Source organism: Sciurus carolinensis, chromosome 12 (assembly GCF_902686445.1).
Source record: "Sciurus carolinensis chromosome 12, mSciCar1.2, whole genome shotgun sequence".
Lineage (NCBI taxonomy): Eukaryota > Metazoa > Chordata > Mammalia > Rodentia > Sciuridae > Sciurus > Sciurus carolinensis.
Window position 1 is genome coordinate 50,940,405 of NC_062224.1, and position 144,179 is coordinate 51,084,583.

A 144,179-nucleotide genomic window follows, 5' to 3' on the forward strand; every position below is an offset into this window, starting at 1 on the left:
CTAAGAATCCTTTCCTAGAACGTTCCACACTCCAGGAGCCTCCTCCCCTCCTCAAGTTCATATGCCCCTGCCGGTCAGTGATCACTTGACTGGTTTAACTAATTCAGACCCATTCCAGGGACTGGAGCTGGGTCCAGAGGCTCATAACTGACAGAGAGCTGGACAAAACCTCAGCTGTTTTGGTAAAACACGGGGTGACAACCACCATCACTCTGAGCCACGGGAGGGTTTTAGGAGGTGGTGTAATATCATCAAATTTGCCCTGTAGGAAGATCACTCTGACAACAGTTTGCAGGACGAGAAGCGAGAAGAATGAGACTTGAGGTAGGAGAACCAGTGGGAGGGTTCGCAACGACACTGCAATGAGAGCAAATGCGGTCAGGGACCAGGGACACGGGTGGGTCACAGTTTAGACGGAGATGTGATGGACGTTAGATATGATGACAGGAGGAGGGAGGAGGCCAAATGACCCTGGTCCCCAAGGAGTCTCCAACTTCCCTCTGCCAAATTCACCAGCAAAGCACTCTGGGCTGTCCCAGAAGCAGAGTTTCCCATACCCTTAGGGGTCCCTCTGAGAATGACTGCCCTTGTCCCCAAATGTGTGCCATGGACTCCTCTATATGAGCAGCCATTCTTGGCCCAGGCCCTGACTCCTTCCTTCCTTCCTCCTGTCACCTTCCTCGCTGGCTCTACAACACTGCTCTCTTCCCAGTAGTCTCCTAACCCGCGGGCAGCTCTTTCCTGCCTTTCCTCCTCCTCTCCCCTCCTGCCTCCTCCTTCCTGCAGTGCCGGCCTGCAGTCTTGCCTTGCACATGCTAGGCAAGCACTCTATCACTAGGCTACACCCCCAGCCCCCGCTTCCCTTTGAATCTTCCTGATCTCCAAGTCTGTGCATGCTTAGGCTTCCCGAGCATTTTCTCTCCTCTGTCTCTTCATTTTCTAGGTCAGAACCCTTCCTTCAGGCATCATCGAGTCTTCCTTGGTGTGTAGGCCACAGGGAGTTCACAGGGAACAAATCCCAGCTCTTTGACTTCAGTATCCTCTTTCCTGAAGCTGTTCTCTTTGAGAATGTGTCCAGGGTGGAGATGTGGATTCTCCAAACTTTTCCATTTTTTAACAAAAGATAACAGTAAAATGTCAATCATACTCACAGATACCACCTCATACCCATTAGGATGAGTTCCATAAAAGAACAAATGGAAATGTTGGCAAGAACAAAGGGAAATTAGAACCCTGTGCACCACTGGTGGGAATGTAAAATGGTACAGCTGCTGTGGAAACCTGTATGGGTGCTTCTCAAAAAGCAAAAATTAGAATTACCTGTGATCCAGAAATTCCACTTTGGGGCATATAGCCTAAAGAAGAGAGAGCCAGGGGCCTAGGATATAGCTCAGCAGTGGATTGCTTGCCTAGCATGTGCTGGGCCCTGGGTTCAATACCCAGCAGCATACACACACACACACACACACACACACACACACACACTCTGAAAGCAGAGTCTCAATGATATTATTTTACAGCCATGTTCCTGGCAACATTATTCACTATAGCTAAAAAGTGAATATAACCCAAATATCCATTGGTGGATGAATGGATAAGCAAAATGTGATCCCCACAAACAATGGAATATTATTCAGCCTTAAAAAGGAAGGAGATTAGATTACAAGCTAGGCTATACTATGGATGAAACTTGAGGACACTATGCTAAGTAAAATAAGCCATTCTGAAGAAAGACTCAAAGAAGCAGAGGATTTCACTTACATAAGGTCCCTAGAGTCATCACATTTATAGAAAGGGAAAGTGCAAGGTGGCTTCAGGGGCCAGGGGAGTAAGGAATGGGGCATTAATGTTCAGTACAGTGTATTGTTTTTGCAAGATAAAGAGTTCTGTGGGTGGGTGATGGTGACAGTGGTACAACCCTGTCTATCTTCCTAATGCCACTGAACTGCACACTTTAAAATGGCCAATCTTACGTGTATCGTATTATTTTAAAAATGGGGGAAAGCAAGCACCACCTCCTAAATTTCTGAACCATTTTAAGGTTCACTCCTCAGGAGAGAGAGGGGGCTGTCTGTCTCTGAGGAGAGTCTGGTGAATCGAAGTGAAGAGTGTCGGGGATTGTAGACAAGGGGTCTGATGGCACCTCAGAGACAAGCTCCTGAAGAGGTTTGCCTCAGCCAGTTCTCTGCGATGCTGAGGGCAGAGTGAGCGGGTGGGTGTGGGAAGTGTGTTAGCTGACTGATTATCAGAAAATAAAGTCAAGCTCTGGATGACAGGAAGCACGGGCTCCTTCACTTCACGATGCAGAGGTGTGGTCAGGCGGAAGACTTCCTTCAGAGCACTCAGCAAAGTGCAGCTCCAACTTGATCAAACTAGACTTAGGGCATGGTTGTGATCAAATATAAGTTAGTGTTTAATAATAACTTTAGAAGTCTTGATAACGTCCTTTTTATTCAATTGTTCAAAGCTGGGAAAGCAAACAGCTTTAATGACAGGTGATACATTCACTAACTATGTGGTTTTCAACTCTTTGCTTTCCTCAAAATTGAAAGAAGATCTAATAGGCCTGTCAGCTGATAGGTCTCTACAAAGAATATTTGATGGTAGATCACTATTGGCATATAACCCAAAAAACTTTCAAAGAATTGAGTGACATTGCTATAATAAATCTTTCTGCCTCATCAACTGCTTATTTCTGAGAAAATCTTTCCCAGCTCTTCTATATATAAAAACAAAAGGAATGAACTAAAATTAAAATAAGGCCCAATATTGTTGAATTTTGTCTCAATCTAACGATAAGGAATAGTCATACGAAAATATAATTTGCAAATAGCTATGCTCATTTCATGAACAAGTGTCTAATGATCATTTAACATTTATAATTATTTGCCATTTAGTGCATAACTATTATATTGTTTGATGAGTTATACACCAATATGAATTATAATGACAACTCAACCTAGAAAAAATAAACAGGGATTATGATCTCAGAAAATATATACACTGGTAAAGAAGTGTGACAGGGTAATAAATGGAGGATTTACATGCTTGAAGTTACATTACATTGAGAATATATGTTGCAAAGAAGGAAAACAGGAAGGTCCTAAGGTTTTGTCACTTGCTGTTTCATCAGTGGACTGGAAATGGAAGTTCAAGGAGAAAGAGAAAAATATGTTCAATTTCTAATTGTTAACCAAACAAGTCTGGTGCAGTGGGGCACGACTTTTTATTTTTGGCAGTGCTGGGGATTGAATCCAGGAACTTGTGCTTTCAAGGCAAGCACTAGACCGACTGAGCCGTATCCCCAGACCTGGTACATGCCTTTAATCCCAGTTACTTAAGAAACTGAGGCAGGAGAATCCTAAGTTCAAGGTCAGCCTCAGCAGTTTAGCAAGACCTTGTCTCAAAATAAAATTTAAAATGCTGGGGATGTAGGTTAGTGGTAGAGTTCTTGCCTAGCATGTGTGAGGCCTTGGGTTCTATCCGTAGTGCTGCAAAGAGAAGAAAAGATCGTGTTGATATTGTTCTAGAAACTGAATAGTAAGCCATGTGAGGTGGCACATGCCTGTAATCCTAGAGAGTGACTAAGCACTCCTGGGTTCAATCCCTATTACAAAAGAAAGAAGAAAAAAAAAAAGAGAGAGAAAAAAAACAAGAATAATTGGATAAAAGTGACTCCAAAACCACCATTGTATTGAATTCCAAATGGAAACATTTTAAAAAGTGATGTATTAATTTTACTTAAAATGTTAACGTCTACTACATGCCTAAAATTTTTTGTAATTAAATTCATGATCAAACTGTAGATATCAACTTAAAACATATGAGGAGAATCACAGTTTTTTAAAAGTTCTTTTAGAGGCAAATGTGGTCTAATTGACATTGTTAGAGCACTACACTCAACGATTGCTTAATACCCCTCCTTTTTTTTTTTTTTTTTTTGGCAAGTGAGTCTAAAAGATACACCATATGCTGGTCATAAAACAATTCTCAATAAACTTCAAAGGACTGAAGTCATACTGTGTTTTCTGACCATAAAGTTAGGAAAAGATAGTTGAAAAATCCCCAACCATTTGGAAATTAAGCAATACACTTTTAAATGCATGGGTCAGAAACAATCACAGGGAAATTAGAAAACATTTAGCAATGAAAACACATCAAATGTTGTGGTATGCAATTAAAGTAATGCTTAAAGGGAAACCTGTGACTCTTAGTTAGATGCTTATTATTTTAGAGAAGAAGAAACCTGAAATCAGTGATGTAAACGTCCCTCTTAAGAAGCAAGGAAAAAACACAAGACAAATTAAGTAAAAAATAAGAAAAAGAAAATAAATAATACAGAATATAACTTAACTGAACAGAAAATTGACAAGCAATAGGGGAAAATCAATAAAAATACAAGTTGTCTCCTCGAAAAGATTAATCAGGTTGATGTGAACCTAGCAAGATGGATCAAGGGGGAAAAAAGTACAATTTCCAATATGGGGAATGACAGAGGGGACATCCACATATGCCACACAAGCACAAAGATTTCACAATTAGAGTATTCTGTACAGCTAGAAAGCCACCGCCTCTCTTGGGGAGCGTGCAGCATACAGCTGGCACAGCTGGCATGGGAGCCTGCTGGGTGACAGTGGACACAGCTTGCCCTGAGTCCCACAGGCTGTGTCAGAGAACCACAGAGGTGAAGGGCTGTGCATGTGCCACTAGGAGCCAAAGCTGCTTCTAGGACAGACTTATTACAAGCTTTAGGCTTTGCTTAATGCAGATTTTTCCAATTTAGTCAGACACATGAGGGAGATGAGCTCCCTTTCTTTCTCTCGCTCTCTACTTTTCTATTTTAAATAATTAATTAATTTATTTATATTTATGGTACTGGGGATTGAACCCAGGGGTGCTCTAGTACTGAGTTACCTCTCCAGCCCTTTTAATTTTATTTTGAGACAGGATCTAGCTAAGTGGCCCAGGCTAGCCTCAAACTTGAGATATTCCTACCTTAGCCTCCTGAGTAACTGGGATTATGGGTATGCGCCACCACACCTGGCTGGTTTTCCTTCTTTTTAGATTCTCCATATCTGTATCTGGCCTTGTTTCCTTGAATACTTTGCCTACTGGGAGCCCTGGGGCATGCCTGTATAATCCCAGTGACTAGGGAGGCTGAGGCAGGAGCATTGCAGGTTCAAAGCCAACTTTAAGCAAGGCCTTAAGCAACTTAGTGAGACCCTGTCTCAAAATAACTCATAAAATGGACTGGGGATGTGGCTTCATGGTAATGTGCCTCTGGGTTTGGCCCCCAGTACCGAAAAAAAAAAAAAAAAAAAAGAAGAAGAAGACTAATACCCCAGTTTAGGATGAGTCCCCTGGTCTCCCTTCCCAGGTACATTGTGCTCATCCTTCAGAGACTCAAGTCTGGTCTTTGCACCTGAGCTTCCTTGGAAATACAATTTTTTACATCAGTGACTCTGATGCTGTCAGTATATTATATGGTCATCTAAACAGTTTTGTTCTCTGTTAGTATTATCTCCCCAGTTGAACTATACACTGTTTGAGGGTAAGAATCAAATTATGGGCTGGGGATATAGCTCAGTTGGTAGAGTGCTTGCTTTGCAAGCACAAGGCCCTGGGTTCAATCTCCAGCATCTCAAAAAAAATCAAATTATATAATATTCATTAAATTGTGTTTTTTTGAAAACTGAATTGAATTAAAGGTCATTCTCAATTTAGAATTTCTTGTCATAAAATGAACAATCCAGATCTTTCAAAGTAGGCGAGGAGATGCTCATAAGGGATCCATTATAAAAAACATGCTCAATGAAGTTCGAGAAATACAAAATGAAACATTTTCTAAAAGCAGAATTTGCCAGAGACTTTCATGTGCTCCTGTGCTTTGTGAGTCTGGTGGGGAAGAGAGCTAGAGGCCAGTGTTTCCCAAATGTATTTTACCATGGAACTCTTTCATCGGGGAACAAAGATGGTACTAGTATCTTGAAACTTTGGGGAAGTCAGAGCGAATACATTCCACAGTGCTGGGGTACAACTGGAACATCACATAGAAAGACACTGTCCAAGTCAGATGCGTTTGGCAGGAGTCATACTTGCCGTTTTCCAATCCTGCTGGTTCCCCAGGCCCATCGTTCAGGACTTGACCTGGCAGAGCCTCTGCACAAGCGTGCCTTCAAAGCCGTCACCCTGAGGATGACAAGACTGGCCTGTGTGTCTGTTTTCCTTCAGCATGGCTCAGCCCCGGCCAGGCTTCCTGAGGTGACTCAGTTCCTGCCCTCCCTGGACCTGACTCAAGCAGCACCTAGACACTTCCCCAACCTCCCAGCACTGTGGGGAACTCAGAATATAAGCCATACATTCATGGCATTCCTGGAAGGCCGGGTCCCCAGCCAGCTGGCCAACAAAGCTCATCCACAGCCCTTATTTATATGCTTTTCTGTGGGTCTTGCCAATGAATCCTTTCCTTTCCGTTCCCCACAAAGTCCATCATGAGACCAGAAAGAAGCTCTGTTTCATCTCCAGAAGAGAGAGAGAAAGAGAGCACCTTTGTTTAGAGAAATGCCCAGCTCTGCAGGCGCCACCTCAGACTCGGGTTATCAATAAAAATCCATTTAGAGGCTCTACTCCTGAGAGGTGGGCCAGACCACGTGCTTCTGGCACTTTCCAGCCTGGGGGGAGCAGGGTGCGTGATGCCACCATGGAGCTAGCCTCCACGAAGCTCTAGATTCAGTGGAATGCTTGCAGGCTGGGAGGAACTCAGAGGCCAGAGACAGCGGAATATTGAAGACTGACCAGGGAGTTGCTCACAGAGAGAGATGAGCTGGATCTAGAAGGATTACTACAATTTTGTTTTTATTTTATTTATTCATTTAAATATATTTTAATTTTTAGTTGACACTGCAGTTTTTTTGTTTGTTTGTTCTAAATAGCACTTCTGGTCTCCCCCTCCTTTCAAAAAAATTTTGGCGGGGAGGGGGCACTTGAGATTGAACCCAGAGGTACTTAACCACTGAGTCACACCCTAGTCCATTTATTTGTTTTTGAGACAGTCTCGCTAAGTTGCTGAGGTTGACTTTGAACTTGCGATCGTCCTGCCTCAGCCTCCTGAGCCATTGGGGTTATAGGTGTGCACCACCACACCTTCCCTCTTGATTATAAAATTATTGTATGATCACTGTACAGAATTTAATATAAGAAATACTGAAGGAAGATGTTGTAGTTAACTTTTTTATCACTGTGATTAAAACCCGACAGGAACAATTTAGAGGAGGAAAAGTTTCTTTAGGGTTCATAGTTTCAGAGAACCCAGCAGAGGAAAGCTGTTTAGCTCATGGTGGGGTCAGGAAGCAGAGAAGGAGCAGAGACGAGGCCACAGGGAAGATCACCCTTTCAGGGCACACCCCCAGTGACTCACCTCCCAATCAAGTCCCACCTGCCTACAGTTTCCACCTAGTCGTCTCCTTCAAACTAAGATAGACTGATGAGTTACAACTCTCACAATCCAAGCACTTCACGCTGAACATGCCTGCATCAACACGGGAACTTTTGGAGGACTCTTCACATCCAAATCATAACAGAAGTAAATAAATACCACCCTTATTGGAAGTGGTTTTCCAATATGCATGCGTGTGGGAATTAAAAACATACACACACAATATATATGTACACAATCTTTTAGTGTATGTGTGTGTGTATATGTGTGTGTATATATATATATATTTTTAATAAAACTTTAGATGAACCTGTGAAAACATGTGTGTATATACAGTCATGCCAGTAGCTATTATAAACCTTAGCTATTCGTTACAATCCCCTCAAATGTTTGTAACAGATACTGGTGCCCAGATCCCAAACAAACGGAATAAGAATCTTAGAGGTTGGGGCCCAGGTATTGGTACTTTTAAACTACTGGGGAGCTTTGAATGTGCAATCAGGGTTGACAACCACATTCCTGTATGGTCTAGAGTAAAGATAATGTGCCCCTGTTTATCCCAAGAGTGAAACTGTTCAAGGCCCCATCTGATGATCACAGCAAAGGGTCCATAAGTTCAGTGTGTCTCTCACTGATGGAGTCTAGAGGGCAGGAGTAGCATTTGCCTTGCTTAGAAATCGCTCTTAGGAATGGGTTGTAGTGGGAATGGAGTTTCTTCTGGACTCGTCATGGACTGCTTACCTCCAAATATTATCCTCAGGAGAGAGACTTCAGGCCACCCTGACCAGGATGTTCTTTGTCCAAACTGTGGAGATTAGGTTGGGGTTGACCACTAATCTTGGGCACCAAAGGGCCTGGGGCAACTCAGAAAATCAGCACGTCTCTAACTTCTTTGGTCAAAAGGCAAGAGCTTGCTGAGGCTCATGGAAGCAAGTAAGTCTTGTTCACTTAGGCTACTGAGCTGAGATGGGGTACAGCCCACCATTTTGATAGACCTCAGAGGTGGAGGCTGGGTTCTTTGCTCTAATTGCTATGGTGAGAAGCAGGGCACAGGACTTTCAATTCATTTCTTTGGAGAGAGAGAAGCCCCAGGTGAATCACAGTATTGGGTCTTAGACTACTGAGGACTCTCAGGGATCTCAGTGCTATCTTTCTGGTTCCATGGACAAGCAGCCCAAGTCTTCCATTGCTAACCCAAGTCACCCTTCCCCTCCTACTCCCTCATTCCCTTCTCCCTTCCACAAAGTGTGAGTCTGTTTTTTTGTGATTGAAAGCAGAAAAGAGCAAAAGTTACTTTTATGACCATTTCCCAAAACCTGCCATTGTGATTCTTTTCAAAAACAGTGAAAATCTATCCATTCAAGGTAATCTTCCAGAGAAATGGGTCAACATACTCTTATCTAACTTGTTCTGCTCTACCCTACTGTAAGGAAATTCTTTAATAAACCAGGAAAATCTACTAAAACAGGACACCTCTCTGGAAAGAGCATTTGGCCACCTACAGAATTGTGCCTATTCTTGTCAACAACCATTGCCATGTTCTCCTATCTTTGAAAAGATTTCCAACAGATATGGACTCTTACATGGGTAGATCATGCGTCCTCTGCTGTTTCATTTAGATTGTTTCCAATTTTTCACTTTAGTAAGGATACTTTAAACATCATGGACAGGAATCATTGTGATAAATGAGGGATTTTGATTGGGACCAAAGGTCATAGCACAATATGGGAAATAAGAATAGAAGTGGCAAAGAGAAGAAATGGAAAAAATATAACATAAGTTCAGGGGACCAATAAACAATAAGAAACCCATAAAAAAAAAACGGGGGAAAAAAAGGCAAAGAGAAAAAAAAAAAAGAGCATTAAAAAAAAACCATGAATTCAGAGAGAAATATAAAAAGTATTGAACTGGCATAAGACAGACATTTAGCAATCAGCATCAAGGCTGGCTATGGGCAGGGGCAGGGTCCTGGAGGGTTTCTGCTATGCCAAGTACCCACCCTCTAGATAATAGATTGTGGAAGGTGGAGGGGGCGCGGCCAAAGCAGTAGAGGGGACTGGGAGAGAGCTTAAGCAAGTGGCTATTTACAGACCAAAATACTTAATATTGTAATAACTTGTATAGTTGTCACAGAGCTTAGCACCAGGTATGGGTGAACTGATGACAATAGTCCAGGTACTTGTAGAATGACCTGTGTCTTCATCAAAACTTTTCTAGCTAACACCTCATATATCCTGGTTCTAATAGTAGAAGACAAGTATTCTTGGATTCCTTCTACAGCAAGTGGGGACCCTGAAAGAAGAGAAGGGTTTATGATTTTGCCTATAGATTCAAGGAAGCCATTGGTCACCTGGGAGTGACCAATGAAAGCTAGCGCTGCTTTCCTCTGAATGAACCTCTTCTGGCAGAGTTCGTGCCACCAGGAGCTTTGAGACACCATTTCCTTACAGACCTCTCAAATTTCTGTGGCGCAAGAGAGAAAACGCTATGTAGATACTCCAAGACACTCTGGCTCAGCACTTACCACTTAGAGAAATGGATGGTTTTCCCAAGAAAACAAGAAGCCAGAAAGGACTTAGAAATGTTGTCCTGACTCACAAGCTCTTATTTTCCACACCCACCTGTGTCAACACAGTCAGCTTCAGAGGGACCTCAAAGGAGTTGACTTTTTAAAAAATTTCCAACTGTCACTCTCTTACCCAACAAACTTGCCCATTCAATCTAAGGTGTTTTCTTCTGAGACCTGAGGAGGGGTCAGGAAAGGTATTCATCTATATTGCCTGTGGGGGTTCCTGGGGACTGAGTTCTAGGACCCCTTGTTTCCCAGGGTCATGAGTTCCCCTGTGAGTACAACATTCATTTCTCACTCCTTCCCAGTAGGGGGCTCTCAGGAACACGACTGGTCCATTGAGAATGAAGTGAAATGAAAGAACACAATATATTCTTTTCTTCCGCCTTGTGGTGTCTAGAATTGAACCCAGAGTCGTATGCATGACAGGTAAGCACTCTACCACTAAGCTACATCCCGAACCCAGCAGACAATATATTCTCACCATGAGGTACAAACAATAGGTTTTCATATGTTTATTTGGGGATAACACTTATAGGTAGGCCTTGGCATCCAGGGATCTCATTTGCATGAATACCCTCTTCCCAAAGGTAATTTCCACCTGATGTGATTGATGCCCACATCCTGGGAGAATCAGGTGATGTATTGAGTCAGTCAATGCCATTGTTAAGGTTAAAATTGCACCCAATTAATGAAATAGGCAAGGAAGACTTTGTTCAAGATTATTGCAATGGGAGAAGTCCTGAAGCAACTCCACTGAGTCAGAGGACTGGATAGGTGGACAGAGATGGGGAAGAGAAATTTCAGTCCACCTGTGGGTGCTAATTGACCTTCATGACTCTAAAAGTAGGCATATCCCCTTTCTCAAAGACAGGGAGATAGGGGAGCTTGCTCTGTCCATGATCATGTTTCAGAAAAATGATTGTCAGGTCCTTCAGAAAGAATTTCCTGAGGGACTGGGGGTGTAACTCAGTGGCAGAGTGTGTGCTTTGAGTGCAAAAGACCCAGCATCCCTTCTGCCTGAAAAAGGAAAGATATTTCCTGGGTTGTGCAACTAGAAGTAACTGCATCTATTTCAAAGGGGCAGAGAAAGAATTTACAATTCTGAGTTTTAGAGCAAACCCTCTAAGAAAAAGGAGGTCAGGGACCTAGTCAGGAAAACACCTGTCTAAAGTTTAACCAAGCTGGGGTGAATGTTGAGGCCATCTTGGTCACCCTCTAAGGCAAGTCTTCAAAAATTCACTGCAAAATTCATTCCTGCCACTTGAGAAGAATCCTAAACCCAGTGATGCATAAACCTGGAAGTTTCAGGTCTTAATACAGGTACTTTCTCATGAATCGCCCATTGAAATGAACACATGAGTATTTTCTTTTAATACTCTCATGCAAGATCATTTTCATCGATCAATCAATATGCAGGAAGCATCTAGTCAGTGTCATATACCATATTAATCATGGCAAGGAGAAAACTTGCCTCCAAAGAGATCTCACAGTATTGAAGGAGATAGCTAAATAAGTAAACATTTTAGATATGAGAGATTCATAAAATATTAAATATAGAGTTACCCCAAGACCCAGGTGTCTGCCCAACAGAAATGAAAGCACATGCCTCCATGAACACTTATACACAAATGTCTACAGCATCATAATTAATTGCAGCCAAAAGATGGAAGCAAACCAATGTCCATTGACTGATGATGGACATCCAAATCATTCACTACTATTCCCCACTGAGAGGGAATGAGGGGCTGATGCGTGGTGCACCAAGGATAACAGTATACCAGTTGAAAGAAGTCAGACACAAAAGGTCACATATTGCCTGATTCCATTTAGATGAAAGGTCTAGAACAGGCAAATCCAGAGACAGACCAAAGATAAGAGGCTGCATAATCCCTGGGGTTGAGAAAATGGGGAATCACTCTTGGTGGGTGTAAGGCTTCTCTTGGGGGGCAACGAAAGTGTCCTAAAATTGATGATGATGATGGTTGCACAACTTTGTGAATACACTAAAAGCCATTGAATTGCATACTTCCAATGGGTGAATTGTATGGTGTATGAGTTAATCTAAAAAAAAAGCTGTGTAAACATACATATATGTATATAAACATGTATATGTATATAAACATATACATATATGTATGTTATATGATGTGAAAAAATGTCAGAAAACTCATCTATAGGAATCAAGGTAAAGAAGGGGGAATCAGGAAGGTTTCAAAGAGGAGGCAAAAGCTGAGATGAAACTTGAAGGACAAGGGTTCCCAAAGCCCTATCAGAATGGAAGCCATGGTCACAGGCCGAGAGCAGCCAGGCCTTTCTGAGGAACCACAGGCAGCTCAGGAATCCCAGAGCTCAGGAGCATGTGGAGGGGCTGGAGGTTGGCAGGGTCTGGGCACTGTGAGGTGTTTGTCTTTCCTGCCTGTGAAGCAGTACAGAATGACAGTGATGAGCAAGACCTAGGCTCCCCGGGCTCAATTCTAGTTCTGACTTACAGAAGCTGTAGGCCTTGGGCAAGTCACTTTATTCTCTGTGCCTTAATGCCCTCCTATGTCACATAGATTAATGAGGGACTTAGAGTTAATGCATCCGAAGTCCTTGGAATGGCATCAGGGAAGTTCCGCGCACTGCGTGCATGCTTATCATGTGACACAATCACAAACCACTGGATGATTTAAAGCAGTGGCCGCAGTAAGGTTTTCCAGGAACAACACCCTCCCAGTGACATGGAAGGTGGGAGGGATTCAATGTGAACTAGGTGAAAAGTGATTGGGTCTTAGAGGAGGCTGCTGCAATTGTCCAAGAGAGACACGATGCCTGGGGAGGGCAGGCTTTGGGAACGGGAAGGACAGAGAACATCTGAAAAGAGTTAAGAAAGAGAATCAATAGGATGTGGTGACTAATGCGAGGGGTGCATTGCGATGGCTCTTGAGTTTCTAATTTGGGTAACTGGGTGGATGGATGGATGGTGAGATCATTCACTGAGATGAAGGAAACAGATTGAAGAGAAAGCTCAAAAGATGTGTCATTAGACAAATTCACTACGTGACACTTGTCTTCTGATGTCAGATCCAGTATTCTTCTTATCTTCCCCCAGTCATAAGAATCGTGCCCTGCTTGCAGGTGATATGATGTGTTAGACTTGGGGACATCATGTCATGAGGAGGCCAGCTCTGCAGCATACCTGACCATGGAAAGCCAGGTGCCAATGGTCTAGAAAGTTATGAAGGAACTGAGAGATTTTTGAGAACAGCTCTGGTCAGAGCATTGTAGCTTGGAGAATCTCAGGCCACCAGCTTAGGTAAATAAGAAATGCAAACTTAGTTTTCCAGAACTGAGTTTAATTCCCTATAAATTTCAAGTCTTCATTCCTTGAATTGATGAATTCTGGATCACCTGCCATCTTCTTTTGCTTGACTTTGAGAAAACTGCACAGGGTTTGAGATTATTCTCTGAAGACTTTGTGCATGGAAAGGGTAAGTACAGTCTTCAATGCGGGGTAGAAACAACTCTGGGGAAACTAGACAGGTTTACTCAAAGCTGACTGGCCAGTGACTAGGGGATCTTGGGTAAAGGAGGTGCTCAATACATGTGGTTAAAGTCAATGTAACTAAAATAAGGCACAGGTGGATTTAGGATATCAAGGATGTCACAGGTGTTTCCACACCCATTTTCTCACCTAGGAATCCCACCAAAAGTGTTCTGTCTGTGGTTCTTCCCTCTCCCACGGACATCTATTAATCTGATAGATGAGTCCTTGTTGATGTGTCCTCACACAGGTTGCTCCTGCTGGGAGCACCCACAGTGCTCAGTTATTTCTCTGCAATTAATACGTATTTCCTGACCAATGATCAAGTTCATGCAGGATGGTAACAGTCTTGTGGAAAGGGGTCCTCCAGTGAGTGTGGGCTGGGTTTGGGGTCTAGTGATGGTCACCATTGGAAAGATTCTCCACAATGCCCAGAGGATAATTCTTCAGCAGGTAAAGAAGTAATGATGAGGGTCAGAGTAAATGGCAATGGCAGGAAGAAGCTGTCACAGGGACTGGGCGCTGATGCCCCACAGAGCTCTGATTTCCTCACTATTCCTGTTTCTTGGTACCCATTTCCTCCTGACGTGGGCATGGTGAGTGTGGTTCTAAAGAAGTGTGCCTAAAAGTGATTCTTTTCAAATGCTGTGCCCTGCTCCCTCTCTGCAGTGGATGCTTGACCAACTCTCTTCCTCCACGTCTACAAAGGGCTCCAGGACCCCCCAAGGTTAGGGTCCCATGCTTTCCTTGGCAGCAATCACCAGCTGGGGACAATGTGTCAAGGGAGAGAGTTTTCTGGTTATCATCAGAATGACCCACGTCTGTGTGAGGTTTACCTGGATGGCTGTTCCTGACACTATGGTCCCTCCTGGCCTGGCATTTGAATAAGGATCTCCCAGTGATACCCTCTTCCTCCCTGCCACCCATATGCTCAGGCCTTGGGGACAAGGGTCCTAATTCCCTGGAGCAGATGCCAGGAGTTCTTCGAAACACGCCTTTGGTCTCTGGACTCTTAGGCTGAGCCTTCTCAATAGCAACTCTTTGGGTATGGATGTTGAACAGGTCACTTCTAAACTGTCCCAGGCAGGGGCCCTGACTACAAACTTCACTTCTGTAGAGGTTTGCCAGGCGCCAAAACCATCTCCGGTGCTCCAGTCAGGAACAGCCAATGGAAACTGCAGCCAGGACCCCTCCCACTCTCCCCCAGTGGCATCCTGGCCTCCTGCCTCTCTCTTCCCTCCCTCTTGCCTGTCCCGCCTGACTCAGAGTGAAGACCAGGCGGGAGACAGCATCAGTAGCATCGGGAGCTGCAGGAAGCATCGGCCTCTACAAAGATGACTTGGCAACAAGTCCTTCTCCTGTCCTGCCTCTCAGCTATGGTGCTCCTGTCTAGTGAGTATATGGGAAGGTCAAGAGGGACTATGCTAACTACTTAATGGGTAAGACTTACCTCCCCCAGGAAGGTTCCTCTCAGCTGGCACAGAGAGGCCATTCTTGGGATTTGTGTGTGTGTGTGTGTGTGTGTGTGTGAGAGAGAGAGAGAGAGACATGGTATAATACAGAGAAATAAAGCAAAGAAAGAAAAAAACAGGAAACAATCCAGCTCACCTTTGTGGGTTCCTGGGGAGATTGACCCCAAGGCTTGGACAGAGGACCCCACATGAGGTATGGCAAGCCACTAAGCCTAGAAGGACTATTGAGGCCTTGCTCAGGGCCTGGGCTCCCCTCTGATGCTGGAGCCTTCCCTCTGTGACCTTGTCCCACAGTGCTGCGGGAGGGGACCAGTGCATCAGTGGGCAGCCCGCAGGCAGCAGGAGAAGCAGCCCAGGAAGGTGAGTTTGGGGATAACCCCTGGGTGCAGGGAAGGTGGAGCCCACACCCCTAGCATCCCTGGCCCGAGTACTGGTTGTGACAGGCCTCTCTTGGGTTTCAGGTGTGAAACAGAAGATTTTCATGCAGGAATCGGATGCCTCAAATTTCCTCAAGAGGCGCAGCAAGCGGTCCCCCAAATCCCGAGATGAGGTCAATGGTAAGGATGCTGAGTGGCCCCTTTCCACAGCAGGGGACCAAGGGTTTCAGCAAAGCCCTTGAACATTGGGGTAACTGAAGCTCTGAAGTAGAAAATTATGCCATGTTTCCTTGATCATGGGTCACATGTTGGGGCAAATGCATTTTTAGAGTGAGGACAGAAAAGAACAGTGCTGCATCAAAGGCACCTAACAATTATGAGATGCATCCCTGCTTCAGAAAGTGGAAAATGTAAAGGAGGAAACATGTGCTCTAGTCTAGAGGGCACCTAGCACTTCAATGGGTGTCTTGGAATATTGGCAAGGTACAAGAGGGACTTGCCAGAGCAACAGAGTCACATGCAGAAAAAGATCCCAGGGGACAGGAGTGCTGAGAAATGTGGGCTTAGTGACAGCTCTGCTAAGTGGCCTCAGCCACTTCTTGTCTGTGGTCCTAATTTCCTTACTTATAAACCTCTGAAAAAGCTGTGTTCAGCCAGCTGTGCCTTTTTTGAAGCTTTCGTTTGCAATGCAGTTGGTGAACGTGTCTCCCTATTGGCCTGCTAGAGGCCCTGGGGTCCACACTGCAGGGCCCTCATGTCCTTGACCTGCAGCCCTTGAAGGCATTTGAGTTTCCTACCCCTACACTTGATTCTTCTGAGATTCTGAGCTCAGACTGTCCTGGCCAAGTCTACAGCTTGATTCTTTCCTTGTGTGTGTAGATGAATGAACTCTTTGTATCCCTGAGCACACTCAGTAAGGTGACTTTCTCAGTGAAAATAACAGGACTGTTTTCAAATGATGGGGAAGATCAGAGGTGGAAATGCTTGGAGATGAGAATTTTTTTTTTTTTTTTCAGATTGGACAAGTATAGCCAGATTAGTGAAATCTCTAGACCTCACACAACTTGGGATTCAAATTTGGCAAATCAAGAAACACTGAAAGGCTGTTAAGGAGGTTGGGTTATTCTTGTCTGAAATCAGAGAAGCAGCTTTCTGGCAAACTTCCAGTGGAAAACAGGCAATTTAAGGACAGGCAAATATCTCTGTCCTCTGAAGCTGACTCAAAACCATAAGGTCTAGGATTAAGCTGAGGTCCCTGGTCTTAGGCAGGAGTTCAGTGCATCAGGCAGTCAGGGGAGGCCCAGAATAGCCAGGTGAACCCCCAGCACATAAATGCATCTGAGGATACCTAGTTAACTCCTGTAGACAAATGGACAGAGCTACAGTGCCCAGTGTCCTTCAAGTTGGGAACAGGACAGGTGGCACTTGAAGCAATTTACATTAGAAGCCAGGAGTTGGAATCCTGACTCCATTAAGCTTTTGGGATACAGGCTCAATTGACTTTAAGATGAAAGAAAATCTGAGGGAGGCATGTTGTTGGCAGAAGTGCATGTAATGCAGAAGGTGATTCCTAGCACAGAAACACCATCTCAGCTGGGACTGGTGGTACAACATGCAATCTCTGACACTCTGGAAGCTGAGGCAGAAGAATTGCAAGTTCCAGGCCAGTCTGGGAAACTTAGGGAGACCCTGTTTCAAAGTAAAACAAAAAGGGTAGAGATGTAGCTCAGAGGTAGAGCCCTTGCTTATCATGTGCCAATCCCCAGTACCTAAAAACAAACAAACAAGCAAACCACAACCCCATCTTGACCCAAGAGTTAAATTGTTTTTATTTATTGCTACATCTAACATCCCAATTTAGCTGAGCATGGAGGTACATCACTAGAATCCCAGTGCTCGTGAGACTGAGGTAGAAGACTCAGTTGAGTGCAGGAGTTCAGAACCATCATGGATGATATAGTGAGACTCTGTCTCAAAAAAAAAAAAAAAAAAATTCAGAAGAAAAATGTCCAGTTTTTGGCACCTCTGAAAAGGCAACTTGAGGAACCAAAGAACCAAGGTGTTCTCTAGGCCAGTACTGAGAATCTGGTGTTCTGGCTCCAGCCTCAGCTCTGCCGTGTAGCTGTGTAACTTCCAAGATGCCCATGCACTTCTCTGAGCCTGGATCCCCTCCTGAGAAATACCTGGGGCATGGAGATGGATTGGACTACAAACCCCTTCTGCCAGACTAAGGTTTCCTTCAACTGTACAGGCAAAAAGGAAGGAATCTGGGACAAACAGAGGACTTACCTCAGGAACTCTAAGGTCAATTTACAAATAAGTTGACTTTTTAATCTGAGTTAAATAATAGAAATACAATGTAAATAACTAGTATTTATTGAATTTACTTATCATTGTAGACTCCTTGGTTCCATGAGGGATTTGAGATGGTTTCTGATATTACCATTCTGCATAGAAATTCTTGTTATTTCCTGAATTCCCTTGTAATGTGGGGGTGGGACAGGGGCCATGGCCTCCCTTGGTTCCTCTGTCTCCCCCATCTGCTCTTGCACATCATTGTCTTGTGGGGACAACAGGAGCACCTTAGTTCCCCAGGAGAATGTGAGATTTCTGAGAGGGGCCTGTTCTTTTTCCAGCAGACATGACCTGTGGGTCTTTGTTGATTTTTCTAGTGAAAAACGTGTTAGAAGTTCCTTGAAAGTAAAGAGTTCTACATAATGTCCTCCAGATAAACAATGTCCTCCAGAGGACCACAGCTTTCAGAGACTTTAATTCTCACAGCCAAAAACTCAGCAAAACTTTTCTTTTTCTTTCTTTCTTTCATTCTTTTCTTTTCTTTTCTTTTCTTTTTTTTTGGTGGTGCTGAGGATTAAACAACTCAGGGCTTTATGCATACTGGACAAGCACTCTACAACTGAGCAACACTCCCAGCCCATGAAACTTGCTTTTATGTCTTTCTCTTCACCTGGATGATAGGCATCTTAAACAAAGGGACAGCATCTTTCTTACTTACATTTTTAATCCAGAATTTACTACATCTTGGTGTGACAAATGCTCAAAAATGTTGACTAGACTTGAAGGTATTAATCAATGGGAGATCAACTTTAAATTGGATAAGTCCTTCATAAAGTTTATTTATTTATCTATTTTTCATTTTCTTTTCTTTTCTTTTTTTTGTACTGAAGATTAAACTGAGGAGTACTCTACCACTGAGCTACATCACCAGGCCTTTTTAGTTTTTATTTCGAGACAGGGTCTCACTAAGTTGCCCAGGCCTGGGTCAAACTTGCAATCCTCCTCCCGGGGCCTCTGGGTCTCTGGGATGACGGATGTGTGCCACCACACCCTGCTCATGGAGTTCGTCTCTGATCATGGGATTCGAGTGTCTAAGTGGCCTGGTATATTTGGATCGTACCACTAACTTGATGCCTGGATTTAACTCACATTTTCTCTTGGGGTTTCAATCTCTTCACCTGCAAAATGAGGTGATTGGGCCAGGTATGGTGGTGCACATCTGTAATCCCAGTGACTTGGGGGGCTAAGGCAGGGGGATGACAAGTTTGGGGACAGCGTGGGCAACTCAGTGAGTTCCTTTCTCAAAAAACGAAAACCAGAAAAACAAAACAAAACAAAACCAAAAAGGACTGATGATGGAGCTCTGCCAGGGGTAAACAATTTCAGTGGCGTCCCCCAACCTCAGTCCCTCATGGATCACTTTCAGCTTCTCAGGTAAAATGTTGATGTTCCCCTAAATGTGTCCCCTCAACGCCTCTCTCACAGCGGAAAACAGGCAGAAGTTGCGGGCTGATGAGCTGCGGAGGGAATATTACGAGGAACAAAGGAACGAATTTGAGAACTTTGTGGAGGAACAGAAGGATGGTAAGAGTTCTCGCTCATCTGCCATTTATGCCCTGTTTGCTAAGTCTTGACCTTTCACCTCTTGTCAATAGATAAATAGTAGAAAAGGCAAGAAGAGGGCCTATTGATGCACCATGCTCCTGCCCTCAGGGATCCTGCCTGCCTTCTACCCTTGCTGGCTGCATCAGGGCTTCAGTAAGGGTGGGCATGGATGGGGGAGGGATAGAGGGAGGCCATATTTCTGAGCCAATGCCTTCCACCAGTGGATGTGGCCTTAATGTCTAGTGTCCTTGTGTCATCCACAGCAAACATCTGTAGGAACATTTAATGAGGATTAGACCAGTAGGCCTGATTTGCATTATGTGCTTCTTTCTTTCGTTTTTGGTCTTTTTCTAACTTTAAGGTTGAAATGCTCCTGAGCAAGCTCACTTGGTACCTCCTGGTATGAGCTTGGATGCAGGGTCCTGGTTTGGGATACTTTTGTTAGAGTCAGCTCTTTCAGTTCTCCTAATTTCTTGGCTCTGATGGACAAAGGAAGTACAGCCCTCCAAGGGCATCCCAGTGAAAAGGGTACCACCAACAGGTCCCAAGAGGTACAGGCTATGCCTATAGCCCTTTAGGAAACACCTGGCTGAGCCCCACAAGCAGGTGTTGGGCTCAGATCCTGGCAAATCAAACTTTTGGGGGACCATATTGTGAAAAACTCAGGCTGTCCAAGCTCAGAGGTCAATGCTTGTTACCTTAAGACAGCTGGGGAGAGCTGTCTTAAGAAATGAGAAGGTGATTTTTACTCATACTACTCATAATAACATTTGTGTGTGTGTATGTGTGTGTGTGTGTGCTTTTTAAAAAAGTTTCAGGCCCAAATCTCTAGCACATGGGTAGAAAAAATTTGCTATTTTCTTTTCATGAATTATGAAGGAGGTTAGGTACCTATAGGATGACATGTCTTTTAGAGGATGCTAAGATCAGGGTCCTCAGGCTTCATTCACAGAGTGGAGAGGTCACTTGCAGAGTAGGCCACAGGTCTTTGGGAACTGGAGTTATACAGCTGTTGGAGCAGAGTACTTGTTCTGCCAGGTACTGTGCTGAACCATTTAAACTCTACCACCTACATCTGAGATAGGTCTTGGGAGTTCCATTTTAGAGTTTAGAAAACAGGCTTAGAAAAGATACATGAATACCCAAGGTGGCATACTAACAGGGTGGTCCTAGGATTGGAACTCGAGCATATTTCTCAGCAAAGGTCCTATTCTTATAAATCAAGGATGATCATACACAGAAGTTTTGGTAAAGGAATTGGCCTACAAATGTGAATGGAGTGAGGAGGGTAAAACAAAGCAGTCCCTAAAGAGGTCCACAGAGCTCAATAAAGGAAGGAGCAGAGGTGGAGCCGGTCTAGTCTGCCTGAGGATAAAGTTCTGAAAAAGGTGGAACTCATCTCAACATTCCTCCCTTTCCCTTGCCTCTGTCCCAGAACAACTGTTGCTCCGACCCGTTGCCTGCTGCCTCCATCCTGGGGCCATGTTCAAAGTCTCCATCTTCTGGGCCCTTCTATGAGGCCGGTGACATTCCCCTTTCATAACCCTAGTTTTAGTTAGCTGTCTTATCTAACGATAATTAATAGCAGTTGGATGTTCAAGCTTTCCCAAGGCATTTGCTTCATAAAAAGGATATCCAATCAATTTCTGTGGCAAAATCACTCTCAAAGAGGAGTTGGTCCACTGAGCTTGAGAAATGCCTGAAAGGGCTGAGTTCTAGTCCAGGAGTTCCAGCCCATCTCTGGGGTACCAAGTACCTAAGGGTGTTTTTCAAGGGGAGTGCCAGCTCCAGGATCCCATGGAAGGAACTATTTCCAGCAGCCATGGTGCCTCAATGTGCAGTGGTAACAGGGCCCTTCCTCTTTGGTCCAAGCATCTGGCTCTCACAGGTGCTAAGGACCATGGGGACATCCGTTTTATCCATACCACCAGGTTTTCCTATTAGCTCAGAGTCACAGAGAATGCCACTTTCACTAGCACCAAAATCAAGTTCATAAGGTTTTTGGGAGAAGTCCACATTTGAGACAATAGAGGCAAGGAAGACATTTCAGGTTTTTAATCCTTGACATCATTTTCTGTCAGTATTTCCATCTTCCCAACATTTTTCATGAATTCTTTTCTTTAAAAAACAAAAGAAACAAACAGCCAGGCATGGTGGTTCATGTGTATGATCCCAGTGGCTCGGGAGGCTGAGGCAGGAAGATGGAAGTTCAAACCCAGCCTCAACAACTTAGCTAGGGCCCTGTCTCAAAAGAAAATATAAAAATGCTGGGATGTGGCTCAGTGGTTAAACGTCCCTGGATTCAATCCCCAGTACCAAAGCAAAAAACAAACAAAAAACAACTTTGTGGTAAAATAGAGATAAGGGAAAATTTGCCATTTAAATCACTGCTAAGTATACAAGTCAGTGACATTTAGTACATTCATACTGTTGTGCAACTATCACCACTATTTCCAAACAGTTTCCTTATTCCAAACGGAAACACTGTACCCATTAAACAACTGTCTGTTCCTCCTCCCTGCCCCCATCTTGGTAACCTCAACTATATTTTTGTCTCCATGAATTTTACTGTTCTAGGTATTTCGTGTAAATGGAGGACACAGTATTTGTCTCATTATGTATGGTTTATTTCATTTAGCACAATGGTTTCAATTGTAACAAATGGCACAATTGTAACACTTGCCATAACTTCATTTCTTTTTATAGCTGAATAATGTCTTATATATTTGCATATGTATTTGTTTATAAATCCCATAAGTAACATATTTTGTTCATCCATTCATCTGTGGGTGGACATTTGGGTTGTTTCCACTTTTGGGAGACTGAAAATTCTACTGCGGTGAGCATTCCTATTTGTACAAGTATTTGAGTCCCTGTTCTCAATTCTCTTGGGTATGTGTCTAGGAATAGAATTGCTGGGTAATATGGTAATTTTATTAACTTTTGGAGGAACCTCACTCAGCCTTTTCAAATACTGGAGGCTTTATGACATCTGCCAGTGACTTAATGGCAATTAATGGTAACAGGTGTCTTGAACTGGCACCAGGAACCTAATTCTACAATTACAAAAAAGTGTTTGGAAATATGTCTGACCAAACACAAGTAAAATCACAACTTTCTTACTCATTAAAAACTTCCTTCTTTTTTAGGCTTTACTATGAAGCACATCAAATATATGGAGAAATATCAAGTTTAATGAGCCCCATAGAGCCAGTTATCTAAGTTTTCCCACATTTGAAAAAGGGTGCTTTTGCCAGTGAGTTTTAAAAATGGAATTTTATTTTTGAAGCTTAGAAAATACAGAATGGTATAGAGGGAAAAAGCTGTCATAATCCTGCCACTCCGGGTCAACAATGATTTCCATCCGTGAGCTTTTCAAGGCACAGTTTGTGGTCTCTTTTGAGTCACAATGTTATTACTTTTTAGTTCCTCGGTTGTCATGTCTTTGAGCCAGTGACTGCACAGGCTTTTCCTCACTTGACAGGTTGTAGGCAAAGAGCTCAGATGCCAGACACCCGTCTCAGTCCTACTGGCAGCCGGCTGGGTGGATCTGATTCACAAATGGAGGCCGCTGGACTCACTTTTTTAGACCCCTTCCAGCTCTATCTTGGATGTCTCCAGGCACACTTGGCTCATGTCACCTCAGGGTGGGCCATGTGCACTGACAGCTGCTTGGCCAGGTTGCTGTCTTCAGGTCAGAGTTCCCTCCCTCCTCATGTGACTCCATCTTTCCTTTCCAGAACAGGAAGAGAGGAGCCGGGAGGCTGTGGAACAGTGGCGGCAGTGGCATTATGATGGGTTGTACCCTTCCTATCTCTACAACCGCCACCACATCTGACCCCATCCTGAAGCAACCCAGGAAGACATCCTGACACACAGCTGTTCACCCCAGGTGTACCAGAACCTCTCTCCACACAAATGCTCTTATGGACCTCAGCTTAGGGTCTGCTGTGGTCAACAACCCTGGTAAATACACATGCCTTTCATTCTGATGCATTAAATGCCCCAGCTTTTGCTTCTTGGTGGATGATTTTCTATGGTGAACAACCGCCTGTGGCTCATCCTAATCCCAAATCTTCATTGCTTTTCCCTCATTTAGTCATTGTTCCCAAAGCAGAACTCCTATCTGAAGGACAGGAGAATCACAGCAAAGAGAAATTTTGTTTGCTTACAGCCTTCAAATAAAAATGCTGACTCAACCATATGTATTATCATCTCAAGTCTCCAGCTGAGCAAGGTGTGGACTTGTGCCCCCTGAGTGACAATGTTAATGTTGCTGATTTGGGTATTAGAAAGCTTGTCCTTGGTTATATCAATCATTCTTCTATTATGTCTCAGTAGTTAGTCATGTAAATGAAAAAAATACTAACACAATTGTTTTGGTAAAAGCTTTTGAAGGTTTGCTGAGCCCAGAGGCTTGCTTCCTCATCCCTCCAATGAGTCTTAAGGTTCATCCCTGATATCTTAATTGCACCATTCAGAAGCCACAGTTATAGCAAGGCCAGTTGTGTAAACAAAACAAGAAAGCCCTGTTTTGGCATCATCTCACTTTTCTTCATAGTGTCTTATATTTGTCTTCCACTGCTGCCGTAACAGAGTACCACAGACCGGGCGACTTAAATCAACGGAGCTGAGAAGTCTGGAACCTCACTGTTGGCAGGGTCACATTCCCTCCAGATGCTCCAGGGTATCCTTCCTTGCTTTTCCTGCACCTGAGGGTGCCAGGCATTCCTTGGCATATGGCAGCATGCCACCCGCCCTCGGCACAACATGGCTGCCTCCCTGTGTGCTTTCACATCACTATCCCTGTCATGTGTGTCTTTGTGTCTTCTCTTCTTAGGACACCAGTCATACTGAATCAAGCCCTCACTCTACTAACCTTGTCTTAACTTGATTACATCTGCAGAGACCCTATTTCCAAACCAGGTCACATTCACAGGAACAGGAGGTTAGGGCTTCAGTGTATCTTTTGGGGGGCACACAATTCTATCCCTTTCTTTCCTCTCAACCAGTCTGCTCTCTGGCCCCAGGCTCATCACCCCTAATCCCACTGTTGCTCTCCAATGACCTCCAGAAATTCCACACTAAGAATGGAAAAAAGTCAAAACGACTTAAGCTTGGGGTACAAGTCAAGTCTCATTACAACAAAGGGCAAGATGGCGTCATTTTTATTGGTATGATACATTTCCAGTCAACGGTGTCAAGTAGTTCCTTGGGCATATTGTTCCCTACTCTTCTACTTCCCTTTCCCTTTAACTAAGGAGAATATTTTGGGGTAGGTTTCTTTACCTATGGCCAAAGTGCACCATCCAGATACTTCTCTGTTGGGAATTATCTGTGCTTTTAAGTGTTCCCTCTCTTTAGCTTATATTTACACCACAGTGGGGTGTGAGTCTTTGCTCCCTCCACATGCCATTGAACATGCTAGACTTTATTCACCCATTCCTTCATTGGTAAGATAGATAAAATGAGGATTACAACTTCTATGCATTTCAAACTGGTTGCATCAAACTTCTCTGTGAAGAGGTTAAGTGCTTACTATCACTGGGATATCTTTGCCAGTCTCTGTTTAAAGCAAGCAAATTGAGAACATTTGCAAATAAGTTCACTGTTGGGGTCCCTTGAATTATAAATTATTTATGGTATCTCCATGGACCACTGCTGTTAGACTTAATCAGGTCAGACCTAAACAGGTGACTAGTGCTCACCCCTCTGCATAATCTGTGTATTTCTACCCGAACGCCTTTGGACCTGGTTCAACAGAAAGTTTGTTTAGGAACTATAGTTGCTATAGTTTGGAGTTGGAATGTCCCCAAAAGCCCATGTAGTAAAGGACTGGTTAGCTCGGTGCTATTGGGAGATGGTGGAAACTTTAAGAGTGGGGCTTAGTAGGAGATCTTTAGATCATTGTGGATGTGCCCTTGAAGGGGATTATAGGAACCTGGCCCCCTCCTCTGTCTCTTTCACTTTCCAGCTACAAGGCAGGAAGTTTTGCTCTACTGCATGTTCCTGCCATGATGTGCTCCTCAAAGCAATGGGGCCAGTCAGGGACTGAAACATTCATGACTATGAGCCAACATTACCTTTTTTTTCCTTATAAGTTGCTATCTCAGGTATTTGTTGTAGAGTGGGAAGCTGAATGACACCTCATTGTTCTCTACACTCTTCTAGAAAGTATCAGGTACTGTCCTCCTGGACAGTGTCATTCTAGCAGTAGAAGAAACTGGTACAAAATAAAAACATGGGAATGCCTCAACTTTTCATTGCTATTTTTACTTTGTTACCTGGTGAGACTGAAATTACTTGGGACAAGGATTTCAATGTTTTGAAGCATAAATCTCAAAGGAAGGAGTTGTGCTGGTTACCTTCCATTGCCCCAGTCTCTGATCCAAACTGGAGAGAGCAATGTTTGAGCATAGCCAAGGTCAAAGGTGCTCCTCCCTGAAATGAATCCCATTTGCTTCCTATCCTATCCCCTAAAATGAGACAGGAGCATTAGCAAGTTGTGAAAGATACTCCCAGCTCAAGGATATTCTAGGTCTGTTCTCTTGGGGCTGGCACTCCTCACAGCACTTAACTCACACCCAGATTAGAGATTCTAAAGCAGCATGTGCCTATTCTTAGATTGGCTAGCAAGTGAAGTGGGCAAGGTCGAGTCATAAACGGGTTGGTATGTGGGCACAGGTGTGGGTTTAACCCAGGTGATTTCAGATCCCAAGTCAGGACTGTGGATTGTCTGGCCAGTGGTACAAGCAAGGTTGGACTCTGGCCACATGCAATTGCCCTTCTGGCTGTTCAGGAGTCAAATGGGCCTTGAGGACCCTATCCTTGTAAGATTGATAATCTAGGATGACAAGGTGTTTTTTAAATGAATTATAGTCATTCCTTGAAATCTGAGAAGGATTGATTCTAGGACCCCCATGGATACCAAAATCTACAGATGTATTCAAGTCCCTTATGTAAATGGCATGAATTCACATATAACCTTTGCATATCCTCTGGTATACTTTAAATCATCTTTACGTTTATTATAATGTTGAATACAATGTAAATGCTAAGTTAAAACTTTCACTGTATTGTTTGGGGAATAATTGCTATACAGACACAATTTTTTGGTCTGAGGTTGGCTGAATCTGTGAATACAGAACCTGTGCATACCACAGGCCAACAGTACTTTTATTACCTGCCCAACTGGGCAACAGAAAAAAAGGCAAAGCCCTGTTCTCACTTGAGTTGCAAAACAAGAAGAGCCATAATCTGGTCCATATCAGCCAGGATAAAACACCCCATGCCTTCTGGTGAGCCACTTGTCTCTCCCTTGTGCTATGAGCAGGTGGATGGCGGGAGATGGATTCTGACTCAGGGCCATATCTCGCAGCCACCTGCCTGTTGTCTGCAGGAAGGAATGTTGGAGTCATACAGATGTCAAAAACAGAGTGGTTTGGAGGAGAGACCATTTAAAACAGAACAAAACAAGTTTGTCCTTGCCTCTTCAATGGCCAAGCTTGGCATGTTGGCTCTAAATAAAGAGTTCTAGCAGAAAGGGGCTAAATAAGAATTTGATTACCTTGTTCACTCCCATCCCTAACAAGGATTCCATTATACTTCAGGGGTTTCAAATTTGGCCAAGAATTCCTTTGCTAAAATCCAAGGGAAGTCATTTCCTTGGCTGGGGGAAGGAAGCCAAAGGTAACATGACCAGGAATTTGAGCAGCACATTTAATAGGAAATTAATAACAGCAATTTGTATTTTTGGACACTGACCTTGTCAAAAGTGTGGCCTTTGGACATTCTTTTGCTTACTCTTCTTTCTTTCACTACTATCCTTCATTCTTAAGGGCTTCCCGGTAAGTGGTTGAAAACAAATTTGTTAAAGATTAAAATTGTCATTAATTTTTTTATCACATTTTGCAGGGTTCCCCCACCCCCCTTAATGTTCTGTAGCTCAGTAGACTGCATGCTTAGCATTCTGAAGGCCTTGGGTTTGATTCCCAGAACTGAAAACAAACTGTGTGTGTGTGTATATGTATGTGTAGTTCAGGGGAAATTTTGTAACTTCTTATCATATGCCTTTACTTATTTAGATTTTTTGAAAGGAGATGGTCATTTTTGTGAGTCCCAGAATGACTTTTAGTTCTTGAAATCTTGCTAGGTGCTTTTTCTCAGTTTCATTCAGTTATCAGAAAGGTTCATTTCTAATTCATTTTCAATCATGTTCTCATGCTCTTGAAAGTTTTCCATCCCAAATATGCCTATTGAGATGGTTTCCTGCTCATCTCAACTCAGGGTGCTTTGGGTGCTGCTTCCGCCTGAAGGGGCAACCTCCAATAAGCCTGGCTTTTCCTCCATGGGTTGGCAGAGGACAGCAGAACAGACAACACACAAAACTATTCTTTGTGTGGCTGAAGACTGGTGATCTTAGAGTGTTCTGGGTCTTTCACATCATGGAGTGGGAATGGGGCTCTGTGCCAAGTGCTTTCCTCGAGTTTAATCTGCAGAGGCTGCAGGAGAGCCTTTGTGAGAGGCATGTTATCTTGGGAGGTTTGTCACTGCTGGCAAGCTTTGCCCCTTTCCACATTACCTTTTTATTTTTCAAATTAAAGTTTGAATACCTAGCATGTGTGTGGCCCTTGGGTTCGATTCCCCAGTACACCACACACATATACACACACACACACACACACACACACACACACACGAACAGGTAATCTACATATATGCTTTCAAACTTACAGGGACAGAGAAGGAACATATTAGGAACATAGTCCCTCCTGTCTCCAAAAGAAACCATTATTCCCACATCTTGAGGATCCTGCAGGTGATCTGTGCACATCTAAGCATTTGTAGAAAACTTTTTTGTTTTTGTTTTAAAAATTAAAATTAATTTTTGCCCAGGAATGCCTACTTTACCTATTGAACCATTTTTTTGGTCATATAAAAAAGATGGTATAGTTAATTTATAGTTAAGTAGTTTTCAAAAACACTTTCTTAAAAAGCTTCCTACAGGAACAGAAATTTTTTTTTCTGAGGTGGGGAATATGGCTGGGGAATCCTATTAAATATGATTTAATATTTAATAGGTGGGGAATCCTATTAAATATGATTTAATAGGAAAACTAAGGTGAACATTTTTCTAGGCAACTCCTCATTAATTTAGACACCATAATACTTTTGGGTCTTAAATATTACACTAGTGATTCTGTGTAGACCCCTGTGTTTTTTCCTCAAATAAAAATGAAAACAGTAATCTCATTACTATGAGGCACTGACCTTGCCAAAAATAAATAAATAAATAAATAGATAAATGACTTTTTTTTTTCTTTTTTTTTTTTTTGGTAATACTGGGGATCGAACTCAGGGTTTCACACATGCTACACAAGTACTTTATCACTGAGCTATCGCCCCAATCCTTTCTAAGTTATTTTGAGACAAGGTCTTGCTAAGTTGCTGAGATTGACTTTGAACTTGCAATCCTCCTACATCAGCCTTCCCAGAAGCTGGGATTAGGTGTGCACCCCATATCCAGCAAGCTTATGATGTTATCAGCTCATGACTCATCATTTAATATGCACTTAGCAGAATTGTGGCACCAAGAGGCAAGATATTTAATATTTTGTAAACTGAATTACATGATAAACATTCAAATTATACCATGAGATTGTTCTCCACAATCATTATTGGAAAAAAATAAAATAGTACAACTGTTAGTGAGGACAACCTTTCTTATGCCTTTAACACATGAACAAGTACTTGTCATAGTTTGGATCTTGACTGTCCTCCAATGGTCCATGTGTTAAAGACTTGGTTCCCAGCCTGGTGAGACTGGGAGGTGACAATTTTCAGAGATGGAGGTAGTGGGAGGTCTTGGGTCATTGGGGTTCTGTTGTTGAAAAGGACTGTGGGACTCTGATCTCCTCCTTTTTTTTGCTTCTCAGCCACAGTGAGGTTTGGCTCCATCATGCAATCCCAACATCATACACTGCCTTGCCACAGGCCCAAAAGCAATGGGGCCAACCAACCTCCAAAACTCGGAGCCAAAATAAACCCTTCTTTATGAATTGACTATCCCAGGTATTTGTTATAATGATAGAAAGCTGACTAACACAGTACTAAATAACATACAACTAGATATTTCTTCCATTTTGATATATTGGTAATTATGTAAAAAATAAAGCCAGCATCACAAACCCAGGAATTTACCAGACCTAGGACTTGAATTGTCCTCTCTCAAGGTCAAGTCCACTTGTGCTCAGCTGATAACGTCAGTCTAGGGAATTATGAGAAGATTAAAACCACACTATTATCCATAGATCTTCTGAACAACATTATTCAAAATACTTTCATGATACTTAATGGTGAAAGAAAGCACTTATATCCAGAATATATCTCAATTCAATAATTAAAAAAAAAATTAATGGATGAACAGACATAAGTCATAAAGACATACGAGGTTGGGTGTGGTGGCAAATGCCTGTAGTCCCAGCAGCTTGGAAAGCTGAGGTAGGAGGACTGAACGTTCAAAACCAGTCTTAGCAACTTAGTGAGGCCCTAAGCAACTCAGTGAGACCCTGTCTCAAAATATAAAAATAAAAAGGCTAGGGATGTAGCTCAAGGGTTAAGTGGCCCTGGTTTAAAAAAAAAAAAAAAAAAAAAAAAAAAAGACATATGAATATACAGTACATGAAAAGAAAAGATGATCAAATAAAACAGCATTATTTTATTTATTTGCATTTCCAGGAAAATGCAAACCACACCATAATAAGATACCACTACACACCCATGAGGAAGGCTAAAAAGACGGATAACATCAGGTATTGGGGCTGTGAAGCAAATCCTTGCACATTACTAGTTGGTGTATAAAATGGTACAACTACTTTGGCAAATAACTTAGCAGTTTCTTATGAAGCTTCCCATATGACCCAGAAATTCCACTCCTAGGTGTTTACCTGAGACACAAAAATGTATCCACAGAAATATTTCTACTGGAATAATTTTAGTAGCATTATTCATAACAGCCCCAAACTGGGGACAATCCAACCCAATGTCCATCAACAAGTGAATAGGTAAACCACTTACAGGACAGTCAGCAATAAAAAGATAAAAACTATTGATAACACCCTATGATGTAGATAAATTTAAAAATATTATGCCTAGTGAAAAAAGCCAGACACAAAAGTATGTCCTATATAATTCCATCTATCTGAAACTAGAAGATAAATCTATAATAATATGAGAGAGGAGTGATAGGCAGGGGCTGGGGTGCAGATTGACTAGTAAGGGTTTAAGGCCACCTTTTGTGGGGGAAGGCAACATCTTGCATCATGTCTGTGGTGTGGTTACATGAGTGTAAACATTTGGACAAATTTTCCAAATATACACCTAAGATGTGTGTCTTTTACTGTATGAAATTTATACCTTAATATAGTTGATTTTAAAAATATCATTAGCAGAGTCTTTGCTTAGGAAAACTTACTAAACTTGGTTCAAATAAGTCTCAGCCCTTATTTCCAAATTAATTAATCAACTTCTAATCTGCAAAATGGAGTACACCCAATCTGGTCCTGTTTGGGGAAATACTAAATACTCATTGGTTATTTGTGGTTCCATATTTGCAAATTCACCTAATTTGATTTGCAGTCTCTAAATCAATTTTTGTAGTGCTTTTGTGATGACTTGCATGCACAGTGACATGTTCCTAGTTGAGGAGAGTCCAACAGTGTAACCATACTTTTAATTTTTGAAATTTCTATACCTTTTTCACAAATTGCTGTCAACCTAATAAACTAACTGATCTTTTCTACCTTTCATGCCACTTAGTTCTTTTCTTTAGATGTCACCAGGGCTAGGGATATTATAGCTCAGTTGGTACAGTGCTTGCCTTGCATGCATGAACAAGGCCCTGGGTTCAATTCCCAGCAGCTCAAAAAAAAAAAAAAAAAAAAAAAAAATTACATCATCAATTCTTCCCAAATATTGATATGGATCAGAAATGCCTACCTTCCTGGCAGAGCAGAAGCTCTGATGAGTTGCTATCAGTGACATACCTAGGCAAATAAATCTATGCTCCAGATTAAGACAAACAAGCAAATGTCATTAGACATTAATTAACCTTCTGTAAACAGCATCAAGCTTTTCTTCTATCATGAGCTTTTCCACAGAAACCCAATCCATGTACTCTCTTCCTGTCAACTGTGCTACCAATTGTCCAACCTGAAGCTTTTAATATTTTAGGTTCCCTCTGGGGAAAATTCCACACCAGTCATTCAGAAGTTCCTTCTTTGCTATTTTGGATGATTTTTACCTAAAATACTTCTATTTTATTTTTGTTGTTTGGAAAGGGAAAACATTTCATCATTAAAAAACTCAATGAAAGGCGACTTTCTTTTAAAAAGCCACCTTTTCTCCTCCATAAGGAAAAAGGCATAGCAAAAACAAACAAAAAGACCAAAACCAACCATGCAAACAGAAAACCCCTATAAAACGAAAACAAAACCAAAAACAAAAACTATTGGAAAGATTATAATCTTTACAACAAGTTCTCCACAAAGGACAGTCAGCTTCTGCTCACTTTGCTCACTGAGTACTTAACCTGCTCCGATGGCCTTGTGATGACATAAGATACTACCAAGGACAGGTTAAAAAAAACCAAACACCTGTTGGATGTCTGTGAAAGCATTTAATACTCACTGATAAGCAGGATTAAAAGACTGATCTCATTAGGAATGTTTTCAAGGCCTACAAGTAAGTTCCCCACCCTAAGCTACACCCGCTCCCTTGCTCATTCATGAATACTCTAAATCAACTCAAAGGAAAGTCCTCCAAGATTTACTGTAACCAAGGAGTAAATCCAAAAATTTATGCAAATGCAGTAATGCAGTCATCTGAAGTGAGAACAGGAGAGACCATGATATCTTGATTTTCCATTTTTAAGTCAAATTTAAATTTGGTGTCAAATTAACACAATGGAGGAAAGTAACTAAGGAAAGTTGATGGGCTTATTAATAAGCATTTGTTTCTAATGGGGTCAATCAGAAGCATGGGCAATACAGAGCCAGTCCCTTGCTTTTCTAGAGCCACAAAAAGCAAGACAGGTTGTGGAAAAATGCCTGAAATTATGGTCATTTAAGGCTATTTAGAAATTTGGCATGTTCTTCTCCTCTTGGCAACAGGGTTTCTCCTCCTATCTTTGGACCAGTCTTTTCCTAGAAAAATAAGAGTACTTTAATAAGAAATGGTTTAACGTTATTTTCCCAGATCACTAAAATCAGTCACAAATTAACATTCAAGTGATATACCTCTACAGTTTGGATCTACTATGTCCCCCTAAGGCCTGTATGTTAAACGCTTGGTTCCCAGCATGGCACTACTGAGAGGTACAGAACTTTTAAACCGGTGGGACATAATGGGAGGTCTTAGGTCATTAGGATTGCATCTTTGAAGGGATTTGTGGGACCCAGGCCTCTCCTTTTTCATTCCTAGCCAAGAGGTAAATGGGCCTCCTCTGTCATGCACTCTCACCATGATGTGCAACCTTACCACAGGTCCAAAGCAATGGGATCATCCAGCTATGGATTCAAATCTCTAAAACTCTGAGCTGAAATCAACCTTCCCTCTTTTTTAAGTTGATTATTTCAGGTAGTTTGGTAAAGTACAGAAAGCTTATGAATACACTTACCTTTAGCATACCATCTCGTTCCCATTTGTAGAGGCCACAATTACTGGAAAAGAAAAGATGGATTTACTCAGTGGTAAGGTATATGCCCACATACATAAAGATAATGGGGCTTGCTGTGCAATGTGAAAAGAAAAAAAACACATAGGAAATTATCTTTGTACTTTGAAAGTGGGGATAAGGTAAGAGAAAAAGAAAACAACTAGAAAAACAACAAAAACTATGAAACTATAAAGCTGTAAGGTTAAAAAAAATTCCCTAATGATTTAACTTAAATAGTCTGGGAAAAATATACTTGCAATGATTAAAACCATATGGGATTAAGATCTTAAATACCCAAGGCACATCTACAAATAAAGAAGAAAAAGAAGCTCCAGTAGGAAAATTAATAAGAGATATTAAGAGAAAATTATAGAAGAGGAAATTTAAAAAGACTGAAAAGCATATGAACTGATATTAAAGATATCAATAACCAAATACATAAAATTTTAACAATCTATCAGGATGCCACTTTGTACTCTGGCAGAAATGTTAAGGACAAGGGGATATGACGATCCTTGTGTAGGCCTGATGGAGGGTAGACTGGCCTGGTCACTCCAGAGAGTGACCTAATACTACCTGGTCAGTTCTAATCCTGGGTACATCCCAAAGCATCTCCTACACAAAACCCTATGTAGACCTAAGGAGTGAGTGACGGGTGCTGGAAGTATCTGGGAATCCATGGATGAAATGTGATGAATACTGGTCATGGAGCAGTGTCATCAGTTGGTGGAACACACTAGGTATACACAGAGCAAACAGAGGTATTCTAAAAACACTCAGTGAAAGAAGACATTAAGATGAGACATTTAAGGCTGGGGAGATAGCTCAGTTGGTAGAGTGCTTGCCTGTTAAGCACAAAGCCCTGGGTTCGATCCCCAGAACCGCAAAAAAAAAAAAAAAAAAGAAAAAGAAAAGAATAGACATTTAATACAGTGCCATTTATGCAAAATAAAAGTGCATAAAAACAGAACATTTTACGAGGAAAAAAAAAAGCATGACATTAATCACATGAGCATGATTGATTATGATGTTACGGGATGGGAAGAGGGGTGAGGAAGGGAATAAAGAGGACATGTAAATAAGACACGGAGGATGGTGAATGGACCAGAGCTGGAGAAAGAAGGATTCCTCAGTCCCCCCAAGAGGTGGCACCACAGTGTATGTGATCCAGCAGCTTTGCCTTTGTTATCTGAGGCCCCCACCACAGTAAACACAAAAACAAACAAAAGACCATTAAAACACATATACTTTCTCATGTGTTAAAGAGATTTTAAATGAACAAAAGATTCACTGGAGTGGAGAGAAAAAACCCAATTGTATATACGAGACCCTAATAAGTACATATATTCCCCAGCCCAACCTACACATACTTTATTTATTCCATGAACATTTCTGAGAACCTACTATGGGCCAGACACCATATTAAGTGTTGAGGAAACAGAAGTAAAAAGGAAGCATCCCTGCCTCCCACAGATTCCAGTCGACAATTCTAGTCTCAGGGATATCCAGGAGCTAAGATGGCAGAGAATAATGGTCCTGTGATCCTTTTAGAATCACGTGGGAACACTAAAAGACTTAAGGAGCCCTGCATGGGACAGAAAACCCTAAGCAAAGCTCATACCTGCAGTGCTTCTTTGGGAGTCTGTCAAGGGAGATGCTTCTGTTTCCACAGGGACACTTGAAAAACCTCTTGACACCGTCATGCCAGTGGTAGTCATGCTGCTCGCTGACACAGGTCTCCAAAGGTTTGAAGTGGGTGTAGGCGCACTGTACAAACCAAGAGACCACATGTTCATGAAGAGTTTTTAAGGAGAGACTGGGTAGCCACCCTCTGCTCCAAGTCCAGGGTGTCTTCCCCTTACTGCCCTGGTCAATAATGGGGACATCACCACCTTATCTTCTCACTTTGTGGATCAAGTGATTTCTTGACTCTCCCTCATACTGATTGCTACTTTTCTTAATGGCTACCTGAGTTTCTGGCCAGGCACGAAGTACCCAATAACTTCTGTGACATTAGGACAATAGTGAGGGCCAAAGGAGTACAGTGTGTAAACTTCTCAGCAGCTTAGGCTGGTCTGTCCTCGACTCCTTACAGGCTACTGATGATGGATAATGAGGCTTGGGATCTATTTAGAAAGGCAGGTGGGTAGTTCTTTCATTTTCTCCTACAAGATCTATGAAAATAATATTAGCTTATTATCGCTCCAATTTCATAAGCAGCAAAACCAAATCAGAGGTACTACATAATTCATCTTTAGTTTTGATTCCTGAAAGGAGTAAGGAGAAGAAATGGTAGAAAGTTGAAATGGGCACACTCACCGTCTTACAGGTCACTACTCGACACTTCACTTCTCGGATGCTTCTCATCTTCTCTTCCATTTGTTCTTTTTTCACCAGTGGCTCAAAGTAGCATTCCTGCAGCTCAGCCTCCAGCTGAATGACAAAATAGCCAAGAATATTTGTACAAATTCCAATATGTGCTCAGGCAGTTGGATGATAATAATAATAATAATAAATCAGTGGGATAACAATCAAAACAGAACTGAGAAGCTAAATGTTAGAGAACCCTAGGTAGTACCTCAAGAACGGCAAACCAAAGATGAAGGTAAGTCGAAATGAGCTCTTAAAATGGGAGGGGGGCCATGGCAATATTTGATTTGTAAAATACCAAATACAAATAAAAACAGCTACATTATTAACACTGTCATTAGGTCCAGTGTGCACCAGCAGGCAGTTATTTCTACAGGGGGAACATGCTTGAGGTCTCCAGTGATGACAGTCCCATTTACTAGGTACTGGTCCCCAGGCCTGGCACTTGGCAGAATTCCTGGGTGCTGAGAACAACAGGGAGTAAGGGTGAGAGCGGGAGATGTTTACTGCAGAATGTGGGCACAGTTTGAATTGGCACAGCTGCACAAGGCAAGAGAGTTCAGCGTCTGAGGCCCCTTGAGGAAAGGGCTCATCTCTATGGCTTTGAGGAGTCGGCTCTGGCATCTCCACTGCCTTAATTTTAAATCCAGCAGAAAGATGGTTTATAACTGTCTTGTTACTTGTTAATCAAGAGGGCAGATTATCTGGCGTATCAGCACCAAGTGGAAACAACAACACTAGCCCCAGAGACATTTGGAGAATCTGTGGGGTACTTTTTTGTTATTCCTGTGATTGCCATCTCCACCACTGACAGGCAACACAATGCCATACTTTTTGCAATGCACAGAATAGTCCCCTGCACAACAGAGGATTGTTCCTTGTCCCTTGTGGCTTCTGTGTATTCTATGGGACATTCATGTGCATGAGAAACCTAATTATAACCTTAAACCTAACTTTTATATACAACCCTAAGTTATTTGTACATATACACTGAATATTCCTAGAGTACAACTTGGCAACTTCTGTGTACACTGAGGGCTTTTCAGGATAATTCACTGCTTAAGAAAAAAAAAAAAAAAAAAAAAAAAAAAAAAATCACATTATCAAAGAAATAGGCCCATGGTGCTTAAGAAGAAAATCCAGCTATGTGAGTCCTCATTTCCAGCTGTGTCATGTACACTTATAAATTCAAGCCTCTAACAACTTCATTATTTCTTCTAGGGTAAGCTATACCCAAGCATTTACAATGAAAAACATTTTCCTCTTTTTAATGTTTTTATATTAGTTAGGATACTATGCTAATATCTTTGAAATTATAAGTATAGGTAATATATATATAATCCATGAATTTTATCTTATGATAAAGAAGCAATAAAAAAAGTACTTGTGATTAAAAGGGTCTTTGGGAATAATGAGGCTATCTACTGATTTAGAGCATCTGAAATGCCAATATTAAAATATCTGAATGGAAATTATTCCTTTCCATAATGCAAGGCAGAAAATATTAAAGAGTACTGGGCCATTTACACATAATCTCACAGCCATAACTACATGGAAACAATTTTATATATTGAAGTCTGTTTAAATAATAAACAAATTGCTATTTTTCAGTATAAGGACAAAGGCAAAGCTAAAATATATTAAAAATATTCCTACCCTTCAAAACAAACCTAAATAAACTGCCACAGCTATTTCTTGACTTATGTAAAAGAAATAGTTCTTAATGCTACTAGCACCTCAGGTTTGAAGGACACTGATATCTCCCTGATCTTTTGGGTTCTTACCTCCTTCTGGATGTCTGTGTGCTTTGATTTTGCTTTTAGAATTTTCTGAAATTCCTCAGATTCCAGGTAAGTGAGCTGCTCTCGCCTTTTCTTCCTGGCAGGCTCCAATTCATCCTCAGCTAGAGCAGAAAGAAAACATTAAGTGTAACAGAGAAATCTGAGAAAGCCAGTGTGACTCAGATGTTCTGCTTCCTCCCACTCTGCCTATCAGGTCTTTCAACCATGAGAATCCTGTTGGTACCAGCTGGGAAAAGCTCAGGGAGTGAGCCAAACAGTAGAACCTAGAATATGGGGCAGTGGCAGACTTGACCGCCAGATTAGAATATCTCTTTCACTTTAATATAATATAATCAGGGAGCTGATTATGATAACAGATAACAACAAAAATCCTACTTACAAACCAATTAAAAAACAGCATTACCAACTGCAGAGTTTTTAAAATAAAGAGCAATTTAAAACAAAGGAATTCTATTTCTTCAAATTAAATCTTCATGCTAATGATCCTGCAAAGATGCAATGAGGAACCCTACTTCCGAATGTTCAAATTGTGTATAATTTCATTCCAATTTAATGTGATTATAAAAAAAAAATCAATTCCAATTGCAAATCTTACGGGGGAAATACTAGTGAAAAAACGACCTCAGTTGGGCATAGTGGTGCATGCCAGTAATCCCAGTTACTCAGAAGACCAAGGTAGGAGGCTCACAAGTTCAAGACAGCCTGGGAAGACCCCACTAAAATATAAAGAGTTGGGGACATAGCTTAGTGGTAGAGCACTTGCCTAGCATGTGCAAGGCTGTGGGGTTGATCCCCAACACCACCAAAAAACAAAACAAAACAAAAAAAAACCCTTGGTATCAGAGTACCGAGTATGGTTTAGAACTTAAAAGATTCTCCTAATAAATGGGATATTTCTCCCCGTGCTGACTTTGAAAGGGTAGTAATAGTACCTTGAGGAGAAAATGCATTGTTCTTTTCTACACGATTCTTCACTTCCAGGACATTCTGGGGGTCCTTTTGTTTCCTTGTAATGTTGTTTGGATCCGTTTTTGTAAGAATTCGGCCTTTTGCCCTTAATTTGGAGATAGCAGCTAACTAGAAAAAGAGAGGGGAGAGAGAGGTAAGAATCTAAAGATGAAACCCCTTCCCCTTTCCAGTTATTAACCAGTGGAGTCTGGTTATTTTCTGATGGAAATTGGCAAAGCATTTCATCTTACCTAGAATTAGTAACAATTATTAAAATCTAATAACGTAGAGGCAGATCTATAAACTGATGAATGAAGTTTCAGTTTCTTTAAATAAAACAAATAGTTTAATATAATAGACTGTAGGCTTCCAGATCTATAAGGAGGACCACATGATCATTTTGGAAGTTTTAAAATCAGAATTCAGACAGGATTTCAGTTCAGCCTCTGAGTATCATGTAACTGAGGAAAATTACTTCATTTCTCAGTCTCAGTTTCTACACTGATAAAGTGGGGATGACGACAGCATCTGTCCTATAAGGCTATAGTCGTCTGGATTACACGAGACAAGGCACATACCTGCACATAGGACCATCATGGCATGCAAACATATTACTCAATATGTGCAACTGCTATTGTTATTGGTATTACTGTTATCATTATTGTAGGTGAGGGCTTTGGCTTCGAGTGAGCTTCTGCCCTTAATTGGGTTATTTCTGGTGACTATGAAAAGCAGAAAGAGGTTCAGTCAAGGGAATCAGGCAGTTTACTGGTGGTCTGGGTGCTCTCCCAACCCTACTTTAGCCAGAGCAATTTTGCTTTCATCTGTTGACAGATTGGACTTCTGTGTAAGGCTGTATTTAAAGAAGAATTCCTTTTTATTTTTTTGGTTGCTGGGATCAAACCTAGGGTCTTGTGTGATCTAAATACACACTCTACCACTGAGCTATACCTCACCCTAAAGAAGGAGTCTTTAAACCACTATGGTATAGTCTTGCCTTAATAATTCCAATTTTTTCCATAACACCAATGTCTCTAGCTGTAAAGCAGTATTTTCCTTCAGCCTATTAAGAACAGTTGAGATAGGGTTCTGATTTTCTTAAATGAATGGTATGTGGATACCATAATCATTTAAAATTCCTCTACGTAACATGATTGGTAAATAGCCACTAGGCGTCTGTCTTCCTGAACATGAGTATATAGTTTGAAACCCAAGCTGTATCTTACGGAATGTAAAATCAAACGTTAAAGAAAACAGAAGCCAGTTACCTTTTTAGCTTCTGCAAGTGCACTCAGTTTTGGTCTCGGAGGTGGTGACTCATCAAAAAAGAGAACATCTTCCCCTTCTGAGATGCCTCGGCCAAGTTTAGGCACCTGTGCAGCTGATGTGCCTTCCAGCCCTGGGAACTTGGCCCCTGTTCGTGGAGACTGAACAGTGGGAAGATGAGGTGAGCGTGGAACAGCTGGGCTCTGGACTTCATTGGAGTTTTGAAGAAATCTTGAAGAAACATGCAAAAATAAACACAGAGAGGGTTTTACACAGATGGAAACTTCAGAACTCAAAGTGGACTGGGAGGCTCCAGGCAGGTCATCAGATGGTAACTAGTTGTTAGTAAAATAATTTCTCTTCCTTGGTTAATCATTCAAATCACACACAAAAGAACAACTCTAACACTTGGATTAATTGACTTTTCATTGAGTAAGTTGTAATTGTTGTACACTTTGGTACTGATGACTGTTTCATCAACTGGCTTTCCAGGGTTGTCCTCTGCAAACCACAGTTTTGAAGCTAACTCATACACAGAATTCCAGCTTGTGGTTAGTTCTAGGACTTGCAGGACCTCACTGAATCCCTCTGCATTTTAGTTCACTCAACTTGGAAGACATAAAACATAGGATGCATTTGAAAGCCCTTAATAGAGAGGCACTGTAACCTGCATAGTGATTATACATAGTTTTAAGAGTTTTTAAAAATAGTGAATCTCAAAAATCATCTCGTTCAAACTCTTCATTTTATAGATGAAGAAACTGAGGCCCAAAATCACACTGCTTACAAGTGATAGACTCACAACTAGTGCCAGGTAATCTCAGGCAGTATTTCTTTCACAACCAATGAGCACTCTTGTGAGCTTTAAGCTAGTTTGCAAACTGCCCTGCCCAAAGGTATGTTTTGTTTTGCCAGCAAAATCCTGAAAAACGCCAAACTGTAATGCATTCTAGCTGATAGGTGTTTTTATTTCACACTAGGTTCACACCCTAACATATTTTTATGTGCAAATATGTCACCTGGAGGCACATGATAAATACTTCTGTAGATATCGTACCAGTATCTCAAACTAAGCTGCCTAAGACCAAACCCTTCTCTTATTTTTCCAAAGAATTTCCTCTTAACTGATTTTCCTTTCCATGTAACCACCTACCTTTTAGCAGATCAGATTTGGGGCAGTAGATTGATTAAACACTGGAGTAGAATGGAAGGAGGCTGAAACTTAGCTAGGTCACATATAATCTCCAACCTTTAGTTATATCATTAGTAAAACCAGGACCAAAAAACCTTGTCAGGTTACTGAGGACCAAATGAGGTGCTGTATTCAGGGAGTGACTGCTTAGTGCATGTTAAGTGGCTCTTTACACTATTCAGACAACCCGAGTTCAGGAATCTTTGATTTGTCCACCCTTTCTATCTAGTTCCACTTGATTTTTACTTCTAAAATGACTCCCCATTTTCAATGCCTCATTTTTCTCACTTATTTGAATAACTAAGTAAACAGTCTACTCACTAATTGTGGTAAAATCAAAAAATGAGATCCAAACAGGTGACCATGTCTTCCCTTTCTACAAAAACCCTCTTTATGCTTCATTCCTTTCTCTTTTTTCACAGTGGCACTAACTAATTTACAATATCTGGTCTCAGGAGTCGTTAGCTTAAGTTAGAAATGTAGAGTCTTCAGTGCTCTTTGGTTATGACAAAAATGTATCCAACCAAAATCAGAAGTCACATTTTGAAATCTATTAAGAAATTCAGAGGATTCCTGAGATGAGTTACTTAAACAGGGAATGTTAAATCTGCTCCTCTTACCGTTTCTGGATTTCTTCTGATTTCCTCTTCCTCATCTCTAACATTTGCTGCTTCTGTTGCTTCAGAAGGGCTGATGCCGAGATGGACTGGATGGCGGGTTTTGGGCTTCCCATGATCCCTGAAACACAAGCCTACCTTAAGGGGTTCCCAGAGAGCCAAGAGAACTCAGGCCCACATTGCAGCCTGTGAGTTGACTGTACCTGAAGCCTTGGCTTTGGCTAAGTGTTGTTTTAAGTTTCTGGCTCCAAAGGTTGGCAGGTCCATCAGTTCCCTGAACTCCTCAGAGCAAGACAAGGCCTTCTGGGGTATTCCTGGGATGTATACACATCAGCTTTAGAAAGAATTCAAAATTTGGATAGCTTCAAGTCACAAGATGTGTCACCTTTAAAACCCTGTATTCATAATCTAATTATTTAAAATGAAGTAGATGGAATACCAAGAGAAAATACAGAGTCCTTGACCTCTAGCATCTGACTAGGACTGCAAGGGTATCAGAAGTATGTTATTTCTAGTAATAACTAGACTACTAAGCACCTAATATCTGTGGGGGTTGTTTTATACACTATTCTTGGATATGCATGGCAGATAAGGGTGCACGTTAGGCCTTGGCCTGGAACAAAAAGTACAGGGTAGGCTGGCATTCTCTGACTTAGGAGTATTTTAACAAAAGATAACTAAAAGGGTTGCCCTGGAATTTAAAACTACTGATTCTAATGCTGGATTATTAAGAGTTTGACCCAGATGCATTAAGAAATCCTAAAGTACACAAAACCAAGGCACAGCTAAGATCAACATGTCCCGTTTCCTTAATGTCCCGTTACTGGGCTTGACACCTTTAGCTTAGGCCATATTATTCCTTAAGTACAGGCGATGGCTGGATATTCATCTCTTAAGAGTATAAGCCAAATACAACATATTTCAACTGGAGAAAGAAATGTATGATGAAGAAACTAAGTTACCGAGTTTTTGCTGAGTTTCCTGAACGATCAAGTCTGCGCCCTTCACAACCAGATTACTTAGAGTGGTTTGAATCTTCTTCTTAGGAGCAACAACCGCAGCACTGAAATGACAAGTCACGCCATGAAAGAAAAATCACTAACTCCAATGTTCTGGTGAGTAAAGAGGTCAGAGAAATAAATATCCAGTGTATTTAGTACCAACTGTTGAAGTTTCTCAAAGCACCATGTAAGTTGGTTTTACTAATGCCATGGCCTGGCAGTGTAACTGGTTTATATGGAAAACAAGAAGCAACCTACAAATTTGCTTGGGGCCATTCTGGAAGAGCAAAAGAAATACAAAATATGTCAACATTCTAAAAGTCTGGGAATTTGTCTTAAGATGATTAAGCTTTGTGTAAAATTGAGGATAGTAACTACAGCTTAGTTTATGATGTTATAAATTAGAATCACCATTAATGTCCAAGTGTTTAAAAGAGCCAAGTATAAGAATAGCAGATAACCATTAAAAATAATGACATTAAATATTTGGCCAGGAAAACATTGCTTTATGAAAAAAATAAAGGGTTACAAGGCAAAGTATAAGCATAATATGGCTCAATACTACCAAAAACTTAAACTTAAAAAAAAAAAGAGAGAAAGTCCCAAACACCTGGGTGCATAAATACCAAACAACTAACTGTTTTCTAGGTGGTAGGATTATAGATGACTATTTCTAAAAAAAATCTTTTTTTAGTTGTTGATAGATCTTTATTTTATTTATTTTTATGTGGTGCTGAGAATCGAACCCAGTGCCTCACACGTGCTAGGCAAGCGCTCTACCACTGAGCCACAAACCCAGCCCTATAGATGCCTTTTATTTTCTCCTTTTGGTTGAATTTGGTTTATATTTATAATGCACACATACTGCTTTTTAGCAGTGTGGAAAAAAAATGAAGTTATTTTAAATCAAAAAATGTGTTTGATGTTTCCAAATAAATAGGAAGCGTGAATCCTCTTACCCGATTTCTGTTGTATCGGGAAAAAAAACTGTTTTTGTGTTAAACCAACTAAGGCTCCTTTGTGCCAAGTCCTCACCTGTCATGTCTTCAGATGTGCTCCATACAATATGATGACAGAGCCATTGACCATCTACTTCAGGGACTCTATAGACAGCCTGAGATCCCTAGAACAGGGGCCATGCACCAACCCACCCCCTATGTGAGACTTCATAGTGTGCATTCACTAAATTAAAATTGGGTTCTAAGGTCTGCAAGCTTGATCAAATAGTCACGATGGAACTGACTCAAGGGCTATTACACTATGATGAATGTACTCTTAATGGCATATGAATCGCCCTGACAAAATTACACCATCTGTGTTAGAAACTAAAAAAATGACCTTTATGTTAAAGATCATGACTCAATCTTTCTTCCCTTCTCTATGCTTTCCTCTCTAAGAATAGAAGTCCTTGTCTACCACATTGCAGGCAGTAAACTATGAAAGATAAAACCTGGACAAGTATCCTATGACAGTTACAGAAAACCCAACCATTGGGTTTACTCTTAGGAAACAAACAAAACCCTTGCCCCCAAAGAAGTCCTGAGAATGTCTTACATGGAAGCTGCATAGGATGCAGAAGAAACTCCTCCGTAGTAAAAGCCATCTTGACACAGTCGCTCTTTTAGGCTGGCACCTTTGCGCGCAAATTTCTTTGGAATACGACCTCCGGAGAAGGTGGATTGCAAATCAGCTCGCTTTGCACTGAGCTTCTTGTACTGAGCCTGGATGTGATACTGACAGTACTCACAGTCATTCTGCAAAGAAGAACAGCTATGAGGACTAGGGTTGCAGCCTTAGGAGCTGCGGGGAGTTACAGTCTCTTTCCCAGCCTCACAACACTGAATATGTGCAGAGTCCCCTAAATGTTTAGAGCAGCATTATTCATATCGGACAAATACAGAAACAACTCAAATGTTAATCAACTGAAGAATGGATAAACAAAATGCAGTCTGTTCATGCAAGGGAATATTATTTAACCATAAAAAGGAATGAAGTGTTGATAAATATTACATGGGTGAAACTTAAAAATGTGGTAAGCAGAAGAAATCAGTCACAAAAGGTCACAATCTGCGATCGCATTCTATGAAATACTTAGAATAGGCAAAGGCAGAGACAGAAAGTAGACAGGTACCTACCAGGGGCTAATGGGTATGGGTTTTTTTTTGAAGTAAAGAAAGTATTCTGAAAATATATAGCAGTGATGGTTGCACAATTCTGTGAATACATTAAAAAATTACTGACTGCATATTTAAAAGGGTGAACTATATGGTATATGAATTACATCTCAACAAAGCTATTTTTGTTTTCTTAAAAGAGCCATAAGTAAGTTATATTAGAGTATAGGCTAAAATAAGTTTCTTGGTGTGTTTCATCATTGTGTTTGATCTCTGAACTACAAAGAATTTAAAGCACACTAAAATTCTTTCTTATATTTAGTTGGCAGTTGAAACCTCCCTGCCTTAGCTTTTTAAACTGAAAATTATTAACCACACATTTCACTTTCTCATTTTGACTATTCCTGGTAAGTAGGAAACTCAGTTCCAATTTAATCATTACAGCTAAAATACCTAAAACTCTAATCCCAATCACTTTTCTCTAGCAGAAACCATCAAAATCAACAAATTGAAACCAACCAAATTAACAGTCTGTGTACAAGGCTCTCCATTCTTCTTCTTGGCTTTACATGTTCCCAAGTCAAGAGCTTCACCCATAATTAAGACCTTCTGAGGATGATCAATAGATAAGCATACCTAAAGAAAAAAAGGCAGGGTAGGAGTTAAAGGCAGACAAAGGCAGGGTCTCTCAGTAGCAAGGATTGCTGACATTGATTTAAGGCTTTGCTGGTCCAAAGGAGTTTAAAGTTGGGGCTCTAGAAGAGACTTAGAAATGGGAGTGAGGAGACATTCAGCTTTCTTCCCAGTAATGATCTCTTCCTTCCTCTTGGCTATCAGAATTGTTTTTTAACTTGGACTGGTCAAAAGCTCAGTCTCAGAAAATGGATCCTACTTTGCTTTCCCAGCATTCCTTATAGATAGCAATGGTCATGAGACCATTTTAGCCAATGAGACTTAAGCAGGAATTGGTAGGAAAGCCCTGGCTTTCCCAGTAGGAGATAGTGGCTGGTTTACCTTTCCTCTTCATTTGCTGCCTTGAATGGTGATATGATTGTAGGAGGAAAACCCAGTTCTCTCCCTTCTTGCTTGCAATCCGCAGGCAGAATGTATTAGGAACACAAGATCCTGATATAAGGAGGAATTGTCCTGAACAGCTTAGATTTTGCCTTCAACCCAACTAAACCAGGATGTCCTATAATACTTGAGCTTAGTGTGTTATACAGTCTAGAGTAGAGTGCTTTCGGAAAATTTAGCTATGGTGTGCATTGAGCAGACAAGATTCCATCCACCCTGTTTTCCCAAGTCTTGTTGGGCTCAGCTTACTATAGATCCTGGGCTTCCACTGATTTTTGGATGTACCTGTTGAGTAATAAAGTTACTTTGCCTGGTTTGTGAAAGCATTCTGCATCAAGAGACTCAAACTCTGGTAGGCAGGTTTGTGCAAAGCCTCCTGCCTAGTCTAAAATTTTAGCAGAAATTGGCAAGGTGTTTTGAGTCCTCTGCTGGGAATGGTACCTGGCACAGTATTCTGCTCCACAATGATGATTGGACCTTTAGTCATCTCATAACTAAGGGGGAAAGTCAGAGAGACTCACAGGGTCATGGCCATGACATTACTATACTGCCCATGTTTGGATTTTTTATCATGTAAGAAAAACAAAAACAAACCCCACCATTTATTGTTAAAAAGAAACTACAGTGAAATTTTCCTATTATCTATAGCCAAACACATTCCTAACAAACACATAAAGATTTGATGCTGTTCTTATGTGAAAAAAGGGAGTGAAATAACTTTTTCCCCCCTCACTTCTGAAATTAATCTAACAACAAGAAAGCAAAGCTTTTTGGATGAGGGTAAAGAAACTGCTTGGTGCTATTCACACTGAATCTAGATTTGTAATTTATTAGAGAAGCAGAGGATGGTATCAAAAAGTCTAATATGGCTTGAGAAGAGGCTTTGATTCTAAACTGCAGCTATGATTGTAATAACTAATGGAGCAAAATTCCTTGAGGCTACCATGAAAATTTATATAAGGGATCTAAGGAAACCTGAGCATGAGAGTTCAAAAAACTCCAGGAACCTTGGAACTAATTTGAAAAGATGTAGCAAAGGTAGCTGTTACAAAACACTTTGAAGTAGGTAGAAATTCAGAATACTGGTGGATGATGAACAAACACCAGAATAATGGAGACAAAACTATAAAAGCATGACTCATTTTTTGGTGGTAGACCAATACAAACATTTTTGATAAAAGTCAACTAAATTGTAAAGACCATCACTCAATCTAATCACAGACAGATTCTTACCTCCTCTGAACCATCCTTGGGCTTCATGGGGTTAGCATTTAGTAATCCTATGACAGTGCCTTGCTCCGTTTTCCAGAGTCCTTTGTGAACTTCTCCAAACAAGAATAATGACACATATCGTGTCAGGTCACGAAGATCATTCAGTCGCCAGATGCTAAATGTTTTCCCCTGGAAAGAATTTTTATTCTATTTTTAATAGTTTTTGAACTGTTGGTAACACTGTCTCTTTTATGGTTCAAGTGCTAAAGCACTTTTTTTGGTACCAGGGATTGAACCCAGGGATGCTCAACTACTGAGCCACATTCTCAGCCCTTTTATATATTTTATTTAGAGACAAGTCTCACTAAGTTGCTTAGGGCCTCACTAAGTTACTAAGGTTGGCTTTGAACTTGCAATCCTCCTACCTCAGCTTTCAGAGCTGCTGGGATTACAGGTGTATGACACTGGCCCCAATAGTTCAAGTGTTTTATTGTAGGAAAATATATAAATACAATGTACCCTAAAAATACAATTATCAAATGTCTGTTAATCCAATGCAGTGGGCCAGCACCGCCTGTCTAGTCCCCCTCATCACGCATCATTAAGAAGACAAGAAGCTACAGTGTTACCATTTAATAACTTACTGATATTAACTGATACTATGTAAACAATTTGGTAACTATTATTTATCACTGATTAATTATAGTGTTAGCAATAATAAAGAGGGTTCTGCTATATGCTACTAAATCTCTGTTTGGCTTAAAAGAAAAAAAGGATCACTTAATCTATTATGCCCATTGTCCCATTTATGGAACACCTAAAAAATCTAAATTGAGCAACAAATATATCACAGCAAATTTGAAATAAATATGTGTTTTTGGAGAATCATTCTTTTGAGAAAAGGTGAATAATTAGTGATAATATCCATTAATATTATTGACATAATTAACATTAATGATAATAAATTGTATAATAAGCTCTAGATTATGATTTCCAACCTATTTTAATGTCTCTGTGTCAATTTCATTGAAATATTCAAGAACTGAAAACCTGGGAAACTGGTTAAAGTAAACTGGCTGAGCTTTATAAAATTTCGGAAGCATTATTAAATATTTAGAGAAATACAATTTAAAATGCAGATCACTTATAACATGAATAACCTCCAAAGACAGATTTGGAAAAAAAAAAAAAAAAAAAAAAAAAAAAAAAAAAGCCAGAACTGTTTGAATAACACTGACTCAAACAATTTGAACGGGGGCATCCCAGGATGGGTATAGTTGTAGGCTGTGGTGAGCTAGTGCCTGGACTATGAACATTATAATCATTCTTTCATGGGTTCATGCAGTGCCTTTCTTGGAAGAGCTGAGATAAACTTTCACACCTACTATTTCAATGTCATCATAGTCAGTGTGAAACAATTAAGAACTTAATTAAATGAAAACCAGATTTATTCATTTTTATCCCAATAGTAACAGGGTACACTAATCTAAAGATCAGTCTTAGTATCAGATTTTATGAAAAATTCATGGTTGGAAAAATCTAAATTGGAAAATAATAATGGGTTAAGCTTGATTAATCACAGTATTTTAGAGCTGGAAGGAATTTTCAATATAACCAAAGTCTGTCTTTGTTTTATGGATAAGGAAATGGAGGTCTTTCAAGAAAGATTAAGGGTCAACCTGAGGATCTACCACTATTGTAAGGGAGAACAAAGCTTAGAACCCAGGTTTTCTGCCTTGCCAGTCTCAGAGCTTTCCCCCACTACGCCTCAGTCAACTGCAGTTTTGAAACTTGGGAGATCTTTTGGAATAGCCACCAAATTAAAGATAACCACATTGTGTTGGCATAGGTCAGAGATTTCAGCACTTTTGTGATTGATACTTTGAATTTACAGGGATCTCCAAAAGATCTGTGAACTCAGCTTCCCTGATGACCTGCCCCTCACTCCTCCACAGGAAGGATTACAGCGTCACACGGATGTCGACATGTATCAAATACAATGAGAATGATTTAGACAACAAAAAGCCCAAGAAACCTGTATAACTAGTTTTTTAAAATAGGGCATTCTTTACATAATTCCCCTTTGCACCAACCCAAGGATGGTTAACTAGAAGGTATTTCAAAGTGAAATATTGACAAATAAAAAATTAAGAATGTAAGTTCCACTATCAGTTTTCAATGAAGCAGTTCAGAAATCAGTAACATGGCTTACATTGTTAGTACTCTGTGGAGTGACTTTCTTCACTATAACCCCAAATGTTACCCAGTCCATTTCTTCCAGTTTCTCACTTGCCATCTTTTCCTTTATCTGAGACAGTCTGATCAATTTCCGGCCAGTCATTTTCTTGTTCATTTCTGTGGAGGATACTCGAGGTCGCCTAAGTCAAGAAACCAGCAATTTACAGATTATAATTCTAATAAGAGATTATCTGGCACCTTACCAGGTGATAAGAGGAGGTGTTATGGGCAGAAACCTCTATAGTTCCTCAAGGGACTAAGTTATAAAGTATGGACAAGGCATACATTTTTATAGCAGATAAATGAAAATCAGATTAATTTTTAAAGTAAGGTTTGCTTTTCCACAAATATAGATCTGGTATTTACACAGAATACAAGAAAAACCACAAACCCTTTAAATGCTGATAAGCTACAACATGTTATAATATTCTTTTTTAAAATTTTATAAAACTCTGAATTGATATTTAAAGTTCATCAATTCTGCAAGAATTTCACAGGTTCTACCATTTCCAATTAGACTTTTTTAAAGCAAACGTTCTCATAACAAAACGCCTTTGATGAATATATTACATTTTTTGGTACTGAGGATTGAACCCAGGGGTGCTTAACCACTGAGCCATATTCTAGCTCTATTTTATATTTTATTTAGAGACAGGGTCTTGCTAAGTTGCTTAGGACCTCACAAAGTTGCTGAAGTGGACTTTGAACTCTATTTCCTCTTGCCTCAGCCTCCCAAAGTAACTGGGATCACAGGTGTGCACCACCATGCCTGGTTTAATGAATATATTCTTATTCCTAATCACTAGTCAAAATCTGGTGAATTTTCAAACTGTTCTTCTCCAGTAGAATGTGAACATCTATTCTATCTCTGATAAGACTGTATATTCATGTAGAACACTACTATTCTCATTTGCCTATATATCCTTAAATATTTTTTTAAAAATCTATAATCCCCCATGCCACAAAAATTAAAAAGTAGACTAAATTATACCTAAATAAAGATGGGGAAAAAACCTTAAAACAGCAAATATCCCTGTTTCCACCTGTCAATTTCTGATTAAATGTGCTACTATTTTTCCATTTTCTTCTTAACAGATAAATATTCTTTATTCGTCATGAAGACAAGAATAAATCTTCCTTAAACATTTCAGATGTCACTGTCCTGAGTCAAACTCAGTGCTACTGTCAATCTTATTGTCAAGTTTTGTACAGTTCAAGAGCCATTGGTATTCTGTCCATCTGCTGCACAGACATGCTACTTCCAAAAGTCTGTCTTCTGAGAGGAAGAAGAGTCACCTAGTGGTGCAAATAAAGAGAATTAAGAGGATTGTTACACATACTGACCTGAGTCGCAAGCCAGAGAAGGTTTCCACAGAGACTTGCTGAGTTGGTGCCCCAGAATTCTCTGGTGTCCCCAAGCTCTGGACTCTAGTCATCCCACTGGTTTTGTTCCCAGGAACATTTTGGAGTGGTTGGGAGGGTGCACATGTCATCCTTGAAAATGAGCTCTTGGCCTTTAGAAAGTTACCTTAAGAATTCAGCAAAAAGAGCACCATGTGGATGAATGCAAAATTTGTTTTTATAGTTTCTTTTTAAATCAACTAATGCAAAAGTCAAATCTCAACAGAACAAAATGAAGCCCACAAGACCATTTCTAACCTACCCTCAAAATCTCTGCAGAACAGTCCAACAGAACTCAAAGTGAAGAAGGAAATGTTTTATATTAGTGTTGTCCAATACGATGGTAGCCACCAGTTACCTGTAGCCACAGATTACTTAAAATGTGACTGGTGCTTCTAGGGAAATAAGTTTCTAATTTAAATTTAAATAGATCCATGTGGATAGTGTCTACTGTATTAGAATGTGCAGTTCTAAAACACCATGACTCTACCCAATGATACTTACTGAGTGTTCACCATATACAAGATTTCAGGAGACTCCATACAGGAGTGAAAGCCTTCCTTTAGGAATGAATAATTAGAGAAGAACTGCACACAGATCAAATTCCCTTTTTGGCTTTCTTTCTTGTTTCATTTCATTTCATTCCATTTCACTGAATTTGTAGGATAGGGGAGAAAAAGGGGGACCAGGATATTCTGATTATTATTAGCATTAAATATCCCTGATGTGGTTACTTTTTATATTATGGAAATTTTTATAATGCTCCCAAAGATCAGAAAGCTTGGGTATTTTCCATAATGAAATTTCCCTTGTTATATAAGATTGTGTCAAAGGGACTTTGGATTATTGCTCCCAAGCTAAGAGTCAGGACAACCCTACAACTTTAGAACTCAGAATCCATGTCCATGTCCTACCTCCTCAAAACAAACCTTTGAAAACTGTCTAATGAAACACCTTAGTAATGCCAAATGTCTCAAAGGAATGGACAATTTTCATGAATGAATAACTTGAATATAGAACTTGCTATCAAATATTTATGAACACTCAAAGGTTGCAGCTATTCTCCAGTACCATGTCACAGGTCAAAGCTATTCAAAAGGGCTTTTTTGAACAAACGTGGCCAATAAATGCTGCTTCATTTATGCTACATTATCTCCAGACCATTTTGTCTCAAGTCTTTTGAAGAATAATCACTCTGGGCAACTGAAGCAATAAAACAAAACCACTATAGGGTTTATAAATTCTTTTCATTTTTGTTTTGTGTGTGTGTGTTTGTGTATTTGATTACCATTCTATACTACTGGCAAAGACGTTTTCCTCCCTAAAGAATGAACACTGGCTTAATATAACCTGGTTTCAAATAAAACTTTACCACTGTAAGGGCATATGTGCCTCAATCCCAAAAGCCTGAAGATTAAATCTCCAGATTCCCAGCATGAAAACTCAACCCACAGGTTATACCTACTTCAGTTCAAACTGCAACTTTAAGACTACAGGGTTAAAATAATTCAACCTATTAATATTTAGTAAACATTTACTGCATACCTAAGAGTTTTCTAAGTACTTTGAGATGTACAGGAAGATCACAAAACATATCATGTAGTTTCCATTCCCGAGAAACTTACTTTTCTCAATGGGGAAATAAGACAGACCAAAAGACAGATAGATAGACAGGCACATAGGGGTGCGCGCACGTGCGCGCGCACACACACACACACACAAACACACACACACACAATGCCAAAATACATTTTAAGCAGAGCCAGAGCAGTGGCAACCAGTGAGGCCTTCAGCACCACACCTGTAGGAGAAGTCTTTGGTGTCCGAGCTACCCGCTTGGTTCTTGGTAGGGCAGGAACATCAAGTTCTGCAGAAAAGCATGTTGATTCCTGAATTCTCTGAACTTTCTTCTCCTTAAGAGGGGGTCGTGGAGGCTTACTTTCTTGATTAAAAATAAATTAGAAAAACCAATTTAGGAAGAGGTTCAAAGGTTGTTTTACTAGGAGTTGAATTCAAAGGATAATGTTACAATTTCTTAAAGACAGGAATGCACACTATTATCAGAATTAGTCTTATTACCAGGGGATTTAGGCAGAAGGACTGGATTTGCAGGCTGTTTAAGTGATGCTGCTTTTAGCTGTTCCTGTAAGGACTTCATCTGTTCTTGCAACTTCTTTAATTCATCTAGGAAAGAAAAGCATAGATTTAAGAACAAGGTAGGAGACAATGGACACATGACAAAAATGCTGGCTCCCATCCCAAAACCTTGAGACTCACAATAGAATCACACAAAGTTCATGCTTCATTTTTACTTCAAAGAGATCCCTTGTAGAAATAAACTTTTCGTTTCTAGCAAGCAAGACTCTCATACCTAAGTTAGTTAAGAATCCGCACTACAGCTATCATTGATGCACATGTATAGTTAATTTTTAGGAGCAAAGAAATAATTATATTTATCTTTTAAGTTGAAACATCACAATTAACATAATAAGTGCTAGCACCTGTATTAGAAGAGACAGTCACAGAACTGTACTATGACTTAAAAATATGCCTCAAAGTTTCTGTTTGGGAACAGCCTCCTGCTTACATAGAATGTGTGGTAGCTTTGTAGCCTCATCCCTGGCTTCAATGCACATAAACCATTATTCTGTAATAAGCATGAAAAGAGGCATTCTGGGAGATCAATTATGGCTGTATGACAATGATCCAAGGAGGCTTGTGGATGCTCAAAGGTCGAACTTGATCGTCTCATCTACCAACTCAAAAAATTTTTATTTTTTACAAAGTCATTTATCTCTACCCTTGAATCAGCAACTATTTTGATAAAAACTATCAGTTTTATGGTCTTGAAGTCTATTGACAAATGGTTCGAGCACCTTGTAACTCCTGATTGGTTTTCTCTTGACTAGGTGCAGGAGCCAGGAGGACCTTGTTTTCAGTTGATTGCAATGTAGGAACTTCTTCCTCATCTGTTAAGTCCCCCATGTCCCCAAAGAGAGTGGCCAAATTTTCTTTCTGGTCTTCTGTCTTTCCCACTTCATCATCAGCCTCTTCTGTATACGATTCATCATCGCCATCAGCATCAAAGAGTTCATCAAAGGTGTCAGGTTTACCATCTTCCTGGGGCGAGTAGTTGGTTTCTTCAGAATCACAAGCCAAGGCTGACTCATTCTCCTCCAGCAGAGCCATCAGCAAAGACAAATCATCTTCCTCCACTAGAGGAAATAAAGGAGGAAAATTAAGCCTACCTGAAATCTGCTAATGACAAGCATAGTTAAACATTCAACATGAACAAAACTATTAAAATCAATCTACAGATTCACCGTTTTGCCTGATATATTGTTATTCTCCTTGTATCTATCTTTCCTGGCCTCAGGTACTTCTTAGAAGGCATAAGGCTAAGAGAGAAAGGACCAGGATCTGCTTAATGACTAGAGTGGCCCAGGCACTGGGCTAGATCTTTTTAACCTGTGCTACTTTAATTAATGAGACAACTTTCTGCATGACAACGTCAATGAGATTCAACCAACAAGAGAATAAACTGAAAAACATTAAAAATAGATTTAGGCCTTAGCTGTGTATGTTCCCTCACTTTTTAACTATTTGAGTTTTTGTTTTTGTTTTTTAATATAGAAAAGTATACTAAAAGTATTCAAGTCCCATCACTCAGAATTAGTCATCACTAACATTTTTCTGGTCTTCAAGTAACATTTAGCAGAGATCTATCATGCCAGATTTCATCCCAATTTCTTACCACACTCCCCACAGCAATCACTTTCATAAATTTGGGGTATCATTCTGGCCCATTTCCATACTTTTACATAAATACAGAGGTAGTAATAGTCAGTACATAATACTGTTGTCTTAAAAATAGTTACATAGGGCTGGGGATATAGCTGAGTTGGTAGAGTGCCTGCCTCGCAAGCACAAGGCCCTGGGTTCAATCCCCAGCAACACACACACACACACAAAAAAGGTTACATAAACATTTCACACTGTATTTTTATTACTCTGTATCCATTGGTCATTCTATATTACTTATAAAATTAAACCAAATCAAAATAGTTCTAGTTTATTTCTTTTACTTTTTGTACCATATTCTATAGTAAGACTACATCACATTTTATTAATCCATTTGGCAATAAACGACATTAGGTTATGCCCAATTTTTTCACTACTAAATATGCTGCAATCATATATACATCTTCTTGCACATGAGTGTTCCTTGGGAATGTCTTAGAAGTGAATTGCTGGATTGTTGGGAATGTACATTTCCTATTTTGCTAAATGCTGCTAAACTGTTCTCAAAGTGGAAGGATACCAGTATCTTGAAATTTTATTTTTCAAAGATGATTTAAAAATGATCTCACTCTTTTGGTTGGCAGTTCCTGGATTACTGGCGAGGTTAAGAATATCCTTTATGATTATTAGTCAGTTGTATTTCTTCTTTCTTAATTTATTTTTTTTGCTCATTCCCTCTTCCCTATATTTGGGCACTATTCCTTCAGAAAATCAGAGGTATTTAGAAATGTTAAGAATATCTGACCCACTGTCCTCATTTGAAAGATAAGGGCTGGAGTTTGAGTTGGTAGGAGTTTGTTCCGGTTCATAGGAGACAAGTCAGTGTGGAAGCCTGGGTTAGTAAGGAGGTCTCTAGATCTACAAACCAACTCCTTCTACCACTCTACACTCCTGTAGCAGATAGAAAGAGTAAAGAGCTAGACTTATGCCCTAGAATGTTCTGACAAGCCTAATGGTTAAGAGTTAGATGTTATATAAAAATTAGTTTGAATTGCTTAGTCAACAAAGACTCCAAGACTGCAGCATGCAGCACGAGAAGAGAGGCAATCCTAGTTCCCTGTGCTTCAGAGAAATTGCAACATCCCTACATCCAAGCAGAGAAGCCTTTCCTACCTCTCATTTCTAGCTGCCAAAGATAGTACATCCCAGAAGAGGGTTTGGCCCACACTACTGGAAGTCATAAGGGAAAAATGCTACCATACTCTTCACCTTGAACCCACTTTCTGTCATGAGATTACCAGGGCTAACCCCATGATGTTGCATATCCCTGTTCACCTTAGATGCCATCAGAAATCCTCTCTTCCCTGTTATGCTGATCCAATCTTCCTGCTTCCTTGCTCCCAAGTCCTTGGGATTTGCTTTTTAGAATTCAGAAATGACTACTGGCAAGCTTCCCTATATCTTCAATGATTCTTACAACAGAAATCTGGCTGTCCCTGCAACCCTTTTGAGTGGAAGTTATTTAACATTTATACCTCACGCTGTGATGTCCAGTGTACTATTTCACATATACTAGGCATGCAATAGATATTTGTTGATCCACATCAGGGTTCTGACTATCACTGTCTCTTTGGGACCATATACTCTTCTTTAAGACTGCAGCTTCTCTGAAGTTCACATTGGATTTTGCCATTAAGAACCCCTGATGGGTGCTGCCAACTACTGACCTCTTTCATGCATGACCCCCAGTCTTCGACTCCATCTCTCCTGCTATCACCACTCTCAGGCATGTCAACATCCATAAGGATGATTCAACTGATATCTTGGTCTCTTACCTTCTCACCTTCAATGATCTTGTTCTCTACCCCATCTAAGACACCATACTCCCAAAGTCATTCCTTGTCATCACAGTAAATCTCCTCACTCCAGTATTCCCATCCAACATTTTTTCAAGATTAAGACCTTCCTTCAATGCTTTTCCTATCCATCATCCCCTGCCCCTCCTATCCTCACTTTGGATCCATGTTCCATCATTAGGGTCATGGTTTCAAAGACTCTTTTCTTTCTTTTCATTTCTTTTTTGCAGTACAGAAGATGAACCCAGGGCCTGGTGCATCCTAGGCAAGTGCTCCCAGTGGGCTACATTCTTAGTTTCTGAAGATTCTTAACTCCCATGCTTCTCTCACATGTTCTCAAGTTCCCTGACAAAATCCTAACCATGAGTAAGTCCAACCAACTACCACCTCCATGCCAGCACCCCACCTGGTCAATGTTACTGGAAAAAGACATGCTATCTCCAGGCACAGTGGTACACACCTGTAATCCCAGCTGGAGGAACACAAATTTAAAGCCAACCTCAACAAAAGCCAGGCACGAAGCAACTCAGTGAGACCCTATCTCTAATAAAATATAAAAAGGGGCTGGGAATGTGGCTTAGTGGTTGAGTATCCCTGAGTTCAAACCCCAGTACCAAAAAAAAAAAAAAAAAAAAAAAAAAAGACATGCTACCACGCCAACTGGCCTACCTTTAAATTTATGCCAATAACAAAGACATTCAACAGTGCTTAAAAAATGCTTCCCTGATATATTTCCTTTCCCATTCTCTTCTTCACATAGCCTTTCCTCAAACCTCCTATGCCCCATCTCTGTTTACTCTTGGCTGATGACCTTGACTTATATTTTACAGATTAAAAACAAGTAACAGGCTTCCTCATTTCTCACTACCAAATCTGAACTATGTTCTCGGCTTACCCTCCTATGACAATACATAAAGTGTCCAGTCCTATTTATAACTAATTTTTCCAATATATACTGAATCTCCTTCCCTCAGCTTCTCAAGAACTTCACTCTACAACTACCAACTGTTTCCTACATCGACAACTTTTCTTTTTCTTCCAAGCATTTGTATCAGCAGACAAAATCATTCTCACGACTCTCATATTACCAACTACTTGGTAAGATAGTTTGCTGTTGTTGTTTTTAACTTTTAATTTGTTATTATCTTACTCCCTCAAAGAAAATGTAAGTAGAAACAGTGTTCAACAGGGTATCCCTAGTACCAGTAAACTTTTTATTTCCTCTGTGTTGGCCAAATTGTGAAGCCATGTCAACCAAATTAGTTTTTCCTACTAGATACTATGATTTCTTAGTACATATCCAAGCACCTCTTATTTTTGTGTCCATCTCATAGCAAAAAGTTATGGTTCGTATTACATAAACTATCCTACAGGCAATTTGGTGATTTTAGGAAACAAGAAACTATCATTATACAATGCAATAAGTTTCATGTATATCACAGGGTAATGAACTTCAACATTTGGTTTTAATTTTTTTTCCCTTAAAGAGCAAAGTATACTAAACTTGAATTTTTAAAAAAAATCCAGTTTCAGACAATGACCTCAAATATGCAACCAGAAAAATAATGCATTTTATTTGTCAAGGTCCCTTTACAATCAGCACATTTTCTGCTGCTCCAGGCTGAGCTTTGCAAATGAGAGAAACATCTCTTTACTGATAAGAATTATGCACACATCCATGAAAATTAGGTAAGACTATTAAGAGTTGGGGATGTAGCTCAGTGGTAGAGTGCTTGCCTAGTATATGAGAACCTGGGTTCAATCCCCAGTGCAGAAACAACAACAACAAAAAAGACTGTTAAGAAGTTTTAACTTTGGGAGATGCTGTCCTGGGGGTGGGAGTGGCAGCTGGGGATGTGGCTCAGTGGTTAAGCACCTCTGGGTTCAATCCCTGGTACCCCCATCATCCCCACAAAAAAAAAGAAGAAAGAAAAGACCGTAAGAATTTAAGTCAGAGCTAGACTAAGACTAAAACTACTTCAACATATTTCTACATCTAATGTGAGCTCTGAAGTCAGACTGCCTGGTTCAAATCCCTGATCCGACAGTTTGACCTGTGACAAATTACTAAACATCCCCGACTTCTTGTTTAGAAAATACAGGGGCTGTGAAGATTAAGCCAGTTAATACTTGTAAGGATCTTAGCAAATGATTGGCACATTTTAAGTACATACCAGCTAGTGGTGTTATGAAAGACTATCACAGTTGCCAGAAGGGAAAAAAAATCTCACCTGATGAAAACAAATTAACATTCAGTGACTGAAACGAAATCTCTTTTGAACCACTGAAATAGTATCTCAGGGTGGGAAAGCATTTTCACTATTTTGCAAGTAGAATGAATAACAAGTCCATGCACGAAAAGGTGTTTTTTTCAAACAAAGAGAAATTAAGAAAATAACAAGGCCTTACCATCCATGCTATCAAGAGAACGATTGTGACCAGGAACTGAAGGAGGATTAGATGGTCAGGAGGATGAGTACTGTAGAATCTTGGCTGTGTGAAATCAACACAAGAAGTCACTCTTGATTCTTTTTGGTCTAACAATGCATATCCAACAAATCCAGGATCCAAAAAATCCATAGGCTATAACCTTAGAATCCATCTAGAACCTGAAAATTTCTCATCTTTTCTCTACTCACAGCCAACACTATCTCCTCCTTACAATCAAAGTAGACAATCTTCTTTTACTTGTCTTCACACTATGATTACAGAAATCATACACTGGTGAAATGCAGAGTAGTTTGCATAATACCAGGTGCTAGAAATGAGACAAATTATGAATAAGAATTATTGAAGCTCGTCTAAATATTAGGTCTGGTATCCTATTTTATTTATGATAATGCCTATGCTGTTGACTTTATCCATAGTAGCTTAGTGTATAACTACTTTGTTCCGACCTTTGTCAGAATTTTAATTCAATACAAGTTAGGGAAACACAGAAGAGTTTTTTAAGACAAAAATAAATCATTCTGTGTGTCCTCTTCTTTTCATTCAAAGTGACTTATTAAATTGCAAGGTTATTTAGATTTAACTTACATGTGCTCTATAATATGTGTGATTTTCACAAGGGCAATGTCAAGGTATTGATTATGGTGCTTTCTTTTTATTTATTCAACAAACATTTTCATGGACCCCCATCATGCATCTTATAGGGTGTTATTCACCAGGGAATCCACTGGAGAATTAGGCACAAACTATCTTGGTTCATTTCTATAACCAGCCCCTGTCTTCTCTCAAACCAAACTCACTCACTGTCATATGGAGGGCCGTTCAACAAGTACTATGGGTTTTATCTCCAAAATATTGCTGAAATCTTCCACTTCTCTCCAACCTCACTGCCAAAACCCTAATATACGCCACCATCAATCTTTGGCCTGGACTACTGTGTTAGTTTCCTATGTTGGTTTCTTTGCTCCCTACAATCTATTCTCCATACAACAGTCACAGTAATCTTTCCCTAGTAATCTTTTAGGAACACATACAAGATCATAGTATTCCCTTAACTTAAATTCTTTAATGGTTTTTCATTGCACTTACAATAACATTTACAAAGCCTGCGAGGCAAGGGATACTGTTTCACCTTTTATTTCTACTTCCTCATCTTTTCCATTGTGTATACCCCATCCAACTCTACCCACCTCCCAAACTATGCTCCAGCCAAACCGGCCTGCTTTCAGACCTCAGGTACTTTTGCCTGGAAAGCTCTGCCAGAGCTCCTCCTCATTCTCACCTAACTCCAGTTTTAAAAGTCTTTCCAGACCAGCCTATCTGCGAAGCCTCATCCGACCCTTTCCTCTATCTTACTGCACGTCACCCACCATCATGTACTTGTTTGTTATTTATTATCCTCCTTAGACCGCAAGTCTCCTAAGGGAGACGTCATTTGTCTGGAGGTCAGCATATGTACACATTCAAAACTGACTAGGAAATCAAAGAAACGAATCAATGAATGAATAAAACCCAGAAGGCATTCACTTGGCAAGTATTTTTAAAAGTCATTCTTAAAATACCCACCTGATCTCTTAAGTAGAAGAACCCGCGCCCCCGCGCTTCCCCACCGCGCCGCACCCTTAGCGCGCCCGCCCCAGCAGATCGCCCCCGCGGCTGCCGGATCCCGGATCTCGCCCACCCGAGGCCCCGCGGCTTTGCGCCTCCACCCTCAGACGCCTCCAAATCCTCCCACAGACGCGTGAGGGTCACCGCACGCCCAAAACCCGCGCTTCTCACCCGGCGCCAGCAACAAGTCCCAGTCTATCGCGGAACCCGCCAAAATTAAAACCCGGGCCAGCCCCTGCTCTGACGTCAGACGCATGCGGCTGCGGGACCGTACTGATTGGAGAGCCGGAGCTCTCCTAGGCGAATACCAGGGAAGGGAGCGAAACACGGCCCCTACGCAGAGCAATCGGATTGGCTCAGGTCACCGGGCGCTCTCTTCGGGGGCACCGTGACTTCCGTGGAGTTCTTCAATGGATCCTGTACTGCTTTAAGTAAAATACAGCGTCTGACGCCCTCTAGCGTCAGGATGTTTAAGTCTTCCCTTACATTTTTTTTGGGGGGTGTGTGTGTGTTTTGTTTTTTGTACCAGGGATTGTCCCCAATCCTATTTTGTATTTTCTTTAGAGACAGGGTCTCACTGAGTTGCTTAGCGCCTCACTTTTGCTGAGGCTGGCCTTGAACTCGCGATCCTCCTGCCTCAGCCTCCCGAGCCGCTGGGATTACAGGCGGGCGCCCCCTTGCCCCGCTGCAATAACTTTTATCTTTAGGTTTCGTTTCACCATCTGTAAAATGAGGGAAAGGCTAGGTGACATTCCTTGACACACAAACCACTATTCCCAGCCTAGTTCTCGGTCCACAGGTTTTGAGAATTGTAACTAGTGTCAGAGTTCACAATAACTTGTCAGACCATATTTTTCACAGAACATTCTGTAGTAAACTCAGACCTCTGTGTATTTACATTCTAATAGGGTTTGTACATAATATTAAGAACACAGTTTCTAAGTGCAGACTTATCTTCTACATAAGTTCAAAGACTTCCTAGCAGACAAGTTTTTAATGGACCAAATGATCGTTTGCCTTTTTTTTTTTTCCCCCTTGAGGACACTATTCAGACATGGTAGTTCCCCAATGCATTCTATATAAGATGGTATTCTGCCCACAGCATCTACCTTCATTTTAGAACAATTAAAACCAGCTTTAGGATGACTGAAAAACAGTCCTGACATCATCTACATGGATCCCCCCCCCCCCCGTGTATCTTAATGGAGTATTAATGCACCATTTATGAACTCAACCTGAGAGCAGTACCTTTTGAGGACTGTGAATGCTGAAAAATTCACAGTAATGAAGATGATATTGCCAGTTATGGGTGAAGAGTTCTGCTTCCTCAAATGTTGAAGTGTAAACATTAGAGAAGCATGCTGAGGCAAGTATATACAGGTTTTATTTTAAAGTAGTAACAGACTTCTCCTGGGAGGGAGAAGGGGCCCTAGATGATACCTTGGTATCCCAAGAAGTGAGAGCACACTGCCCCTTTTATAGACTTTTACTTTCTTTGTTCTCCTGCTCTCTCCCCTCTTATCTTTCTCCTTCCTGCATATGTGATTCAGCCTAGGAGATGCAGTGGGGTGGTCAAAAAGTGAGAAGCAGATGGGCAGGGGGAAGGGCCAAATGGAGTGATCCAGGCAGGTAGCAGCCCAGGGGGCATTAACTAACAACTCCCTGTCTGCAACCTTTTGGGAGGGGTAGTACTGGCAGGTAATCATAATCAAGGGGCTCTGGAGACACTGACATTCTAATCTCACAGGGGTGGTCTCCAACTTCAGGGATCCAAACCTGCCTCCATTTCCTCGATCCAATCTGATCATCTATCTACACTAACTGCCTGTCTTAAATTCTGGCTTCAAAGAGATTACAAAAATCAAATTGAAAAAGGTGTTTAAATGTATAACTGCATCTAATTATAAAAGTTCATTATTGATGTCGTTTTAGCCATCATGGAGAAATTCCTTGACCAATTCTGATTGGTATCCTAAAGTTTCTTTCCTAACCTTGACTTTCTGGTCCTCTTTGCATCCCATTCCATGCAAGGAGTAGGAAACAGCACCAATATTAAGCTCTCAAATCTTCCTGGAGAGAAGGATCAAGTCATTCTTATTGGATTTAGCATAGTGGCAATTTTGAGAAAAGAGATGGAATTGATTTTGAGAAAAAGAGTAGATTCAAGACCCAATGAAGGTGGGGATATTAGAGAAAGAGGGTGAGGATGACTGATAGACTTTGGATTTATGCAACAAGGTGTTTTTTGAGGCAATGCAATGAAATGGGGGACACAGGAAGAACACACAACATGTTTAGGGGAGACAAGAGATTCAGTTTTCAATTTCAGAATGAGATGTATCAAAGATACTGATTAAGAGAGGCAAAATAGCCAGCTTAAACTCCAGTCTGGAGTTCTCAGAAGTTGATATCTCCTTAGAATAAAAACAGAGGCCCATAAACAATAGTTTTGAAAATCATCAAAAAATACCTAAAAATTAAATCTTAAAGAGTCTATGTTGCAGGGGTTCTTAATCTTTTTGGGGGTGTGTGTGATCACAGACCCCTTTGAGAAAATACTGCAAGTGATTCTTTTTTTCCTTTTGGAAAGTACAAACTCAGACTCTGAAGATTTTGCATACCTTTTCAGGGGTTCACATATTTTCCTGAAGTTCATCCACAGACACCTCTCAGATTAAAAACTTCAGGTGTAGAAGGTCAGAACCCTGGGGAGCACAAGAATTTGAGGGGCAAGCAGCAGGGGTAAAGAGGAGCAGCCAAAGACAGAAACTGAGCAGGAGCAGTCAGATGGTTAGGAAAGTGAATAGTTCTATTTGGGCGTGATGGTGCACACCTGTAATCCTAGCCATCTGGGAGGGTGAGGCAGGAGTATCACAGGTTCAAGGCCAGCCTCAGCAACTTAGTGAGAACATGTCTCAAAATAAAAAAGGTTGGGGATGCAGCTCAGTGGTAGAGTGCCTCTGGGTTCAACCTATAGTACTATAAAAGATAAAAAACAAACAACAAAAAATGGAACCACTCTTATTCCCAGGTCACAGGACAACCTGGTCATGTCCTTCTCTCCCATCCTCTTCCAGTTGTGCCATTTTCCACAAGGTGATGAGCCCCAGGACCAAGGGAATATACCCACCAGGATCATGGGCAACTCCCTGTAGTCAAAGTTCTGTGTCCTAGGCTCCTGGGATTTTCTAACCAAGTGAGCCAAGCCTGTGTCAAGGGCCTTACCTGGGCCTCTTCCTCTGGTTGTCCTTCCAAAGGCCAATTCCTTTGTCTAAGATAGTGCATGGGGTGGGGTGTGGGAAGCTTGATAGCGGACTGGGTGTCTTCTTACTTGTGAAAGAGGTCATCAAATGCAGCACAAAACTGAGCAAGGTTGGGAGACCCGAGGCCTATTTTTCAAGTGACATAATTCAGTGTGAAACTCTAGGAGATGGTTAGTTTTAACCATAAACTTTAAAACTGCATACATAGGGTACATGGGCCTCAGTTATATTCTTGCCCCCAGATTTTCTCAGCATGAAAGGTGGGTCTGCAGGAAAATGATGACCTAGGATGCCAAAGAAGGAGACTTTTAGGAAGGAATGACGAATGTCAGCACTACAGAGCAGTGCTTTTTAAAGTCTGGTCCCTGGGCCAGCAGCATCAGTATCACCTGGGAACTCATTAGAAATCCATGCTTGGGCCTCATATCAGATCTGATGAATAAGAAACTCAAGGCAGGACTCAACACTTCTCTGTTCAGCCTCTGTAATATATTTCTATAGCACTGGTTAGAGTGCATCAGAATCACAGGGAGGGCCTTTTTAAAATATATCAGAAAACAAGAAGGGGAAACAAAACAGAAGAGAAAGGTTAGTCTCCAAAGGGCCCAAATGCCATGAGTCCACATTGTGAACACTTCTCATCATCCCACTGTAGTTCTCATTCCCTACATCCAGTTACACAGACTCTTGCTCATATCTCTTGCGCCCTTCTTCTCCCCTACATCCTCACTCTTAAGGCTCTCATCATCTCTCATCTTTATCTATTACTGATCTACTTCCAGTCTCCCACAAGTCCAATCCATTTCTCTTGTTGCCTCCACCTACAAAACAATCTTGGTGTGGCTTTTCCCCAATAAAACCTATCAGTCACCTCTCAGTTCTATAAATTTCAAACTTTTTGCTATTCACCATCTTTATAGACTCAACTTCCTCCCACTTCTCCAATAACCTCAACCTTGTTTATCCCCACTGATCCTTTTTCCAGCTATACTGAACTATTCATTCTTCTTCAAATATTCCAGGTACTGGCATTCCTCAGAGCCTCTGCACATGTAGATCCCTATGCTTGGGAGGACTTCAACCACTGGGTCAACTTCAACTACCTGATCAGCTCCTACTCATCCATCTAAGCTCTGGCCAAGCATCCCTCCTCTGTGCAGCTCCTCTGGGTGCCCTGGGCTAGGCATTCCTATTTGGTGTTTCCTTGAGCTCCAGACTAGTCTTGTGCATAGAAGTTGCCATGGTGCTCCCTAATTGTTTTTACCTTCTTCTTCCCACTATTACATGAACATCTGGAGAGAAGGGAACCATGTCTTGCTCATCTTCCTTCATCATCCTCTGATTTCTCTTTTGTTGCTGCTGCTTGGCACACAATGTTTATGGAAAGGAAAAATTGAATGGCACATTTTCTTCTTAACAAGTTACTGACCACTTGGGGGTCTCAGTTTCTTTACCTGTCAAGTGCAGATACTGGCAATGTCTGGATTAGAAGGTTTTAGGGAGGATCACATGAGAATATCTAGTATATTTTCACATAAAACAGCCATAATAGTCTGTTGCTTTATGTGTAAAGGTGTTAGTCAAACACATGGCTCCTCTTCCAGGTTTTAACAGTGTAAAATGGGAGATATGACAATGCATAAAAGATAAATAACAACAGGTGACTACCAATTTTGCTGGAGGGGCAGGAACACATAGAGAAAAGGAGGCAGAAACATTAAAGGAAGTAGGTAGAATCTAATTGTCTGGAGGATGACGAATATTTTTATTTTATACATAATAAAAAGAGCATGTCTTGACAGGTAGAAGAGGAAGGTAGATATAGAGAAGAAAGATATGGCTTAGCACTCAGACTGCAGCCTTAAAGGCTGCATGATTTTAACTGACACATAAAACTAAGTAACTTTAGATAAGACATTTGAAGATATTTAAATGGGAAAACTTGAAAATATACACAATGTGCTTGGTAAATGGAAGCATTAAACATGTACTAATTTATATTCTCATTATTCTGTAAGGAATTGTTTCAGAAGATTAAACCTATTAAAGATGGGTGCCAAAAAACAAAAACAAAAAAAGATGCGTGCCCAGGAAATGAATATGCGGGGCAGAGAGGCCTGTTAGAAGGTTGTGACAGTCACAACTATGACAAAAAAGAGTTAAGTGGGAAGCATATGAAGGAAAACCTGTCTGCTTTGGTAACTGACCAAAGGAAAGCACCGGTGGTAGGAAAAGCAGAGGACAATGGCCAGCGTGTGACCACCTGGGAGACTGGTATAACCTTAGAAATAGACAGAAGTCTAGAGAGGAACTTGCTTTCGACAGGCAGAGATGTGGTATGGATTTCAGCAGGTTCTTTAAATTTGTGGCTAAAGCCAGGGGGACATATCAGGGTTTCAAATACAGTTTGGGGTACTGGTTAGTGAACGTAGTGGAGTTCTCTATGTAGACAGGGTAGAACCATATTATCTTGGAGTATATTTACCTAATTAATGAGCCAAATAATTAAACCAGTTCTTCTGTTCTTGACCCAGGAGGAAGCAATGCTATTCAAAATGAGACCTACTGGAAGTAAGAGCCTGGTTTCTACGCCCTGCATTCCCCCACCTCCCTATAGGCATCAGATTATATCTACTTCACATCTCCCATCCTCTGTGGTGTAGAACTTTCTACAGTCTTATCTTAAATTTGAATTTGTCTTTCTGGGAAAGAAGAAAATCAACTTCCTTAATTTTCATAATAGAATATTCTCTTTGTTGCTCAAATGGATGTTTATTTCCCTTCAACCAATGAAGCAGTTACTTTAAACAACAGGGTAGGACGCTCTATCTCATTACCTCAACTGATGTTTTGCAATGGGAGACCAATAAAATGTCTAGTGTTGCCAGGTGTGATGGTACATACTTGTAATCCCAGCTATTTGAAGGGCTGAAGTCCCAAGCCAGCCTCAGCAACTTAGTGAGACCCTGTCTCAAAATAAAAAAGGGTTGTTGATATATACAGCTTGGTGGTAGAGGACCCTTGCGTGCTCAATTCCCAGTACAACCAGCAAAAAAAAAAAGAGAGAGAGAAAAAAAGAAAAAGTTTAATGTTGGTATTCTAATTAACCCATAAGAATGTTTAACATATTTTGCTGGAGATATATTTCATATATATATATATATATATATATTTCATATATATATATGAAATAACTTTCATCCTTGATTATAGATCCATATATTTAAAGGACAAATAGCTACATAAAGCTGCCAGTTCACTAAGAGTTCTGGAATCAATACTTCTTGTATTATATACTTCACATTTGTAATTATTTAGCTAGAAAAAAAATCACTCAACAATGAATAGCATTTTCCTAAGAAGAGTACATAATGTTATCTCAATAGTTTGTAAGCCATGAACCATGTAAGTCAAAGGATGCCAAAGAAGATGCTAAATTTGTATTTCATCTGCTTTTCATAGCAAACTAATCTGGGCATTTTTTGTTGTTCCATTAAAACATGTGGAGATTGGTCCATATTCTCGATTCACATTGCACTTAAAAGCTGCAACTAGCTGTCATATCAGTCTTCCCCCGTTGATTTAATGATGGCACAATAAGTTTGATTTTGCATTAAAAATAATCCCAAGTTATCTTTCATTAGGGTCAAATGGAACTGTTAGCCAATCTTCACAACAATCTTGATTTTCTGATGCACACAATGAATTCTGGTGTGTTCATACTAAATAATCTTTTAGTTCAAGGTTATTTTTTCATTAAAATTAGTGTCAGCTTTTAGAACAGCTTTAGGACTATAGAAAAACTGAATGGAATGAACAGAGAGTTTCATATAACTGCTTTCAAAGAGTTTCCCCTATTATTAATATCTTGTATTAGTGGGACATTTGTTATAAATGATAAACCAATATCGATACATTAACTGTGGTCCATATGTTATAATAACTTCACTCTGTGATATGCAGTTCTATGGATTTTGACAAATATATTTACTATAATTGTATCAAACAGAATACTTTCACTGCCCTAAAATTCTCCTGGACTTTACCTATTCAGTCTTTTCTCCTCCAAACCCTGGAAACCACTGATCTTTCTTCCCATCTCCATAGTTTTGCTCGGTCTAGAGTGTCAGATAATTGGAATCATACAGATTATAGGTTTTTTTTTTTAGAACAGTTTCTTTCACTTAGCACTTTGTATGTTAAGTTTCCTTCATTTTTTTGTTTGCTTGTTTGTTTTTCAGTTTTTGCTTTTTTCTGTATGGCCTGCTAGCTCATTTTTTTATTATTGAATAATATTCCATTATATGGATGTACCACTATTTGCTTATTCCTTCATCTATTGAAGTTATCATGTTTGCTTCCAAGCTTTGGCAATTACAAATAAAGTGGCTATAAACACTCATGTACAGATTTTTGTGCCTGTAAATTTTCAATTCATTTGGGTAAATACCAAGGAAAGCGATTGTTGGAGTGTAAGGTAAGAGTTGGCTTTGTTTTGTAAGAAATTGCCAAAATATCTTCTATAGTTGCTGTACCATTTTGCATTCCCATCAGCACTGAATGAGAGAGTTCCAGTTACTCCACATCCTCACCAACATTTAGAGTTGTTAGTGTTTTAGATTTTAGGTATTCTAATAAGTGTGCAGTGGTATCTCATTGCTGCTGTTTGTTATTTGTTTTTGTGGTACGAGATATTAACCCTGTGTCACTCTACATGGAGCTACATCCCCAGTGCTTTTTCTTTTTTGGAGGGGGAAAGGTACCAGAATTGAATTCAGAGGCACTCAACTGCTGAGCCACATCCCCACTCTATTTTGTATTTTATTTAGAGACAGGGTCTCATTGAGTTACTTAGCGCCTTGCCGTTGCTGAGGCTGGCTTGAACTTGTGATCCTCCTGCCTCAGCCTCCTGAACCACTGGGATTACAGGTATGCACCACCTCGCCTGGCTCTTCTTGTATTTTTGAGACAGGGTTTCAAATAAGTTGCCAAGGCTGCCTTCAAACTTGTACTCCTCCTGCCTTTGCCTTCCAAATATCTGGGATTTTAGGCATGCGCCACTGTGGCTGCCTCATTTGCAATTCTTCAGTGACGTGAGGTTGAACATCTTTTCATATGCCTGTTTTCCAGCTCTGTATCTTGTTTGGTGAGGTATCTGTTCAGATCTTTTGCTTGTTTTTAAATTTGACTGTTGTCTAAGTTTTAAGAGTTCTCTATATTTTAGATGCAGCCCTTTATCAGAAATGTGTTCATTGAAGACTTTCTTTCAGTCTTTGGTTTTATTTTTTTTTAATGTTACTGTATTTTTTATACCTTTATTTTATTTATTTATTTTTATGTGGTGCTGAGGATTGAAGCCAGTGCCTGACACGTGCTAGGCAAGTTCTCTACCACTGAGACACAACCCCAACCCCGGCTTTAAGTTTTATGAAAACTGTAAGGTCTATGTCTAGATTGTTCCCCTCCTCTCCTCCTCTTCCTTTTTTGCATGTGTATGACCGGTTGTGCCAGAACCATTTATTGAAACAAACTTCTTCATTGAATTTCATTTGTTTCTTTTTCAAGATTTAGTTGATTATATTTGTGTGAATCTATATCTGGGTTTTCTATTCTGTTCCATTGATCAATTTGTCTGTTTTGTTTGTTTGTTTTTGTTGTTTTGGGATTTTTTGTTGTTGTTCTTTTATTTTGCAGTGTGAGAGATCAAATTTTGGGTCATACACATACAAAACAAGTGCCCCACCATTGAACAATGTCCCTTTTCTATTCTTTTGCCAGTGTCACACGGTCTTGGTCACTGTAGCTTTCTAGGAAGTCTTGAGGTCATTAACATCAGTGTTTTGAATTTATTCCTCTTCAGTACTGCATTGGCTATTTAGGTCTTTTCCCTTTCTATATAAACTTTAGCATTACCTGTTGATATCCATAAAATAACTTGTTGGGACTTTTGATTGGGATTACATTGAATCTATACATCAAATTGGAAGGACTGACATTTTAAAAATATTGAGTCTTCCTAATCATGAACATAATCACTTTTCATTTATTAGAATTTTTTTCCATCAGAGTTTTATGGTTTTCCTTATAGGTCTTGTGTATATTTTACTAGACATATACCTAAGTCTTTCAATTTTTTTGTGTGTGCTAAAGTAAGTGGTACTGTGTTTTTAAATTTCAAGTGACCATTGCTCATTACTGGCATGCTAAAAATTGGTAATTTGTGTCTTCTTTCTTTTTCTTAGTTAATCTTGCTACAGGTTTACCAATTTTATTGATGATTTCAAATAACCAGACTTTGGTTTTATCAGTTTTCTTCTATTGATTTCCTGGTTTCAATTTCATTGCTTTCTGCTCTAATTTTTATTTATTTTCTTCTGCTTCTTTTGCATTTACTTTACTATTCTTTTTCTAGTCTCCTAAGTGGAAACTTACTAATTTTAGCTATTTCTTCTTTTCTATATGAACAATAAATGCTACAAATTTCTCTCTCAGCACTACTTTCTCTGCATACCTTGAATTTTTATGAAGTATATTTTCAGTTAGTTTAAAATATTTTAAAATTTCACCAGGAGCAATGGTGCATGCGCATAATCCCAGTAACTCGGAAGGCTAAGGCTGGAGTATCACAAGTTTGAAGCCAGCCTTAAAATCTTAGTGAGACCCTCAACAACTTAGTGAGACCTTGTCTCAAAATAAAAAATAAAAAGGACTGAGAATGTAGCTCAGTAGAAAAGCACCCCTGGTTTCAAATTCCCAGTACCAGAAAAAAAAGTTGTTGGTTTTCAGTTTGTTTAGACTTTTTGTGCTATTTTGAACATGAAAGTTTAAGTGATGACTTCCAATTTCCTCACATGACAGTTATTTTTGAATATAATAGTTGATGATTTAATATTATAAAATGATTTAGTTATCTGATTTTCATTAGTTTATTAACTGATTTCCTAGTTCCCATATTTCTAGTGCTCCCATTTGACAAGGCTTAAGAATATAGCAAGGGAAGCCTTAAAAAGGTGCCAAGAGCCAAGTGTTGTGGCACACGCCTGTAATCCTAGCAGCTTGGGAGGTGAAGGCAAGAGCATGTTCAAAGCCATCCTCAGCAACTTAGCAAGGTCCCTAAGTAACATAGCAAGACCCTGTCTCTAAAAAAAATATATTAAAAGGACTGGGAATGTGGGGATGTGGCTCCATGTTTAAGCACCCCTGGGTTCAATCCTCAGTACAAAAAAAAAAAAAAAAAAAAAAAGAAAAAGGGCCAAAATAAGGGAGATGGCATCATCAAGATGGCAGAATAGGAAGCCTCAAGTTCTCCTTCTCCCTAGAGAGATACTGACTTAATAACAAAACATATATCAATTCCTTTTGTGAGAAATCAGTAAGATAGTTGAGATGTTCTTATACCTCAGGTGAGTATAAAACAAATATGTAGGCAAATTTGTGGCACTCACTTGCCCGAGTACCTCTCCCTGACTTAGGATAACATGATCAAGAGAAAACTCCCAGCTCCTGAGTTCTCCCTGGGGTGGCAAAGAGAAGACTGAAACATACACCCAATATGCAGACTTTCCAAAGGTTTGCCTGAGGAACTGGTTTCTGTCCTGCCCCAAGCCAAATACTGATAGGAAAGGGCACCAGGCTGAGACCCTCTGAGAGCAAAGATGATCTGGATTAGCACAAACTCAGTTGCCATAGTACTTTCCCCCAATTCAGTGCAGAACAAGTAGGTAAAACCCCTTAGCTCTCAGTTTCTCCCTCAGAGGGAAAAAGGGGAGCATGCATTCTGTTTTTAGTTAGAGCTGCCCAAGAGACTGGCTTCTGTCTTGCCTATTTCAGGGTGCTGGACAGGAACTTGCATACTACAGGTAAGGGGTTGGGGTGCAGTGGAGTTCTGAGAATGAGAGAGTTGAGTGGCTTGCTGCTTCCGCAGAGGATCTATATCACAGCAGGCAGAGGCCAATACATCTTGGCAGCCCCTCCCTTGGGGAGAAAGAGAGGAGTGAAGCCTGTGTCCACTGTTCCATCTTTGTGGGGGACTTCCCAAGGGAAGTGTTTCTGTTTTACCTATCTTAGGGTGTCAATGGGACCCAGCATACTGTAGATGTCTGGGGTCCCACTACGAGTATGAGAGAGTTGGGTGGTTTGCTGCTGCTCTAGAGAACTTGCAGTGTAGCACACAGAGGCATCTTGGTGGTTTCTCCCTCAGGGAGAATGAGAAGAGTAGAATGTGTATCCAACATTAAAGACAAAGAATTTTGAAAGTAAGAGAAAAGTGACTCATCACGAACAAGGAAGTCTCTATAAGGCTACGAGCAATTTCTGAAACAGAAAACTTGTAGGCCAGAAAGGATTAGGATAATATATTCTAAGTGCTAGAAAAGAAAAACTGCCAAATATAGATAATATATTCAGCAAAACTATTCTTCAAAAATGAAAGAGAGACTTTCACAGATAAACAAAAGCTGAGAGTTCATCACAAAATCAGAAAGGAATTAAAGTATGTCGCTGCAAAAAAGAAAAGAAACATGAAGGAAGACAGCAAAAGGTAAAGACAAGAAATTAGTCTTAGCACTGACTTTTTACATATGACACAAAAAGCACAAACCATAAAGGTAAAAATAGGCAAGTGGAACTACAGTGAACCAAAAAATACTCTGTCTAGCAAAAGAAATAATCAGCAGAGTCAAAAGGGCAACCTACAGCATGGGAAAAAATATTTGCAAACCATATACATGATAAGGGGTTATTATCCAAAATAAATAAGGAATACCTACAAAAGAAGAGGGGAAAATAATTTAAAACTGGACAAAGGACTAGGGTAGACATTTCTTCAAAGACATACAAATGACCAACAGGTATATGTAAAGATGCTCAAAGTGGCTGATTATCAGGGAAAAACATGCCAAAATCATAATGAGATATCACCTCACCTATGACTATGGTCATTATCAGAAAAACAGAAAATAGTAAGTGTTGACAAGGATGTGGAGAAACCAGACCCTATTCTTACTATTGAAAGAATGTAAAATGGTAGGAAGGTTCCTCAGAAAATTAAAATAGAACTATGATATGACCTAGTGAGTTGAAAATAGAATCTCAAAGAGACAAATAAACTCCAATATTCATTGTAGCATCACTCACGGTAGCCAAGAGGTGGAAACACCTGAATGTACATCAGTAGATAAATGGATAAAGAAAAAGTAGTATACATATATAAAGGAATATTATGCCACCTTAAGAAGGAAATCCTGGGGCTGGGGTCGTGGTTCAATGGTAGAGTGCTTGCCTAGCATGTGTGAGGCACTAGGTTCGATTCTCAGCACCACATACAAATAAATGAATAAAATAAAGGCATGCTGCCCATCTACAACTACAAAAAAAATTTTTAAAAAAGAAGGAAATTCTACCATATATAACAACATGGATGAAACTTGAGGACATTGCTAAGTGAAATAACCAGTCACAGAAGGACAAATAATGCAAGATGTAATTATATAAAGTATTTAAAGTAGTCAAAATCATAGAAATTGAAGGTAGAATGGTGGTTGCCAAGGGCTGGCCAGGGGAAAATGGGAATTGCTATCTACAGGTATTTACATGAGTATTAGTCATGCAAGATAAAAAGTTCTAGAGATATTCTGACGACAATGTGCATACAGTTAACGATATTGTACACTCAAAAATATGTTAAGGGTAGACACACTCTTTGTGTTTTCATCCCATACACACACAAGATTTCTATGAGGTGTAATTAACGGTTAATATGGAACAAAATGTTTGAAGAGATAGAATAAAAAAATTAGATAAGATATACACAGAGCTTACAAGTTGTTTACTAAACTAGTTGATTCTCTTAAAACAGCCTTAATTAATTTTTTGAGATATACAACACATTATTTATTACAATCACTATTTGTGCCATAGATCACTAAAACTTATTCCTCCAAATTGAAATTTTGTCCCCTTTGATTAACATCTCCTTTTTCCCTACCTAACTCCCTCTCCATCCACTGGTAATCACCATTCTACTCTCAACTTCTATGAGTTCAACTCTTTAGAGTCCACATACAAGTAATACCATACAGTATTTGTCTTTCTATGTCTGGCTTATTTCAATTAACATGATGTCCTCCAGGTTCATCCATGTTGTTGCAAATGACAGGTCTTCCTGTATTTTCATTGTGTGTATACACCACATTTTCTTTATTCATTCATATAATGAAGGACACCTGGGGTGCTTCCATATCTTAGTACTGTGAATAATGCTGTGACCAACATAGGATACAGACAATTCTTCAACAACCTTAATTTAAAGCAACCATAAGAACTTGCCTTCATTTGTAATCCTTCCAGTTACCAAGCACATGATTTGGTCACAAGCTTTATAAGCTCATTCATGTTGTGAAACAACAACAGAGTTTAGATCTCTTGGATATCTATACTTGAACAAAATAAAAGGATATCCACAATAACTTAAATATGAAACCATTTGGTTTTCTTCTCTATTGAGGATACTATTGAAATCTATTTCCTCTAGTCTAAAATGATAAAAATATTTATATTAGAAACTATAAACAAGGAAATAAAAAATTTCATTATAATTTTAGAAATGTCTTTAACAAACATTCTCCCTGGGATGTATGAGAATCTTTTAATCTAGATTAATAATGTGTACAATGTAACCTCTTGGCATGAAGATAACTATTCAGGCGTGAAGATAACTGTAATTTGCATAGTATGTTCTTTAGGCATGAGTTAACTATTTTGGTTCATATTTAAACACACAAAAATGCACACATGTATGTATATGTGTGTAATCAAGTTTGTCTAGGACAGATCTTATTGTAAATACAAAGGGGATCTTTTAGTTTTCTCTTAAAATGTTTTAGGAACTGGATGCATAAAGATATTGTTAACTTTTATGGCTTGTCCAGTACTAATCAGTCTTGTTTAAAATATGGCAAATTCCTATGTATTCAATTTCTTAGTAACAATGACTTCTAATTCAAACGTGTTGGTCTCAACTAATGGATCTTGCTCATATTCATCAAATTAATAAAGTATATCATACTAAGTATTAAGCTTATATTAACCTAATGAGCTTAATACAGAAAATACATACTATGAAATTAATCATATATGAACAAAGTAAAAGATTCATAAACAAAATTTTATTTTGCAATAACTACTTTTTGTGATTATGAAGCTTAACATTGTGAATGATTATAAGAAATCTAGTGAACTTAATTCCAGTGACTCAGGAGGCTGAGGCAAGAGAATGGCAAATTCTAGGCCAGACCCAGAAACTTAGCGAGACCATCTCAAAAAAAAAAAAAAAAAAAGTGGGGTGGGGGGAGGAATGTGGCATGATATAGCTCAGTGCTAGAGTGACCCTGAGTTCCACCCCTAATTGCCCTCTCTCCCCCTCCCTCCCACCCTCCCTCTTTCTCTCTCTCTCTCTCTCTCCCCTCCTCCCCCTTTTCCAACAATATGGAGAGAGAAAAAAGAGAAATCCAAGGAACTTAATGTCACATACGCCAACATTTTCTGACTTGTCCTGATATTAACTGAAAGTTCACCATACTTGACGAAAAGGGGTACGTCACAACTTTGGCACAATTACTATGGCTACAATAAAACAACAACATATACAAAAACATATAACCCCAAAAGATCCATTTTCAGTGGATGAAGAATAACAACAATTTGCTTTAAAACTACTTCAAAGACATTTTCCTGATTAAATCTGTGACCAATTCATTTTTCCTGCCTCCTTAAAAGGTTCTTAAATTTATCAGTGAAGTTTCTTCCATCTAATTCCTGAGCCCTGTCACATTATGTCCCCTGCTATTTAACTGTATGAACAGTGCAGCTGCTCACAGAAACAGAATATAAAAGTCACTGAATTTATCATCAGAAGGGTAGTGGTTAAGGATTTTAGTTTGTGAGCACATTGAAATCCACAAAGTGTTTTCTTAGAATTGATACATCTTTTTTTTTCTCCTAAAACAAGCATAATGAGGCAAAATATATGAGTGAAAACAAATAAGACAAAAGTACAAGTCTTGGAGGAAAAAGCTGACATTTACCAACAGTTTTGGGGAGGTGAAACATCAACACTTAAATGATGCAGTCCATCACATGAATCTGTAATGTATCTATGTCAGGCAGAACTTCTCCACACTTGGGGCAAGAATGACCTGGAATACTCGGTGGTTGCTGTTGTCGCCAGTTCCTATCCTCGGCTCCTGGGAATAAGCAGGAAACGAAATGTTTCATTAGTTCCATCTTGGAAAGAACTTCTGCTTCATTTTAATAACATTGTTAATTTGATCATCTGTTAAACTTCATAATCAATACCCAATGGAATACCATCCCCAGTCCTTCTTATTTTTATCTTTATTTTGAGACAGGGTCTTGCTAAGTTGCTGAGGCTGGCCTCAAACTCAGGATCCTCCAGCCTCAACCTCCAAAGTAGCTGAGATTACAGGTGTACACCACCACACTTTTGGTCTTTAATGAAAGTCATCACTGTGTGCACAGAGAAATCACCACAAATAGCACCAGCTGCTCTCCTATTATTTCAGGATTTAAACTGTATTCCAAGTGTGAGTCTATGAAAAGACATAGTTTCAGTTCTAGGTACAGGACAATACAGGTTCTGCATAGTAGCAAAAGAGGGAGAGAATACAGAGGAAGAAATCAAGCAAGTATAGGAGGGTCTCCTGCAACACTATGCAAATTTTGAGAAGCAGAACACTCCCATTTATTCAGCAGACACTTGTAAGCCCTCCAGGATGTGCAAGAGACTGCCTTGTGTCAGGATACTGACAAGGTCCGGAAGCCAGGTAAGTGAAGGGGCAGTGGTGGTGTGGAAGAGGGAGTGTTATGCACTTCAGGGTTGGGTAGGAGTAAGAAAAGAGCCCCTGACTCAGGCCTCGATGCAGAAAGGCCTCCTGGATGAGTAACCTCTGAGAGGAGCCTTGGAAAGAATATGAATTGCCCAAGGAAAGTCAGTAAGAAGAAACAACTGAAGAATGAATTCTGTCATCGCCCCCAATTTTGGAGTTAGGTTGAGCTTGAAATCTAAATCAGAGAATGTTTGAAACAAGCTCTTACTCGGGGTAGATCCTAGATAAATACAAACTGTGATCAATGCTGAAGTTTACTTCTGCCTCCTGGGCATCTCTCTGGCCTGATCTTTCTGAACCAGTGCAAAGTATTTTGGTTTTTTTACTGTCCCAACCTAGACTGTGGATCAGCCCCCAAAATTGTTTTTGGAGGATGATAATAATATTTACCTCTGATATTTGCTTCAAAATACATTAACTGAATTCAATAATTATGTAAGACTTTTAGAGGAAAAAAAAACTTAAGAAACTTTTAATTTTCTTTAAATTTTTGTGATGCTCGCTCGGAATCTAATCCAGGGTCTTGTGCAAACTGGGCAAGCGCTCTACTAGTGAACTACATCCCCAGTCCAAGAAGCATTTTTTACTAGTTGTATTCATCATAAAGCATGATTTTTGAAGCAGGGTTTTCTAACTGTCTCATCGCCTGAGATTAAGGGTCAGCAAACTTCTGTAAAAGACAAGAGAGAAAATATGATATAGGCTTTGGGAGTCATAAATAAAAATCTCTGCCATTGTAGCATGAAAGCAGTCACAGACAGGATGCAAACAAAAGGGCATAACTACATCCCAATTAAATTGATTTATAAAAACAGATGACAGGCCAGATTTGGCCTGTGGGCTGTAGTTTGCCAAACCCTGATCTAAGTGACAACCAGGGACATCGGCACTGTTGGTTCTGCATTTTAAACATCGTTGCCTCCATCTGTGCTTTTCTGTGCTGGATTAGGTTTCAAGACCCTACTGTAGCTGCTGTAGCAGCCTGCCCAAGGTTCCCTCTTCAATCCACGAAAAGCTTGGTCAGTTTTTATTATCAACTGATCACACTCATTTCTGCCTCTGCCCTTTTACTCTCACACTACACTTATCCAAATCCTAGCTTCAAGGTTAAGCTTAGAGTCATGCTTTTCCAAGGCTTTTCTCAACTCTCTGTGCCTTTTTTTTTTTTAATTGTAAACAAATGGGATACATTTTGATTCTCTGTACATTGAGTAAAGGCATACCATTCGTGTAATCATAAATTTACACAGGGCAATGTTGTTTGATTCATTCTGCCATTTTTCCCCCTTCCCCCCCACCCCACCCATCCCTCTTTTCCCTCTATACAGTCCTTCCTTCCTCCATTCTTGCCCCCCTCCCTAACCCTAACCCTAAACCTAACCCTAACCCTAACACTAACCCCTCCCACCCCCCATTATATGTCATCTTCCGCTTATCAGAGAGATCATTCGTCCTTTGGTTTTTTGAGATTGGCTTATCTCACTTAGCATGATATTCTCCAATTTCATCCATTTGCCTGCAAATGCCATAATTTTATCATTCTTTATGGCCAAGTAATATTCCATTATATATATATATGCCATAGTTTCTTTATCCATTCATCAATTGAAGGACATCTAGGTTGGTTCCACAATCTGGCTATGGTGAATTGAGCAGCAATGAACATTGATGTGGCTGTATCTCTGTAGTATGCTGATTTTAAGTCCTTTGGGTACAGGCCAAGGACTGGGGTAGCTGGGTCAAATGGTGGTTCCATTCCAAGCTTTCTGAGAAATCTCCATACTGCTTTCCAGAGTGGCTGCACTAATTTGCAACCCCACCAGCAATGTATGAGTGTACCTTTTTCCCCACATCCTCGCCAACACCTATTGTTGCTTGTGTTCTTGATAATAGCCATTCTAACTAGGGTGAGATGGAATCTTAGGGTAGTTTTGATTTGCATTTCTCTTATTACTAGAGATGTTGAACATTTTTTCATATATCTGTTGATTGCTTGTACATCTTCTTCTGTAAAGTGTCTGTTCATTTCCTTAGCCCATTTGTTGATTGGATTATTTGTATTCTTGGTGTAGAGTTTTTTGAGTTCTTTATAGATTCTGGAAATTAGCGCTCTATCTGTAGTATGAGTGGCAAAGATTTTCTCCCACTCTGTAGGCTCTCTCTTCACATTGCTGATAGTTTCCTTTGCTGAGAGAAAGTTTTTTAGTTTGAATCTATCCCAGTTGTTGATTCGTGCTTTTATTTCTTGTGCTATGGGAGTCCTGTTAAGGAAGTCTGATCCTAAGCCGACATGTTGAAGATTTGGACCTACTTTTTCTTCTCTAAGAGACCCTGCATCTCTGTGCCTTTTTGATGAGCCTTTTATCTTGACCACTATTCCTTTTATACCTACATGTTCTCTTGTACTGTGAATTCACCTTTTTCTGTGCACATTTTGTCTCCAGCCACGCTGCAACCCTTAAGGACTTGACCACACCTTGTGCCTTTCTATTCCCTGTCAAATGTTCTCTGTTCCAAATGCCTGGAACAGAGAAGAAACTGAAATGGCTGCTGCTGATGACAGTGATGAGATGTATCAAGAGAGACTTATTTAAATCAGTTTTGTTAAGACACTAAAAAAATCTTAAGATAGTCCTCTGTTTGGAATATTTTTTAATGACAAAACAGCCTGTTTAGACAATCAAGAATAAATGTATACATAGAAAAGATTTTTAGATTTTAAGTCAGAAACTGACTAGTCTTTTTTATGTAAATAGATTTTATTTACACCTCCATGTGTAACAGATTGACCTTTGGACCCAAGATAACCTTGTAGGATATTTGTAGAATTAGACACATATAGCCAGGCATGGTGGTGATAGATTCAATCCCCAGTACTGGGAGGAAAAAGGAAGAAAGGAAGGAAAGATAAAAGAAAGGGAGGGAGGGAGGGAGGGAAAGAAATCAGGTGAGTGAAAAGAAATCACATGAGTAGGCAGATGCAGATTTCTGAGAGAAACATAGCTTTACCCACTGATGCTAAAAAATGCCTCAGCGTTTTCTGAGGAATCGTCATACTGCTTTCCATAGTGGTCGCACCAATTTGCAATCCCATCAGCAATGCATGAGTGTACCTTTTTCCCCACATCCACACCAACACTTATTATTGCTTGTATTCTTGATAATTACCATTCTGATTGGTGAGATGAAGTCTTATAGTAATTTTGATTTGCATTTCTTTAATTGCTGAAGATGATGAAAGCAGTATGGAGATTCCTCAGAACACTTGGAATGGAACAACCATTTGACCCAGCTATCCCCTCCTTGGCTTATACCCAAAGGACTTAAAATCAACATACTACAGTAACGCAGCCACATCAATGTTTATAGCAGCTCAATTCACAATAGCTAACTATGGAACCAAGCTAGGTGCCCTTCAACGGATGAATGAAGAAAGAAAATGTGGTGTATATACACAATGGAATATTACTCAGTCTTAAAGAAGAATGAAATTATGGCATTTGCAGGTAAATGGATGGAGCTGGAGAATATCATGCTAAGCAAAATAAGCCAAACCCAAAACACCAAAGGCCAAATGTTTTCTCTGAAAAGTGGATGCTGATCTATAATGGGGGTGGGTAGGGAAGAATGAAGGAACTTTGGATTGTGCAGAGGAAAGTGAGGGGACAGGAGGGGGTGTGGGGATGGGAAGGACAGTTGAATGAGATGGACATTATTACCCTATATACATGTATGACTACACTGCCAGTGTGACTCTGCCCATGTACAGCCAGAGGAAGGAGAAGTTGTGCTCCATTTGTGTACAATGTGACAAAATGCATTCTATTGTCATGCATAACTAATTAGAACAAGTTAAAAAAATAATAAAAAATGCCTCAGGGTAATATTTATGTCAGACCAAATGCTACCTTTTCTGCATTTGCCCTGTGAATAATCCTATGCATATTTTTAACCTGAGTTACTACCTCTAATGATTAATCTTTTTGTTGTAGTTGTTGTTGTTCCCTATAATAGGACTTTAGTAGGTGTGGGAAGGGGAGAGATAGGAGATAAAAAAAAGATACCCAGGGAAATTTCCGGGAGATTTAACAATTCACTATATATGCTAATACTGTATCCTTGCTGCTGATAAAATTGCAGTTCCATCTCAATAGTCAGTTGGTATGTAAAGGGGACTTAAACTGGTAAAATATTTTTTTAAAAAAGTTAAGGAAACATTTTTTTTTTTTTGTGATATTTAAGAGGGATCCTAGGATTGGGGTTGTGGCTTAGTAGTAGAGCACTTGCCCAGCGTGTGTGAAGCACTGGGTTTGATCCTCAGCACCACATATAAGTAAATAAAATAAAGGCCCATCAACAACTAAAAAAAATAAAAATTAAAAATAAAAAAGGGATCCTAAACCTAGACTCTACTTGGTAGCACTGCCATTAATTTTTTTTGTAGCTATGTTAGTTTTTGATTTTGGAATTTTATTTTTTAATATCTAGAATCAAGGATAATATTTTCCTTTCAGTGATTCATTATAAATTACAGAACATTATTACTAGCAAATTATTAGTGTATTAGTACAAGTGTAAAACCATGTACTAAATACAGCACCATCCTTTTAAGAAGGATCATGATCAATTTTACCCAGGAAATTAAAATTTGGATGTATTACAGAATTAAATTACATGTGTTATATGCAGTACACTATGTAGTAGTCAAAGTCAGATACCCTTGGGTTCCCCTTCCAATTTTGCTCCCAACTAGCCTTATAATCCTGGTTACTTACCTTTTCAAGTATGTTTTGTCTGTACTAATACACTAATAATATGCTAGTAAACTCAAAAAAGTGCTAACATTATTATGTGCAAAACACCAGGTAGTGGGTGAAAATATATAGTCCGGAAGCCAGGTGTGGTGGTGTACACCTGTGATCCTACTGATGTGGGAGCTGAGGCAGAAGGATTGCCAAGTTCAAGACCAGCCTGGGCAACTTAGCAAGAGCCTGTCTCAAAATTAAAAATAAAAAGAGATGGAATGTAGCTTAGTGGTAGAGCACTCCTGGGTCCAATCTCCAATACTTATGAAATAAGTTAAAAAAACAACAACAAAGAAAAGAAAATGTACAGTCATCATTTAATAGAGGACTTAAATACATATTTCAACATATAAATATTTATAAAATAGAAGAATGAAGTATTTTAGAAGTTTAGAAAGGTGACAATTCATGGAAACAGGAAAATATGAAAAAAAAAATTTTTGGCAGTAGTGGGGATTGAACCCAGTGGTGCTCTACCATGAGTTACATCCCCAATTCTTCTCATTTTTTTATTTTGAGAAGGGGTCTTGCTAAATTACCCAGGTGGCCTTGAATTTGTGATCCTCCTGTTTTAGCCTCTCAAGTTGCTGGAATTACAGGTGTGTGCCTGGCTGAAATGGGTTTTAAAGGTGGGATAAGAGTTCACTGGAAGGAGACTATAAGACAGAAATATGCATATGGAAAGGACATCTACATGAAGGACACGGCACGAATAAATATATGCAAGCAGAGGCTTAGGATGAGTTGAAGGAATGATGCAGGTCACCTAACATCTGTAGACTATAGTAAGATGGGGTGAAGTCTCCCCTCTGGGCTTAGTAATGGACAGAGATCTGGGGACTAGGGAAATAAGACTTCAGCTGCTGTATTTTTGGTAGCTTGATTTGAAATACATTAGTGGGATTTTTCTGTGAGTGCCTTCTTAATAGGATATTTCCTGAAACCCAGACTCACATGAAACTCACCTCTTTGGATGAGGTAAGCCTGCTGGTCTGGGTCACTTGTTCTTGTCCCATGCCGGCTCTGCATTTCCATCAAGGATTGCCTACTGGGATTAAAAGTGATACTATATGTGATGTTCTACAACCCTGAACTATAACAACATTAAGCAGTCAACAAAAGTATGAGGGGAAGAAAAGAGTCAAACTGCAGTGTCAACGTTCATAAAAATCATAATGTGAGATTAAGTTGGTTTTTACATAATATTGGCACCAGCATACTATGAGGTAAAAGTAAGTAAGTAAAATCTTTATAAACCAACTAGGAAATAACCAAACTATTAATGATATGGAAATGGATTAGAAAAAGAAGTGGCATATTTCTATACCAAGACACTACACAGGTATTAAAACAATGAATGAAATCAGCACATATCAAAATAGCATTTGAAGTCACAATGTTACATAAAGTTACAGAATAATCTCTACAGTGATTGTTTTATAATTTAAACACAGAAATTAAGATTATCTTGTTTTAAAATATTACATAGAGGTGTGTATGTATATACACATGTAAAAGTATAATATAAATGGGAGGCTATCCACTAAATTTCTCGTTGTACAATGCAAGGGAAGAAGGGAATAAATGAAGGAAGTGGAACAAAAGAGACTTCAACTTTATCTAAAGCTACTTTTAATACAAAAAATTTGAAGCAAATAAAAGATACACTAGCAACTGTCAATTCAGAATGGTGTACATATTGCTGTTTATTATTTTATTCTCTGGGTTTTTCTATAATTTAAAATTTTCTCAAAATGAAATTTTAAAGGTCAGGAGAAATTTTGTAAGTATTTATTTCAAAGCACATTAGAGAATTTAAAGTCTTATGAATATTTCATTCATGACTAGCAAGGTAAACACTGGGACACATAATGTTATGTTTTCACAGCTTATCTCAAAGCCAGGAACCTGACTGGGTTCCTAAAAGGCTCTGTCCAGCTTTGGTATAAGCCAAACTTAAGTGTAGGAACACAAGTGTAGGTACAGTGATTCTAATGTAACTCAAATTAAGAAACATCTTTGACAGGTAACCTCTTCTACAGTCACACTGTCACGTGTTCTGTCTTCCTCTTGTTTTACCTTACCTGCCTCCATCTTCAAAAGCATTGTTCTCTTTCAGCAAAATTGCCAGCTGCAATGCCAGTTGCTCCTTTTCTTCATGAATCTTCTCTCTTGCTGCTCTTTCAGCATGAAAATCAGAACAATAAACCTCCATCTGTTAGAGGAAAAAAGTAAAGATGTTTCTACTGAGATGAATGTGGATTCCCTGCAGATCACCTGTGTATACGATTGAGAGTGCTGCACCTCAGCTAGGCCTTGTAAATGATAGGTACATACTCCTACTAGAAACTAGTGTAACAATCACAACGTTCCAACTACTTTCAAATAAAAGACAGGAACTGTGTGTACGTGTTCTTAAACAATTAGGACCCTGCTACTGCACTGATGTAGGTGGTTTAGGCAATATATACAACGTTAATTCAGTAAAATACTCCTGCTTTTTTTTTTTTTTAAAAAAAGTATTCAGAACATAATATAGTAAATGGTGTATTCACTTTGCTAGATATATTTAAGATGCTGCTCTTAAGCTAAATTTAAAAAAACAGAAAGATGCTCTTTATTGAATTCCAGACATGCATGAGGTCCCCATGGAGAGTGTTCATTTCCCTTTTCAAAAGATCGGGATTGTAGAATTGCTATCCTCATTTTATAAAGTAGTTTAATAGCTCTTAATCTTGGGAAAATTGGCCCTATAGCATATGAACCTAGACAAAAGTCCATTTTCCCAAACTACTTCCCAGACTCTGAGATGGCTCCAGTGATCTCCACCTCTTGGTATTCATATCCTTCACATGAAGGAGGAGGCAGCAGAGCACTTAAGAAAAGATGGCTTTTTAGTAAATGGAATGAAGACTTGGATACATAGGAAAAAAATATGAATCTTTTATCTCACTCTATATACAAAATTCAATTTCAGATGGTTTGTCAATTTTTAAAACATTTTTTTAGATGTTGATAGACCTTTATTTTATTGATTTATTTATATGTGATGCCGAGAATTGAACCCAGTGCCTCACACATGCTAGGCAAGAGCTCTACCACTGAGCCACAACCCCAGCCCCAGTTTGCAGATCTTAATGTAAACAATAAAACAGAAAAGTATTTAGAGGACAACAAAGAAGAGTATTTTCTTGGCCTTGGAGTAGTGAAAGATTTTTAAACAGGACACAAAAGGTACTAATCACAAATGGCAAGACAGGTATCTTGGACTACTTTAAAGTTAAAAACTTTTTTCATCAAAAGACTCCTTTATGAGAGTGAAAAGGCAAAAACAATGGTAAGGCTTATATTAGTAGTATATGAGGAACTCAAAATAAAGAAAAAGCCAGACAGACCTACAGAAAAATAAGCAAGGTTTTATTAGGTACAATCACAAAAGAGAATACCTAGAAGATCAGCAAACATTTGAAAGAGTACTAGAACTCATTAGTCATCAATGAAACACCAATTAGATGTGATACCAAATTGATAATGGTAAAATGACTGGCAATACAGTAGGGAGGATGGTAGAGCAATGCAAACTCTGTGAACAGGAGTGAATACTGGTACAACCACTGTGGAAAAAAGGTTACTTATTACACTGAATAACATGCATAACCTGCAAGCCAGCAATTCCACTCCCAGGTGTGTACCCAACAAAAATGAGTGTACCTGTGAACAGAGATACGTACATGAATGTCACAGTAGCATTAATCATAATGCCACAAAGGAAAATAACCCATTTTCCTATCAGTTGTGGAACACAGGTAAATAAAATTCATTAGAGCTGTGCACTTTGTAGACTGGGGATATAGCTCAGTGGTAAAAACTTGCCTGGCATGCATGAGACCCTGGGTTCAATTCATAGCAACACACACACACACACACACACACACACACACACACAAAATACTGGTGCACTTTGCACATGGTATCAATTTTAAAGTTTTTAAAATTTCACTGGTGGAAGGAATATAAAATAATATATGTATGTGTGTTTGAAGTGAGTGTGTGAGTGTGTGTGTGTGTGTGTGTGTGTGTGTGAGAGAGAGAGAGAGAGAGAGAGAGAGAGAGAAAGAAACACCATCACTTTTGCATTTGCAAATATAATTGGGGTTTACCCCACTCAGCTGAAGTTCTCATATCTTACCTGAGTCCTAAGGACACCCATGGTTTCCAGATCCTCCTCCTGCTTGGCGATGGTCTGTTTCATCTCATCCATTTGAAGCTGCTTAGAAGCCAGTGCCCTCTCTGCCAGTTCCAGCTTTTCATTTAGTTCCTGCAGCACTGCCCTGTCTACTTTTTCTGACTGCAAAAGACAATTTTATTCTAGAAATGTAGCTTATATTAGTAAAATGTTAGATAAAATTTTAGTTTTTTAAAAAAGATTATTAGCTTTGCTGGGCACCTAAAATCCCAGGCTAAGGGAGGCTGAGGCAGGAAGACAGCAAGTTTGAGGTCAGCCTAAGCAATTTAGGGAGGCCCTGTTTCAAAAGAAAAAAATAAAAGGATCTGGGGATGTTACTCAGTGGTAAAGTGCCCCTGGATTTAAACCCTAGTACAAATAAATACATAAATAAATAAAAAATAAAAATCTAAAACAAATTATTAGCTTTAAATTGGTCTGTTCATTAGTAATGCCAATTTACTCAGAAAATTGTATTCATTTAATGTATGGCTTGCAAATAATAATTTCCTGATTTAAAACAACAATGTTAAAAAGATAATACTGAAATAGAGACATAATAACTCCCCCCAAAATAAGAGTATAAGGATATAAATTCAAAGACTTTTTAATTCAAAGTTTTCATTGTCTATACATTATCACACCATGATGGGCATGATTACCAATTTAAATTGCAAACCAGTGAGTCCAGGGTTCCAAGTTCACTGCCAGCGGGCAAACTGGTCTTGTGCAATCACATGTGGGTGGCCCCTCCAGCCCTAGCCAGCTGCCTTACTGTGCACTATGCACATAGGAGCCCGTGCTCTTAGCGCTCCCACAGCTCTCTCTACCTACTCTGAGAAATACTAAACACTTATTCTCTGATGGTGGGACATGAACACCATCTTTGTAACACAAAGCACATGTACATACGTGAGAAGCTGTAAATATTATGACACAAGAAATCAATTATAATCTGCAAAACAACTTTTCAAACTGAACTTAGGTAACTTTTTATGTATAAAATGTTCAACAGTTTCCATTAATCAGTAATATATTTTTCTACGAGTACCTCTTTCCTTATTAGTTCCTCAATTGTTTTCAATGCATTATTATGTTCTTGAAGAAGCTTGTTGTGTGTTGACTGTAGAATGGCTAACTTGGACCTATTAAAAGAGATATTAATAAGAGGAATCTTGGGGGGAAATATCACAAACTCAAAGCCTTGCCTGCTCATCATCTTCTGAACACTCAAGTAGCAAAATGTCCTCTCTTATCTTTACCCTTCCACCATTTACTAGCATTTTCTTACTCAAAATAATTGTCTCTGAAAAAAAAATAGCAGATACAAATAATAATTTTGTTACAATAAGCCTTTAAAATTTTATCCCTCCAAAGAATCTCATAGTACTCTTTCAGATAAATAAAAAATAAATTTTGTGAATTTATTCTCTAATCCTAATTCCAATCTGTATTTTAAAAAGCTACTCTTTTGGGCAAGCTGCCATTCTGCACGGTGTACTCACTTTCCGTCCTCTGTTTTAGCTTGTTCCATTTTGATTTCTGATCGCATGCTTTCCACTTGCAGCTCTAGCTTCTTGTTATTATAAATAAGCTCTTGTTTTTCATTCAGCTCTGCTGGGGTTGCAGAATTTTTCCTCTCAAGGGCCTGGCATCTAAGAAAGATGGAGATAAACAATGCAATTTCACTTCTCAGTGGTTTTCAACACATCTCAAGATCATGTAAAATGCAAAGAATTTTAGGGCTGTAGGATTTATGAATGCAAAGTAAAATATTTTAACCACTCTGCTTCTTTATTAGACATGTCCATATCACTGAACTTTTATGTCTAAAAATAAATAAGTACAGCTCTAAGGTGACATGAGGTAGTGTCTTCTTTGAATAATTGGTGTAAGTAGTCATATAAATATTTTTTTTTAGCTAAATACAGACGAAAGCAGAAACTGGTTAACCATGATTCTCATATTGTGATCCATGGGTATGTTTTATATTTGAAAAGTTCTGTCAATCACCAAAATTTGAATTTTTGACAAAGATTCAATAAGGAAAAAAGGAAGTCCCCATAGGTTCTCTCAAATATCAAAGAGAATTTCAATATAATTATAGCAGAAACAAATAAATGACAGCTATGTGCAAAGTATTAGAGCCAAGCACATTAAATATCTTATTTAATTTGGCATATATATTAGAGAAATTATGACAGATAATTTACAAATGGCAAAACTGGGGTACTGAAAGGTTAAATAAATAAACTTGCCCAAGGTAATAACAAAAACATTATATTTGCTATGTTTTGGGTAACTTCCAAGATCAGATGATATAAGCAAATGTAAAATTCTCAATTTATATGCTAGCTTTAATAATTGATTAAACAACAGATTGAGATAGACCTTTTGCTAAACTTCATTCAATCTCTTTTCAGCTTTCTTTTATGTGTGTTCACATCAGTGTTGTCATAGCACAGGAAATCTGGCTTACTGCTTTGCACAGGTGCCACATAGGCTAATACACTTAGAATCAAAGTCCCCATTCTTTCATATTACAACAAGAAGTTCATGTTGATATATTAACCTGTACATTAGTGTTTTCTGAATTCATATTTTACTTAGGCCTGTTTTTCTCTTACTTGGTAAGACAGTAACATAAATAAAACTATAGTAAATATAGAGTAAATATATAGAACTATAATTCCATACAGTAACATATTTAATAAAATGTGTATTTTTTTTTTTTGCAGTACTGGGGATCAAACCCAGGGCCCTGTGCTTGCAAAGCAAGCACTTTACCAATTGAGCTATCTCCCCAGCCCAAAATGTGTATTTTTCAAAGGAAAATAAAAGCAACCTCTCTTTCTTACTTTTCTTGAAGTCTCTTCTTCATCAGCTCGGCTTCACTCAATTTTGTATGAGCCTCTTGAAGTTCCTTAAACAGGGATGTCACCTGAAGGTTCAACATTTCCACTTCACTTCCAACCTATTGTACAGGAAATACCAAACATTCCCACGTGATTACCACAAGATTAAATGAACTACTTTGTGAGAAAAGAGTCTGAACCACTAGTATGGAAATAAGATTGACCGGTAAACTAATTCAGTTTTCACAATTACTACCCCAAATATCTTGCATGAAAAGAAATGTTTTGGCTACAATTCTGCTTCCTAATACAACATTAATCAATTTGGATGCTGTTCTGAATGACTTTTAACTACTAAAACGTAACCTTACTTATGGCTCAGTGATCACAGATTATAAAGTGTCAAAGCACATTCCTATTTATTTGGCTATCAATTCATCTGCAGAGTTTCTTACTAATTTGTGTTTCTAGTTTGCACATTGTCATTATCAGCCTTTTCCCTGGTAGTCCAGTGATTTGTAAATGAGTTTTACAATGTCATGGAAGTCTTGATACTTCTCTATTACTGATTGTTGAATTAGTTGTTGTCAACAGAGTGCTGATACACACCCATGGTCTCTTTATCTGTTTTCTAAATGTTCTCCATTCTCTTGAAAGTAGAAGACTCAGTCCCCTACATGGCAAATAGTAGGCATTTGATATATAAATTTTGTTGAATAATTCAATTAGTTAACATGGCTATTTTATATAAATACCTATCACATGGACTACTATGGCTATCGTAAGTTCATAGTTTCATTAACTCTTTCTAAATTTAAGACTTGCACACTAAAAGACAGATCTCTAAGTTATATACAACACTGAATATACATACATGGACCTTTCTCATTCCAACGACTTTGTTCCTATTATTAGAGGCATACAACCAAGATCTTTGTATTCTACAATTTTCTGAGTTATATCCTCAAATAATCTCCTTAGAAAGTAGATGAAGTTCCTTTTTCATGTAGTGGGCTTGCTCACATAAGGATTTAGGAGACAGTCAAGAAGAGATTTAGGAGTGGTTTTGTAGAATACTGATCAGAATATATCTCACTATAATTAACACTGAGTGAAGCTCAAACCCAGGATAAGGAAATAGCAGAGAAATAAAAAATTAGCATTAATATTATTTCTGTATTTTTTTTAAAGCAAATACACATCACAGCTACTGTACTACTCTTCACATTGGGTGCGTCAGCAGTCTTGGAATCTCAGTACCCACAGGCTCTGTGCCTTTCTCCTCTTCATGCTGTTTTTCTGTGTTCCCCTCTGTCTGGGTATCAACTTCACAATGATCATTTGCTTTCTTTTCAAAATCTGAAATTCTGAAAAATCACAGAGTGTTAAAAAAAGTTACTTTCTCTTTGACTTTAGGAGGAATATCAATTACAGAAGCACTCCAAAGAACACTTCGAAATCTGGGTAAAGAATCAAGGTTTTTCAAAATCTCTACATTCACTGTGTTAGCATTGGTTCTGTTTTTCATCCTCAGACTGGCTAGAACTGATGTGATTTAAGATATGAATATATGTAGAGGTGAAACCCAGGAATAACTCATTCTGAATACTGTCTGTTTTCATGTGACTATACTATCCAAAAATATTTTTTTTTAATTTCTAGTTGTGTGTCTATACATGTGGATGTGCGTGTGTCTTCCATGCGTGTGTTTGTCCCATTTATAAGAAACTAAGGAAAGACTTTGCCTTCTAGGACCCATCTAAGTTTACAAGTCTCTGAACAAATATAGCACCATTTTTACTGAATCATAAGCACAGAAAGCCATCCCAGTACAAGTGAAAAAAAAAAAATGGAGACTGGTTAAAGATGGGAGGTTGAGTATATGCATATAATTCTTCTCTTACCCCAAATGCTATGAAAATGACTTTCAAAAACCTATGTGACTATCGGAACAAAAATAAAGTGAAAGGAAATAACAAAATTTAGAAAGCACAAGACTGAGTGGGGACAGGCTCAGCATTCTAGGAAGATGACCCTAAGCCAACAGTAGGAGCACCAATAAGAACTATGATTTACACTGTGAAAACTCCAAAAGGCGGTGGGTAGTGGGTACCTCTAGATTTGGTAAAGGTAGAACCTGTTTAAGAAGTGTTAGAAGATATAAAATAAAGGGTTCTGGACTCAGAGGTGTTGAAAGATTGGGCCTTCTATTTAAAAGGGGAGGAGATTTACACAGATACAGCTGAGGGCCTCAACTGCTTTACCTACTCATCTCAAGAACCCTGGCATCTAGAAAAATGCCCTTCAGGCAGGAGGTTGGAAGCCTCTTCTCTGGAGAATCTGACCAGGACAAGGGGAAAGATTTTAAGTTTCAGATTTTGGGTTTCCCCAGGGAAACTCCCAGCTTATCTCCCTCCAGATGTTCAACAAAGCTTCAAGTAGCTTCTAACTCTTACTCACTCTAAAGTCTCATCAAACAGCCAAGATTACCAGACATGATTCACTTAAAAAAAAAAAAAAACATATTTTCTACTGAAAGTAAAATATGCCAATGGGAGGTGGGGGCATTATTCCCAGAGACATAAGGAAATATATTGTAGCCACTGAAAAAAAGGAACATTAAAAGCAAGCAAGTGTGTACACTACACAAGTGTACCCCATCCATGTGTACCCCCAACACACAAGATGAAAACTGAAAAACGAGAAAGGAAAATGAGAAAGAGATCACAAAGATGAACAAAGGTTAAGAAAATCAGATGACTGGTCCAGGCAAATAAAGGAAAAAGAAAACTGAGGCTAGGAAATAATCCTTAATTCAAGATTATTTTTCAATAATTGAAGGTCAGGCAGGAGTGTTGGTGCACACCTGTAATCCCAGACTCAGGAGGCTGAGGCAGGAGGATTACAAGTTGTAGGCCAGCCTCAGAAATGTAGTGACCTCAGCAACTTAGCAAGACCCAGCCTCAAAATAAAAAAAAAATAAAATTAAAAGGGCAGGGGATATCACTCAGTGGTTAAGGTCATGAGTTTACAAAATGAAAGAATGCAAGGTTAAAAAACAGGCTCACACGCAGAGCACATGTGAAATTTCAGAATACTTGAGACAAAGCAAAGAATCTTCAGAGAGGAGGAAAAACAAAATAGGTTTTATACAAAAAGGTTAAGGCTCAGAGTAACAATAGATTTCTCAACAGTAAAATCAGAAGCTAGAGTACGAGGTGATGCTTTCAAAAACTGGAAACAAAATAATGTCCAATCGAGAATTCTGTATCTAAACCAACTATCTGTTAAATATAAAGGTAGAGAGATATTTTAGATAAGTAGACCTCAGAAAATATACTCCTCATATTCTCAGTGTGGTGATGTAGTGTACGCTATTTAATAAAAGAGTAAGAAAGGCTCTGGATTAAGGAAATGAGTTCCAACACTGAAGGAATTCGACAGGATGATGCCAAAGGGAGATTTTGAGATGACCACAACACAGCAGGACCCAGAAGCGAGCAAGTGAGGCTCTTGGAGAAGATTCTGCAAGAAAAGCACACTACTATGCTACCAATGCTTTCTAAAGTAATTAAGAGATTTCCTCACAGGAAGAGAGTACATGGGGAAATTTAGTGCTAGGGATTAAACATCTCCTCTGAAACGGAAACTTATGTTCATTAATTGCCATTTGCATTGAACCAGTACTGCCCTCATGCATGGATTAAAGCTGCATTAGGCTCAGGAGCAGGTACCTAATAAAACAATGACTGTAGCTCTATTTTTCTATTGTGCATGCTTGCTTGTCCTTCTTCCACGTTACGACATAGTAAGAAGAACTTCAACAGAAGTAGCACTTCTATCTTGAACTTCCCAGTCTCAGAACCAGGAGCCATATAACTTACATGGTTTATGATTTAAGCAACTGTAGCATTCTGTCACAGCGCAGAAAATGGACTAAGACTTAAGACAAAAAGAAAAAAAGAAAACAATGCTTGCGATTGAACCTGCAGCCTTGTGCAGGCCAGGCAAGTGCTCTACCACTGAGCTCCATCCTCAACCCTTTTTTAAAATTTTAATTTGAGATAGTCTCATTAAGTTGCTAAGGCTGGCCTTGAACTTGTAATTCTCCTACCTCAGACTCCAAGTAGATAGCATTAAAGGCTTGTGCTACCACATTCAGAAGCAAATTTTTTTTTTATTTTTTAATTTTTTGGTTGTTGTACCTTTATTTTATTCACTTATTTATATGCAGTGCTGAGAATTGAACCCAGTGCTTCACACATGTGAGGCTAGCACTCTACCACTGAGCCACAACCCTAGCCCAGAAGCAAAGTTTTAAAAAAGATAATTATACACAGAGGTTAAAAAAAGTTTTGTGAAAAGGAAAAGAGGTCATGGCATAGAATACAGCTCACCTGTGAAGCATGTGTGTGTGTGTGTGTGTGCGCGCGCGCGTGCATGCCTAATAATACCAAAGCTGAATAATCATCTAACTAATTTCAATATAACCAATTTTAGAAGCAGGGAAAGGTCAAAATGGAGGGATCCAGAAGCATATATGTGTGGTGTTGATGATGAGTTGAATCTTCAACACACATAGTGGGAGAGTAATAGATTATGTATAAGATCTTTAATAAAATTTAAAGAACAGATTAAGCCTGATATATGGAGGTAAATATCAAAAGAACCAACTAAATATGTTCAAAGTATTGAGAAGAAGGAAAAAGTAGCTGGAGTGGGGGTTGGTCAAAGAACTGTTGTTTCTCCATTAAAGTTCGTAGAACAATTAATTTATTATATGAATGTAAAACTGATTTTTAAATAAGAACCTAGTGATAATAAAAAGAAAAATGAACAACATTGGTATCAGTTAAAGTTTGCCAAACCTAATTGGTGTACAAGCACTGTCTCTGGCTAAACTCAATAAATGGGGTAAACACCAGATGGTGGGGGGCAGGAGGGTACACCACCACTTTACACCACCACTCACACAGACACAGGTTTTAACCTAGAATTGAATTACAACTTATCTTACTTTTCTAGGGCAAATTTTTACCTTGAGCTGCCACCTCTTGATTTTCCAGGCTTACATTTCCTACACGATTTCCTGCTCCTTACTGGCTATCAGTGTTTTTAGAAACATACAGATTATATGAAATATTAACCCTGGCAAGATTATAGACAAATCTACTGTTCACTTTCCCCATAGATCACCTAAAAATTTTTCAGAGTAACTTTTAGAGCAACTACACTTAGAATACCTACTGCCTGTGATTAATGAAAATGCTTGAAAATTGACTTATTTCAGAAAAGGACATGTTATATCTTGCATGTGTTTTTATCATATCTGTTTATAATGTATGTAACTCAAGCCAGGTTGTTCATGAGTCAGTAATTTTATTCCTTGATTTCAGACCTGCCTCATCTAGGAGGAAATCATCCTATGTCCACATAGAGAACATTAGTCTCAGCAACTAGTTACTGACTTATCTGTCAGTTGTTAAATATTGAACAAAAGCTGGTTACAAAGCAGAAATCGAAAGCTATTGAGAAAGCACCTTTACGGGGTGCTCATAGTGAGGGATGAGGACTTCATCTCAAAGGCAGGCCTGACTCATTACCTACACACAACCGGAAGAAATAAACACCTCTGGGCATCAGGTAGAAAGTTATGACTTTTTTGAAAACAGGTAATATGTATTTCATAAAAAGATTTATAATTAGCAAATTCCTAAGTTTATATTTCCATTAATAAGGCCAATCACGTTGATTTAAGGATGAATTACTGGTTAAACTTGTCTTTTTGGAATGGTACATACAACCTGGAAGATAAAAACGTACCTTTAAAATACAAACACACTGATTACTCACAGTTGTTAAAGGTTTCATTCATAGAACAACACCTTCTTTTAAAACTCAGCTACAATAATTAAAAAGAATGCTTTTATCTGTACATAATTACTATGTTTTTGGATTTACTGAAAAGAAAGGATAACCTTATTTACTCATTAGAACACATGGAAGTAGTCTCCTAGACATTACCTCTGAACTTTTCTGAGAAACAGCAGTACTGTGTGGGGTGAAAACCTAAATGCCTCTATGTCCTTTTTACCTTTGAAAAGAGTTGACCACCAATAAGACACTGGAAAAACGCTGACATGCCTTCCAGGTTATTTTTTCATTCTGAAAAAAAACTTATAATATTTAAGACTAGATCTTCCTATAGCTAAAAAATTTAAACTGTTTCAACTGCAAAATATTTTCTTTTTTTCCAATAGAGGATTGAACCCTGGGCCTCTCAACATGCTAGGTAAGTAGTTTACCACTGTGGTACATTCCCAGCTCTGGAAAATATTTCTTAAAGTGCTGCAGTATAAGAATAAGCCAGGCATGGTGATGTATGCCTATAATCCCAGAAACTCAGGAGGCTGAGAAAGAGGGATCAAAATTTCAAGGCCAGTCAGGGCAACTTAGCCAGACCATCTCAGAATAAAAAATTAAAAAAAGGGCCGGGGATTGAGCTCAGTGCTAAAGTGCCCCTGGGTTCAATCCCCAGTACCATAAAGACAAGACAAAACAAAACAAAAAGCAATGCCTAATGTCTGAGAGAATGAATTATGCCACAGAATATTTACAATTAAATGTTCCAGTCACAAGAGCCCTAAAACTATATATAACTATATCTTACACTATATACTTTGTATTCTAAAAAGTATGTCTATAAACATATGTCTCACTGACTTAACAAAAACTCATATAACATATAAATGTAATCCTGAAACAAATTTAAATTATTTTGTTTACAACAGTATTATAGCTATATCCATATAAAAAAGATTCATTTTAAAAGGTATATGTATCCAGAAGAAGAGGTACCATTTCCTGATTCATTCTATGAAGTTGGTATTAACCAAGTCCAAAACTAGACAAAGATATCTCAAGAAAACTATGAATTATTATCCCTTATGTATAAAAATAAAAGTCCTCAACAAAATACTAGCAAACTGAACCCAGCAACTTATAAAAAGGTTTATATATCATGATCAAGTTGGAATGCAAGACTGGTCTAACAACCTGAAAATCAATTAATGTGATATACTATATTTATATTATACTAGATTTTTCTAAAACCATATGATCAACTCCATATACATATAAAAAGCATTTGAAAGAAATCCAAACCCCTTTAAGACAAAAATCACAACAAACTAGAAATAGGAACTATGAAATACCCACAGCTAACATCATATTTAATGGTAAAAGACTGAAAGCTTAGAGTTGAGGTGTAGCTCAGTGGTAGAGTACTTGCTGAGCATGCACCAGGCCCTGAGTTCAAACCCTACTACCACCTTTTACACCAAAAAAAGAAAAAAATATGTAAATATACAGAGAGAGAAAGCTTCTTCCTTAAGGTTAGGAACAAGACAAGGATGCCTACCCACCTCACTTCTAGTTCATTCCACATTGTAAGTTCTAGCCAAGGCAGTCAGGCAAGAAAAGAAATAAAAGTATTCAGATTGAAAAGGAAGAAGCAAAAATATATCTATTGGCTAATGATACAGTCTGATTCTGTAATAAAAAATCCTCAGGATTCCCCCCAAAATTCGCACTTAATAAATGACTTCAGTAAAGTTATAGGACATAAGATCAACATACAAAAACTGGTCATATTTCTATATAAGGTCAATGAGAAACCCAAACAGTAAGAAAACTATTCCATTTACAATAACATCAAAAAAGACTAAAATATTTGGGAATAAATTTTGCAAAAAAAAAAAAATACAAGATGTGTTGAAAAGTATAAAACACGACTTGCCTGGCATATACAAGGCCCTCAATTCAATCACCAGCACTGCAAAAACAAACAACTCCCCCCAAACAAAATAACCCAAAACCCTAAGTTCCCAAACTATTAAAAGTACAAAACATTACTGGAAGAAATTCAGGAAGACACAAATACATGGAAAGATATCCCATGTTCATAAATCAGGATATTGTTAAATGATAATACTGCCCAAACTGATCTACAGATGCAATGCAAACCCTAAAAAAAATCCCAATTGACTTATTTCCCCCAGAAATTATCAAGGTGATCTCAAAACTCAAATGGAACAGCAAGTGACACAGAATAGCCAAAACAATCTTTAAAAAGAGCTAAGGTAGAAAACTCTTATTCCTAATTCCAAAACTTAACTACAAATGTAGCTATCATAATCAAGACTATGTGCTGGCATAAGGACAAACACAGAGATCAATAAAACAGAACCAAGAATATAATGACATTATCTTTCTATATGATTCCATACACAATAATGAACTCAGAAGGGACCACAGATTTAAATGTAAGAGCTAAACAATAAAAATCTTGAGAACACAGAGTAAATCTTTGTGATACTGGGTTACACAATGATTTCTGAGATACTACACTAAAAGCAAGGTGACAAAATTAAAAGAGAGAAATCACATCAATATAAAGTTTTTTTTCTTCCACTGCAAATAATATTGAGAAAGTGAAGGGTTGGAATGTGGTATAGTGGTAGAGGATTTGCCTACTATGAGCTAGGTTCAATCCTCAGTAGCTCAGTAACGTGAAAGAAAGAAAGGAAGGAAGGAAGGAAGAAAGGAAGAAAAATACCCAACCTATAGAATGAGATAAATATTTGCAAATCATATATTTAATAAATAACTAGTATCCAGAATATAAAATGAACTCATAACTGAGCAATAAAAGACCATTCAATTTTTTAAGATGAATGGAGAATTTGAATAGCTATTTCTCCAAAGAAAATTAAACATGAAAAGATGCTTACTGGGGACACAGAAATCAAAACTACAATGAGATGCAAATTCACATTTACTAAGATGGATAAAATAAAAATGGTACACAATAACAAGTGTTGGTATGGATGTGAAGAAAGTGAAATACACATACTGCTGGTGGTAATTCAAAATGATATAGTCTCTTTGGAAAATGACTTGGTAGTTCCTCAAATATTAAACAGATCATGGAACCTAGTAATTCCACTCCCTAGGTACACACCACAGAGAACTGAAAACATATGTCCAAGCAAACATTTATATCCATATGTTCACAGAAGCATTCATAATTGGCAAATGTTCATCAAGTGATAAATGGAAAATTGCTACATATCCAATAGGGAATATTATTCAATAGTGTTACAGTTTGGATGCGAGGTATCCCTCAAAAGTTCATGTGTGAGATAATATGAGAAGGTTAAGAGGAGAAATGATTGGGTTATGAGGGTCTTAACCCAATCAGTGAATTAATCCCATGATGGGGGATTAACTGAGTGTAACAGAAGGTGGGTAGGCTACAGCTGGAGGAGGTGGGCACTGGGGGTGTGGCTTTGGGGTATATATTTTGTACCTGGCAAGTGGCGTCTCTCTCCCTGCTTTCTGATCATCATATGAGCCTCTTCCTTCCACCACACTCTTATGCCATGATGTTCTGCCTCATATGGAGCCCTGAGGAATGCAGCTGATCTTCTATAGACTGAGACCTCTGAAACCAAGAGCCCCTAAATAAACCTTTCCTACTGTAAAATCATTCTTGTCAGGTCTTTTATTCTTAGCAGTGAAAAAGCTAACTAAAACAAGCAGCAATAGAGAATTAAGTATTGATATATGCTACATTGCATATGAAACTCAAAAACACTATGCTAACTGGCCATGATATTGCACACCTGTAATCCCAGCTACTGAAAGGCTGAGGCAGGAGGATCATCCTGTCTGGGCAACTTAGCAAGACTCTTATGCCAAAAAAAAAAAAAAAAAAAAAAAAATTGGGGGCTAGAATGTAGTACATTGGTAGAGCATTTGCCTAGCATATACCCAGTACTAGGAAAAAAAAAAAATCACTATGATAAGTCAAAGAAGCTAGTCATAAAAGATCACATATTATGTAATTCCATTTATATGAAATGTCCAGAATTAGCAAATGTATAGAGACAGAAAGCAGATTACTGGGAGGTGTGGGTAGTAAGTGCTAATGGGATTTGGATTTCTTATAGGAGGGGAAAAATGTTCTAAAATTATATTGTGGCAATGATTGCACAACTCTAATATAGAATATTGCACAACATTCTAAAAGCATTGAAATGTAAAACTTAAATGGAAGAATTATGTGGTGTCTTAATTATATTTCGATAAAGCTGTTTTAAAAAAACAATGTCATACCTTTCTTTGGCTTCTTTGAGTGCAGTTTCAAGTCTGTCCACTTTCTGGTTTCCTTCCCTTAGGCAAAGCAGGAGCTGGCTCACAGTTAATTCTTCAAATTCCAAAGAATTCTTGGCACCTTTGGTAGATTTGCTCCTATATTGATACCATCACCACATTCAGTATAAAGGTTAAAAGGTTTTTATCAGAAAATGAAAAACAACATTTAGAGTAGCCAAAATAACTGAAACCAGCTTAAACAACTGCTTTCCAGAACATTCTCCTATTAATTCTCCTCTACTGACCAAGCACATATGGTTCCTGTGATCCTTAGTGTTAAGCTCCTCCATACTTTCTGGGGAAGGTATAAGGACTGACAGACTCCAGAGAAACTAGCTTTAAAGTGTAACTCACTGCCTCTGAATTGTCATTGTGTACATAAGACCACAAAGCTCATGGAAATAGTTCAGGAGCCCTGGTTGGAGGTGAAGTTTTCCAGAAATTTAGTTTCAAAGAGGACTCAGCCAAACAAACTACACTGGCCTGTCTCCTGAGAAAGTCACCTTTGCAAGTCAAGAAAAGAAAACATTTTTTTGCTTTTTGTTTCAAATAATTAAAGCAGAGAAATATAGCCATTGTTGTGAAATATTTTTCTTGATTTCAAAATGTTTGAATAAAGAGACATTTTAATGACAAAACCATGGCTACCATTCTAATAACAAAACATTCAAGGACTATGATGCTGCTATTGGCAGTCACTATTTCAGTAAACTATAGGAACCCACAAATCTAATAAAGAATCAGTATTAAATTCCATTACTAGGACTCCAAATCTCAAACTCTAAACCAGAAATCAATCTCAGACTCCTTCTGATACTCACAAATAACACAGGGCAGTTATTTTTTAAAAATAGCAGTGTGGCTTAAAGAAGAAGTTATCTTTGTATGTGGTATAAATGAAAAGGAAGTGGTTTGAAATTGTCAAACAATTTTCTTCCTTCCCTATACTTCCAGGAAAGTCTTTTGATATTAAAAACAGCAATCTGGGGAAAAGTTTAAGAATTTTTAACCAAAAAAGGGGAATAATATTCACTTATGTCAATGGCCTTGTTTGATGAAATAATATTGTCTAGTATTTTCTCCCTGATACAAGGTCTTGGAAACATGATTGGAAACATTTTTTTCACCTTTAATAAGTCATTCTCTATGCACATTCAACAAATTATAGAAAAAAAGGTTTTAAAAGTCTATGAGGCAGTCTGGGGATGTAGCTCAGTGGTAGAGTGCTTGCCTAGCATCTGTGAAACCCTTAGTTCAATTTCCAGTACCACCAAAAAAAAAAAAAAAAAAGGCTATGTAGTGCTGGACACAGTGGATGTAATCCCAGCTACTTGGGAAGCTGAGGCAGGAGGCCTGCAAGTTCAAGGCCATCCTCAACTGTCTCACCCTTTCGTCATTTAAGATGTCTCTTTCCTAGTATCTACTTGGTTCAGATAAACTTGAGACTTCACAGATATGATACCTGGGCACTTTCAAGAAACTCCCAGTGACTGTTAGCACTAACAATAATTGTTACAGAGTATCACCAGTACTGGTCACTCTGGCTTGTAACTGGGAATGAACAGGGAAGAGAAAGTGCACACATCTAATTTATGGAAGCTGGGCAGGCTGGTCTGTATCAGACAGCACTGGTAAACAAATTAGCAAACATGGGTTTTTGACTGAGAAGCAATATCTTCTTCTGATGGAAGGCAGGACTGTTTTCACTTCTCACCTGATGGAGATGAAACACTTATAGCAGAGTGGTCAGCATTAGTCATCTTAAAAATGCACCAAACATGGTTTTTATTCTCTGCCACATTGGGTTGCAACATTCAACAGCATTCAAACTGAATATTAATGAGATCCTAGTATAAATCAATAAGAAGTTACTTCTCCAGCCCATCATGTTTGACCTCCAGTGACAGACTCAAAGGGACAAGACTGTCCCATCTATCTGCTTGACAGGTCTAGCCTTTCATCACATACGTGTCAATGGAGTCTGTTCTTGTGGGCCCAAGACTATTCTTGATTTCCTTTAATGTTCCATCTGCTTCTCCTTCCTGTAAAAGTAAAAAGGAAAGGAATTTAACACAATATATAAGACAAATTGTCAAAAGAAAAAAAAAAAGTCAAAGGATCAAGAATTTTGATGATACAACCCAGGAAACTACCCAACGTATGAATGTGCAATGATTAAATTAGGTCACTCAAGGGGAATGGAAATTTACTATTCCCTCAGCCTGCACACCCTGTCAGGATTATAAATATCTAGGCTAAGGCAGAAAGGTCAGACTCCTCTCATTGAACACACTCAGCCTGACTCCATAAACAGGAAAGCTTATCTCCTCCTATCTCTCCTTGGCAGTTCCCTTTTTCTCTAGGTTAAGGTCACACATCTAACAACTTCACATACCTTTCTTGTATGTCCCTTTAAAATGTAAAATACTAGAACTCTGTGAATCAAAGTTGACAAAGAGGCAGTTTTCTGTGGATGAGGTTTACCAAGCAACATTTTTTGCCAAATTAGGTCCTGTTAGAAATCTGCATGTACCACAAGCCACTTAGAGATCAAGAAGGTTAAGTAAGACTTAAAACAGTATTTGCAAGGCAGTTATATTCAAATAAATAGGGAAAAATCTTCAAAAATTACAATAGATACTGTAAATCCTTTTTTTTTTTGGTATCAGGGATTGAACCCAAAGGTGCTTTACCATTGTACCATATCCCCGGCCCTTTTTATTTTTCTATTTTGAGACAGGGTCTTGCTAGGTTGCTTATAGTCTCAGTAAGTTGCTGAGGCTGGCTTCAAACCTGCAAACCTCCTGCCTCAGCCTCCTGAGCTGCACTTTCTAAATCTTGTTAAGTATTTTCAAGTTCACAGAAGAGAGGCAAGCACAATATGTTTACCCTAACAATAACTGTCACTCATCTGTGAGGGGGGAAGATGATGCCAACTGTAAGAGAAAAAGCCTCATTTGGAGAAGTCTGGATATACTCTCCAGGCTTCCTGAATTTTATCAGTTATTTGCAGAAGGTTAAAGCTCTTTGATCGAATTTCTGTCTCAGTAATCTTCCAGGAAGGATACTCTGGTAAAGGAGCCTTTTCAAACCTAGATTTCTCCTGATTTTAGCATGGATAGTAAGGTAAGTAAGAGCCACTTTCCAATCCTATTAACTTCAGTGTGGTAAATGAATAAGGAAAACCCACAGTAATATTACAGAATACCTGGTGGTTTAACTGTATTTCAAGTTGCTCTCCACTCGCCCTGACTTACCTATAAAGTCCATTTCTTTTTTCAGGGCACGGTTCCTCTCTTTTCCTATATCAGATCTGTACTTTGACAAAGCTCAAATGAACTCCTATATTACAAAGGATTTTATCCTTGTATGTTTTTCTCCTTCCCTGTCCAATCTTTTGTAGTATCATTGAAGGAGAGGCCCCTATACAATCTATGTACCTGGCTCTGCTCTGTAATAGGACTATGTGTATATCCAGAAACAGTCTTAATAGATACTTCACAAGAGTTTAGGGATTGATACACACCCCCTTGTTTAGCCCACTTCATTTTGGGTTGACACAAATTTGACTTTGACAGCACTGACTTCAAACAAAGTTCTCAGATATCTTGCAACCGTTAAGTGGTCCACTTTATGCTTTGAATATAGCCCTTGCTGCTCTGCCACTGCAACTTATTTTTCAAATGGACATGCTTTTTCTCTTCCTCTCTCCCTGCTCCTCCCTAATCTTTCCCCCTCCCTATTTCAGGGGAAATAGGATTACCTTTTTTCCACATCCTGGGCAGAGTATCTGTCCCTGAGTACACACCCACCATAGGAACGTAGTAATCCAGACTTTGGGGTAGTGCCAGAAGACCTCAGAAATGCCTATCTCCCAAATTAACAAGTGAATTACAATTCCAACCAGAGAACACATGGAATGTAGCCTTTGAATCACCTCTTAAAAAGCTGAGGGGCAGAATCACAGTCTTTGGGACAGGAGTCCTCTATGTTTCTCCTTTGATACCAAAGCAATAAACCTTCTTTCCTTTTTCTCAAAACCGTGTCCTCGTTATTGGATTGGGATGGGAGACGAAGTCAGAGCTTTAGACAACAAACCTACCACCAGAACAGCTCTTCCCTCTTTTTTCCTCTCTTCTCATTTCTAATTTCCATGGTTTCTCATAAGATGTGAAAAGAGAAACCCACAATTAAAGTGTTTAATATCCATTGGTTTACAACATTTGATCACAATTCTGTTCATCTAAGTGAACTGGTCTCATGGCTTTGAAAAATGACCAGAAAGTTCAAGCTTAACGGTTTTTGTTTTTGACTTGTTTTTGTTTTCAGGTTCAGTCACAAAAAATATCCAATTTGCCAGGGTAATTTGGGGAAAAATGATCATATCTTTTGTCATAAAAGGTAATTTATATTTTTTCATTTCAGCTAGGAAATCCTTGCAAGCATTGTACTTAAAATGGGAGCCAATTTATCATTGCTACACTGAAATTGCCTCAATATTTTGCTTCCACTGTTGGCAAAAAAACAGTGGTAATTGTTTCATCTGTCTCGATGAGGCTTTGTAGTTTGATTAAAACAAGAACAAAACCAAAACTCTTACAGCCATCCTGATTTCAACAAAGGAGTCTTCTGAAGAGCCGCTGGCAGTTAGCTTCAGCTGTAATTCAGAAACGATGCCCAGCAGGTCTGCCTTTTCTGCCTGAAGGCGTGCCACCTGGGTCTTCAGCTGTTCCACTTCCTGCTCTGCTAACATCTTAGGAAGCCTGGAGTCACCAGTGGGGTCCTGGAAATGGCAAGCAGTGAAACACATAAACAAATCAAACTAAAGGCCTAACCATCAAACTTGATTGTCCTCACACTCATGGACAAGGTAGTTCACAACAATTTTTGTCCCCTGCTTTAGGTAGAAAAGCTAGCTCTTACTTGACATTTACCTTAACATATCATTTAAAATGGAAATTTTTACTGTGTGTGTGTGTGTGTGTGTGTGTGTGTGTGTGTGTGTGTTTCTGGGTATAGAAACAGCTCTCTACCACTGAGTTACATTCCCTGTACTTTTTATTTTTTATTTTGAGACAGGTACATTGCATAGGCTGCCCTCAAACTTGAAATCTTCATGCCTCAGCCTCCAGAATAGCTGGAATTACAGTCATATGATACAATGCCCGGCATTTTTTCTTTTTCTTTTTTTTGGTACTGGTCATTGAACTCAGGAGCATGTGACCACCGAGCCCAGCCCTATTTTGTATTTTATTTAGAGAAAGAGTCTCACTGAGTTGCTGAGTGCCTCACTTTTGCTGAAGCTGGCTTTGAACTTGAGATCCTCCCACCTCAGCCTCTAAAGCCACTAGGATTACAGGCATGTACCACTGCACTGGGCAATACCCAGAATTTTACATTCTTTGTGTTGTACTCAAATGACAGAAATTTAAAATGACTTCATGACAAGAAAGAAAGTCTTCCATAGCACATTAGAATGTGGATATTATGAAAAGAACCAACCAGACTTTGGCAATGGTGGAACAGACCAAAATTCTAGAAAAGAAGAAGAAAAGGCTTCTATAACTCAAACTCCTACCTTTTTACCTTCCCATAAATGCCCACTTACCCCTGCTCTCCCTATACTCATCATGTCTAATTAGAAGCCAAAGCACCAAGGATGTTACTTTGTCCTGTGCCAGCACAGCACAGTGAAATGACACAAATCCTCCCAATATGTAAGCTGGTGGGTACAATATTCTATGTTGGTATTTTAAAGTTGGTGAAAATAAATCTGGTGAGAAATGAGAAATTTAAAATTCAGAGACCGGTACCAAAGGTAAAAAAAAATATTAAATTTTTGCTTTAAAAACAATAATAAGCATTAATATCCCACTAGTGCCTACTACGTGTTGTGTTCACTCTGTTGCAATGACTGCTGCACATGTCAAAGTCACAGGAGAAAGACCCTGTTCAGGTGCGGCATTTCCAGTTGGGAGTAAGGAGAACTGATCGTTTACACCCCATTCATCACTGGCCTCAGTTCCTGGCCTCGGTTCTCTTAGATTAGAAAGGAAGATGTGACACCACATGGTTGGCTCTCTCCCCAGGAAACTTTCATGGCTCTTATGTGCATGACACCATGCTTCATTCAGTTTGCTTTCCAAATCAGAAGTCCAGATCCATGAAAGTACCAGAAAATTTCAACATTCCCTGCATCTTAATAGTATAGTGTAAAATAACCAATACTTCAGACCAGCTTTTAAAGAAAAATCTTAATTCTCCTTAGAAATTGATAGCATAATGAAGCATTATCAACATAATCTCTAAACAAGTAATTTAAATGAGTGATCCCTAATTTGTAGTCAGTATTGTCTGGGTTGAGTTTTATCCTTTCCCTCTCCCACACCTTTCTGAAACATTTCCCAAGAAATAGAGAACAGGCCAAAGGCTCATAGTGGAACTGAAGCAGTATGAGAAAGAAATGTGGCAGGACCATGAACCAGTTAGTCCAAGACTTGTAACCAGACAGGCATCCCATTGCTGGTACTGCTCTGCCTTCACCTGGAGCAGTGCCTTGCTGGGGAACTAGCACACATTCAAAGGAGAGCAGCTTAAAGAACCCCAAGAAGCAGGTCTCCAAGGAAAGGTCAGAGGCTGTGCAGTCTCTCTTAGCAATGATTCACACAAAAGAAAAAATGTAAAGAATGAAACAGGAACAGGATAGGTACCATCGCCCCCAGAACCAGGAAGGAGTCTAAGCAAGACTATGCCTTTTTAGGAATCCTTATGTGTGCCCTCTTGACCTCTCTGAGAATATTTTATAGAAAGCATTTTTATACACCTTGGTATAGGATAGGAAATATAATTTTAAACATGTGTTTGGGGACCAGGGATATAAAATTGTGACATTAGAATTTCAGATTATTAGGCTAATTTTCATTTTCACAATTGTGATAATATCCATCTTAATTGTCCTTGGGAAATCATAAATCCAATTATTTTTCCATGAAACTTCTTATAAGATAACCCTTCAAATTTTCCTTCATTTACTACTGAAATCCTTTCATTCCTGTCCTGGACTAGAGCTCCTATGGTTCAGCTCTGATCTCTATGCCAACTCCATTCTTTGTTACTCTCTTTCATCACTTTTGAGCCCTTACCACTGACCTCCAAGTGAGTACAATTTGTCTTTTCATGTATTGTACAATCTTTCCTCCCACTGTCCTGAAAATGTGACTAAGTTAATCCTAGAAGGATTCTATCTATTCACCACTGCACAGACATTTGTACAATTAAGTTAGAAAACACTCCCTGCAGATAATTTTAATGCATAATTCGGTGAAATCAGACAGAACCACTAGTGCCTGACCTTGTCCTGAGGATCAGAAGGCAGACCTCCAAGGAAGAACTCTACTCTGTTCTCATGTGGAGCTTGTGTCCACTGATCATCTACCTTGAAAGTAGCTGTCCAAAGCCTCAGCTTCTGATTTCAACTTCTTCCAATTCTGGAGCCTTCTAGGAAAACCCATAGGCAGGCTAGCTCAGAAAGACACACTGCTTCTGGAAGCTGCCTTCTTGGCCTCAGTGTGACAGGCCCCAGCTGACTAAAGCCAACTGTCAGCTCACATTCCATAAGTGACATAATTTAAGATATATTCTTCCCCAGAGTAGAATATCATTCATATACCTTAGGTGATCATTTCTTCAATGAATTTTACCTCAAAAATATTTAGCTAATGAGAAATTTCCCCCCAAATAAACAACTTCATGCTCTTTGGACAGTAAGACAAACTGAAGGTTCAGGCAGGATAAATATTACCAACAATACAAATATAAATTTATTCAAGCAGAATGTTCATCATTCCATGAGCAGGGTGATGAGTAAGATCATTGATATGAACTGTAATATTTTTCTAATCAACTTTTCATGTTTTGGATTATTCACCACCCCACCCTTTTCCATTATTTTCTATCCTCCCTCCCTCCCTCCCTCTCTCTTTTTTCCCCCTTTCAAGAAAACAGAGATCAACGAAGTTTAAGGTAAAGCCTCAAGAAAAATCACTGATGCTAGAACACATTCTCCCTAATCCAACCAAGTACTTCATCTTCCAAAGGGTTAAATGCTGGGTTTGGAAGAAAATGAACAGCAGATGTCCACCTAAATGAACAATAACCAGTGACCCTTGGCATATTGGCAGGAACTTCAAAGGTGTTCTGGTTTATTTTTCACTAACATCTCTGACATCTGCTCTTTAGTATGAATGCATTTCCCGGGTTATTTGGGTCAACAAAAATATGTCTCTTTCTCTTTAACCATGACAACTCTACAGCCAGCCTCCTATCACAACATGGCACTTGACAAGTCATTTTTCAAAAGGAAATATAAAGTGAATTCTCTCTTTTAGATTGAGAGAAAGGACAAGGCCAGTAAGTAAAAATACTGAGTAGTAGATGTTCTAAATGTAATATTTTTATTAGACACATAATCTAAAAGCTAACAATTGGACGGTTCTAAGTAGAAGTTCATCTACATTGCTGTAAGAATGCAAAATACTGATTTATCAACTCAGTATTCTTTTGACTACAATCAATATGGTTAAAGTCTTACAAATTTCTTTTCCCAACAGGGATTATACATGCTTAAAACTGCAATCAATTTTTTTCACAAAAACACTGTAAAATACTAGTCCAGCCTGAGTCATGAAAGGTTTTGATCTAGGAGTCTAGACAAGTAATATTCTATTGAAAATACTAAGAAATAACATCATAATTTATCAGTCTGCTCACCTCAAATGATCTTTCTGACTTCCCTTTTAGTTTTCCAAGCTCTTCCTTCAATTTTTCATTTTCATGACTCAAGGCCATCAGGCGCTCTTTGGCTTCTTTGCTCTGTATTTCAAAAAACTGGCGTTCTTCCTTCTGTTTCTCTGTCCAGGCTGAAAGCTCCTCAAATCGCCCTTTCATAGCTTGATTATTTAGCTTCATGGCCTCTGTATGGGGGTCAGAATGAGGAAGTTACACACCAGGAAAATGGACCAAATGGGCCCACAGCCCACTTCACCACTTGGCTCTGGATTTAATCAGGCCAGCCTTGGCCTGGGCCCAAGGGTCAGGGAAAAAGACTATAGTAGGGTGAGTGGTATTTGCTTTTAGCCAGGACAAGTGAGTCTAACATTTCTAGTCTTTAAAGTACAAAGAAAATAAAATTGATTTGGATACCTCCACTATAGCCCAGATTCCCATTTATAACTAGGGAACTAACAAAGGTCCTATCACTCTGTGATGAGAACATCAGTTTTGCCAAAAGTCACAGCTTGACATATCAGAATGCTTCCTATAATGGGGTTGTAGCTCAGTGGTAGAACACTTACCTAGCATGCATGGGGCACTCGGTTCAATTCTCAGCACCACATATAAATAAATAAAAATAATAAAATTCCATCAACAACTAAAAAAATTTTTTTAAAAAAGAATGTGTCCTTTAACTGGTAATATTTAGAACTAAGTATATTCAAAGTAGCCATCCTTTCTTTTCCCTTTTAATAGACTAAATGTCACTATACTATTTCCCTGAGATTAGAATACTTTTTTTTTTTTGCAGTGCTAAGGATCCATCCCAGGGCCTTGCACATGCTAGGCAAGCATTCTACCACTGAGCAACATCACCAGTCCCCGGACAAAATATGTTTTATTCTTACCTGTATCAAGACGTAAATAACAGAAAGCATTTAGCCCTACCAAAAGCCATTCTGGACTCGTGTAGGAGACTTATTACAAAGGAATTATGTTTCATAAAGGTCCCAGGTGAGTGGAGAACACAGGTTGGGGAGCTACTCACCTTTCAGCTGGTGGTTCTCAACCAGGAGCTCCTTCATCTGCTGCAGCAGCTCCTCTGGGGTGAATGTGTCCAGGCTGGGGTGAGACAGAATGGGGGGTCCATTTCCTGTGGTCTCAATGGGACTGTCCCCCTTTTCAGTCAGGCAGCTGAGAGGCTGGTGGGACATGGTAGCTGTTCCTATGGAAAAATCACCAAATGAAAACATAGCTATGCTCCCTCCACCAGGGGTGACCTTGAGTCTCAGGGATCCATTAGTAATTACTAATATTTATTTACGAAGTTGCAAACTTTCTCCACTTGCATTTTGAACTTTTCAAATTCTTTTTTTTTTTTTAAACAAAAAGGCATATCCCAGCTTCAGGGAAACCTGTGCATGTGTACAAAGGGGTACATACAGTGAGAGACTGGAAAATGAGAAGGAAGGGTATTTGTATACATGGGCAAAGTATCATTAAATAAATTTTCCCATACAAATCTTTAAGTTCAAATCGCCTTACTTTGAGTAAATTCTATGGTATGTGAATTATATCTCAATAAAGCTGTTAATCTCCATATATTTATGTCTTGTATTTTTGGCTAAAAGGGAAGAGGAGGGTTAACATTTTTTACAATGCTTACTTTGTGCTAAAACATCACCAAAACATGTCATTGCCTCTATATTCTTCATTAAAACTCACCCAGATAACTATTATACTATGAGGAAACAGTTTCCTGTTTGTTTGTTCATGGACAAGAAGTGGCACAAACAAGTATCAAAGATGATTCCCATATCAACCCTATCATATAATAAAGGTGGTACGAAATACTTGAATTTCAATATTATATGTTTCATAGCATACACCAAAAAAGATTAAGAGGGCCGAGGTTATGGCTCAGTGGTACAGTGCTTGCCTGGCATGTGTGAGGCACTGGGTTTGATTCTCGGCACCACATATAAATAAGTGAATAAAATAAAGGTCTACCAACATCTAAAAAAATATTTAAGAAAAAGATTAAGACATCCTGTTATTTCATATTCTGAAAATATTTCTGCACATACCACTTTATTTTGTATAGAGGTCAATGTGAACTTAAAAATATAAGATACCAGTAAATACCGACTCTATTTCTTTATTACACACCATCCAAACAGGTACATCTTTCCAATGACTGGTTACATGCTCTATGAAAAAACTTCCATCTTCACACTTTATGATGTTTTTCCATCAAGAACTGAGGGGGTGGATTATAAAGTTATACAAAATAAAGACTACTCCTCCCTTCTGACACTGCATAAATATGCATTCACACACCCTATTCTACAAAGATAGAAGTGGCTAATGTCTGGACAGAGATCTGGAAAGCCAACTATTCTAATAAATAATACAAGACAATTTAAAATCCATCTACCCAACAAATAGATAATAAGCAACGAGGCCTGACATACAACTCTAAGAAAGCAGAAAGCCACTAACACCAAAGAGGACCCTAGGATGAAGAAGGGAGCAATACCATTTTTAATGGGAGAAAGACATTGGTCTCATCCCATCAGCTCCTCATGATTACAGAACCTGTGTGGATCCTTTAAATCGTGCATAAAATTAGTCACTAAAAGACACTGCAAGAGAACAGACTTCTCTTTGACATAAAAAGAGGCAGGGGTTTTGGCTCTCTCCCTGTTCTTTGGAACTGAGAGGCTGGCACTATGCTTTTGGTTGGGAAGAACTTGTGGGCAGAGACAATGCTACCACCAATAGAGACAGCAGTTCCTGCAGCCCACTGGCCATGTGACTTCTTCCTAAAGCAGTCAGCACAAAGAAGTGCATACTCATGAACTATGTAATAAGAATGGCAACTTTATGAAGGGAAAACACTGATAAAGCATTTTACTCAATTGTGAACATTTTGCATTTATGTTTTACACAACCAAACTGATCTAGAAAAAAGGTATCATGCTAAAGTGTTCTATCACTTAGTATTAGGGAACTAAAACAGATTGCTCTTCTCTCCCCAGCAAAAAAAAAAAAAAAAAAAAAAAAGAAGAAGAAGAAAAAAGAAAAAATTGAAATAAACTGCCAATGTCTGATTTTCTGTGAACTTATTTCTGCGCAGAATGATCTTGGTGCCAACATTTCATTAAAATGGGGTTTTCCTTTTTTTTTTTAAATGGGGTTAAAATAGGTTCCTACCTATTTTGCAGAGGAATACTAAAGTTCTAGGTAAAAGAGCTAAATTTCCTTAGGTATTCATTGATTACACTATAGTTTGCAAGGGTGCATTTAACACAAACACACAAACACACACAAACATACACATTTTTTTTTTTCTTTTCAAGTACTAGGGATCAACCCCAGGGCCTTGTGCATGCTAGGCAAGTGCTTTACTACTAAGCTACACCCACAGCCCAAAATATTTTTTTAAATATCTAAACAATTATCTGGAGATGTATTGGGTTTCCTCTTTTTATATGCACAAATCTCCCCTTAGTTGTTTTTCCAAGGGAGAAGGAATTGAGAGGGAAGGGAAGAGAAGAGGGCAAGGGAAGGGAGAGGGATGTTCCCTTGGAAAGTATTCAGATTTTTTTCTTCCTTGATCTTCCTTGAAACCTTTACTGAGTCTACAGATAAAACCTTAATAAAGATAAAACCGGTTCTAGGTGTTATATCAGTGTTTCTAGCTTTTTCAGATTGCACAGGTTTTATGAGGACATTGGAAAAAGCAGAGTTGTGCTAAAAGAGACAGTAGAAAATCATATCATTAACCAAATGCGTGGCCTTGGGAAATCACCTGACCTCTTGTGATAACTCACTGACTCATATAGCAGATGATATGCTTTATTGTTGCTCTCAGCTCAGTAACCATGTGAAAGGTATTCTTTGGTTCCTAGGATTATAATCCTACTTTACCCTTTAACACAGACATACCTTCATGGGCATGCCTCTCACCAATACATATACCTGTCCTAGTTACAGCAAACTCTTTTTTTATCCAGTATTGTTAGGGGAAATTAGTTTGTAATTCAAATATCATAGTAAATAAGAAGTTAGCATGCATGGCAACCATAGCATACAAATACTATCAAAATTTTACTTAAAGTAATTTAATATAATTTTATATATAAAATAATTTTATATAATAATTTATATTTATATAATAATTCATATATTTTATATATTTTATATATAAAATAATTAAAAATAATTTTGGATGACTCAAAGGGTACTTTATGGTTTCAGAATATTTTGGAGGAATCATTATGAGTTATCACTGTACAATGCACATGTGAAATATTTATTGGTTAGAATGTCAGTTGGGGAAAGCTTAATTATAAGTTGTAACATCACCTTGAGCTAGTTTCAATTGGGCAAAAATGGGTATGTTATAAATTTTTGCACATGTATTCAAAGATTACAGAAATTGGAACAATGCCATTTAGTCCAAGGTTCTATCTAATAACAGATTTTCTCATAATAATCCAACTGACCTCAATCTGAAATGTGTCAGTTCTAAGAAAAGGTGATATTTAATAATGGAAGGATTGAGCACAGAATTTGTCAAGATTTCACCAGTAAGGAAGACTGAGAACTATCTGGTAGGTAGAAGGTCAAAAGCAAAAAAATCAAGATTTTATTCTCAGATCTGTTAGCTAAATTCCTGACATCATACATTCTTAATTCCAGAGATCAAGTAATTATAGCAATGACTTGACATTGGAGACATGGATATAAATTTCATTCCTAAATTGACCTTAGAGATAATCTAGTCCAACTTATTTACAGCAAGAATGTCTTGTCTAGTTTCCATGGTACATGCTCACAAAACAGGTTTCAATGACAGAAAACATGAGCAATGACTCAGGTTGTAGGCACTCTCTCTTCCACTTCAGGATTGCTGATGGCCAGAAAGTTGTAACATGTCAAGTAGAATTTACCTTATACTGACTTTTACCCACTGGACACTGGACACAAAATAAGCTTAGACCCTTACCCTGGTGCAGTTGTGCTTCAGATTTGCTAATGAAGTATTCATGGGCTCAATTTCTACATGGATAAATTACATTTTTTGTTTGTTTGTTTGTTTTTGGTACCAGGGATTGAACCCAGGGGTGCTTAACCACTGAGCCACATCCCCAGTCCTTTTTATACTTTTTTTGAGACAGGGTCTTGCTAAGTTGCTTAGGGCCTAACTAAATTGCTGAGGCTCTCTGAACTAATAGCTGCCTAATCCTCCTGCCTTTAGCCTCTCTGAGCTGGGATAAATTAGTTTTAAAATGAAAACTTGTCTCTTGATCAGAGACAATAGTTGGCTATTGGCAAACTCCAGTCTGTATTCACAGAGGGACTAAGATTCTAAGATTGTATCAACTAAATTCACCACACTGGAAAAAGAATTCAGAGTATTTATGCATCCTACCAATGGGGTAAAAGAAGGCTTACCATTATATATTAAGATTCTAGTTTGATTTGGTATCTTTCTAATATGTAGAAAATAGAAATAGCCTTAACCTAGTCACCAAGCAGGAATCTGGAAGTGATGCTTGATTCTTCCAATTCCCTCTTCTGCCAAGTTTAAAGGATTATCAAATGCCTGTCTCTTTCACCCACTAAGTGCTTCTAAACCCACCACCTCTTCTCCATCCCCATAGGCTTAGCCAGGTCTTCTTACTTTGGACTTTGGCAATGCTGACCTCCATTGAGAACAGGGTTTTTGTTTTGTTTTGTTTTGTTTCTTCCTATTTTGTCTACTGCTATACCCCAAGCACCGAGAACATTACATACAACATATAAGGAAAGGTTCAATAGATACTTACTGAATGAATTTTAATAGTTGCCTAAATGGTCTTTTATCTCTTTCCATTTCAATCCCATTGTCTCTTCTATAACATGAAGTCATCACCTGAGTACAACTATTCTTGTATAAGACAGAGTTCTATCAAGACAAATATGGCCTTTCAGGTCTGGGTTCAACTTGCCTATCCACCAGTGTCATCTGTCACCAAACCACTCATACCCAGGTACAATGAAAGGCTCATGGTTCTCCACATTCTTAGCCTCTGCACCCTTGTCTCTCTTTTGTCATCTGCCTTAGATGTCTGACTTCCATTTTGCCCTGGCAAACTTCCACTGAACAGTTCAATGTCCATCTCAAATATGATGTCCTGTGTCAATGAACTCTTTCTTCTCCTAAGCACCCAAGAGCAATTTGCATTTCTACCTCCTTGGCCTTCCTTCCCCACACTTACTGTCGTCATCTTATGCCCGTCTATTTTCTCTCCATGTTATTCTTACTAAAGACTGCATGCAGCAGGCTTCCAAAAAGTGTTTGCTGAAATGAAATGAAAATACAGCAAAATGAAGTATTTTTAAGTCTAATACCTGTAAAATGTTTTCTGCTATGTAAGTGACAAACCCCACATGCTAGTATTGTTGTTTTCCTACAGTTCTATGGCATTCACTTCCAGATTTTTGAAATCAACTTTAAAACTTATTTTAAAATAAAACTACTTTTTACATCACTGCAAAGGCATCTAAATATTATTTCAAAACATACATTCTACTATTCCATTGTCATACACAGGCTTAAGTGAAAACAATGAAAACATTAAAAATAGATTTTATTTTTAAAGGATTTTAATATTTCCTTTGCCTTTTGTTTACTAATCCATAAATTCTAAAGAACTTATTAAATAGGCCAACTCTCTATAAAATTCTGATAAGCAGATTTGAGAACCAGTGGGTATTTTTCAAGGTGAGAATACCTACATGCTACTACTTGAGATTCAGAAAGAAAAGTAATACACTGATCAATTCCTTTTATTGGGAGGGACACTTAGATCCTGTTTCATAATATTCAACCTAAAGTTTCACTGTAAAACAAAGACTACTTTTATAGTGTTGTACACAATATGTAAAAAACTCCTAAAATAGGTTCAGTGGAAAAACAAATCAAACACCGGGCAGACTCAAATCAATCCTTGTCCTCTACAAACCACACTCAAACTTCACTTGTCTTGTCCATTCCAGGGCAGTCCCTGGGCTTGGCTTCTGCTCTGGGTCCTCTCTAGTACAATATTAATGGGCCTGTCCTGGGAGGCAGCCTTGGCTCCCCACCTCTTCTTTCCCTAGGTCAAAAGAGCAAGGTAGCTGCTCCTGTTGCAGTGCTGCCTTGCTAGTAAGTTCTTAAGGCGCCTGATGCTGTATTCTGTATTTTTCTAAGGCTTTAGCTATCTATCCCATCCTTAAATACCTCTGTGGCACATATTTCCATAAACAGTACTGTGGTGGCCAGGTCAGGCCAGAAGTTAGGTTTCATTTCTTCTGAGCCTGTTTATTGCCTCAGCTTACACATTTCTGACTGTAAAAGCAATTCCTCTGAGGTTCTCGGCCTGATCAAACATCCATTCTCTCTTCCTCTGCTGTTTATCTATCTGTATAGCTACATAAAGTATATATCTACATCTATGTATATTTCAGAGAGAGATCACACACCTTCCCAGACAAAACTGTTTACGTTGACCCCTCTGAACGGTCCAGTCAGCCCACCACCTTGGAAAGGGGTCACTATTCTTTACAGTGCCTGGAACACCTCATTAAGGTAGTGTTTTCATGTCTTCCAATGATGTACCTTTAACCACTTCCTCCTACGAGAGGACATTACGCTCAAAACACCTCAGTGACCTGCAGAGTAAGGAACCTGCAACTAATCAAGCCGGTGTGTTTGCCATTCTGGGGCTCAGGGTCCCTTTGGGGTGGCCACCCGGGTTTCCATTTCACAGCAGGTCATGATCCGGGCCTGGAAACCCTCGCAAGGCGGTTGTCCCACGGGAGGGACGCCCCGTGGACGCCCCACCCCTCGTCACCTTCAGCCGGGCAAGCTCAGGCCGCAGTGAGCCGGGCGGCGGGAACAGCTTACAGGGCTGAGAGGCGCTCGTCAAGGAAGGAGCCACCCCCACCCAGTCCCCGCCGCCTCCTACCCCAGCTCACCCGCCGCCCTCGATCGGCTTCTCTCAGTGTCACTGACCCCTAGGCATGGTGCCCCTGGAGGAGAGCTCCAGGCCCGGATGCGGACGCCGGCCGGCAGATCTGCCGAGGGCGGCGATCGGAGCGGCGAGGCTCGGGGGCTTACGCTCAGCCTCGCGACCCGCCCGGCGCCGCTCAGCTGACCGCAGCGCCAGCCCCTCGCCTCCGCCCGGGAATTTCCCAGTCTCCGCCCAAGCCACGCCCACGGCCACGCCCCTCGAAGCCTCGCCCAACGTCCCGCCCCTCCTCTCTTCTGCGTGTGCCTAGCATTCTACCCTCACCACTTTCATGCAGAGCCAGCTCCCCACCCAGTGAGTAGGGAAAACGCTGAGGTGTCAGACAGATGGCGTTAATTAAGATAAACTACGAATTAGAAGAAGCGTGTGAAATGGGTCTTCCCTGATTTGCTTCTTGCTATAGAAGATCAGAGCAGCAGGAGGTGGCTGCATCTCACGGAAAGAGGAGGAGGGTCCCAGGCAATTTCAAAATGAAGACTTCATTTGTTTTAAAAACAACCTTAAATCTAGGTATAGTTAACAGCATTGCCTTCCATACTAAAGGCACCTCCTCTTTTGCCTTAATTGAAAAAAAAAAAATGCAGGATGCTGCTCTGGCTCTTATTCTTCCAGATCTTTTAACACATGGATACTTCAGATGCCCCACGCAGGTGGGATTAATGGATTGACCTGGATCATACTTGTGAAGCAGTCTTTGCTGCTGTGGGAAGTATTGATCTATTATACCAAAGAAGGGAAGATGCTTCCACATTAGACATTAGAATTAAAGGGTAGAAAACAATAGGAGAGAAGAAGAACCCTCCTGGTTTGCAATCCAACCACCGGAGAAAGCATCAGTGAGCCATTGCCATAGGACACAGACTTCATCTGATCACAAGAGCAAGGACTTGGTAAAAGCGTTGAGACCATCAAGGGGATCCCAGAGCAAGACAGGTAAACAAATTAGGGCGGGATCTCAGGTGGTCTGGGAAAGAGACTGTGAGCAGGTTTGTGCTTAAGGTGGAAAAGAATGTCATAACAGGGAAAAACTTAATATAGGAATAAAAGTGTTGACTGCTGCTCACATCAGTGGAAGTAGGCAGCACATGGATACTAATCTATGCCTGCTCACAAGTGGGAAATAAACAAAATCCTAATCATTGCCAGGATCCATGGTGCTTGCCTATAAACGCAGATTCTACAGAGGCTGAAGCAGGAGGATCACAAATTCTGCTGACCTGGGCAATTTAGTGAGTCCTTTTCTCAAACTGCAAAAGGGCTGGGAATTCAGCTTACTGATAGAACAATTACCTAGCATGTGGAAGATCTTGTGTCCCATTAGCAGTAACACACACTCACACATACTCCTAACCCCCAAAAGGAAAAAGACAGAAAGACCCTCTCCTGGTATACTGGAAAGGTGTAGTTTTGCTATCTAGACCTCCTGCTGCCTGACTCTCAACAGGCCCCTGGTGTTAACTAATCTGAAAGGGGGATCGAGGTCTGGAATATAGGACAAAAACAGTTTCTCCCATATTCTCACTCCACAATCAACTCAGAAGAGTTCTATGATTTCTGGTCACCAAGAAGTTGTGTGTGTGTGTGTGTGTGTGTCAAAATATTCCCCCCTACCACCAATAACCAGTTCTGCAGGTAACATTAGCTGGGTGTCCTTTAATTCAATTCTAACATTATCTACCTGGAAATGGTGGCAGATCCCACAGGATATGGACTCAGTCCCACAGGACTGACCCCCCCCCCACTTCCAAAACCAATTGCAATACCCAGGTTGTTTGACAGGAGCTTCTGACTAACTATAAATTCAGGTTTCCAGGAACCCCTCTGTTTAACCCCAAGGTTACAAATGCCACAAGCATACTGTTTACTAATCACAAAGAAAGAAATTGGAGGACTCAATAGAGGGATTTTGTATATTACAATAGAGGGTTGCACTGCACCTAGAAGCAGGGGAAATATACAGAATAGGTGGTACACCCACTACCCAGGTGGATTTCCTCAGATGTTTTATGAGTACATTCTTCCACTTAACAACCAAGGTCACTGTTTTGCTCCTCATCTATAGATTGGTGACAAGTTTCCAATTTTCCCTCTCTATTTTATTATCACATTGTTTAGAGTCCTTCTTACTGACTTCCTGGAACAACACACTTTCTTAGGTACAAACTAGTGTTTACCCCAACGCTCCACCTCTTCAGTGCCTCAGAAGCCCCTCAATGTCTCTCACAATCTTATACTACCCCATGTCTTCTGGAAAGTCCTTGGTACAGAGCTCTGGAGCCCTGCATTCATATCTTATAAGGGCAGTACAAAGAGTAAGAACCTATCGCAAGGATGTTAAGTAATTAAGATTGCAAATCCATTCCTTCTCATCTGCAGGTTGGACTACCCAGGTAACGTCTTTGTGCTGCAGGCACACAGAGTTCTGAGTAGATCCAGCAGTCAGGCTGTTTGGCATGATGTGCAGCTTCTGTTGCCCAGTCCAGGAAAAGGTAACGTTGCTAACCTGTGGAGAATATGACAAATGTTTAATAGGCACCAATAATGGCAAATCAGCTCCATGAGGCAGTATACAGGTTACTGTATGTTCTTGTGTTAGTAGAGTAGCCTGCACAGTAGTCTTGCCTGGGCAAGTGCACCATGCCAAGTAGTCTGTTTGCATTTTAGGGGCATAGAAAGAATAAGACATTCTGGAATATACAACTGCCATAAACTGATACAAAGTATTCCTCAGGTGTACAAGGGCAATATCACCTGTACTTGTGAAGGCCAGGTTCCCCCCACACAGTGGGATTTACTTGTAAGTTTAGACTTACAAGTAAAGTTTAGAACCACAAGCGATCATAGTAAGGCAAACCACCAGGGGCTTACTTGTACAGTCCATGGTCAACTAATACTCCTTGTCTCTGATATTATGTTTTAAGGCACTAGCAATAGTAAGTTGTTACTTGTGCCCTAAGCCAGTTTCAGAAAATGTCCAGTAGATGTGTTCTTTATCTTTAACCTTAACACTGGTGGCCATGGGTGAGATAACATGGAAAAGTCTGCAGGCTGCTGATGTCTGGGTTTCTCATTTAATGCCCTCAGTGCTTCAGGCAGATAAGCATTCCACTCCTGCATAGAGTTGCCTTCAGTCCTTAAGACTTGTTTCAGTGGGCCATTCATTCTTTCAGTCAGTCCAGCTCCTGCTGGATTGTACGGCAGATGGAAAACCCACAATATGTCCTGGTCTCTAGCCCACTGTTTTATGTCATGGCCTGTGAAATAATCTCCTTGGTTGTTCTCAATTACCTGTGGTGTGCCATACATGGAATTCAGCAGGATCAGTCCCTTAATAATTGCCTTTTAATTGACTTTTTTACTGGGGAAAGCTTGCATCAAGCCTGCAACTATGTCTACACCAGTCAATGCATAAGGGGTCCCTTCTGATAATAGAAGAGGCCCAATGTACTCTATCTGCCATCACCAAAGAGGGACATCACCTTGTTTGATATGCCCTTATGTGGTATCCAGTCATTGTGAGTAGTGCTGACAGCAAATAAGATATTTCTGGCATGTAGTGACAATATCAGATATCTTCATGGGCAGTCCACATCATGTTATAGTTGTCCATATAGTCTTGTCCTGCATGATTAATCTATTATATAGACAAGTAGCAATTGTCTCTGCTGTGTCTTCCTCCAGCCATCTTATCTTGCCAGTTGTATGATCTTAGCTGGTGCTTTTCTGATGGTTATGGTCTTTGTGGCAAGAAGGGTAGCATAAGTAGTATACAATTATTTTTCCAACAAGCAATAATATTCCCTCATCCCCTCCCATAACTGTGACCAAAATCCAATAGAGGTTTTATGTTCCTTAATCCAATGCCAGAAGCCCCAACTAAAATCATCTGGGTTGACATGGACAGTAAACTCAGCAGGAATCAATGTGTCTAGTGTCCAAAGGGCATGCACCTGTTTGGTTGTTCATTTGGTTGGCTTGATTAAATAACTCAGTACTCCAGTCTGTCCTGTACCTTAATATACCCTTCCAGCACAAATTACATAGGGATCATAATAACTGACCCAGATGAGGGATGAAAACCCTCCAAGAGCCCAGTGACCCCACAGATTCTTATATTTGCTTACTATGTTGGGAAGTAGAAATATCTGGGTTTCATCTATAACAACCTGGGATATAACCTCTGTCTCACCTGACCAGACAATACCAATAAACCAGGACCCTACATATTTTCAGGGTTTATGGCCCATCTTCTCCTTTGCAAGTCAGTCAAAAGCATGGGGGTAGCCTTGGTGTGCACTGAAAGAGAATCAATATGATCATTATGAAAACATTTTTACCAGTGGAGGTTGGGAGTGGGTTCATTACTATCCCATGACACAAGGTGGGGATATCCTTGAAATAATATGGTGAAAGCCCATAGTCTGCTTTCCCATGTGAAGGCAAATGGGTCTCAACCCTCAAAAGCTGTATCTGTACTAAAAGAGACATTATCAAAGTCTGGCACACAGAGGTATGTTCCCAGCTGAGTGAGGTACTCTTCTAGAATAGTGGCTATGTTGGGAAAGGCTGCATAGAGGGATCACCCTATATAATTTCCTATAGTTTACTGCCATGTGCCAAGTTCCACCCTGCTTTCTTACCAGCCACATGAGAGTTAAAAGGACTGTGGGTTGTGTGAGTTACGTTTACTTTAGCTACTGCGTTTATGATCTCTAGTATCTTTTGATGACCACCAGGGAGATAATGTTTTTGGTGGCAAAAAATTCAGCAGGAAGTCAGCAAAAAATAGGGGATGTTTGGCATACCCTCAATATTGACTTTACAGCTGACACATTATTAATCTCCTGGCAATGCAGAGTTCCCCTACTGTGGTCTGTAGACATTTACCCCATAAGGTGTCAACACTTATAATGTATCCGAGAATGAAAGCTATGAACTCCAGATGTAAGGTGGATGGCAGGTGTTCAGGCTGCAACATCAGTGATACAACTCTGACCTTCACTGTTTTCCCTATATCCATCAATAGCAGTTAACCTGTTTGAAAATTTGTCAGGATTATCATCTATCAATATACCTTCAGGTCTCATGCCCATCAGTGCTGTTACTCTCCACATATTTTTTGAAGATTAACATGTTGCTGAGTCTATATATGGTCTCTGGTCCAAAGACATTGCTCAGACCTCTGAACCTTGACCTCTTCTAGTCATCCCACAATCAAAGAGAGGGCTGGGGAGATAGCTCAGTCGGTAGCCCTGAATTTGATCACCAGCACCGCAAAAAAAAAAAAAAAAAAAAAAAGAGATCTAGTGTATGTTGGGGGGAGGGGAAACGTGGGCTCTGCTCTGTTCCATCTCCTAATAGGAGAGACTTGTCTTTGTCTCCTTTTGAAGTAGAGGTCCAGTCTACTTTTCTGACTGTCTCCCTTTTCTTTTCCTTATTGAGAGTTAATGGCTGAAATCATTTGTCCTTTAATAATTGCTTCCATAGTGGCATTAGGATATTTATCTATCTTCCTTTGATTGACTCCTGCTGCTATTAAGTCCACCCACATCTGTTTATGGGAGGCCTAGAGAGGTCCTTCTAGTTTTGGTTGAGTTTTACAGACTTCCATTTTCTCTTGAAATCTTGCTGTCTTCCCTAGATCTGTTATCAATTGTGCTGCTTGCTGGAGGGGCTGCCCTACCAATGGGGCATATAAGTGGATGGAGGAGCTGCGTGTAACACTGTATCCCTCATCCTGGCAGTGAAAGTCATAGTGTCCAGTACTGGAAAGGGCTGCACATAGATAGTATTCCCAGGTCCTACAAATAGGCCTGTAATTCTTTGTTAGGAGCCCAGGTGCCTCTGGGCATAGGAGTATCTCCTAAATTTGACCACATATTGCAAGTGGCAAGAAGCAGCGAAGCTAGTAATGACCCCACACTTTCAGCAGCAGTACTGGCATAAAGTCACTGACACAAAGCAGGATGAGCAGTTACTGAAATTCTTTTAGACAGTTCTATGCCATTCAGTATTATCCCCTCTGATCTGATCCAGTGTCCCACAAGTGAAGCAGCCATGCTGGTATACCTTTTTTTTTTTTTTTTTTTTTTTTTTACTTTCTGCCTCTACTTGAACTCCAGTCCTACCAGCTCCACAGGGGCAGTGGTGGTGGGGTATATGGTCTCATGGTGGCATGTAAATATCTATCTGGAGCCGGAAGTAGATCTGGGTCTGCCTCCTCAGGCTATTCTTGGTGGGTCTTTAGCTTTTGGACAATTACCAGTCTAGCTTCCATTATATCTTCATCCTTTACCATAGCTTTTGAGCCATTGGAACTAGTAGACTATCTGAGTGAGTCCCATGTCTGAGGGCCCAAGTTTTTACTAGTCGTCAATGCTCAAATACAGACTCTGGGCCCATGGTGTTCCCTCATTGTAGCATAAGGGCATTTGTCTGCCAGTTCTAAATGCCATGACAGCCCATCCTTGCCGTCAACCTGCCGTCAGTGGACTTCTCTCTCTAGTTTTAATTCTTTCTGCACTCTACAGAGCTGAACCTAAGTAGGTAACTCCCAGTCTGTGTCTTACTTTAATGCATACATCAGGGGCTTTGTCACCACTGCCTGACATTTTTTGTTTCCTATCCCTTTTCTATCACTACTTTGGTTGCTGTTCCAACTCTTGCAGCACCCCTATTTGCATTTTCAGGGTGTCCCCAGATGCATGCAGTGGTCCCCACCCCTCCATTAAGGAAGCCACTTCCAATCATATCAAGACTGTGGCCTGCCTGAATTTTCCCCTCAGACTCCATGTCCCTTGGCAACTTGGGAGTGAACTCAACATGTTTGTGTTTGGGTTCCTGCCAGCTATGCCAAATGTTCAACTCCAGGACTGTAAATGCCACAGGCACTGTGTTTGCTGATCTTAAAGAAAGAACCTCTCAACAGAGAGGTTTTGGACATTTTATAACTCACATACTCCTTGGAGAGTGGAAAGGGAGGGAGGGAGAGAAAGACAGAGAAAGAGAGACAGAGAGAAAGAAAGAGAGGGGGAACGGGAGAGACAAATATGAAGTTCTTGATTTTTGTTGTTGTTGTTGTTGTTTAACCACTGGGATAATTCAAGCATCAGGGACTTGGTTACAGCCATCCCCTAGGGACTGGGGAAGAGGATCCCTCTTGGAACTGTTAAGTGTATCTGGTATGACTCACATTCCACTCGTTAAATAAAAATTACAGGAGGATGTTGCTTGGACTAAGTTTTTGCACTAGGCCCCAACAGACCAGACTGAAAGTCAAAATGGAGTCACTCAAGCTAAAGTTCCACTTGTGGGGCCCTGGATCAGATGGCATAACCTGCTTATCCCACCCAAGATGTCAGTGTTGCAGAGCAAGGCTGTCTGCAGAGCCAACATGACCATAGATGTCTTCAGTCATTGTTTTTTTTTTTTTTTTTTTTGTAATTATGATGGAAGAATTTCAAATGAGTCACTCAGAGTAGCAGGCATGAGTTTATTAGAAGGAGCAGAAAAAAGGAATGCTTTCAAGGAGAAAAGGAGAGCGTGGGTCCTCTCAGAGAGGAGAGGGACAGTGCACCTTTCTTGTACCCCTTTTTTATTGGGAGACCCAAGGAAGTTTCCATAGAATCCTGCCCAGGTCCACCTCTTCACTTTTGACTGACAGAAGGATCACAGACTTTTAAGTCCCCACTGTGTACCCCAAGTGTGGGGGGGCGGATTTTACTATTACAATGATGTGCTAAAGATCCAATTCAACTCTCTGTTACCTTGGCCTGTGCTGACTTGTTCAAATTCTAACTTTTTCTTATATATCTTATGTTTGGAGGTTTTGCTTCTAATTATTCTGTCTCCCTAAGTCCTGGAATCTCCTCTGTGTAAAGGTCATGAAAGTCCCCCTCCAGGGCAATCCATGCTCTTCTTAGTGGCAGGAGGAGTCCTTGGGGCTGCTTTTCTCCTGCAGACAGCAGGTTGTCTTCTGAAGAACTTAGTGTATACCACTGACTCAAGCCAGGCAGGGCCAGAACCATCCCCCTAAGCTCATGTTGCCACCCCTAACATCTGTCTGCCATCTATTATCAGGATTAGAGAATGAAGTGACAAATTTCCCAGTCTAGATTCAATTGATATGATAATGAAGGTTCCTTAATCCTTACACAGGAAAGTAAACTGTTGTTAACCTATCAAAATGTTTTGTCTCTCTATCCTGCTTTACAATGAAAGTAAGTTTGAAATGGCCAATTCACTTTTTGGTTTTGTTAGTGATTTTCTGTTTTTCAACCCTTTTTTTTTTTTTTTTTTGTCTATAAAACTAACTTCTGCTTGGTTCATCAGAACACTTATTCTATTTTATGGACTAAAGTGTTGCTGATTCTAGAATAAAAAATAAAGCCAATTAAGATTGAACTAAATTGCTACAACTTTGTCCTTTGACACATTATCTCAGATACTAAGGTGAATGAATACTCAGAGAAGTTCTGGGGATGCAGAAAAGAGGTCATACAGTGCTGCCTGGGGCTTTGGGTGGGAAGCCTGGGGGAAATTTCTGGTAGAGAAAGTGGCCAAGGAAGCTTTCTCCTGAAAACCCATTCTCAGCAGCATGGGCTCCAGAGCTCAATTGCCCCCAACCCACCAACACTCTTAGCTATGTGACACATTTACTTAATCTTTCTGCACCTCATTTTCTTTATGAAATGGAGGCTATGGTACAGGTGCACTTCCAAGATGTTCTGAGAACCAAAAGCCCTCATTCATTTGTTGGTATTTACAGTCTATAATAGATACTTCAAATGTGATTTTGTGTGCGTGCGCGTGTGTGCACGTGTGCACGTGTGTTGTATTACTGAATACTGAACCCAGAGGGATTTATCACTGAACCTCATTCCCAGACTTCAAAAAAATGTTTTATTCTTGCTAAGTTGCCAGCTGGCCTTTAACTTGCAATCCTTCTGCCCTAGCCTCCCGTCACTGGGATTACTGGTTTGTACCACCAAACCCATTTGACTATTGGTTTTATTGAAAGAACATTAATTAGTTTGTATGAGAGCTGCTTCAGACTCTCTTGGGGTGTTATGTGATATAAATTATATTCATTATACCTTTCTAAAATCCTAAAAATTCTGAATTCTGAAATGGAGTTTGCTCCAAAGGCTGTAGATAAGGGTTTTGTATCTGTAGTACCTACTGCCTAAGGACCTTGTGCAGATTAAAGGCATAGCATGCATAAAGCACTAGAGGGAGGCCTGGCACATAGAGTTTGCTGCTTTGATCATTGATAGTCTCAGAGCCAGCTCTGTGTCTTAGCCGGAGTAGTCAGCTAGGGGCTTCCACCCTCCTTCACACTTTATGAGTAGCTGGATTCTCAGTGCAGCTGGGAGAACTGAAATTCCAAATGCTTTAGTACCTCACTGTGGTGGATTTGTGGTAGGTAAATACACATCAGAGTGCTGGGTGTTAGTGAGTCATTAATTTATGTATCAAGTTCTTGGTGTTTCTCTCTACCCTGGCCTCCGTTTTGAGTTAGTAGCTAGTCCCCTTGTGTTTTCTACCTCAAGGGCATCTGTAGGATTCTGAGCAACAGCTCTTAGAAGAAAAACTTTTCTTATTGTCTTTTGAGAAAACCCAACCTCAGTTGGTACATTATCTACCCCAGGTGTCCTGGAGAGAGAAGGGAGAAGAGCCAGGGTGGAGTTGGGGATTTCATAGCAGCGAGAGGGACACGGGACTCCTTCAGCTTGGGAATGGGGAGGGGCTGGTGGTCTCATGTATATTCAGAACTCATGCTGTTGTCCCTGTTGCACCAGGACAGATGGCAATCTCTTAGGGTGGCACAGCCATGTATTGCAAACTTCTCTTTCCCTAGAAGAACGTCCTGTTGGATAATGAGATTGATGAACTGAAAAATAAATGGCCCTTACTTCAATGTGCCCCAAAGCCCTCTGAGGCTTTTTTCAATTTTCTCATATCTTTATTTAAAAGGCACAGCTAAAGCTACCATTGATACAGCATTTTTCACCTCTTCCCATAAGAATAAAAAACATGAACATTACAAAAGCAAAGAAGTTTTAGGAAAAAGTAAACCAGTCCAAGGTTTTTGGAACTGAGAGTTTTCCTAGAATTTCAGATTTCCTAGATTTTCAGTACTAAAACCAGGATGACTCTTGGTCACTGTGTTAGGCCAAAAAAAAAGCCTTCCCCTGCCCAATATCTACAGCCTAATCGCTGGAACCTATAAATGTTACCTTATATGGAAAAGGGCCTGTGCAGATGTGATTTAGTTAAAGATCTAAAGATGAGGAGATAATCTTGGATTATCCAGATGGACTCACAGTGTCCTTAGAAGAGAGAGGCAGGGGAATTCTGCACGGAAGAGAAGGAAAGATGATCATGAAGGCAGAGATGAGGTTGCTGTGGCCACAAATCAAGGTGTGCCAGTGAGCATCAGAAGGAGGAGGCAAGGAAGATTCTCAACTGGAGTTTCCAAAGGAGTGTCACCCTGCTGAGCATTTGATGTTGGCTCAGTGATGTTGGTTTTGGGTTCTAGCTTGCAGAACTATGAGAGAATAAATTTCTGTCACTCTAAGCTACCAAGTTTGGGATCATTTGTCACAGCAGTCATAGGGTCACCCATCTAAGAATCCCTCACTCCTTTGGTTGGAGCAATAGAAAAGTTCTGACCACCTGAAGCAACAAATAAGTAAAATGGAAATACAAGTGCTGGGGACTGAATTAGAGCAAATTATATTTTGTGCTTTTGTGATTGTGTCCAAATGTATTCTAATATTACATATAACTAAAAAGAATAAATAAAAAGTACTTAGGGGAAAAAAGTGAAGAAAAAAAGAAAATTCAGAATAAAAAATCTGGCTAGCCTACTGCAGCTGAGGAAAGGTGAGACTCTTTGACTGACAGCTCCTCCATGACTGTATTCAGTGGTGGAAAAGGAGTTCATTGGAGCCAAAATCAGATATGCAACACACCATGCCTGGTTCTTAAGTGTGGTTTCCGTGATCAGCAACATGAATGCCACCTAGGCACTTGTCATACGTGTAGATTCAGGGGCCTCACCTCAAACCTACAGAATCAGAAACTCTAGGTAGGCACAGAAACTCAGAAGGCCTAGGTGAAGTAAAATAGCTCATTGTCCTTGGGTTGAGAACCGTTGATTCAATTAATCAAGGCTTGCTTGTCTTGACCTAGATACATTTATTATCCCCACTTCTTTGCTTTTCTTCTGCATCCTAATTTAAGGTAAGCCTTAGTGCCTCTTGCCTAAGTGATTTCTATAGTGTTCTAATTCATCTGTCTGTTCTGCTCTTAAATGTCACAAATTTCCCAAACATTGTTCAGAGTAAATTATATAAAATACATACATAATCATTTATTCCCTGATGAAAATCATGCCCCATATTTCCAGTCTTGGCAGTGCATCAGATAACCAGGGAACTTTCTATGATACAAATTTTATGTGTTTTGGGGTGGGTACTGGGGATTGAACCCAGAGGCACCGTATCACTGTGCCGCATATCCAGCCCTTTTTATTTATTTATTTTTTTCTGTGTTTCACAACTTTAATAGAATACTCTAACTATTCTGTACAAATTGAAAACACCATTTTCAGGTACAAATGTGTAATCAGGTAAGGCTGCACACTCTATACACCTGGTCACGGTGTGGACTGGCTGTCCCTGGCTGCCAGAGGCCAGTACCACCACATACTCGGAAATCTCACACCAGCTGCCAACTGGTCAACCACACCAGGACTTTAAGACAGGATAAGTGGTAGGGTGCAGAGGGGTGTTACTGAAAAAACAAGACATGACTTCCACTGCTGCCCGGTTCCCACCACAAGGGAGGAGGAACCCTGGCCCTCTGACTGCCGCCCGCATCAACAGCAGCACCAGGTCTGTGTGTCCCAGAACCAGCTTCTGCCCTCAGCAGCGCAGCAGGAAGCAGTGCTGCTGCTGGCACATCCTCTGGTCAAGCCACCAAGTGGGTCTCACCAATGTAAGGATGAGGGACAGTGTGAGTTCCAAGTCTTCCGAGCATCATTGAATTAATAAACATGAGCCTGGCTCTAGCTCCTGCCTCAGAGGCATGCCACGGCCCACCCAACCCCAGGAGACTACAACACAGGAGAACACACTGAAACGGTGGGTGCCAGGGCTGCGGCAGCTCTGAGCAAGCTCGCTGGTGGCAACAGTGAGGTTCCTCAGATCAAAGGAGGCACCACAGGCCCTCCAGCCCACTCCACCCTCATGGTCTGTAGCCTGCAGGCCAGGCCTGGGAAAGCACAGGGCCATGGGTGCCAGAGCCAAACCTCGGGTTCCAGAAGTATGTCCTGTTGCCACCATATAAGTTAAGCAAAATAAGGAGAAAAAAAGGAAAAGTCAAAATCATGCACATGAAAGCGTGTTAGATGTTGTAAGCACTGTCCATGTGCTGCAGCAGGACCAGGCCCATCCTGACAGCGTCCATGTGTGCCATCCACTCAGTCTCTCACTGCTGCTTGCACTCTGCCAGCTGGCTGGGTTCTTTTTGGGGGTTAACTTTGGCATCCTCGTCTTCTCCCTCCTCATTGCCTTCCAATTCCTCCTCCTCTCCTTCCTTGCCTTCTTCAAAATTGTCGTCATCCTCGATAGCCTCCCCAGTGAAGAAGAGCACAGCCCAGGCCACTATCCACTCATGGAAGAAGTGTCCAATCTCAAAGTCTGAGGCTAACATGAACTCGGAATCTTCATCCAATGATTCTCCATCCCCCGAGGCTTTCAGAAGATTGAAGAACCCATAGCACAAGAAATAAAAGCAAGAATAAACAACTGGGATAGATTCAAACTAAAAAGCTTTCTCTCAGCAAAGGAAACTATCAGAAATGTGAAGAGAGAGCCTACAGAGTGGGAGAATATCTTTGCCAACCATACCTCAGATAGAGCGCTAATTTCCAGAATCTATAAAGAACTCAAAAAACTCTACACGAAGAATACAAATAATCCAATCAACAAATGGGCTAAGGAAATGAACAGACACTTCACAGAAGAAGATGTACAAGTAATCACCAGATATATGAAAAAATGTTCAACATCCCTAGTAATAAGGGAAATGCAAATCAAAACCACCCTAAGATTTCATCTCACCCCAATTAGAATGGCGATTATCAAGAATACAAGCAACAATAGGTGTTGGCGAGGATGTGGTGAAAAAGGAACACTCATACATTGCTGGTGGGGTTGCAAATTAGTGCAACCACTCTGGAAAGCAGTGTGGAGATTCCTCAGAAAGCTTGGAATGGAAACACCATTTGACCCAGCTATCCCACTCCTTGGCCTATACCCAAAGCACTTAAAATCAGCATACTACAGAGATACAGCCACATCAATGTTCATTGCTGCTCAATTCACCATAGCCAGATTGTGGAACCAACCTAGATGCCCTTCAGTTGATGAATGGATAAAGAAACTGTGGCATATTTATACAATGGAATATTACTCCGCAATGAAGAATGATAAAATTATGGCATTTGTAGGCAAATGGTCGAAATTGGAGAATATCATGCTAAGTGAGATAAGCCAATCTCAAAAAACTAAAGGACGAATGATCTCGCTGATAAGCGGATGAGGACATATAATGGGGGGTGGGACGGGCTAGCATTAGGTTTAGGGTTAGGTTTAGAGTTAGGCTAAGGAGAGCAGTAAGAATGAAGGAAAGAAGGACTGTGTAGAGGGAAAAGAGGGGTGGGAGGGGTGGGAGGGGTGGGGGGGAGGGGAAAAAATATAATAAACATCATTACCCTATGTAAACGTAAAAAAAATAAAAAAAAAAAAAAAAAAAAAAAAGAAGATTGAAGAAGTTGAAAAATGACTCATTGGGACTTTGCTTAGTGATGGTCCTGACAGTGCCTGGCCCCTTGTGCTTCTGCTTCTTGATGGTCTTGACCAGGACATTTCTTCCTTTTTTCCAGTCAATGGTGCACCCATCGTAGTCCATTATTTCGGGACATTTGAAGGAGAAGGGGTCGGCCTTGTCGGGCTCCAACTTCATCTTGTATGTTTTCGTCAGGACTGGGTTGGTGAAGTAGTTGTTGGGCTCAAAGTGGAACTCTCACACAAAAGACAGAGGCTGACCAGGGTCTGAACACTTCACTTTAATGTCCTACAGGTGTTTCAAGATTGGCTCATCATATTCCTGCACCAGCTCACTGAGCATGTCCACATTTCTGAGGATGGTGAACCAGAACTCCGGGATTCCTCTCGGATTTGGCTGTTCTGTTGCTGCTTTCTCAGCTATGATTACTTTATAGTTCATGTCTCCAGCCTCCTTGTCCCCCACTTCATTTTCACTATGACTCTGCATCTGTGGGCTCCAAGTTGGCAATGATGAACTCCCTCCTCTTTTCAAACAGAGGCTGATACAGGGCTGCGTACTTCCTCTCCAGGGCGTGCACCTCCTCGTAGAACTTGACCTCTATTTGTGCACACCACACCTGGAGCTGCTTCAGCGTGTTGACTCTCCTCTTCAATGCTCAGGGTAAAGTTTCGATGTAGCTGGAAGGAGTGTGAGAAACACTGTCAAGTCGCTCCTGCAGACAGGTCCTGCCAGGACCTGTGGGTTCTGTATCACCTGACTTGTGAACTTTTCTGCAGGGGAACCCACCAACTGTGTTTCACCAGCTGCCAATGACCTGTGTTTCCAGCATTCTTAGCAGCTTCCCCAGAATCTGCAGAACACCATATGAAAAACTGTTATCTGCCATCTGAATGCTCTTATTCCTTCCATGGATGGACACTCCCTCCAGCCTGGTGGACTCCACCAACTTGCATCAATGTGAAGGCACCTTTAACACTGGGTTCCAGCACTCATGAACTAGAAGCAGCACACCTGTGCACTGGGTCACTGCAACACACATGGATTGTCTCACCTACAGTCTGCCAAAAAACCACCCAATCAAGTGACTTTAAACACTGCTCCCTATGCAAATTTGGGAAGGTGTAATTCCTATACCTATAAATTGATCCTCCTTTTGTAAAAAATTAACTTTTCAAGAGTAGCTTTATGGTCCCAAAATCCAAAACTCTGCAATCTTGCTTTTTTTCCCTTGAGCACTATGTTGGTTTCTGGATTTCCAAATTAGGGAAGCTCTTCCGGCAAATTGGTGCAAATACTCCAAAATCTGAAAAACTACAAGACCTGGAATACCTCTGGCCCTAGTGTTTCAGGTAAGGAACACTCAGCCAGTGGTGTGCATCTTGTAAGCCATGACATGGAGGGTTCACCGGGCCAGGCACTTGTGGCTGTCACAGCACAGCTGCTGCAGGAGGCTATGCCCCGCATGCCTATCTCAATCCAGCTTTAGGATGGCTTCAAGGTTAGACAGTGTGGATAGTGGCTAGATGCCTGAGTCCCCATCAAACAGACACACCCTCAGCACTTGATTTGCAGAACACAAGCTGGGTTGACAGTCCTGATCTACACTTGCTGACTCTGGCCTCTTTTGTTCCTTCTCTGAACCTTAGGTTTGTTCCCTAAAGTGGTGACGTGAGCTGTATCTTACCAGGGTTAACCACTTGAGGATTCACATGAACAGGCCAGTCAGCCATTCCACAACAGACATGGCTTGAATGTGTTGGGTCCTCCAATGAGAGACCTGTTCCGATGCACTTAGGAGCCTCAGAGTGTTCTCAGGAAGTTCATTTTGGAAGATACCCTAAATGCGAGCTTTTGTAGTTCTGGGTTCTCCATTAGGTTACAGAACTTGTAGAACTCTTTGGCTGCACAGTGAGAGAAATGATTTCCAATCATTATCAAGTCAGCAAAAATAGCAGGGAGAATGATCAAAAGGAACAGAGAGGTCCCATGGCAGATGGCCTGAGGCAAGGCCGTATCTGGGAGCTGGCTGAGGTCAGCAGGAGTCACCTCTTCTGAGCTGCTTGCTGCACTCTGAACCGGTGTCATTCTTTGAAGACCCTGCCTTCAGGGTGACAGAATGGCCACCAACATCCTCTGCAGCCATCCCTCAGGCTTCCAGCTCTGGGGCCTGACCTATGCAGTGTGATTGGATACAGATTGGAGTCAATCAGGGTGGCCAGGGAGGATGCTCTCTGCTGTTTGGCCAGATTGCGGTCACATCACCCCTACCTCACAATTGCCTTGAGAGCAGTTCACCTTATTTTTAGGTGGAGGAATCATGCCCGTGAGCAGGGTTCAGGGTGCAGATGCTGTATACTCCCTGCTGTGCCCATTCATACTGTCCTTGTCACACCCCATAGTCTTCTGTTTACAGAGAAATTCACAGCAGCACTTTTCCCTTCCCACACCCATTTCACTACCAGAAGTACAGTAAGATTTCCTGTGTGAAGGCGGAATTTGGGACTTGTTGCTGGCTTCTAGGCCTGCTCCTTGTGTCATGTTACGTTAGTTATTCAGTCAACAAACATTCATGGGGCACCTGCTATGTGCAAGGACATCACTAGTTACTGGATCCAGGGATCATGAGGAAAGATGATATTTCTGCCCTCAAGGAACTGAGACTCTAGGGCAATACTGAGAAACTGGGAAGTCAGAGGCAGATGAGTGACTTCACATGAAAAAAGTTGAGTGGGGTAAATGGATTAAGAGCATCCATGGAGGCACGGGGAGGTGGACAGGGACAGTCCCCATGAGGAGGTGCCAAAGGGAAGTAAGGTCATGTCCTGTGGCCATTAGAGGAAGAGTGGCCCATTCTGAGGGCAGGTGCTTCAAAATTTATGATGTTAGAGCCACCATGGGGTTCCTGAAAAGAGGTTGTCAACACTTGTCAAGAGCCAGATGGTAAATATTTCAGCTTTTGAGAGCCATAACCCTTTGTCACAACTGCTCAATTCTGTCATTTTTATTTGAAACCAGCATTGGCAACACCTAAATGACCAGGTGTGGATGTGCTCAAAGAATGCTTGGTAAATGAATGTTAAATGGGGGGATTTCATATATTTTCACTTGTCATAAAGCAGTGTGTTCTTTTGATTGTTCTTAGTACACAAACTACTTGATAGGCCTGAAAATATCAGAAGGTGTATTTGTAGTGTATCTGTAGTGTGTACACTCTTGTTTGCAGAGTTTTGCAAAGGCAGCTAGTGAGGGAGCAGGGCAGTAGGGCAGAAAGCAAGCTGGAGATGGGATCAGAGTGAGGAACAGGGGTGCACCCATTGAACCCTGGGGACTAACCTGGAGCCGTGTGTTCCAACATCTGCTGGAAATGCCTGTCTGGATTTTCAGAACCAATGTTGATTCCCGCCAGCAGAGGTCACCCAGGGAATCTTTCAGAAAATGAGCTGTGTCTGAGGTAGCAGCTAGTGGCTGCTTCTAGACCAATTCTGAAGGTGTGTTTGACCTTGTTTGAATCCCTTTCCTTCTCTGGGCTTCTGCTTTGTCACCAACACTGGGGCACTGGGGGAAAGTGATCTCCATTAACCCTCATGGCTCCCACCAGCTGTCATTGATCTTTGCACATTTCTCTCCAGCTGTTTGACCTTCAGCACCACAGACAGCGACCCAACACTGCCAGGATGCTGCAATATTGAGTATGTATCAAGCAGGACAGAGGATGTAGGCTGTGTCTAATGTAAACTCTGCTTTTCTACAGGGTACCTGAATGCTGTTGCTGCTACTGCCACCAAAAACATTTCTTGAGCTGCTTGTGATTCCCGAGCTCTCCCACCTCTGTCAGTGAAGCCATGCTAGGCAAGCATGCTACCACTGAACCACAACTCCAGCCCTTTATATAATTCTTGTTCTATAAATGTTTATTATATTACTAGGATTCTTGTGGGTTGGTAATGGAGACAAGAGCCGAGGGGGCCGGGCTGAGGTGGAGCCTTCTCAGAACTGGGGTGGAGTGAGGGCCCATGGGAGAGCTGACTCCTCAGGATGGAGGGCCTGCCTTGAGACCCTAAGCACCTGGTGGAAAGCAAAGGCTCTTCCCACTCGTGGACAACTTTTAATGAACACGTGAGGGAAGAAAGGCAGTGTAGAAAACTAAATCAGAATGGTGGTGCCCTGCTCTAACACCCCGGCGACAGCCCAGGGAACAGGCTCTCCTTAGAGCTGTGCTTCCTATTGGGGGTCCGTGCCCTCAAAGCCCTGGAAGCAGCAGTACAGTCTGCGCCTGCGCTCACGGCCCATGCTGGAGGCGGGGCGCCAGGGAGCAGCCAGGGGCCTAGAGGCTCAGGCGCTGGGGGCGGAGCCTTGGGGGCCCGCTCCTAGGTCATGCTGCCTGACCTCCTGACTTCCGGGATGAACGCCGGGTGTGACCTCACTCCGCCATGATACCCGCGCGTTGGAAAATTGTAAGTTTGCGGGGTTCCTTGCATCTCCCTGGTTTTGGGGTCCTCACTGGCCTCTGGCAGGCCTGTGGCCTTGTTGGCTGTGGGCGTTTGAGCCTTGGAAGATCAGGGGAGCTGCTGGAGCTGGAACTGTTCAGAGCTGGAGCAAGCCCTTCTGGAAGGGACGGACCAAGGGCAGGTGGGTGAGGCCTCACCCAGTGAGGCAGTTTCCGCACCTTTATCTCCATGGAAGCCACTCTAACATTGAATATGTGAAATACAGCATCCTAGATAAATTACAAATTTCAATGGAATAAAATCACAATTTCTTTTAAAATTTATACTCGTAGAAGCAAATTTTAAAACTCTTTAATGTAAGAGTGCTAATATAAATATATGTTAACTTTTTCTTGTAAAAAACAATGTGTATAACCAGTGGTGGAACGTACCAGGCATTTAAATATATTTCATAAAATTCTACTTCTAGTTACATGTATTTTTGCATATTACCTTTTTGTGCATGTATATTAGGATCGATAACTAAATACTAGTTTTGGTACTGTAAATGTATGACTAATTTAAATGATTTATGTAAATTTAAGTAATTTTTGAATTGTGATTCATAGTTTTTTAGAAATTAAAATCTCTATCTTGATTTTTTCCATATAAACACTAGTGACTAAGTGAGATTAAGCTTTAATGACAGGTCAACCAAGTTGTCTTCCCCAAAGAATGATCAAAAGAAATTCTTAGTATTAAACACAAGCAAGTTATTCCTTTGTTGATGGTGGTAGGTATAGCTTAACCAAAGCTTCCCACTATAATTGTAGTTCTCTTTAAGTTGTTAACCATTGTACAGGCAGAATTTGTTCCTTTGGTTCTTATGTTTCAAGCTCCATCCTGAGCCACCAGTCTGTAGAGAGGTAAATGTGAGATACATATTGGAGTATGGTACTATGAATTTAGACCAGTAGAAGGATAATTTTGTCTCATCCAATCCACCCTGGGGATATTTTGCAATGTTTAGAGACATATGTGGTTGTCACAACATTGTGTGGGGTATCTAGTGGGTTGATGCCAGAAGCATCCAATGATTCATTGAACATCCTCCCCAAAACAATAAAAATTAACCAGTTTAAAATGTCAATGCTGCTGATGTTGAAAACTTGTATAATCTCTCTTATCACTTCATTTTATTTCATCCCTCCTTTCGTCTCCTCTCCTGTCCTCTCTCCTCATATTCCCTCCCTTCCTATGTTATGTTGTATCGCTGGGATAGAATGTCTGAGATAAACTTAAAATTAGGAAATATTTCTTTTGGCCTAAGGTTTCAGTATAGTTTCAGTCTGTAGTTGCTTGGCCCATTGCTTTGGGTCTGTGGAGTCACAGTACATCATGGTGGGGAGGATATAGCAGAAGAGGTCTCTATACCTCATGTTGTCTGGGGAGCAGAGCCAGAGACAGAGAGGGAGAAGGAGGAAGGAAATGGGACCCCAATATTCCTTTCGGTTCCTTGCAGTGACCAGACTTTCTTCCACCAGACCTCATCATCTCAAGTTTCCACCACTTCCCAGTAAGGCCACAGATTGGCATCAAAACGTTTTAGCACATAAACCTTTGTGGGAAATTTAAGGTCAAAACCCTTGTTCTGTTCTGCCTTGCTCTGCTCTGCTGTCCTCCTCTCCTTTTCTTTTTCAGTTGTTCTCTTCTGGCTTTCTCTTTCTCTTCTTATTTCTCTTTCTCCTGCCTGTCTCACTCCTTCCCTCCCTTTCTCCCTTTATTCTTTTGGCTTTCTGCAGTGGAGGTGGTAGTTTTAAGTAGTAAATGCCTGAACCAATTCAAAATTTTTGTTATGCTACTTTTAGTTTGTCGGATGACTGAGCTAATTTGGTTCATTTATTGCATAGAAAGAAATTCTTGAAACTAGGTATCATAACCTTAAATATTTTTGATTGTCACTGAATGTAGTACTTTTGTGTTTGTTTTTAACTATGAAATTCTTTCCTTAACTTTAGTTTAGATATTATATAGTCCTGAATTATAACAGGTTGGCTAGTATGAATTTCCTTCATTTTTTTGTACATACAATTAGCAGTCTTACAGTTACTTGGTTATAGTTTAAAGATATCTTTTTACATTAGTTTTCATATGTTTTCATCAAAAACACCTTGTGAAATACATAGGACTTACATTATCTTCATTATTTCACAGATAAGGAAACAGACATAGGTGAAATGCATATTGTTAGGGCAGGTTAGTGATGAGCAAATCTAGGGTTTGAAGATGGGTCTTGATTAGTTATACATGTCAGTAGAATGCATTTAGACACATTGTACACAAATGGAGCATAACTTCTCAATCCTTTGGTTGTAGATTGAGATTTTCTTCAATGCTCGCATTATGGAGCTGTGAACACCATCTTAATTGCTTTCTGTGAAGATCTCATTGTTTTCAGCCTTGTATTCAGTTATTTATTTCTGTAAACTCTCTTGCAAATACGTAGTTCCATCACAGCAGAGGAGCCGTGTTCTCTATTTGTTATATGTTCTTAGCACCATTTCCAGAGACATTAAATGATTGTTTGAAGTAATTTTTCCTGGTTAAGTTGCTGTTTGTTGGGGGAGAGATTCTGTTGCACCCTTTATTCTTCCAATTGAAATTCAGTCTCCTGGTTTTACCCATTTGAAAAAATGGATAAATTTTATATCTCTTTGTCTACATATTGATTTATAGCTTTCTAATCTTTAGTTGTCATCTTCGTCACTTTAGTATCCATGTACTTTACCTGTTGAAGAACCTGAGAGGTTTTTCCTGGAGGTTTTCCTCCATTCTTGGTTTTGGTGCTTGCATACTTGTGGTGTTGATCAGCATGTTCCTTTGATCTCTGTGGTTCCTACAGATTGGCAGCTATCCCAAAACTGGATCAGACTCAGGATTGATCCCTTTGGCAGTACTGTATGTGGAATTTAGCAAATACAGCATCCCTCTGAATCACCTACTGTGCTTATTACAGCAAATATTACTCAGTGGTGGGCCCACACTTTCTGATTCATTAAGTCTTAAAGAGGTTTTGAGAATTTGGATTTCTGGCAAGTACCCAAGTGATGCTCAGCCTGCTGGAAAACATATTTTGAGTGTCTGATGGCATCTCTTTTTGTATTCTAGTAGCTATTTGTATCCTATTAACCATTTGCTCATTTTTTTCATTTGAAAAAGTGACAATATTCTAACTTTTTCATTGGAATATTTTTATAAAGAGACACCTACCCTTATCTACTATTTGGTTACCTAGTATACAGTTAACTAAGGAAAGGTAGGATAAGTTCTTGATATTTTTCCCTTTGATTTACTGATTTTAAGGTAATGAGGTGGTTCCCTATCTATTGAAGGTAACCACTTATAAAAATATATTATTACTAATTCTTAGCATTAAGTGTATTTGATGGGTCTAATTCATTTCAAGTATTATCATTGTTGAAGCTGAAATTATTTTATCTTTGGCCAGTGGGAGGCTTTGATGTTGATTCCTTTTTTTTTTTTTTTTGCGGTGCTGGGGATCGAACCCAGGGCCTTGTGCTTGCAAGGTAAGCACTCTACTGACTGAACTATCTCCCCAGCCCTGATGTTGATTCCTGAGTCCTAAAGTCAGTCTTTTATTTTAGAAGCCCTAAGGTATGTTATCAGTTGAGTTATTGTATGTGCTTTCTGACAGAGAATAGAAATATGTGTATGTTTTAATCAGCTTTCTTCTGCTGTGACCAAAGGACCTGACAAAAACAATTTTAGAGAAGGAAAAACTTATTTGTTGCTCACAAGTTTAAAGGTATCAATTCATAGATGGCCAACTCTATTCCTCAGGAACTGAGGCAAGGCAGGACATCATGGCAGAAGACTGTGGTGGAGGAAAACAACTCAGAACATTGCACTGAGAAGCAGAGAGAGAGAGAGAGCTCTGCTCAATAAGGAAAAATATAATCCCCAAAGACATGCATGCCCCTAGGAACCCACCTCCTTCAGCTGTATCCTACCTGCCTATGGTTACCACCAAGTTAATTCCTACAAGGGGATTAATGCATTGATTAGTTTAAACTTCTTATAACCCAATCATTTCACCTCTAAACTTTATTGTAGTGTCTTACACATGAGCTTTTGGGAGCACCTAATATCAAAGCCATAGTAGTGCATGTTTTTAATATAAGGTAAAAATATTTAATAGATTCTGATTGATTTGTAATTTTGAGTTGAGACTATACTGTGTTTAAATCTTGAATTTGTATCTCTTTTCCTCTGTACCAAGAATTCTGGCTTTCAAGGACATAAGTGATTATAGAATTAGATAATCCAATTTTTATTCATTCTTTTTATCCCATATTACCCAGGTAACAGTATAAAATAGGATACTAGTATTATTGAATGACAGCACTAATACTAGTGAAAACATTACAATACATATTTTTGTATATTCTCTCACCATCTAACTAGTATTTGGTGCTGAAGATGTTTTCTGACCCTTTAATTCATTTAGGAACATTCTAGAGCACCTTCTCTGACTCCCTGCTGGAAAAGGAGTACAAAGAGGAGTAAGACACATCCCTGTTCTCCACAAGCTAAGGATCAGCATTGTTGGGTTTGTGTGGTATCATTCTGGTATAGAAAGGTGTGGCCGTAGAATCTGGGATTCAGTTTTCCTTTAATAGGAATGTTAATTGTTTGATTGCATGCTTCCTAAAATGAAACTCTCTCACTTTCTCCTAGTATCAGAAATAGCTTCCCTTTGGTGGAGCTCCTTGATACTTCTAGCCTCTCTACTGTATTAGGCAGGGTTCTTTAGAGAACCCAAACTAGTAAGGTGGATGGATGGATGGATAGATTGATACAAGAGCAAGGTGGAAGGAGGGAGAGTGTACTTATTTTAAGGAACTGACTCACATGATTGTGTGAACTGGCAAGTCTGAAATTTGAAGGACAGGCCAGCAGATTAGAAACTCAGGCAAGATTTGCATGTTAATAGTCTTGAGGCAGAGTTTCTTCAGGAAACATCAGTCTTCTGATAAGGCCTCCCCTTGATTTAATGAGGACCACCATTTATGGAGGACAATCTATTTTACTTAAAATCAGCTGAGTGTAAATGTTAATCACATGTACAGAGATTCCCATGCAACATCTAAGTTAATGTTAGACTACACAGCTGGGCACCATAACCTTAGCCAAGTGGACACATAAAATTAACCATCACACCTAAGTTGAACACTATAATTTTGTTGTCCAAATTGGGATTGTTTTTAAGAATAAGGAGTTATAAATTATAAATAAATTAATATAATTATATACATAGAATATAGTTATGTGATTTTATTCATTGACAAATTGTTTTTTCTCATTGGTGATCCTACAAAATAGTCCTATTAATAAAATTATTCTAAAAAATATTAACATTTTATCTATGTTCATTAAAACAAAACAAAAACTGTTCTGTTGAGTTTCTCAACATTAAGAAGAAAATAAATTGAATTCTCAGTAAATGTTCATATATGTTATTTAGTATCTTAGCCATAAAGTTGGGTATTTATGTATTTCTGAAAAAATTATTTTAAAAATTTGGTTGTACTATTTTTAATTGTCTCATAAAATGATAATTTTTTTCAAGGTTGCATTTTATGATTGCTAAATTTAAAAACATTGAAAAATTTGAAAATTCTTGATTTTTTTTCAACAACTGCTATTCTCTGTGAATTATGATTTAAAAATTTTAGAATAGGCTCTCAAATTATAAATACTAAGGTACCTGTTAATTTCAAAGTCAGTTCTACCAAACTGAGATTTTCCTAAAATTTTGATTTTTAAAAATAGCTTAATAAGTAAATTTTCCAACCCATATTGTTTCACAGGTTTTGTCTTTTTTACTCTATTGAGAATATTTCTAGTCAACAAAATTTTTTTGATGACAAAGCTTGTCACATAAATTGTATCTATTTTATAGATCTTGAAAACTTTTACAAATGTATATGTTGTTAATTTTTTGGCATTCTTAGGTTTATTTCATCCCGTCATATATTATAAACTTCTCTAAGTAAAAAATAGGTTCTCTTTTAGTACTATATATTGAATTAAAATATTTGTCTTAATGTGGGCTGCTATTATAAAATACCATAAATTTGATGACTTAAATAACAGGCATTTATTTCTCAGAGTTGTTGAGATTGAGAAGTCTAAGACCAAGGTGCTGGCAGATTCATTGTCTGACAAGGGCCTACTTCCTGGTTGCAGAACTGGTTTGATCTTATGTCCTTACATGGCCCTTCCTTCATGTGTGCACTGAGAGAGAGAAGAAGGGAGAGACAGGGGAAGACCTTGTCTCATCATTTTCTAAAGACATTAACATCATCATGAGGGTCCCGATTACATGACCTAATCTAACCATAATTACCTCCCAAATGCCAGACCTCCAAATATCATCACCTTAGGTATTAGGACTTCAACATAAGAATTTTTCAGGAGGACACATTTTAATCCATAGCTGTTTCCAGCTGACTTTGAACAAAATGAAACCAAGATTTAGAAAGTGATTGAAAATCATCAGTGCTATTGATTTTGCCAAATGAATCTTAAAAGATTCAAAGAATTCTAAGACAGGTAACAAAAAGCAAACATGTACTATTATAATGAAGAATTTAAAAAAATTTTTTTTTTTTTGTGGTGCTGGGGATTGAACCCAGGTCTTGTGCATGTGAGGCAAGCTCTCTACCAACTGAGCTACACCTAGCCCTTTTTTTTAAATTTAACATCATCTTTGCCACAAAAAATATTTTAATTCACTTTATGTGTGTATAAATTTTCATAAAATTTGGTAGATTATCACAGCTTCTGTGGATGGCATTGTGAAATTGCTTCTGGGATGGGGGATAGAAAGATAGTAGAATGAAACAGTATTACCCTATGTTTATGTATTATTACATGAATGGTTTGAATCTACATTGTGTACAACCATAGAAATGAAAGGTTGTACCCCATTTGTGTACAATGAATTAAAATGCAGTCTGTAAAAATAAAAAAATTAATAAAAAAAATTTGAAGTTTTTAGATGGATACAATACCTTTGTTTTACTTCTCCATTTTCTGTGGTGCTGAGGATTGAACCCAGTGCCTCACAAATGCCAGGCAAGTGCTCTACCACTGAGCTACAGCCCCACCCCCTGCTTCCATTTTTAATGGAAGTGGCATATTAGAGTTTATGTGGGCACAATTATGAATTATATGTGAACCACAACCCAAGTCCAAGTTTTTGTTTCATGATTGCTTTTATTTTAGTGAAAAAGTTGTTTTTACTATGATGCTATCTATGCTTCACCAAAATTGTAGTTGTATATGACCACAAAAATAGAGTTGACTTTCATTCACAGATTTTATTTTTGTGAGTTTTTCCATTCTTGTAAATTTACTTATAACTTCAAAATCAATACTCACGGAGCCTTTGTAATCATTCAGTGGAATCAGTGACTACAAACAACAAGAGTAGTGATAAAATTTGGATTGCACAATGTACATTTTTAACTGAACACTTATGTTCTGCCTTCTTTTAGCTCTCATACTGTAAATAAGTGACCTTTATGTGATCTATGCCGTGTTTTGGGTTTGCTTTTATTTTTAGTTTTTGGTGCTTCTTGTTGGTCATTTTGCTGTTTAAAATTTTAACTATCAAATATAGGATTGGAGTGCTGTGTAGTTTTCCTAAGTGCAAGAAGGCTGTGCTGTATACAGAAAAAAATGTATGTGTTACAAAAGCTTCATTCAGACCTGTGTTATAATGCTGCTGTTAACTGAGTTATTAGTGAATCAATAATATATATTAAATGTCTTGAAACAGAAACGTATGTAAAACAAGGGTACATTTAATCAGTTAATGGAAATGTGACCAGAGACTGTCAGCCTAACCTTGTATTTCTTAGGTGCAGTAGTTTGGTACTCATTAATTGTTATTGGTATCAGCATAAAACAACTATTCTGAATAATGAAAACTAACTATAATTTTATCTTTATTGAACTTTTTAACTGAATTGAAATAGCAATTACAGCAATATAAGGTGTTTCAGGTTGTGTAGGATGAACATTCAAAACCTTTGATTTCATGAATTAGATGGTGCATTCAAACCATCATTGGAATTGATTTTTCTATTTGATACTGATAGAAAGCTGAAATCATTAAATCCTGAATTTCTTCTGTTAATGGAGTCAACAAAGTTACATTCATCACTTTGTCAAACAATTTTGAATCAGAACTGAGATTTTTTAAGAAAGTTATTTGATCTAGATGAATTATAGAGAGTAACATAAAATACTTTCTCTCCCTGCTTTTATTCTGTGGTATGTTTAAGCAAGTCATAAGCAGGTGCAAGCAGCATTGGGTATTTCTTCTGGGTACACTCTTTGAGAGTCAGGTATAAGTTGTGATACTTATAAGAAGGTTACTTCTAGATGTCTTTCAGATGTAACTACATGTTAAACTGGCTTCACTGTCGGTGCATCTCATCTATGACTCTATGAGCTCATGCCAGAGCGTGAATGAAAATTACCAGTGTGTTCCAGCTTATTTCGATGGTCCCATAGAAAAATCACTTGAGAATAAAGAATCTAGTATATATGACAAATTGGTTGGGGCACTGAGACAGCGGGCATACTTTGGGATTGTTTTGGAGAAACTGATACACATAAACATTTTACCAAACATGTCCTTATACATATTGACAGTTTACCAAACGTGTCCTTTCAAAAATCTCACACTGAATTCTTTTTTAAAAAATATTTTTTAGTTGTCAATGGACTTTTTAAAAAAAATTTGTTCATATATGGTGCTGAGAATCAAACCGAGTGCCTCACACCTGCTAGGCCTGCACTCTACCACTGAGTTGTAATTCCAGTCCTAACACCAAATTCTTGATTAATGTTTTCCCATCAAAAAGGCTATGCCCCCAGTATTATCCACTTGTTTGTGAATATTTAGTAACTTCCACAGCATGATGCACTCAGAAAAGAATGTGAAGCACTCTTCTTAGTTTTATTCATTATGTCATTTCTTTTATTTCTGGAACATTTTCTATTCATCTTAAAACTTTTATTAAATTTTGCATGTTTTCACTTTTAAAGATAATAGTAATAAACCATGCAATTATTTTACTTTAAATTAGTACTTTTATCTTAATGCAAATACACAGTAATTAAAAATGAAAGGAATTTTTATGTATATTTGATAAAACTGAATTATCTATGATTTTAATACTACTTTATATTTTATTACAGAATTAGTTGAAAAGATTTACCCTATATCTTAATGACTATAAGAGCCTTGGGAAATAGGTAAGTGACAAGCCTCTTTTGAAGAGCTATTTCTAGAACATTAAGTCATTTGATCTCAGAGGTTCTTGGTAAATAGGCCAAGGGGCCATATCTTAGTTATTTAATTCTTTTTTCTTTTAAATAATACTTTAGTAGAAATATCATGTTTACATGACTCTTCATGTAACTTTTCTCTAATATTCAGTAATCATATTTTCCAGGAAATTTCAGGTTTATTTTCTATAATAACCATAATAAGGATATCATTAATAAGACATAGAAGTGTACTATGTACCAAAAGTTATTACATTAAAAAAAATCATTAAGTACAATGAGGTACCTTGGATTGTTCCTAGAAACTGAAAAAAGATGTTAATGGAAAAAACAAGTAAAATCTTGTTTAGTTCAAACTAATAAATCAATTTTAATTTCTTAGATTTAACAAATGCCATCATGATTTTGTAAGATGTGAACTTTAGGGAAAACTGGGTGAAGGGTGTACAGAAACTCTGTACTGTGTTTATAATTCTATTTTGTAAATATAAACTTATTCCAAAATAAGTTTAAGGCAAAAAAGTCAAAGTGTGTTGATTTGAGAATTATAATTTGGAAGTAGATTTTCTGTGTAATGGTTTGGAAAAAATCAAAATTATTAATAACCTTTAAAAATCCAGACTCCATGAAATAGTGATGCAGGGAAATAACATAGTCATAGGAAGTATGGGATTTCATTTTTTTGAAAACTGCATGCTGTTCATGATCTTGTCTTAGTATTTAGTTATAGGCTTTTCTCTTTGATTCCTTTAAGGCATTTGTATATTCTTTGCCATTTTTCTATAGCACTTTCTTTTAATACAAACAGATCCTTTAAATGATTCCCAGTATGCTGCCCACCTTCCCTACCCCCCTTTGTTAGTGTACTAGAGACCTTATATCAATGGCGTAACTCAGTGGTTTGGAACTGAGACATTGTTAAGTATAGTTTTGTTCAGTTACTTGGACTTTAGGTCAGGTTCTAGACATGGTTGACCTATTGTTAATTAGTATGTATAAAGATGAACAGAACTTAAATAGCCTTTCTGTAATTGAGCTAAATAATTTAGAATTGATTACTGCCAGATAATAGAAATTCTCCTTTTCCATAATGGACTCTGGCATGACAACTCTTAAATTTCTATAAATATTAAAAGATTGTAAGAAGGGAATTCTGTAGTTTGATGAAACTGTTATGTAACTTCTCATTAGTAAAATAGCCTTGTTAGTCTTATGAATGGCTTAATGCTTCTGTTGCCAACTTTAGTAATTTTAGTTAAAATTCATAAAGGAAATAGAAATGTATTATAATTAAAGGATATAGACATTTAAAACAATAGGACCAGGCCTGACTGACTCTTGTAGAATAATTGTCAGGCTTGGAGATTTATGTTTTACTTGATAATCTTTACATAGAATTGGTATTATTAATCTTATGTTAACAGAATTTATAAGTCTACTTCTTAGTTATATAGCATTATTGCTCCGACTTTGATAGGGAAGTTTGGAAAAAAGGGTAATTTTTTCAGATCAATTTTA

At 39.4% G+C, this 144,179-nt stretch overlaps 3 protein-coding genes and 1 pseudogene across 7 annotated transcripts; 1 reads left to right on the plus strand and 3 right to left on the minus strand.

Moving 5' to 3' along the window:
* The first annotated feature begins 14,807 nt into the window (after positions 1-14,807).
* On the plus strand, positions 14,808-23,466 carry Ucma (upper zone of growth plate and cartilage matrix associated). The gene is made up of 5 exons (XM_047521451.1): positions 14,808-14,922; positions 15,297-15,362; positions 15,464-15,559; positions 19,160-19,258; positions 23,020-23,466. The coding sequence occupies exons 1-5, from the start codon at positions 14,865-14,867 to the stop codon at positions 23,115-23,117; spliced, it is 417 nt and encodes a 138-aa protein (XP_047377407.1). The 5' UTR covers positions 14,808-14,864; the 3' UTR covers positions 23,118-23,466.
* Positions 23,467-32,051: 8,585 nt separating this feature from the next.
* Mcm10 (minichromosome maintenance 10 replication initiation factor) lies at positions 32,052-60,124 on the minus strand. Of its 2 annotated transcripts, none has more exons than XM_047521040.1 (20): positions 60,053-60,124; positions 58,235-58,318; positions 53,105-53,443; positions 52,308-52,412; positions 52,030-52,170; positions 50,172-50,355; positions 48,802-48,967; positions 46,611-46,778; positions 44,823-44,939; positions 43,744-43,943; positions 42,151-42,251; positions 41,392-41,502; positions 41,192-41,309; positions 39,382-39,610; positions 38,098-38,242; positions 37,148-37,266; positions 35,313-35,426; positions 34,615-34,760; positions 32,955-32,997; positions 32,052-32,481 (listed from the first exon to the last, which is right to left on the minus strand). In XM_047521040.1, the coding sequence occupies exons 2-20, from the start codon at positions 58,239-58,241 to the stop codon at positions 32,398-32,400; spliced, it is 2,637 nt and encodes an 878-aa protein (XP_047376996.1). In that variant the 5' UTR covers positions 58,242-58,318; positions 60,053-60,124; the 3' UTR covers positions 32,052-32,397. The 2 variants fall into 2 exon arrangements, with proteins under 2 accessions (XP_047376996.1, XP_047376997.1); XM_047521041.1 differs by lacking the exon at positions 60,053-60,124 and adding an exon at positions 59,840-59,884.
* Positions 60,125-75,060: 14,936 nt separating this feature from the next.
* On the minus strand, positions 75,061-115,137 carry Optn (optineurin). Of its 4 annotated transcripts, none has more exons than XM_047521486.1 (14): positions 114,935-115,137; positions 107,973-108,149; positions 106,922-107,124; positions 102,753-102,935; positions 100,121-100,194; positions 98,114-98,248; positions 89,199-89,301; positions 87,938-88,053; positions 86,585-86,734; positions 86,131-86,224; positions 85,044-85,202; positions 82,939-83,069; positions 81,820-81,902; positions 75,061-75,386 (listed from the first exon to the last, which is right to left on the minus strand). In XM_047521486.1, exons 2-14 carry the CDS (start codon positions 108,136-108,138, stop codon positions 75,259-75,261), a joined length of 1,725 nt encoding a protein of 574 aa, XP_047377442.1. In that variant the 5' UTR covers positions 108,139-108,149; positions 114,935-115,137; the 3' UTR covers positions 75,061-75,258. The 4 variants fall into 4 exon arrangements, with proteins under 4 accessions (XP_047377442.1, XP_047377443.1, XP_047377441.1 ...); XM_047521487.1 differs by having other exon boundaries at positions 114,925-115,137; XM_047521485.1 differs by having other exon boundaries at positions 81,820-81,899; positions 114,972-115,134.
* A 12,345-nt stretch (positions 115,138-127,482) lies between these two features.
* Positions 127,483-129,733, minus strand: LOC124962240 (nucleosome assembly protein 1-like 4; annotated as a pseudogene).
* Between the last annotated feature and the right edge of the window lie 14,446 nt (positions 129,734-144,179).

What these genes read in the sequence shown, in the direction of transcription:
- Ucma (XM_047521451.1), top strand. Translation starts at nt 14,865, where the DNA reads ATGACTTGGCAACAAGTCCTTCTCCTGTCCTGCCTCTCAGCTATGGTG. An exon ending in AGCTATGGTGCTCCTGTCTA is followed by an intron (nt 14,923 to 15,296) that starts GTGAGTATATGG and finishes CTTGTCCCACAG; the next exon opens with TGCTGCGGGAGGGGACCAGT. An exon ending in ATCCCGAGATGAGGTCAATG is followed by an intron (nt 15,560 to 19,159) that starts GTAAGGATGCTG and finishes CCTCTCTCACAG; the next exon opens with CGGAAAACAGGCAGAAGTTG.
- Mcm10 (XM_047521040.1), bottom strand. An exon ending in TCAGAAGAAATCCAGAAACG is followed by an intron (nt 39,611 to 41,191) that starts GTAAGAGGAGCA and finishes TGTTTCTTCAAG; the next exon opens with ATTTCTTCAAAACTCCAATG. An exon ending in GAGTAGTGACCTGTAAGACG is followed by an intron (nt 34,761 to 35,312) that starts GTGAGTGTGCCC and finishes TGGTTTGTACAG; the next exon opens with TGCGCCTACACCCACTTCAA.
- Optn (XM_047521484.1), bottom strand. An exon ending in TGAGAACCACCAGCTGAAAG is followed by an intron (nt 107,125 to 107,972) that starts GTGAGTAGCTCC and finishes ACCCCCATACAG; the next exon opens with AGGCCATGAAGCTAAATAAT. An exon ending in TTGTTGAAATCAGGATGGCT is followed by an intron (nt 100,195 to 102,752) that starts GTAAGAGTTTTG and finishes TTACTTTTACAG; the next exon opens with GAAGGAGAAGCAGATGGAAC.